This window comes from Spinacia oleracea, chromosome 3 (assembly GCF_020520425.1).
Source record: "Spinacia oleracea cultivar Varoflay chromosome 3, BTI_SOV_V1, whole genome shotgun sequence".
Taxonomy (NCBI): domain Eukaryota; kingdom Viridiplantae; phylum Streptophyta; class Magnoliopsida; order Caryophyllales; family Amaranthaceae; genus Spinacia; species Spinacia oleracea.
In genome coordinates this window covers 39,953,696-40,097,874 of record NC_079489.1, presented here as the reverse complement: position 1 = coordinate 40,097,874, position 144,179 = coordinate 39,953,696, and the positions used below count along the sequence as shown (strand labels likewise).

The 144,179-nt window shown below is 38.2% G+C and overlaps 4 protein-coding genes and 2 long non-coding RNA genes across 8 annotated transcripts in view; 3 read left to right on the top strand and 3 right to left on the bottom strand.

Annotated features, from left to right (window-relative positions):
* LOC130468962 (uncharacterized) overlaps nucleotides 1–742 on the bottom strand; it is an 859-nt gene extending 117 nt beyond the window's left edge. The window contains exons 1-2 of the long non-coding RNA XR_008929335.1: nucleotides 516–742; nucleotides 1–276 (exon numbers count right to left, since the gene is read on the bottom strand). The exon at nucleotides 1–276 is cut by the window's left edge and continues 117 nt beyond it. This is a non-coding gene — a long non-coding RNA (uncharacterized lncRNA). The remainder of the gene's footprint in view (nucleotides 277–515) is intronic.
* Nucleotides 743–40,851: 40,109 nt separating this feature from the next.
* LOC130469647 (uncharacterized) lies at nucleotides 40,852–41,379 on the top strand. The gene has a single exon (XM_056839043.1). The coding sequence runs from the start codon at nucleotides 40,852–40,854 to the stop codon at nucleotides 41,377–41,379; it is 528 nt and encodes a 175-aa protein (XP_056695021.1).
* Nucleotides 41,380–79,090: 37,711 nt separating this feature from the next.
* LOC110793336 (protein SRG1) lies at nucleotides 79,091–81,559 on the top strand. Its single transcript, XM_021998202.2, has 4 exons — nucleotides 79,091–79,407; nucleotides 79,494–79,741; nucleotides 79,826–80,153; nucleotides 81,133–81,559. The coding sequence occupies exons 1-4, from the start codon at nucleotides 79,186–79,188 to the stop codon at nucleotides 81,391–81,393; spliced, it is 1,059 nt and encodes a 352-aa protein (XP_021853894.1). The 5' UTR covers nucleotides 79,091–79,185; the 3' UTR covers nucleotides 81,394–81,559.
* Nucleotides 81,560–82,551: 992 nt separating this feature from the next.
* LOC110793335 (uncharacterized) lies at nucleotides 82,552–87,718 on the bottom strand. Its single transcript, XM_021998201.2, has 6 exons — nucleotides 87,394–87,718; nucleotides 86,675–86,785; nucleotides 84,381–84,507; nucleotides 83,323–83,617; nucleotides 83,193–83,247; nucleotides 82,552–83,092 (listed from the first exon to the last, which is right to left on the bottom strand). Exons 1-6 carry the CDS (start codon nucleotides 87,511–87,513, stop codon nucleotides 83,018–83,020), a joined length of 783 nt encoding a protein of 260 aa, XP_021853893.1. The 5' UTR covers nucleotides 87,514–87,718; the 3' UTR covers nucleotides 82,552–83,017.
* A 17,012-nt stretch (nucleotides 87,719–104,730) lies between these two features.
* LOC110793334 (uncharacterized) lies at nucleotides 104,731–125,495 on the top strand. Of its 3 annotated transcripts, none has more exons than XM_021998199.2 (18): nucleotides 104,731–104,885; nucleotides 104,977–105,175; nucleotides 106,691–106,853; nucleotides 107,030–107,166; nucleotides 107,359–107,462; nucleotides 108,628–108,723; nucleotides 111,660–111,753; nucleotides 112,438–112,558; nucleotides 112,662–112,852; nucleotides 118,942–119,033; nucleotides 119,140–119,195; nucleotides 119,302–119,391; nucleotides 119,481–119,580; nucleotides 122,176–122,280; nucleotides 122,371–122,443; nucleotides 123,041–123,204; nucleotides 124,831–124,885; nucleotides 125,159–125,495. In XM_021998199.2, the coding sequence occupies exons 1-18, from the start codon at nucleotides 104,883–104,885 to the stop codon at nucleotides 125,212–125,214; spliced, it is 1,899 nt and encodes a 632-aa protein (XP_021853891.1). In that variant the 5' UTR covers nucleotides 104,731–104,882; the 3' UTR covers nucleotides 125,215–125,495. The 3 variants fall into 3 exon arrangements, with proteins under 3 accessions (XP_021853891.1, XP_056696184.1, XP_021853892.1); XM_021998200.2 differs by having other exon boundaries at nucleotides 104,772–104,885; nucleotides 104,971–105,175; XM_056840206.1 differs by lacking the exons at nucleotides 124,831–124,885; nucleotides 125,159–125,495 and having other exon boundaries at nucleotides 122,999–123,112.
* A 3,438-nt stretch (nucleotides 125,496–128,933) lies between these two features.
* On the bottom strand, nucleotides 128,934–132,190 carry LOC110793331 (uncharacterized). The gene is made up of 4 exons (XR_008930357.1): nucleotides 131,193–132,190; nucleotides 131,049–131,087; nucleotides 130,110–130,239; nucleotides 128,934–129,225 (listed from the first exon to the last, which is right to left on the bottom strand). It is a non-coding gene; the product is annotated as an uncharacterized lncRNA (long non-coding RNA).
* Between the last annotated feature and the right edge of the window lie 11,989 nt (nucleotides 132,191–144,179).

The following is a 144,179-nucleotide window of genomic DNA, read 5'->3' as shown; positions in this document are numbered from 1 at the left end:
GACCAAACAACCACCAGTTGAAGCGGTGCTCCACCACCATCTCCACCGTCAACCGCTTGAAATTCTCCAACAGCGCAACCACCGCCAACAGCGCAACAAAACCAATACAAAAATTAAAATCAAAAGAATTAATTAAAAAAAAGCAAAAACAGAAACAGTAAGCCTTACCTAACCTTGTCGAGAGGATTCTTCACCGGCGGTAGCGAAGGCCTCCATCATCACCGCCATCGACTACTCCGCCTCCTTGCCCTTGCATCTCCAACAACGAAGCCTCGCCTACGCATACGTAACCACACAATCAAATTAAATCAAAACACAAAATCGAAACCAAAATCAAATCACAAAACATATTCAATTCGATTAACATTTGCAACCAAAATTAGTTAAAAGTACCGCCGCAACCAACGCCGCATCAATCATCCAACGCCGTAAACGCCGCAAGAACTTAATAAAAAAATTGAAAAATCAAAAATCAAACAGAAGTGAAGAAAGGAGGAGCGATATGGAATAGTTACCTCATTTAGTGAAAACACCGTCACCTTCATCGCAGAATCAACCGCCTTCTAGCTTCAACGTCGCCGAAAACGGCCTCACGCCACCTCTTCCTTATTTGAGATTAGGCAACACCGCGGTTGTTCTCGAACCTACGCTGGCGGAGGAGAAGAGATCAGAGAGGAGAGAGAGCTGAGGCAGAGGGTTAGGAGAGAGAGAGAGAGAGAGGGGGCAGAGTTTAGAAGAGAGATAGAAATGAATTAGAGTTTGGAATGTGAAAATAAAATGGGTATATATTGTTGACGTCAACACGACTACGTGGCATATTAAGTGCCATCAATGCGGTCTTTCCTATAAGACCGCCTTACACAAAAGTTTGTATCATTTTAAAATGATACTTGCTGTTATTATTTGTATATATATTAAGATAAAATAGGAAAAATGTGTAAAAAGTTGGTGGTTATAATAAAATATGGATAACGTAACATAAATGTGCAAAAAGGTGGAGGCAGGATACTGTTAGGGGAAAAATACCCTCTTGGTGACGTGGCTTAAATGTGCCACCATGAGGCATACATGGCAGCGTGCAAGGCATGAGTGGCGACTGACCAACTCGCCTACAACGGTTATGAAAACGGCAACGGTTACAACAATGATTAAAAAGGAAGCTTGAGTTAAGGGAGGGAGTATTAATGGCTTAATTACACCGCCCTTTTGTACGTGACCCCCTCATGTAAGGCCATATAAATGTTTAATTTTCTTTATATAATCAAATCATATATAAGTCTATTTTTATTTCTTTTTTTTAAAAAAAAAGTTTTTCAAATCATATATTCGAATTGTTAAAAATATGTAATAGAAAAAAGGAAAAGAATATTGTACTTATTTTTTAGATGGCCCAATTCCCCTAAAAGGTTTGTAAGTTTGTAACCCAATATTCAATTTGTAATTTAAGAAATTTCTTATAAGGTACTACGTATAAGTGAATAACAACAAGATCAAACCTTTATAATAAAAATCAAGTAAATTACTCACAAAGTTCGTTAACCAGTTTTAGTTCTTAAACCATATACTACATACATAATGATCCTTATAATGAAATTTGCAGCATAGGTTAGTGATATTTTTTAAAAATAATTTTAAAATGACGAAAATACCCGTGATATCGACCGGGACAATAACACTAGTTTACCTAATTAAATAATTTTAGATGGAGAACTACTAATATGAATAATGAAGCTGCTATTTCCCCTTTTGAGTTCTCAAGAAGTAGAAAATATTTCCCCTAAAGGGCTAAAGTATGTTGTTTAACCTAGTTTCAGCTTTAAAAGCTTGGTCAAACGCCCCCTAATTTACCGAGAGTAGGGGCCAAGGAAATAAACACACGGACCCTCAAGTTGCATGATTGAAATCACTAGGTATTAAGTTAAGTTTGGTTTAGGACTTTATTCCACTTTTTTGGGTTCTTGGAATCATGGAGGTAGGGGCCAAGTTGAGGTAGGGTTTAAGTTTATTTCCTTTTCTCCTTTTATGCAATTACGCCCGCGAAAACGAGTTATTTGTCGTAATCACTAGTAATTAACATTTAACACCTACTTGACGTATCAAAACTGGCATCAAGTACACAAAGAAATATGAATTGAACCTGGACAACTCAAGAAAGATAAGGAGAGTTCAATCTACTTATAATTAGTTTTAATAACCAATTGTCGGTTGGTTCAGTGGTGATTGGGGCTGAACTTGGTAGGGAGAACCCGTGTTCGATCCCCCGCAACAACAATTGGGAGGGGACTGGAACCTATCCACCCAGAACTCGCTCCGAATCCGGATTAGCCTTAAGGGTAAACCGGATACTAACACCAAAAAAAATAATTAGTTTTAATAGTTTTTCCAGACTAAAATCATTGGTAATAATGGGAGTAATCCACAAACTTCTAAGATGATATTGTTAGGAATTAAACACAACTTAGTTAAGTTGACAAGAATTCGAAATGGACTTTGAGTCAAATATAAGTCTTGTTTGGATTATATGTTGTTTCCTAGTTTAATTAGAATTGTAATTAGCAAACTAGATATGTTTTGGTATGTAACAATTTCTAGAATTATTTAGACTTGGGGAGCAAGAATAATTCTAGTAGACGTGGGTTTCTAGTTTAGCCCTATAAAAAGGGGGTTTAGGCCTAGCTAGAAAAAAAAGAGGGAAAATGTATTGGTGAAAGGAATCATCAATTGAGGGGTTATTGTATTATTTTGTAGGAACTTAATAATACGAAAATATTTGAGGGGAGGAAATCTAAACTTCCTCACAAACACTTGTGTCTTTTATTATTGTTTTTGCTATTTGTTCTATATTGTATTTGTTGGTTTGTTCCTAATCGTTTGTGGCAGGCATTTGGTTATAACAAACTGGTATTAAGAGCTGAATTTTAGCCATGGATAATTCCGGGAACAAGTAGAAGGTTGAACTTTTAATGAGAAGACGAAGTTCTCATAATGACAAAGTACAATTAAGGATATTCTTATGCATCAAGGTCTTCACAAGACTTTGGAAGATAAGAAACCTGATTCGGTGGAGAAGAACAAGTGGGAGGATATGCAACTACGAGCTACTAGTACGATCAGATTGACTCTTGCACAGGAGATCAATACAACGTCTTAGAGGATAATAATCCAAAAGAGTAGTGAGACAAATTGATTAAGATGTACGCATCTAAATCATTGGTCAACAAGTTGTTCTTGAAGAAGGACCTTTATTCACTCGAGATGGAGGAAGACAACACACTACAAGATCATCTGAATAAGTGTAATACCCCGAATTTTTAAAACTCGATTAATTATGCTTAATTAATTTTTATTTAGCTTAAAATCGTTTTAAATCCTAATTTCAAACTTTATTTAAATTTAACGAAGCTTTATTTCGTTTGGAATTTTAATATTATTACACGATTTATTTTTCAGATTATATAATTTAATTTTATATTTACGAGCTTAACGACGTTTTTAAATCTTAATTATTTTCGGATTCTTAATAATTTCGAAACTTTCTTATTTTATTCGAAAACTAAATTTATTTTTCGTTAACAATATTTTTATAAAGAATTATTTGAAAACTTGATTTTAATTAAACATTACTATTCTAATTAATTTCCTAAAATAGCCCCAAAATTTTCAGAAATTTGGCCAACTAAGAGAAATTACTAAAATGCCCCTTAAGAGCACAATCTCCTTTTGGCTTATTTTATTTGCTCTCCACGTACAAAGCAAGAAGAGCATTCTTTCTTCCTTCCTCCCTTTCCCTTGAAATCAGTCCAAATACATGCCTTGGAGACCAAGGACTTTTACCTATTTACAAATTAGGAATCTCAGTTTGAGTTTCATCATCAAACCAAATCAATTTGACAATTTTACTTCCATTTTTGTTTTTCTCTGATTTGAACATCCACCACCATCGACCACCGCATCCACCACCATCGACCACCACTACCACCACCAATTACCCAACCACACAGACTCACCACCTTGCTGCCTCGACCACACTCCTCCACCGCACGCACCACCCTCGCTGCCCCTGCTTTCCTCTTCCCACGCACTCTCCTGCTTCCCTTTTCTCTCCTCCGTGCGCCACCGGTACCGCAGCCACCACACCAAGCCACTCCCCCGTCTTATCGACTCACATCCGCCCCAAAATCCCCCGTCGAGCCACCTTGACTCCGCCCAGAACCAAGCAGAAAACGTCCCCCCTTGAACCTCTCCTGTCTCTCCCCTTTTCCCGCTTCGCAGCACCACCCACGCCACGTCCCACCACCGACCACCAACACCACCATCAGCGCAACCCTTTTGCGCCGCTCATCCAACCTCCACCGCCCAGACCAGCCACCTTATTCCTCCCCCATCTCTCTCCTCCCCTGCATCCTCTGCCCTTCCCCCATTTTCTCTTCTCCCAGCTCGCCGCACCACCAGCACCATGCCGCCACCATCACCGGCGCCTCTTGGCGCGGCTCCGGTTTTGCTGCGCCACCCAGGACCCGAACCCAATCTCCCTCCTCCCTTCCTCTACTCGTGCACCCCTCCCCTGCCTGCTCGTGTTTTCCATTCCCAGAAAACCAAAATCAATTAAGTTTCAATTTGAAACTTAGTTAATTATCCTCAAACCCATAATAAGTTGGGCCATATTTCATTTGGGCTTTTGGATGAGTTAAAAGCTAATTGCGTTTTCAGATTTCCTAGTTTATTAATTTTCGTGTTTTAATAATTTTTATTATATAATTATTTACTAATAAAATGATTTATTATTTTTCAGGTTTAATTATCGATTTCAATAAAATAAATTACTAGCTTGAGTTAAATAAAATGGAATTTAAATAATTCTCATGTAAATTGATTTATGAATTATAAAATTATATTCTTAAAATTTCAATTGATAAGATTTTTGTTAAATTATGAAATTATATTTTTTTTATATTAGAATTCGTTATTTATAAAATCATTACTTATAAAATTATTTAGTTATAAAATATCATTTTAGATTATTTATCGTTTTAAGTACTAATTCAATAATTTAATATTCTGAAAGAAATCGGACTTGGAGCTCAGGAAGAACGATCCATCAAACAGGAAGTATAGAACAACGGTTGAGGTAACAGCTATTGCTAGTACCCGCAATCTCCTTATAATTATGATTTATGAAATTATGACGTTATGATTGAATTTATGAATTAAATGTTTTGATATGTTTTATGGATTGTGGGATGAAATGTGATTTGATTGAATTGTTTCCTATAATATGATTTGATTGAGTTTTCTCATAAAATGATGTTTATGCAATACTATGAAAGAATTGATATTTTATTGATCCCAGGATCAAAATGATGTTTTATGAGTTAAATGAGTTATGTTATTTCAACTGAAAAACAAGCCAGGGCTTAGTAAAAATACATAAAACATGATAAATGAAAGTGAAAGACATAGTTTGTCTGGCGGTATATAAACTACCATCATCCTATCTATCGGTCATGCATGCACCACGGACACCTGTACACCCATGGATTACGAGCCCAGGCTCCCATGGTTTATGAGCCCAGGCTCAGGGCCCAAGCCCATGTTACGATGATGAGCCCAGGCTCTTATGGGCCCAGGCCCAGTGGAGAATTCCTTCACGGTTCGTACTTGCCGACAACTAGCATGTTAATTAAAAGTTTATGAATGACGTTTTCATTAAAATTTTATGAATGAATTAAATATGACGTTATATTAAATGCATGTTTTACTTATTCTATTCTCCCTGTGCTGTTAAATAAAACGAGTTGAAATGAATTTATGTTGCTAGGGTAGTTGTTACTGAGTCTTCGGCTCACCGTTTTGTTTTCCGTTTTAGGTAGTGCGGGGAACGATGGACACGAGTAGTGGCGAGGAATTTCACTTTATTAACATTCACCTAGTTTTTGCTTAATGCTTTGATAGTTTAATTAAAGACTTTTAGTAAGTTATGTACTTTTATTTTGGGAATATAAAGGATTATTATATTAATTCGGAGTTTTAATAGCTTATGATTGATGGTTGCCTTGTAATTCCCAAGAGGGAATTACGGCAGGTAATGTCCCGACCAATTAGGTTAATTCCGCTGCTAATTATGCTTTAATAATTGAATTAGAGGTCGGGGTGTTACAGTTTGGTATTCAGAGCAAAGGTTCTGGACCATAAGTGCTAAACCTTAGGGGTTTTGCATGTAATAGAATTCAATAGGCTTTAAGCAAAGAGTTTTAAGGAATAAGTTAAAAAGAATATGTTAAAATCATGTTAAGTTAAAATGAAATGAGTGTGAGCGTAGGAACGCACGGGATAAAAGGGATTCATTTCTCCTGTTATTTATGTTTTCTTGATTGAATATGTTATGCGAAATATCGATTATCAAGGTACTAATGATGCCACGAACGAAGCTCACATCAAGCGTAACATTCACGATGACGTCGTCCACAATGATGTTTCCCATGACGATTTCTATGACGACCAATCTATAAGAGACCACAAGGAGATGATGGAACGATTAGGAACTGCACATACGTTATCAACTGGAGTGTTTAAAGATTCTCGGAAAACGAAAGTTACTAATACGAACGGAAATGCGTCACTATTTAAGAAGTTTTCACCTTAGAATTCACCAATCTATGATCGCAAGCCGATTCGATGGAATTTTAAGACTAGATCAACCAACTACTCGAGACTTTCGAAATGCTCTAACGAATGGAAGCGAATATCGTGCTAAAACGAAAACTTGTTATCGATGTCGATGAAAAGATCATTTCGTTAAAGATTGTCCTAAACCACCCCCAACGAATACCGGAACATTAACCTCGACCAATCATGAACGAAACAACAACAATGCTAAATCCATCACGCTCGTCAACGTACGTAATAGATTACATGATAAAAGACAAAGATGACGCCAACGCTGATATTATTTTAATTTAGTTGTCCCTCGCATTGAAGATGAACTTCCCTTGATTTCACTTTTATTGTTATATGTCATATTATGAGTTTCCTACCCTAGACAGTCTAGGAAAAGTTTAAGCATTATTATTTTCTTAGAAGGAGTTAAGTTAAGCATGGCACGAACTCAAAGATTTTGTGGATATGGATTGTTTTAAGGAACTTTTATGAAAGTTTTAAGGATAGAATAAATGTTAGAGTGCCAAACAAGCATAAGGATGTATTTGAAGAGTGGTTGATCCCCAATTAAGATGAGGTTATTCGAAGTTCAAAGTGTTAACGTTATGAATAAAAGTGATCCTTGGTTTACCTTTCCGATGCATATTTTGGTGTTTATAAGTACAAAAGTCTATCATCTAAAAGATGATTGATATGCCCCTATTAAGGAAGCTAAGAAGTTATACAGAAAAGTTATGAACCCAACATGAGTTATGATAAATGACCCATTTGAGTTGACACATGAATAAGTTCTTGAGGATTTTACCAAAATAAGCTAGGAAGAATTAGTCTGTCAATAAGGTTAAGGATAGAGTACCGAAGGAGCATGAGTTTGTATTTTTATAAGTGGCAAATCATCAATTAAATTAAGGTTATTCAAGGTTTAGAGCATTCAAGTTGAAATTGATTTATGAGTTACTTTCCCGCACCCTTCATAATGATTGTTTTGTGGTTGTAGGTACCTAAGTGTGTATTCAGATATGTTAAGGAAGCTAAGCTAGAACTTTTAAAAGTTATGCAAGAATATGATTTATGGTGAAAAGATGAAATTGAATTTACACATGAAGTTCTGAGGATTATACCAAAACAAGTAATCAGGAATTAGTATGTCAGTTACGTTGATGGTATTCTTGGTTTACCTTTTTGTGTATTTATCTAAAAGGATGCTTGATAATCTCCATAAAGGAAGTTGAACTAGAGAATGTAAGGTTTTGCAAAAATGTTGTGAAGAAAAGTACGACTTATGGTGAGGACATTAAAATTGAGGTTGCATATAAAGTATTGAAATAAGTTATCGAGAATTCTGTCCATCAGGTTGATGATATCAATGAATGTTATGGCATTCGAAAAGAATTATGAATGATTGAGGAATGCAATGGAGTTGAGAATAGAAATTGAAAAAATGTCATGTCTGTAAAACCAGGTAGTCCGAACTAAGTTTTCTAGAAGCTGGATTGTTTATGATAAAGGCATGTTTGATGGCTTAGCATTATCCGCAAAATACGAGATTTTTCGACTTAAGGATAAGTAACGAAGTCGTATGTCTAACGATATATTTCTAGGCACGTGATTGGATTCGAACCCCTGCAACGAACGCAGGTAACGAAGTCACTCAACATAGAAGAAATATCGGAGATCGAAATCAAAACGAATGGAATAATGAAAGACAACGACAAAGATTTCTGCAGCAAAGGAGCCAATAGAAAATGAAAGTGAAATATCTCTAATTATTCGCCCATGAACGATATGATGTATGAATGACTATGTTTTCTATGAATGATTATGTTATGGTCAACTATGCTCGTGTATTAGATCAAATGATTATGAATGTTATGCTTATGTTGAATTTGAAAATTTCAATTTATGAATTATGTCTCTATGATATGGATTATGTTTATGCTGACATGATTGTACTGGTAATCTAATTGTTATACATGGATGCCGTCTCCGATGAAAGTTCTCCTGAGCTCAGAGTACGAGATTATTATTATAATAAATAACTTTTACAACTATTTGAGTGTTTCAATTGATAGATAAATATTTATTTTCATTATATATACATATATTTTCAGAATTATAATTTTTTATTAAATGTTACTATTTTTGGTAGAAAATATTTTCAAACAAGATATCACAAAGTAAAATGGGAGCCTAGTCTATGCTAACAAGTTTTCCCCTTTTATGTTCTTTGCTCCTCGATCCTATTATATGAAATCAAGTGGAGATACGAAAGACGATGGCGAAATGAAATTGACCTTAATGACGATTAAGGATCAATATATAATTTTGCCCTTTTATATTCTTTAATCTTCGATTCTAGGTCTCGAGTTGAAGCGGCGTCCTAAAAGATGATGGCGGAATGAAGGCTAGACATTGGAGGGATTGAAAAAAAATTGTGAGATCTTGGTTTTAAAATAAAACATCATACCTTTATTCGAGATTTTTCAATTTTCAACAAACATTTTATAAATCTAAGTTTCAAGTTTCGAGGACGAAACTTTTTCTAAGGGGGTAAAAATGTAATACCCCGAATTTTTAAAACTCGATTAATTATGCTTAATTAATTTTTATTTAGCTTAAAATCGTTTTAAATCCTAATTTCAAATTTTATTTAAATTTAACGAAGCTTTATTTCGTTTGGAATTTTAATATTATTACATGATTTATTTTTCAGATTATATAATTTAATTTTATATTTACGAGCTTAACGACGTTTTTAAATCTTAATTATTTTCGGATTCTTAATAATTTCGAAACGTTCTTATTTTATTCGAAAACTAAATTTATTTTTCGTTAACAATATTTTTATAAAGAATTATTTGAAAACTTGATTTTAATTAAACATTACTAATCTAATTAATTTCCTAAAATAGCACCAAAATTTTCAGAAATTTGGCCAACTAAGAGAAATTACTAAAATGCCCCTTAAGATCACAATCTCCTTTTGGCTTATTTTCCTTGCTCTCCACGTACAAAGCAAGAAGAACATTCTTTCTTCCTTCCTCCCTTTCCCTTGAAATCAGTCCAAATACATGCCTTGGAGACCAAGGACTTTTACCTATTTACAAATTAGGAATCTCAGTTTGAGTTTCATCATCAAACCAAATCAATTTGACAATTTTACTTCCATTTTTGTTTTTCTCTGATTTGAACATCCACCACCATCGACCACCGCATCCACCACCATCGACCACCACTACCACCACCAATTGCCCAACCACACAGACTCACCACCTTGCTGCCTCGACCACACTCCTCCACTGCACGCACCACCCTCGCTGCCCCTGCTTTCCTCTTCCCACGCACTCTCCTGCTTCCCTTTTCTCTCCTCCGTGAACCACCGGTGCCCCAGACACCACACCAAGCCACTCCCCCGTCTTATCGACTCACATCCGTCCAAAAATCCCCCGTCGAGCCACCTTGACTCCGCCCAGAACCAAGCAGAAAACGTCCCCCCTTGAACCTCCCCTGTCTCTCCCCTTTTCCCGCTTCACAGCACCACCCACGCCACGTCCCACCACCGACCACCAACACCACCATCAGCGCAACCCTTTTGCGCCGCTCATCCAACCTCCACCGCCCAGACCAGCCACCTTATTCCTCCCTCATCTCTCTCCTCCCCTGCATCCCCTTCCCTTTGTGAGGGGGTAGAAAAAGCACGAGGCTAATGCGTGACCTTGTCCCTCGTGGGTGTGACGTTTCTTTTTGTCAAATCAAGTGTAATTGGATTTCCTGTGAGTTTACACCCAATTGACTAGTAATATAGGAGTCGCCATTCAGTTTTTAACGACAATGAGAAAAACTGACAAAACCCGGTTATCGTGACATAAAGGGAGTGCAATTATGTTTGACCACGATGGCCGTAGGTTCCCTTGTGATCCCTGGTGTGGGGATCTCTCAACATACACCCGCAAGGTAGAGATTGAGGGTTCGGGGGACTGTAACTACCGAGAGGAGTACTCGCTCTTCGATAACTCAAGGGCAGGATATCCTTACTAGCTCAGCATAAATAATTGAAGGGACATGCGTTAAATATTAAACTAATCTGAGTTGATTTTAACAATATGCAACATATAGTACTAGATCGAACGCGATTATCTGATTTAGATTGTTTTAAGGGACCTAGCATGATAATCCAATTTCCTAACATATTATCTTTATTAGGCGTGATAGAACAATCAGTTTTAATTAGTTTAATAGTTCATAAAAGGGCGAGGAAAGCAATTAAATCATGGAAAAAGGACACATTACGACGCACCCTTGAGAGGTGTGTCACGGTTCTAAGAAAACTAACCACTTTGACTTTGCTATTTCTCCTTTTATTTAACGAATCTCAAGTTATGGGACAGGATACGTTCTGTTCGATTTATGGATCGATTGCGACAGAACGCGTGATCAGTTTTGCAGCGTGAGGCTTAGGCTTAGGGGTTTAGAGTCAATACTCAGAATAATAATTGTGTGTTGTGTCCTTTTCACGTCGAACTTAGGGCCCTATTTATAGAAAAGAGTTCGTGGAAAGACAGAATTTGTAGAACTCTAATCCACGAGGAATTAGGAAAGAACACGTCCCAGGTATTTTCAGCGCCCAGGGCTGGGCGCCGAAGATTTCGGCGCCCACAGCCAGGCGTTGAAAATAGGGTCTAGGCCGTTTCTTTGTCAGATTAGGATTCTTAGAATCCGGAGTGTATGAGACTTTAATCGAGTCTTTTAGTGCGTATTAATTTTATGATGGAATGCATCTGGGCCCGTTACGAACTCTAGGCTCGTTAGGATTTTAATTAATACGTAACTCTTATTTTCGAATCGTATTAGGAATAGGATTCTCTCGCAATTTCTATCTCATTTAGGATTTATGTTGGAGTGCAACACCTAATTCTGACAGGTTTCTATCTTTTATGACTTGCCACTTTTAACAACTACTTATTATGGCAGTTACTATTTTTAGCAGGTTTCCATAAATAGCAGGTTTCTATAAATAGCAGGTTTTGGGTGAAATGAAAAGGGGAATTGAGATTCGTTATTTTATAGGAGATGCGTTGTCAAGTGAAGATTTATGTTCTCATCATCGAACCTTCCCTTTCGGGAATGGGGACAAAAGTAGGTGTCTACAGTTAGCCCCCACTTTGACTGAGTCTTGGAGTAAGACGATGGTCAAAGTATTAGACGGAGTGCGCCACACAAGCCATGGTGACCTGCTTTTGCGAGGGTCTCACGAGCCCCCGAGTGATAACATTTGACTTAAGGGTCATCACTTGAAGTGTCGACATATCCCTCACGTGTCATTGGGATTTGTCAACGGATAGTATAGAAACTCCCTCACTTTGTCATTGGAAGTATCTAAAGAGATGTAGAAACTCCCTCACTTTGTCATTGGGAGTAGCTACAGATGTTTTCGAAATCAAAGCTATAAAGTGTAATTGGGCCTGGCCAAGCTTAATCACGAGGTAAAAATGTTTTTAAAGATTCTCATTTTTAGGGTTAGCTAAACGAGAAAACCCCCTTGTTTTTATGGGACGTAAAACGAAGGAAAATCCAATACATCGTTCTTTTTTGGAAAAAACGGAAAACCAATCCTTTAATTTTTGGAAAAGGGGAAAACCAGAAAAAGTTATCGCTGCAGCGACTAAGGACCTGCGCGGTTAGTGATGCAGACCCCGCCAGCTGAAGATGGCGAGCCTGTCCGTTGAGGGTGGACGCCCCGTCCGATAGAAGTGGACGAATCTGTTTTGATGTTTTGAAAATAAGGACCTACGCGGTTTGTGACGTAGACCCCGCCAGCTGAAGATGGCGAGCCTGTCCGCTGAGGGTGGACGCCCCGTCCGATAGAAGTGGACGAATCTGTTTTGAAATTTGTTTGTGCTTTTTGAAAATAAGGACCTACGTGGTTTTTGACGTAGACCCCGCCGGCTGAAGATGGCGAGCCTACTTTAAATTTGAAGACTTTATTTTTCGAAAACTGAGGACCTGCGCGGATAGTGACGCAGACCCCGCCCGTTGAAGTTGGGCGAGCCCATTTTGAATTTCTTTACTTTCTTTTCATGTTGCCTATGTATAAAAGGGCTTTCGTGATTACAACCTGTTGGTGGGTTGACAACGTGCTTAGACGGACCATTGTCTTGTGGTCATCATACTTCATGGTTTTGAGCTAGTCTTTACGGCTCAATTTTTCCACTACCTGGGTCCTTGATTAGGGGACTATGTATAAGTATCAACGACGACCTTTGTCTTGAGGTCGTAAACCGGTTTTATTCTTTGAGACATCCAAACACGGGACTTCGTACAGTGTAGTCTGGGAATATTGTTTTAAGTTTGCATAATATATATTTTCTTTCGAGCCCCCAAGCACTCGTGCTTGACGGTCATTTCTTGTCAAAGAGGTTCCTTGGGGATACGCATTCTGTAATGTCCTTGATCGTGTTTGGGATTGTGCTCGTAAGTGCGAGCGACCTTTGTAGTGGTGTGCTACTCTTAACAAAGCCGTGAGGTGCGACTTTCAGTAAAGAAATCGGCAATTTTCGAGTCGAATGGATACGGCAAGGCCCTATAGAAGTCAGAGCTGTTCTTAGGCCTGGGTTCATTTTCGGCGCCCAGGCCTGGGCGTCAGAAATAATTCACGCCCAGGTGGGGCGTTGAAAATGTTGTTTGGGCTGGTCTTTTGATGACACAGTTGGCCTCTTGTTCGTCCGTTTATTTCACTTGGAAATTCTACTTATTCTCTTCTCTTTTGTTTTTCTTTATTTTTGGAACGTAGAATTTTACCGGAGATCACAATGAGTTGAGTGATCGTGATGATTTCTCGAGAAGCCGTAGCCGATTGGTGGACTACGGTGTTTGTCTCTTTGGGGCGATTATTCAAAGGAACTGTCGCTCTTAAGGCGTACCATTATGGCAATAGTTGGGCGAGTCTATATGGCCCGAGGAACATACCTTGAGGCGTAAGACTTTGATCGCTCTTGTTGTTGTATATTTTTTTTCTTTTGAACGCGTTCGTGAATGTTCGATATTTATAACAACATGTATGTGCGAACGAGCGTTCATAGGATGTCCGTTGCGTGCGGTCCATTAATCAGTTCGCTTGAATCATTTTTTTTTTACCAATGACTGATTTTGAATAGTTTGCTTAGAAGCTTCATAGGGTTCAGGCCCATTCATGAAGTGGGCTCAAACGTCGTGCCCTTTCGATTGTCAAACATTTGCTTCGAGATTTTTATTTTGCTATGGTCGTTTCATAGCTTGGAGCCCCCAAGTATGCATGTTGGGATGCTTCCTTTTGGCGTACGATTTTGTAGGTTCTTTCGAGAAAGATGCCTTGGGGTTCCGCTCGTGTAGGTGCGAGCTATCCCTTCCGTGGTAGGTAATATTTTGCTACCTTTGATCCTTAATGTAGAAGTCGTGTGGCTTGCATTTTGAATTTGGGCGATAAGTAGTCTTTGCCTCTTTTACACGTGTTTTTGGTCATGCCCGCATTAGTGCAATATGCCTTACTCTCTTTTTTTAGACTTGTACCGTGGGATGGTTTTAACTTATGGTGCGACGTAGGCTTGTGTGGCCTAACAGCGTGTCTTAGAACATTCCTCCAGGTGTTGGGATATCATTATTATTTTTTGCATTGGAGTACTTCATCACGCCTCGTTCAGGTGCTCGAATAAGTGTAGCACCTTCTGCGTGGGTGTGCACGGCTTATTACTTCGTTCGATGCGAGGATTCATAGATGTTTTTATATCTGGGCAAAACTTGGCTAGCAGAAAGACTCAGCGCCCAGGCTGGGGCGTTAATGATATTGGCGCCCAGCTCTGGGCGTTGAAAATGATTTCTGGGTATATTTTGACAGTTCTTATCCTTGATTTTTTCTTTCGCTTTTGCTTTGGAACGAGGTAGACTGTGTAACGGGCGCTTGTAGGGCGAGCGTTATGTGCAGTAGTTTGATCGGAGTTTTGGTGACTCGCGATTTTCAGTTACCCTTTATATATTCTAAGTAGCGCTTAGAATTTGGGAGGGGTTGTAGCCATTCTAAGGTTCGTTTTATGCGATCAAACCTTAGGATTGTGCCCCTATGACGTGTGTATAGCATTAGCGTCGAGAATTTGCGATAAAATCGTCATTTCGAGCATTTTTAGAGTGTTTTTTCTCAAGCCCCCAATTGTAGCTACGGGATTGGCTTGGTGCTATAATGCTTGGCATACGTTTTTATGCATTCATGGTGATATGGATCATGAATAATTTGAACCAGACTCGTTTAGTGCGAGGTACGTTCGAGTAGTGATTTGCTACTTCTCTTGTAAATGTCGTATTGTGCGACATTGCCATGGTCAAGGTAGTCACATGTTGAAGTGTGCCTTGACCAAAAGCTAGGTGCCTTTCTTTACCCATAATCATATTTAGAAATATCTTTGACTCACTTGCAACATCGAGATAAACACATACTTAGCTTAAACCAACGAAACTTTATTATGTTCGAAGAAGTCTTTGAAAATTATTTGAAATCCGAGTCCTACTGTGTACAATCCGAGGTGTCCTAGGTAAGTTGACTTATAGAAGGGTTCGTACAGGATTACATGAGTGAATCAAAATACAGGTACGATTATTGGAATGCTGTCTAAGGATTTGCTGGAAGCCAGGGTGCAGGCGTCAAGATATACTTGTGCCTGTTTGGCATATGCTTTAGGCTTTTAGCGCCATCTTTTCCAGAATTGCGGGGATATAAACTGTTTTCAAATTGACTTAGACTTACTTGGTGTATGTCTGCGCAAAAGGTTAAGGTATACTTAGTTCTTTCCCTAGCTCTTTCATTTCAATTTTTTTAGCCCCTAGTTGCTATTATGTCTTCCCATTAATGATGCTTTCAGATTTCGATTTTAGATGCCCGTGTCATATGTCTGAGTAGGGTGAGCCTTGGTTAAGTGCCAAGTCCTATTGACAATGTCTGATTTTTTCAAAGGGGATTCGCAGGCATTTGGATTATCATGAACGGGTGCCCTGAGTTCGAAGGAACGATGGGGCGATGCCGTAGAACAATCTTTTTCATTGCAAGCTTACTGCCTTTACTACTTGTTGGCGATCATGACTGTGTCTAGTGGTGAAAGAAGGTCTTTAAGCGAACGACTATGTCTAGTGGTGAAGGACGGTCTTTAAGTGAGTTATTTCGCTTTAGGGAGGGTCAAGTCGAGTACTTTAGAGGTCATGGACGCTTGCGCTAGCCCCCATTCAATTGAGGCAAAGCGATCTTTTGAGTCTTGGCTAAGTGCCTAGGAGTGTGAGTGCTATTTCTGGCGAGGGTACGTGCCCTTATTATTTTTCGATGTGTGCTCGTTTTGGCATTTTGATGACTTGGATTCTTCCTTTGACTTAAATTTTTTCTTTCGACTTGGATTGCAAGTAATTAAATTTCAATAAGGGACTCTATTTTTTATTCTTGTTATTCTATTGGCTTTAACATTTTTGCAAATTGGTTGGACCGAATCATGGTTTGCCTACGTATCCGCCTTAAATAAATTTAATTTGGAATCAGGTCTTGCGTAGTTCTTAGCCAGAAAATGGTTTCTTAGAATGCCGATTTTAAACAAGTACGTTATGAGGTGGAAACATATTATTTGAAACGGTAGAATAAGTGAAGTTTATTATTATTTTAATCTGCCGCTTTGCCGTAAGCCAAAATTTTGTTTATTTGTTTTATTTTTTGAGTACATGTATATTTTTGGTGGTACGTATATCTGAATACGTGTTGTACCCCTCCAAGTGTTCGTTATTTTTCCGTGCATGTGCGGATAAAATGACGAGCACTTCTGGACAAAATTTGGCAGGCAGAGAGAATCAACGCCCAGACTGGGGCGCTAAAGATTCCGGCGTCCAGCTCTGGGCGCTGAAAATGATATCTGGGCAGATTTTTTGGTTTTGTGCCAAATATTTGTGAATCTTTTTTGTGCGCTAAATGTTTTTTTTTCTTTTTAAACGAATTTTTAAAGGCGCTTTGCAAAGTTTGCTTTTTTATTATTTATTATTTTTTTTGTACTTTTCATTTGTTTTCTTTTTTATTCGTGACTCAAGACGATTTGAAAGATGGGTTGAATGAGATAGGATAATTTGTATAGGTAAGCACGCGGATTATATCTGCTAGGACTCACAATTTGCAGCCTCAAGCTAGTGTCATGAGTTTACATCAACCAAGGCCAATGAGTAGCATGGGGACGGCTCAAGGGTATATCAACAGGATGTATCCACACAAGTTATATGGTCATTATGCTAATGGTGGTGTAATAATGGGTATGACGCACGTGTCAATGGCCGTACGTGGTTTTGCAGTTGATAACAAGTTCAGGAACAAGAGTCGAGGTAATGGTTTCTTGGGGTATGGCAATGAGAACATGGATGGGTTAAATGAGCTGAACGGGGGCCCCAGATCGAAGGCGTCTAAGAACAAAAGGATTGGAAAGGGTGGACATCGTAGAATTTCATGTAGTTTTTGTGGCATGATTTGGATTGGTTGACTCAATTCTTTCCCTTCGTTTACTTGGGTAGATTTCGTACTTTGGGAGATACGGGCTAAGTATTTCATGGCTCTTTTCGCTCTCCCTTTTCTCTTTCTCTTTTTTTCTTTTTGCTTGGGATTTCTCCCCAACATAAATCCTTCAATCAATTTTGTTTTATTTGGGCTAAAAGGTAGATGGTTGTGGTCTTTGAGTCACGAGGCGAGACTGAGTGAGCCTCGTCTGGTAGGCCTATAGTGGACCTTTAATTTTAGTAGGGCTTAGGGTGGACCTTTAGCTTTAGTAGGCCTAGGGTGGACCTTTAAATTGTCTTACTTTGCAAGCGTATTTAGTCGTTTCTTAAAATGTGCAAATAGCGTAGATTCAAAATGTTATTTTTACCTTATTGAAATTTAACGAAAGAACTACATCGAAAATAATTTTTTTGCTTCTTTTCAGATTCCAGTTTCTGGGATTTAATTGGAAATTGTAATTTAGACTTGAACTTTCATTAATCTTTCTGATTATAACCCGTGTATGAATATAAGGAGGTGGCCTAGACTCAAAATAATGACGTGGCGTAAGCCTATAATACTCGACCAAGCAACTCTCAGATTTAGGCTAATTGGACCATAACTTTCGTTGGTTGACACTTTGGATTTTAACCCTTGGGTGTTCATTTGTCACGCGCCATTTTGCTTAATGTTGGCAGGGTAGTTAGTTGGGGAGATCGAATTTTTATTTTTGCAAGACTAGAATCATTAGTGCGGCTTCCCTCTTAGTGTGTATTGCTTTACCCCAATGGTAGCCTTATGGTATGCCGATTTGGGTATTTTCATGGTTGGTCATGTTGCATTCATGGAAAATCTTTTAGTCCGTACTTAGTAGTATTTCAAGGAGCGAGTGACTCGAGAGGACTATGATAGTCGTGACCCAATGTGATCATAAGCCTTGAGGCCATTAATTTTTTCTTTGCCAATGGTATTGACACCTTAGGTTCACTTTGGGGGTTGTGCGACTATGGGGGAATGATATTCAGAATGTGACCGTTTCCATTTTGCAAATACTATAATATATTCTTTTTATTGGTGAGAGAGAGTATTGAGGCCGTAGATTCTTAGCAAGGGATGACAATTACATATGGGTGCTTTTTGATTTAAATGTTAGGAAGGGCGACTCAATACGGTTTACCCTTTTAACTTGCAGAACGACACCAAGCATTAGGACTGATTCTATGGATAAGACAACTAAGACTTAGGATTTAGATTGTACTATGGCATAGCCTAGTCTAGACTCGGATTTACTTGTTTTTATTTGAACATTTTTTTTTTTGAAAACTTTATTCGAACATCATTTTTTGAATATTTTGCCCATGTGACATCCAAGGTTATTTAAATTGGCATGTTCGGTTTTGGTGCCGAGCATTGTCGTCGTAGGAGGCCTAACAACGACACAAAGAGTTATTTATTTTTATATTTTTTTAGTCGCTTTTAGAATCGAGTGCCTTTCATACGCCCTTGCAGCAATCTTTACGAATAGTTTTTTGCTACGTATATTTTTTATGCGCAGGCACCGAGGCTGCTGCGCCTGACCAAAAGGCCAGGCAGCAACTCCAGCGCCCAGCATAGGGCGTGAGAAATATTGGCGCCCAGCCAGGGGCGTTGATAATGCGTCCCTGGCTGGTGCTCGTTTTCTTGTTTGCGTATATTTTTTGTTTATGCGACTTTGATTTTGCGTGTTTGCCTAATAACGTCCTTTACGCGTTGTGCAGCGTTTGTGGGATTCGTTACGGGCCATCACGAGCGTCGCTTATTTTTGTGGCGATCGTTCGGGTTTGCGGAACACGTGTTTTGGTATAACTCTTTGGCCAATTGGTTTATGAATGTTTGGGCAATTTTTAAGGTCGTTGGTTTTCTAACATTGTTTGTCACACACAATCACATATTTTGCTACACATAACTAACATTACATCATGAGGCAATAATAATATGTCATGTAGTTTATGATAGGCTTCTATGGGTAGTTTTTGCGCCTGGCTTGGTACCGCTTCTGTCGCAGATCCAACACATGCCCCGGTCGAGGTAGTGCCTTCAACAGACGAATTTCGCCCAAGAGGCCAATCACGATGTAAGCCAAGGGGGCATGCACCAATGAGAGGGACCTAATGGGCGAGCGATTGGGTTTGGGACGGGTGTACTACTAGCGAAAGTGCCGAGGGGACAACATTCGAAGCGTATGCACCCCCCGGTTGGCGATGGGTATCCTTAGTCCCAACTCTCGAGATGAAACATCAAGGGAGCCAAGATTCGTTATGCGGTTCTGTCCGTTCACATTAATATGCTGATTTTCAGGTCGTCCCAACTTGATGGGGAAATAAACGCGGGGTAGGATCGTTTCGCTCTTCGGCTATTTTGATTACCTACAAGAACGAGTATTTCCTTCACTATCCCCAGTGGAGTCGCCACTGTGAGGAGGTCGAAAAAGCACGAGGCTAATGCGTGACCTTGTCCCTCGTGGGTGTGACGTTTCTTTTTGTCAAATCAAGTGTAATTGGATTTCCTGTGAGTTTACACCCAATTGACTAGTAATATAGGAGTCGCCATTCAGTTTTTAACGACAATGAGAAAAACTGACAAAACCCGGTTATCGTGACATAAAGGGAGTGCAATTATGTTTGACCACGATGGCCGTAGGTTCCCTTGTGATCCCTGGTGTGGGGATCTCTCAACATACACCCGCAAGGTAGAGATTGAGGGTTCGGGGGACTGTAACTACCGAGAGGAGTACTCGCTCTTCGATAACTCAAGGGCAGGATATCCTTACTAGCTCAGCATAAATAATTGAAGGGACATGCGTTAAATATTAAACTAATCTGAGTTGATTTTAACAATATGCAACATATAGTACTAGATCGAACGCGATTATCTGATTTAGATTGTTTTAAGGGACCTAGCATGATAATCCAATTTCCCAACATATTATCTTTATTAGGAGTGATAGAACAATCAGTTTTAATTAGTTTAACAGTTCATAAAAGGGCGAGGAAAGCAATTAAATCATGGAAAAGGGACACATTACGACGCACCCTTGAGAGGTGTGCCACGGTTCTCAGAAAACTAACCACTTTGACTTTGCTATTTCTCCTTTTATTTAACGAATCTCAAGTTATGGGACAGGATACGTTCTGTTCGATTTATGGATCGATTGCGACAGAACGCGTGATCAGTTTTGCAGCGTGAGGCTTAGGCTTAGGGGTTTAGAGTCAATACTCAGAATAATAATTGTGTGTTGGGTCCTTTTCACGTCGAACTTAGGGCCCTATTTATAGAAAAGAGTTCGTGGAAAGACAGAATTTGTAGAACTCTAATCCACGAGGAATTAGGAAAGAACACGTCCCAAGTATTTTCAGCGCCCAGGGCTGGGCGCCGAAGATTTCGGCGCCCAGAGCCAGGCGTTGAAAATAGGGTCTGGGCCGTTTCTTTGTCAGATTAGGATTCTTAGAATCCGGAGTGTGTGAGACTTTAATCGAGTCTTTTAGTGCGTATTAATTTTATGATGGAATGCATCTAGGCCCGTTATGAACTCTAGGCTCGTTAGGATCTTAATTAATACGTAACTGTTATTTTCGAATCGTATTAGGAATAGGATTCTCTCGCAATTTTTATCTCATTTAGGATTTATGTTGGAGTGCAACACCTAATTCTGACAAGTTTCTATCTTTTATGACTTGCCACTTTTAACAACTACTTATTATGGCAGTTACTATTTTTAGCAGGTTTCCATAAATAGCAGGTTTCTATAAATAGCGGGTTTTGGGTGAAATGAAAAGGGGAATTGAGATTCGTTATTTTATAGGAGATGCGTTGTCAAGTGGAGATTTATGTTCTCATCATCGAACCTTCCCTTTCGGGAATGGGGACAAAAGTAGGTGTCTACACCCTTCCCCTGTTTTCTCTTCTCCCCGCTCGCCGCACCACCAGCACCACGCCGCCACCATCACCGGCGCCTCCTGGCGCGACTCCGGTTCTGCTGCGCCACCCAGGACCCGAACCCAATCTCCCTCCTCCCTTCCTCTACTCGTGCACCCCTCCCCTGCCTGCTCGTGTTTTCCATTCCCAGAAAACCAAAATCAATTAAGTTTCAATTTGAAACTTAATTGATTCTCCTCAAACCCATAATAAGTTGCGTCATATTTCATTTGGGCTTTTGGGTGAGTTAAAAGCTAATTGCGTTTTAAGATTTCCTAGTTTAATAATTTTCGTGTTTTAATAATTTTTATTATATAATTATTTACTAATAAAATAATTTATTATTTTTCAGGTTTAATTATCGATTTTAATAAAATAAATTACTAGCTTGAGTTAAATAAAATGGAATTTAAATAATTCTCATGTAAATTGATTTATGAATTATAAAATTATATTCTTAAAATTTCAATTGATAAGATTTTTGTTAAATTATGAAATTATATTTTTTTTTATATTAGAATTCGTTATTTATAAAATCATTACTTATAAAATTATTTAGTTATAAAATATCATTTTAGATTATTTATCGTTTTAAGTACTAATTCAATAATTTAATATTCTGAAAGAAATCGGACTTGGTGCTCAGGAAGAACGATCCATCAAACAGGAAGTATAGAACAACGGTTGAGGTAACGGCTATTGCTAGTACCCGCAATCCCCTTATAAATATGATTTATGAAATTATGACGTTATGATTGAATTTATGAATTAAATGTTTTGATATGTTTTATGGATTGTGGGATGAAATATGATTTGATTGAATTGTTTCCTATAATATGATTTGATTGAGTTTTCTCATAAAATGATGTTTATGCAATGCTATGAAAGAATTGATATTTTATTGATCCCATGATCAAAATGATGTTTTATGAGTTAAATGAGTTATGTTATTTCAACTGAAAAACAAGCCAAGGCTTAGTAAAAATACATAAAACATGATAAATGAAAGTGAAAGACATAGTTTGTCTGGCGGTATATAAACTACCATCTTCCTATCTATCAGTCATGCATGCACCACGGACACCTGTCCACCCATGGATTACGAGCCCAGGCTCCCATGGTTTATGAGCCCAGGCTCAGGGCCCAGGCCCATGTTACGATGATGAGCCCAGGCTCTTATGGGCCCAGGCCCAGTGGAGAATTCCTTCATGATTCGTACTTGCCGACAACTAGCATGTTAATTAAAAGTTTATGAATGACGTTTTCATTAAAAGTTTATGAATGAATTAAATATGACGTTTTATTAAATGGATGTTTTACTTATTCTATTCTCCATGTGTTATTAAATAAAATGAGTTGAAATGAATTTACGTTGCTAGGGTAGTTGTTACTGAGTCTTCGGCTCACCGTTTTGTTTTCCGTTTTAGGTACTGCGGGGAACGATGGACACGAGTAGTGGCGAGGAATTTCACTTTATTAACATTCACCTAGTTTATGCTTAATGCTTTGATAGTTTAATTAAAGACTTTTAGTAAGTTATATACTTTTATTTTGGGAATATAAAGGATTATTATATTAATTCGGAGTTTTAATAGCTTATGATTGATAGTTGCCTTGTAATTCCCAAGAGGGAATTACGGCAGGTAATGTCCCGACCAATTAGGTTAATTTCGCTGCTAATTATGCTTTAATAATTGAATTAGAGGTCGGGGTGTTACAATAAGTTTAATGGCTTGATCACCTAGTTAGCGAGATTAGATGTGAAAATCGAGGAGGAGGACAAGACAATTTTATTGTTAACAGCTCTCTCTAAAAGGTATAACTCTGTGATAACGAGTTTACTTGTAGGGAAGACAATAATTGATTTGGACGATATTGTGGTGGCGTTATTCGAGGCGGAGAGGTTCATGAATCAAGGGGGATCGTCATCAATCCATGGAGGAGCGGGATTGGTAGCGGAGGGTAGTAGCATTAAATGGAAAGGCAAGAATAAGGCGAGCAATACAAACCCTAACATCAAGTGTTGGTATTGTGACGAGGTAGGACACATTCAATAAAAGTGTTCTAGGTAGAAGGAAGACATGATAGTGTTGAGGAACGGTAGGGTTAGAGGTGCTTGTAATATTGCTATTGATGAGGATATGGCTCTAATGGTGGAGGAGAGTAAAGATCCAAAAAGGGTTGGATTTTGGATTCGGGATGCTCACAACATATTTGTTGTAGGAAGGAGTGGTTTACTTCTGATAAACAAAGTGATGGGTTGTGTGTTACTTTGCCTAATGGGGAAGAGGCTAAGATTGAGGGTAGAGATGAGGTTGAGATCAAGACACATGATGGGAAGACTTGAAAATTACGGGAGGTGAGGTATATTTCGGGACTTGATCGCAATCTCATATTTTTGGGTCGTTTGGATGGCTTGGGTTATGCTATTCATATTGAGGGAGGTCGTTTGAAGGTCACCAAGGCTAGGAGTGTGATCTTGAAGGGACGACGTAACAAATAAAATCTCTTCATACTTGAAGGAGGTAGTGAGGGATAAATTTTGGCACAAGGGAAGGCAAGCTCTGAAAGTTGTTCGTTAGTTCGCGAAGAGACTAAGTTGAGTTTAAGGGAAGGTTTGTTAGGAATTAAACACAACTTAGTTAAGTTGACAAGAATACGAAACGGACTTGGAGTTAAATATAAGTCTTGTTTGGATTATATGTTGTTTCCTAGTTTAGTTAGAATTGTAATTATGAAACTAGATATGTTTTGATATGTAATAATATCTAGAATTATTTAGACTTGGGAGCAAGTATAATTCTAGTAGACGTGGATTTCTAGTTTAGCCCTATAAAATGGGTTTAGGCCTAGCTAGAAAATAAGGGGAAAAATGCATTGGTGAAAGGAATCATCAATTGAGGGGTTATTGTATTATTTTGCAGGAACTTAATAATACGATAATATTTGAGGGGAGGAAATTTAAATTTCCTCACAAACACTTGTGTCTTTTATTAATTTTTTTGCTATTTGTTCTATATTGTATTTGTTGGTTTGTTCCTAATCGTTTGTGATAGGCGTTTGGTTATACCATACATTTTCTATCATCTTTCTCTAATGAAAACTATAAATCACATGTGGCTAATAATAGATTTCAACCCCATACAAATCAGACTATTGATACTTGGAATAATGAGGAAGGATAAGAGAATTAACGTCTACACTCCAACTCCAATCTATACTAAATTATTCATATTTCATAACAGACATATTTGTAAGACATTTAGAGTGCCACGTGTCTCCTTTGAAAATATCTTTCCATTATATTTTTTATGTAAATTGCATGTCCCTTCCTTCTCCAATTTCATGTATCTTCACCACCAAAAAAGTCATGCCCCTTCACCTCCAATAAATTGCATGTCATTTTATCTTTAATTTTTTCTATTAATTTAAAGTAATATATGTTGCGATTAAACAAAAATTAGGACAAACTTATCTGATTTGATGAACTGAATGAAAAACAATTGTTGCGTCGTGGACACCCACTGTCCTAAAAGACGATTCCGTGCTACCTCCCGGTGCAGTAGAACACAATGCGGTCGCCCTACAGGATTAGCAGAACTCCGACTTTATACGCGCTCACAAAACCGGATGGAGTCAGAACATATGCCCAAAATCGAGAGTAATTTTTTGTGTGAGAGAAAAGGAATGTGTTTTCAGTTTTGTGTGAAAGTTCTTGAATAATTTTTGTGTGTAATGAAAATGAAAACGGAATTCTGATTAATTAATCAGAACTAAGACAACCAATAGTAAAAAAACGGGCAGAAACAATAATGACTGTAACAGCAGAATCATGAAGGCTGTAAGTGACGTAATTAATCCAACGGTTACGTAATCAGTACAGATTCTCATAATAAAGACTAAACCAAAACAGTCCGGTACCAAAAATAATAGGTTGACCGTTAAAACCCACCCCACGCCCGCTGTGAGGGGGTCGAAAAAGCGCGAGGCTAATGCGTGACCTCGTCCCTCGTGGGTGTGACGATTCTTTTTATTCAATTAAGTGTAATTGGATTTCCTGTGAGTTTACACCCAATTGACTAGTAATATAGGAGTCGCCATTCAGTTTTTAACGACAATGAGAAAAACTGACAAAACCCGGTTATCGTGACATAAAGGGAGTGCAATTATGTTTGACCACGACGGCCGTAGGTTCCCTTGTGATCCCTGATGTGGGGATCTCTCAACATACACCCGCAAGGTAGAGATTGAGGGTTGGGGGGACTGTAACTACCGAGAGGAGTACTTCGCTCGTCGATAACTCCAGAGGCAGGATATCCTTACTAGCTCAGCATAAATAATTGAAGGGACATGCGTTAACAATTAAACTAATCTGAATTGATTTTAGCAATATGCAACATATAATACTAATTCGATCGTGATTATCTGATTTAAATAGCATTAAGGGACCTAGCATGATAATCCAATTTCCCAAAAATATTATATTTGTTAGGCGTGATAGAACAATCAGATTAGGTTAGTTTAACAATTCATAAAAAGGGCGAGGAAATCAGTTAAATCATCGAAAAGGGACACGTTACGACGCACCCTTGAGAGGTGCGTCACGGTTCTCAAAAAACTAACCACTTTGACTTTGCTATTTCTCCTTTTTATTTAACGAATCTCAATTATGGGACAGGATACGTTCTGTTCGATTTATGGATCGATTGCGACAGAACGCGTGAACAATTTCGCAGCGAGAGGCTTAGGCTAAGGGTTGGAGTCAATACTCAGAATATAATTATGTGTTGTTTGTCCTTTTCACGTCGAATTTAGGGGTCTATTTATAGGGAAGAGTTCGTGGAAAGATAGAATTGCAGAGTTCTAATCCACAAAGAATTAGGAAAAAACACGTACCCAGGTATTTTCAGCGCCCAGGGATGGGCGTCAAAGATTTCGGCGCCCAGCTCTGGGCGTTGAAAATATGATCCAGGCAATTTCAGCGCCCAGGGCTGGGCGTTGAAATTGCTGTTTGGGCCGTTTTCTTAGTCAGATTCGGATTCCTGAAATCCGTAGTGTTTGAGACTTAATCGAGTCTTTTAGTGCGTATCAATTTCATGACGGAATGCGTCTGGGCCCGTTACGAACTCTAGGCTCGTTAGGATTTTAATTAATACGTAACCCTTATTTCCGAATCATATTAGGAATAGGATTCTTGCAGTTTTCTATCTCATTTAGGATTTATGTTGGAGTGCAACACCTAATTCTGACAGGTTTCTATCTTTTATGACTTGCCGCTTTTAGAAGCTACCCTTTACGGCAGTTACTATTTTTAGCAGGTTTCCATAAATAGCAGGTTTCGGGTGAAATGAAAAGGGGAATTGAGATTCGTTATTTTATAGGAGATGCGTTGTCAAGTGGAGATTTATGCTTTCATCATCGAACCTTTCCCTTTCGAGAATGGGGACAAAAGTAGGTGTCTACAGTTAGCCCCCACTTTGACTGAGTCTTGGAGTAAGACGATGGTCAAAGTACTAGACGGAGTGCGTCACACAAGCCATGGTGTATGTGACCTGTTTTGCGAGGGTCTTACAAGCCCCCGAGTGATAACATTTGACTTAAGGGTCATCACTTGAAATGTCGACATATCCATCACGTGTCATTGGGATTTGTCAACGGATAGTATAGAATACTCCCTCACTTTGTCATTGGAAGTATCTAAAGAGGCGTAGAAACTCCCTCACTTTGTCATTGGGAGTAGCTACAGATGTTTTCGAAATCAAAGCTATAAAGTGTAATTGGGCCTGGCCAAGCCCAATCACGAGGTAAAAGTGTTTTTAAAGATTTTCATTTTCAAGGCTAGTTAAACGAGAAAACCCCCTTGTTTTTATGGGACGTAAAACGAAGGAAAATCCAGCACCCTGGTTTTTATAGGACGTAAAACGAAGGAAAATCCAGCACCCTTGTTTTTATAGGACGTAAAACGAAGGAAAATCCAGCACCCTTGTTTTTATAGGACGTAAAACGAAGGAAAATCCAGCACCCTTGTTTTTATAGGACGTAAAACGAAGGAAAATCCAGCAAAAGTTATCGCTGCAGCGACTAAGGACCTGCGCGGTTTAATGGCGCAGACCCCGCCGGCTAAGGATGGCGAGCCTGCCCGCTAAGGGTGGACACCCCGTCCGATAGAAGTAGACGAATCTGTTTTTAAAATTTGAAAATAAGGACCTACGCGGTTTGTGACGTAGACCCCGCCGGCTAAAGATGGCGAACCTTGTCCGCTAAGGGTGGACACCCCGTCCGATAGAAGTGGACGAATCTATTTTGAAATTTGTTTTGCTTTTTTGAAAATAAGGACCTACGCGGTTTGTGACGTAGACCCCGCCGGCTGAAGATGGCGAGCCTGTTTGTGTTTTGAAGATCTCATTTTTTGAAAACTGAGGACCTGCGCGGTTAGTGACGCAGACCCCGCCGGCTGAAGGTGGGCGAGCCCTGTCCGCTGAGGGTGGACGTCCCTGAATTCGTTTTTTAATTTGGAACTCGCGGGTTTCGATCTTGCCTGATTGAGGTGGGCAAGTCCCTATTTCATTTTTTTTTCTTGTGATTTCTTTTGAGAATTTCTTTTTATTCATTCTTATAGGAGCGAATTCTTCCGAGGGATGCTCGGATTTAGTTGCAACCTGAATGTGGGTTGACAATGTGTTTAGATGGACCATAGTCTCGTGGTCATCTTCCTTCATGGTTTTGAGCTAGTCCTTACGGCTCAATTTTGCCACTACCTGGGTCCTTGATTGGGGGACCATGTATAAGTATCAACGGAGACCTTTGTCTTGAGTTCGTAAACCGGTTCTTTTTCTTTTGAGATTATCCAAACACGGGACTTTGTACAGCGTAGTCGGGGAATATTGTTTTAACTTTGCATACCTTTTCCTTTTTTTGAGATATATTTTTTCTTTCGAGCCATCAAGTACTCGTGCTTGGCGGTCAGTTCTTGTCAAAGAGGTTCTTTGGGGATACGCATTTTGTAATGTCCTTGATTGTGTTTGGGATCGTGCTCGTAAGTGCGAGCGATCTTCATAGTGGTGTGCTACTCTTGACAAAGTCGTGAGGTGCAACTTTCAGTAAGGAATTTGGCAATTTTTGAGTCAAATGGATGCGGCAGGGCCCAATAGAAATTAGGGCCTTTTTTGAGCCTGGGTTCATTTTTGGCGCCCAGGCCTGGATGTTGAAATAATTCACGCCCAGGTGGGACGTTGAAAGTGTTATTTGGGCTGGTCTTTTGATGACACAGTTGGCCTCTTGTTCATTCGTTTATTTCACTTGGAAGTTCTATGTATTCTCTTGTTTTTTTTTCTTTATTTTAGAATGTGATGATTTTTTTGAGAAGCCGTAGCCGATTGGTGGACTACGGTGCTTGTCGCTTTGGGGCGATTATTTTTAAGGAACTGTTACAGTTATTGCGATAGTTGGGCGAGTCTATATGGCCCGAGGAACAGACCTTGAGGCATAAGACTTTGACCGCTCTTGTTTGTTGTATATTTTTCCTTTTGAACGCGTTCGTAAATGTTCGATACTTAGAATGATGATATGTATGTGCGAACGAACGTTCATAGAATGGCCGTTGTGTGCGGTCCATTAATCAGTTTGCTTGAATCATTTTTTTTTTGAGCGATGACTGATTTTGAATAGTTTGCTTAGAAGCTTGATAGGATTCAGGCCCATTCATGAAGTGGGCTCAAGCATCGTGCCCTTCTTGATCGTTCAAACACTTGCTTCGATTTTTTTTTTATTTCGCTATGTTCGTTTCGTAGCTTGGAGCCCCCACGTATGCATGTTGGGATGCTTCCTTTTGGCGTAAGATTTTTGTGGGTTCTTTCGAAAAAGATGCCTCGGGGTTCCGCTCGTATAGGTGCGAGCTATCCCTTTCGTGGTAGGTAATATTTTGCTACCCTTAATTCTTAATGTAGAAGTAGTGTGGCTTGCATTTTGAATTTGGGCGATAAGTAGTTTTTTGCCTCTTTTACACATGCTCTTGGTCGTGCCTACATTAGTGCAATATGCATTACTCTCCTTTTTTAGACTTGTACCGTGGGATGGTTGAACTTATGGTGCGACGTAGGCTTGTGTGGCCTAACGGCGTGTCTTAGAACATTCCTCCAGGTTTTGGGATATCATTATTTTTTTTGCATTGGAGTACTTCATCATGCCTCGTTCAGGTGTTCGAACAAGTGTAGCACCTTCTGCGTGGGTTTGCACGGCTTATTACTCCGTTCGATGCGAGGATTCATAGGTGTTTCGTTCTTATTTTTATATCTGGGCGAAACTTGGCTAGCAGAAAGATTCAACGCCCAGGCTGGGGCGTTAAAAGATATCGGCGCCCAACTCTAGGCGTTTGAAAATGATTTCTGGGTACATTTTGACAGTTCTTGTCCTTGATTTTTTTCTTTCGCTTTTGCTTTGGAACGAGGTAGACTGTGTAACGGGCGCTTGTAGGGCGAGCGTTATGTGCAGTAGTGTGATCGGAGTTTTGGTGACTCGCGATTTTCAGTTACCCTTGATAGTAGGGTGACTTTATATATTCTAAGTAGTGCTTTAGGATTTGGGAGGGGTTGTAGCCATTCTAAGGTTCGTTTTACACGATTAAAGGTTATGATTGTGCCCCTATAACATATGTATAGTATTAGCGTCGAGAATTTACGATGAAATCGTCATTTCGAGCATTTTCAGAGTGTTTTTCTCAAGCCTCCAACTGTAGCTACGGGATTGGCTTGGTGCTATAATGCTTTGCATGGTGACATGGATCATGAATAGTTTGAACCAGACTCGTTTAGTGCGAGGTACGTTCGAGTAGTGATTTTGCTACTTTTCTTGTAAATGTCGTATTATGCGACATCGCCATGGTCAAGGTAGTAACATGTGGAAGTGTGCCTTGACCAAAAGTTAGGTGCCTTTCTTTTACCCATAATCATATTTAGAAATCTTTTGACTCACTTGCAACATTGAGATAAACGCACACTTAGCTTAAACCAACGACACTTTATTATGTTCGAAGAAGTCTTTTGAAATCATTTGAAAATTATTTAAAATCCGAGTCATACTGTGTACAATCCGAGGTGTCCTAAGTAGGTTGACTTATAGAAGGGTTCGTGCAGGATTACATGAGTAAATCAAAATACTGTTACGATTTTGGAATGCTGTCTAAGGATTTGCTGGAAGCCAGGGTGCAGTCGTCAAGATATACTTGTGCCCGTTCGGCATATGCTTTAGGCTTTTAGGGCCGTCTTTTCCAGAATTGCAGGAATATAAACCGTTTTCAAATTGACTTTGGTTTACTTGTTGTATGTCTGTACAAAAGGTCAAGGTATACTTAGTTCTTTCCCTAGCTCTTTCATTTCAATTTTTAGCCCCCAGTTGCTGTTTATGTCTTCCCATTAATAATGTTTTCCGATTTCGATTTTAGATGCCCGTGTCATATGTCTGAGTAGGGTGAGCCTTGGTTAAGTGCCAAGTCCTATTCACAATGTCTGTTTCTTTTTTTCAAAGGGGATTAGCAAGCATTTGAATTACCAAGAACGGGTGCCCTGAGTTCGAAGAAACGATGGGGCGATGCCGTAGAACAATTCTCTTTATTGCAAGCTTACTGCCTTTCCTACTTGTTGGCGATTATGACTGTGTCTAGTGGTGAAAGAAGGTCTTCAAGCGAACGACTATGTCTGGTGGTGAGAGAAAGTCTTTAAGTGAGTTAGTTCGCTTTAGGGAGGGTCAAGTCGAGTTTTTTAGAGGTCATGGACGCTTGCGCTAGCCCCCATTCAATTGAGGCAAAGCAGTCTTTTGAGTCTTGGCTAAGTGCCTAGGAGTTTGAGTGCTCCTTCTGGCAAGGGTACGTGCCCTTATTATTTTTCGATGTATGCTCATTAATTTTGGCATTTTGATGACTTGGATTCTTCCTTTGATTTAAATTTTTCTTTCGACTTGGATTGCAAGTAATTAAATGTCAATAAGGGACTCTATTTCTTATTCTTGTTATTCTATAGGCTTTAATATTTTTGCAAATTGGTTGGACCGAATCATCGATTGCCTACGTATCCATCTTAAATAGATTTAATTTGGAATCAGGTCTTGCGTAGTTCTTAGCCTAGAAAATGGTTTCTTAGAATGCTGATTTTAAACAAGTACGTTCTGAGGTGGAACCGTAATGTTTGAAATAGGATGAGATAAGTGAAGTTCATTATTATTTTAATCTGCTGCCTTGCCGTAAGCCAAAAATTTGTTTTAGATTTTTTTTGATTGAGTACATGTATTTCTTTGGTGGTACGTATGTCTGAATACGTGATGTACCCCTCCAAGTGTTCGTTATTTTTCCGTGCATGTGCGGATAAAATGACAAGCACTTCTGGACAAAATTTTAGCAAGCAGAGAGATTCAGCGCCCAGGCTGGGGCGCTAAAGATTTCGGCGCCCAGCTATGGGCGCTAAAAATGACTTCTGGGAGGATCTTTTTTGGTGCGCTAAATGCTTCTTTTTCTTTTTAGACGAACTTTTAAACGCACTTTGCAAAGTTTGCTTTTTTATTATTTATTTATTTATTGTACTATTCATTTGTTTTCCTTTTTTATTATTCGTGACTCAAGACGGTTTGAAAGATGGGTTGAATGGGATAGGATAATTTGTGTAGGTATTGGTCAAGCATGAGGATTATGTTTGCTAGGACTCACAGTTTGCAGTCCCGAGCTAGTGTCATGAGTTTACATCAACCAGGGCCAATGAGTAGCATGGGGACGGCTCAAGGGTATATCAACAGGATGCATCCAAACAAGTTATATGGTCATTATGCTAATGGTGGTGTAAGAGCAGGTTTGGACTTTGGAAATGATGGGCATGACGCACGTGTCAATGGCCGTGCGCGATTTGTGGTTGATAACAAGTTCAAAAACAAGAGTTGAGGTAATGGTTTCTTGGGTTATGGCAACGAGAACATGGATGGGTTAAATGAGCTGAACAGGGACCCCATAGCGAATGCGTCTAAGAGCATAAGGATTGGAAGGGTAGACATCGTAGAATTTTATGATTTGGATTGGTTGACTCAATTCTTTTCCTTCGTTTACTTGGGTAGATTTCGCACTTTGGGAGGTACGGGCTAAGTATTTCATGGCTCTTTTCGCTCTCCCTTTTCTCTTTCTCTTTTTTTCTTTTTGCTTGGGATTTCTCCCCAACATAAATCCTTCAATCAATTTTTTGTTTGGGCTAAAAGGTAGATGGTTGTGGTTTTTGAGTCACGAGGCGAGACTGAGTGAGCCTCGTTTGGTAGGCCTATAGTGGACCTTTAATTTTAGTAGGCCTAGGGTGGACCTTTAAATTGTCTTACTTTGCAAGCGTATTTAGTTGTTTCTTAAAATGTGCAAATAGCGTAGATCCAAAAATGTTGTTTTTACCTTATTGAAATTTAACGAAAGAATTACATCGAAAATAATTTTTGCTTCTTTTTAGATTCCAGTTTCTGGGATTTAATTGGAAGTTGTGATTTAGACTCCAACTTTCATTAATCTTTCTGATCATAACCCGTGTATGAATACAAGGAGGTGGCCTAGACTCAAAATAATGACGTGGCGTGAGCCTATAACACTTGACCAAGCGACTTTCAGACTTAGGCTAATTGGACCATAACTTGCGTTGGTTGACACTTTAGATTTTAACCCCTTGGGTGTTCATTTGTCATGCGCCATTTGCTTAATGTTGGCAAGGTAGTTAATTGGGGAGATCGAATTTTTATTTTTGCAAGACTAGAATCATTAGTGCGGCTTCTCTCTTAGCGTGTATTGCTTTACCCCAATGGTAGCCTTATGGCATGCCGATTTGGGTATTTTCATGGTTTGTCATGTTGTATTCATGGAAAATCTTTTTAGTCCGTACTTAGGGGAACTTCAAGGAGCGAGTGGCTCAAGAGGACTATGATAGTCGTGACCCAATGTGATCATAAGCCTTGAGGCCATTAATTTTGTGCTAATGTTATTGACACCTTAGGTTCACTTTGGGGGTTGTGCGACTATCGGGGAATGATTTCCAGAATGTGACCGTTTCCATTTTGCAAATACTATAATATATTCTTTTATTGGTGAGAGAGAATATTGAGGCCGTGGGTTCTTAGCAAGGGATGACAATTACATATGGGTGCTCATTGATTTAAATGTTAGGAAGGGAGACTCAATATGGTTTAACCTTTTAACTTGCTGAACGACACCAAGCATTAGGACCGATTCTATGGATAAGACAACTAAGACTTAGGATTTAGATTGTACTTTGTCATAGCCTAGTCTAGACTCGGATTTACTTATTTTTCATTTGAACATTTATTTTTTTCTTGAAGACTTTATCCGAACATTATTTTTTGAATACTTTGCCCATGTGACACTCAAGGTCGTTTAATTAGCATGCTCAGTTTTGGTGCCGAGCATTGTCGTCGTAGGAGGCCTAACAACGACACAAGGAGTTATTTATTTTTTACAAGTCGCTTTTAGAATCGAGTGCCTTTTCATACGCCCTCGCAGCAATTTTTTTCGAAAAGTTTTTTTTTGCTACGTATGTTTTTCTTATGTGCGGGCACCGAGGCTGGTGTGCCTGACCAAAAGGCCAGGCAGCAACTTCAGCGCCCAGCAGTGGGCGTGAGAAATTTAAGCGCCCAGCCAGGGGCGTTGAAAATGCGTCCCTGGCTGGTTCTCGTTTTCTGTTTGCGTCTACTTTTGTTTATGCGACTTCGATTTGCGTGCTTGCCTAATAACGTCCTTTACGCGTAGCAGCGTTTGTGGGATTCGTTACAGGCCATCCCGAGCGTCGCTTATTTTTGTGGCGATCATTCGGGTTTGCGGAACACGTGTTTCGGTATAACTCTTTGGAAAATTAGTCTATGAATGTTTGGGCAATTTTTAAGGTCGTTGGTTTTCTAGGATAGTTTGTCACACACAATCACATATTTCGCTACACATAACTACATTACAAACATGGATTTGAAAATTAAATATGCCACGTAGTTTATGATAGGCTTCTATGGGTAGTTTATTTGCGCCTGGCTTGGTACCGCTTCTATCGTAGATCCAACACATGCCCCGGTCGAGGTAGTGTCTTCAACAGACGAATTTCGCTCAAGAGGCCAACCCGCAAGTGCAAGCCAAGGGGGCATGCAGGCGAGAGGGACCTAATGGGCGAGCGATTGGGTTCGGGATAGGTGTACTACCTGCACAAGTACCGAGTGGGCAACATGCGCGGCGTATGCACCCCCCTATTGGCGAAAAAAGGTATCCTTAGTCCCAACTCCCGAGGGAGCCGAGATTCGTTATGTTGTTCTGCCCGTTCACATTAATATGCTGATTTTCAGGTCGTCCCAACTTGATGGGGAAATAAACGCGGGGTAGGATCGTTTCACCCTTCGGCTATTTTGATTACCTACAAGCACGAGTATTTCCTTCACTATCCCCAGTGGAGTCGCCACTGTGAGGGGGTCGAAAAAGCGTGAGGCTAATGCGTGACAACGAGAAAAACTGACAAAACCCGGTTATCGTGACATAAAGGGAGTGCAATTATGTTTGACCACGACGGCCGTAGGTTCCCTTGTGATCCCTGGTGTGGGGATCTCTCAACATACACCCGCAAGGTAGAGATTGAGGGTTCGGGGGACTGTAACTACCGAGAGGAGTACTTCGCTCGTCGATAACTCCAGAGGCAGGATATCCTTACTAGCTCAGCATAAATAATTGAAGGGACATGCGTTAACTATTAAACTAATCTGAATTGATTTTAGCAATATGCAACATATAATACTAATTCGATCGTGATTATCTAATTTAAATAGCATTAAGGGACATAGCATGATAATCCGATTTCCCAAAAATATTATATTTGTTAGGCGTGATAGAACAATCAGATTAGGTTAGTTTAACAGTTCATAAAAAGGGCGAGGAAAGCAGTTAAATCATCGAAAAGGGACACGTTACGACGCACCCTTGAGAGGTGCGTCACGGTTCTCAGAAAACTAACCACTTTGACTTTTCTATTTCTCCTTTTTATTTAACGAATCTCAATTATAGGACAGGATACGTTCTGTTCGATTTATGGATCGATTGCGACAGAACGCGTGAACAATTTTGCAGGGAGAGGATTAGGCTAAGGGTTGGAGTCAATACTCAGAATATAATTATGTGTTGTGTGTCCTTTTCACGTCGAATTTAGGGGTCTATTTATAGGGAAGAGTTTGTGGAAAGATAGAATTGCAGAGTTCTAATCCACAAAGAATTAGGAAAAAACACGTACCCAGGTATTTTCAGCGCCCAGGGCTGGGCGTCAAAGATTTCGGCGCCCAGCTCTGGGCGTTGAAAATATGATCCAGGCAATTTCAGCGCCCAGGGCTGGGCGTTGAAATTGCTGTTTGGGCCGTTTTCTTAGTCAGATTCGGATTCCTGAAATCCGTAGTGTTTGAGACTTAATCGAGTCTTTTAATGCGTATCAATTTCATGAAGGAATTCGTCTGGGCCCGTTATGAACTCTAGGCTCGTTAGGATTTTAATTAATACGTAACTCTTATTTCCGAATCATATTAGGAATAGGATTCTTGCAGTTTTCTATCTCATTTAGGATTTATGTTGGAGTGCAACACCTAATTCTGACAGGTTTCTATCTTTTATGACTTTCCACTTTTAGAAGCTACCCTTTATGGCAGTTACTATTTTTAGCAGGTTTCCATAAATAGCAGGTTTCGGGTGAAATGAAAAGGGGAATTGAGATTCGTTATTTTATAGGAGATGCGTTGTTAAGTGGAGATTTATGCTTTCATCATCGAACCTTTCCCTTTCGGGAATGGGGACAAAAGTAGGTGTCTACACCCGCCAACCTCATTCCCAAAAGCCCAAGAACTAAGGCCCACGAATCGAGGCTCGAGCCCAGCCAGGCCCGGCGCGCACGCTTTTGTGTGTGTTATGTGTCCACCCATACCACTCTCATACTTTCTTAAACAAGAGTTACACCCATTCCCCAATTAATAAAAAAGGAGAATATGAAGAGTTTTTTCAATGTGGGGCTCTCTAATTTTCACTCTTTTTTTCTTTGTGTTTCCCAATTAGAACTTCCAACAATCCCCCACAGGTTCGAATATGTGGAAAAGAAAGAAGGAAGAGAAGAATATTGTTTTCGGCGAAAACAAAATAGTTGAATAGGTGTCAATGTCTTTCGACTTGAATTAACACTTAGTGACATTTAAGCTACGATCTCTTTCCTACCAAGTCACTCAAAGCATGCAACTGAATATGTATAATATTCTGACTCCGCGATTAAAGTGACGCCTTATACTGGCCATACGTCCGACATGGATATGCTCATAGGTGCTCTAGAGAATAGCCCATATCGCAATTCTCATAGGAAGCGACCACACTTCCACACCTATGTAGGTGAATCCCATCAAGTGTGAGCTACCTTCACACCACCAAACATATAGTATGGGTTCATTAAGATCCGTATGCTCAACCTCTTTCCGATTGTAGCAATCACATAACAACATCTAGGGGATGGACAAAAAATAAAATTTTGTGCTTTCCAATTATAACATAATGTCGTCCTTTGAACTCTGTGAATAGGAGTTCATTGTTTTACAATTCATCCAATGGGAATCAAGCCCGTCCCTTCCGATGTTCCCAAAACTAGTTTTCTGCACAGGCCTTTCATTAACAGATCTGTAATGTTCTTTTCAGACTTTACATAGTCTAGTGATATCACCCCACTTGACAACAAATCTTTGATGACCTTATGCCTCAAACGAATGTGTCTTTTCTTCCCAATGTAGGCATGGTTGTTTGCCACAACAATAGCCGCTTGCAAATCACAATGAAGTGCAACTGAAGGAGTTGGCTTCCCCCACAGCGGAATATCTGCAAGCACGTTTCTCAACCATTCTGCCTCATGACCTGCCAATTCAAGAGCAATAAACTCAGATTCCATATTAGATATAGCAGTACAAGATTGTTTACAAGATTTCCAAGATACAGCTCCAACCCCTAAGGTGAAGACATAACCACTGGTTGAGTTGATTTCATCATTGCCAGAAACCTAGTTGGCATCACAATAGCATTCCAAAACTCCTGAAAACTTGGAGTAGTGCAAACTCCAATCCATGGTACCCCTAAGGTATCTAAGCAATCTCTTCAAGGCATCCCAATGTTCATAACTTGGGTTATGAGTATACGTGCTCAATCTACTCACATAATAAGCAATGACAGGTCTAGTGTAGTTCATTAGAAACATAACACTACCAATAAGTTTAGCATATTCAGATTGGCTAACAGGATCACCATTATTTTTCTTTAAGTGAATGCTTGGATCATAAGGAGTCCTAACTGGATCGACGTCAAATGAGTGAAACATTTTATGTAATTCTTCAACGTAGTGAGCTTGGCTAAGACAAATGCCATTTGAAATTATCTTGAATTTCACTCCCAAAATCACATATGCCTCACCCATATCTTTCATTTCAAATTTAGAACTTAGAAAACTTTTTGTCTCATTTATTCGATCCAATTAATCCCAAAAATTAACATATCATCCACATAAAGACAAATAATTACACAACCATCAAAATCATGCTTAGAGTAAACACAAGTGATGTGGCCAAAATAAGAAGTCCACCTTGGACCTACCATAGAAGAACACGTGGCCCTAGCATGCTTACTAGGCATATGTTCAACTGACAAATGGACTTTACCTAAAAAGGCCCAACTACTTAAAATCCCAGTATCGAGAGGCACACTAAGCTCTATATCCAAAATACCTGATAAGGACACATGTCTCCATCTCTGGGATTAGCCAATCGGATAGCTAGGGTTTGGGAACAAATCCTAAAACTCTAGCCTAATAAATAGTTCAGATCCCAATGTAAAGGGGATCAATTCATTCTGACCTACCTTAATTATTCTGCTCTGCTTACTCTCTAGAAATTACTTTCTCTCTCTAACCAATACTTACTTAGGCATCAAAGGGAATATTCCTACGAGAATATTCTTGTTTTGCAGGTTGCAAGAAGATCGTGCCAGCGCATACTTGATACCTCCGTGGAAACGGTGACACATCATCACCAACAAAGTTCCCACAGCATTTGGCGTCTTCCGTGGGGAGGTACAGTATCATGGTAGATCTACAATCTGAAGGTGAGGGAAATGAGGACAACTCAGGAGAAAGGCGTCCGCATGAGAGGAGCCAACGCCACATAAAAGAAGCAAATCGAATTGCCAATTCTGGGAATACTCCACATCGCGTCCAGGAAGTCGAAGTAGTCAGTGAAGAAGAACCGGACGCCGAGTTACCTCCTCCTTGTGGACATCTCAGTCCTAGTGTAAAAGACACTATGCTGGATGAAAAGCTAGACCTGCCGGTTTCAGTGGGGACGATGCGAAAGATCGTAGCCGGATTCCAGCAACAGATGAACCAAACTTTCCAACAGCAAATGAGCACCACTCTGCAAGAAGAAATACGGAGAAACATGCTACTCTATAATACCAATACTGAGAGGATAGTCCCACGAGGACAATTTAGCCTTGGCATCAATCGGATAAGCAGAATGCCACTGAGGTCTATTGTTTGGAGGGATGGAGAAAGCTTTCAGCCGATAGCCAACAGAGGTGTCAGTCCCTTACAGAGCGTCCAACTATGGAACGAGATAATAGGGCCCTCCCTGTTCGACAAGAACAAATGGCACGACCGACTTCCTGAGTAAATTCTTCCACCGCCCCGCACCCGTTAACAGGATGGCAGGAACACTATGAGGCCGAGTCAGAATTATCAGACAATGGATCGACTCCCGTCATGGAAGACCTTCCTTTCTACCCATCCACTCGAGGGAAAACTCAAATGACCTCTTCCAGAGTAGGCATGCGTCACAGAATAGCTTCCATCCGTCGAGAACCCACATATCACATCCAGCAGGGATTGAATAACTTGACGTTAAGGCACATGAGTACCCCTTTCTGTGAAGCCATGATGAATACTCCTAAGGAACCCAAAGTGAAGACTTCTACCATAGAGGTCTATGACGGTACCTTTGATCCAGATATGCATCTGGTCGCATACAGTCACCATATGTATGTACAAGGAACCAATGAAGCTACATGCTGGGAAGCACTGACACGCCATTGGGCTGCCGTGTCCCGTGTCCGACACGTATTGGACACCGACACGCCTTGGACACTCGGAAATATGTGTCCGACACGCGAAATCACGTGTCTGATTTTTTTTTGAAAAATTAGGACACGAGACACATGATCGGATACACGATGGATACGTCTTGGACTCGTCTTGAACACATATTTCAATATTAATTAATATTTCAGATTTCTATCTCCTTTTTACAATTCTTTCGAAGATCTCCTCGGCAATCAACAACCTTCATAAACATAGACCAGATTCACAAGCCACCATGACATTAATTACGGTCTCCTTTGTGGGTTACTCTATCCATCTTGTGAGTCCGATCTTATGTTTATGAAGGCTTGGTGTTCATTCACAACAATTTCCGTCTAATTTTTAGGAGGAGTGAAAGTTATTACAAGGGAAGAACAAAAATGAGGGATGTGAGAGGAGATGATTATCATGTCATTTTATGTAGTATAGTTCTATTTTCTTATTTGAATGTCGTTAAAAAGTTCAATTACTTTTGCATATTAATTTATTAATAATTTTAATTTTATTTGATATATTATATTATTTTAATATTATTATTTCCCGTGTCCGTCATTTTTAAGAAGGCGTATCCCCGTACCCGTATTGTGTCCGTGTCCGTGTCCGTGTCCGTGTCCGTTTTGGTGCAACCTAGGCTACATGGTGCAAATATTTTCCAGCCACTCTCGAAGGCGTAGCGTCCAAATGGTTCGAAAGGCTACCTGCAGGCCCTATTGCCTCCTTCACCGAACTAGAATTACTATTCTCCACAAGGTTCATGGCATAGAAAGAAGAAAGAAAGACAAGTATGCATCCACACCGCATTCAGCAATGAAAGGAAGAGTCTTTGAGAAGCTATGTCAAACGCTTCAATATGGAGGCCGGACAGATTCTGGACTTTCCAGATGGGGTATCTTTCGACAACTTCATCAGAGGCTTAAAGAAGGGGTCATTCAAGTTTGATTTAGTCAAGAAGAGTGTGCGCATAATGGCTGAAGTCCTTGACGAAGCCGAAGAATTCATACACACAACTGAAATATGCAGCGTATCCAAAGACGGCAAGACAGGAGAAGCAGCGAAGTCCTCTGGGAAGAAAGAAAAGACTGATCGAAAGACCAGATGAGCCAATGACACTTGGGGAATATCCAAGGAGCAGGACCCTGCCTCTACAGGGCAAAAGAGGGGACGTCCACAAGAGAAAGAATTCTTCGAGTATAATACGGATCTCCTAATTGCCATCCTTGTAGAGGTAGGGACCATGTTTGATCTAAAACGGCCAATCCCGATGAAATCTCCCGCTGAAATTCGAGACCCCAAGTTATACTGCCAATTTCACGAAGACATAGGTCATGACACCAAAGATTGTAGGAGTCTGAAAAGTTCCTTGTACGGACTAGCAGCCAAAGGACATCTGAGAAATTACTTGCATAGGAACACCCATGGCACAGGGAGAGTCATTACAAGAAGAACAAATCACACGTCTCAGCTGGAGAGGAAAACAAAACTGATGGGGGATTTGTAGCTGTCATATCAGGAGGCCCAGCGTTTAGGGGATCCACCATGAGGGGACAAAGAGACTATACTCAGAGGCTGGGACAAGTAATTCTCTCGAGGAAATCAACAATGGGCCCTTTCCCAAGAACTGAAATTTGCGAATCCGATGGTGGACGCATAGCCACTCCACACGATGACCCGCTGGTCATGGAGATCAAGATCTCTAACATGAGAGTAAAACATATACTTGTGGACACTGGAAGTTCATCCGATATCATGAGTATGGAATGTCTAAACCGCCTGACTCATGACCCAAAAGCTACTGAAACAATTCATTATCCCATAATTGGTTTTGGGGGAAGCATCATACACCCTGTGGGAGTCATATCATTATCTGTGAGAATAGGAGGACGCAATGATGGAAGAAAGATGAATGTGAACTTCCTGGTTGTCAAGGACCTTACGGCATACAATGTTATCTTGGGACGCCCTACCTTGAACAAGATTAAAGTTGTGGTGGTCACCCATCTAATTCTCTTAAAATATGTATGCGAGGATGGGGCGATAGGGACTATTCACGGTGATCAGCAATAAGCACGAGACTGCTATTTAACCACCCTCAATCTGTCAGCATGGAAGAAGGAGCAAGCCAAAACCGGAGTCAAAAGGAAGCATGAAGAAGAGAGTCTCACAAATATTGTGGAAGGCATTCCTGTGAAGACTGAGAAAAGTGGCTAAAAGCCATCCCCACCAAATAGGCTATTATGTAAGAGCCAACTAAATGGCCAATATATGTAAGAGCCAACTAAACGGCCAATGTTTGTAAGAGCCAACTAAACGGCTAATATTTGTAAAGCGACAACAAGACGGCCGATATTTCGTAAAAGCCAGATGGTCAAATATCTGAGCTAAATATGAATATTTATATTTCTGTCATCAAATTAAGTTCAAAGTTTGACTATTCACTAAACTACAACAGTGCGTCAATAAATATTGACTACTACACGCGAAAAGACGTCAAAAAGTGACTCTTATTCAATAAATATTGACACCTCACTAAAACTGTCAATAAACATTGGCGCCTACTCACTTACCAACGTTAGAAAAGACTAATTGGTTGACGGCCTGAAAAGTGGCCTAGATTAGCACCCCTATTTGGCTGATCACCTAAACACCAGGGTTACCGTCCAAACACGGCCAAATAGGCCTTTTCCAAACCAAAATTCTCCAAAAGGGAGAAGTGTCCTAAAAGAGCCTTAGAAGGCCACTTGGAGAAAACACAATCCAAGTCAAACATTTATAGACAAGTACACCTTGAAAACATTAAATAAAAATAAAAACTTCAAAAGAGTGCACATAAGGCATACATATTCGTATATGTGACTATGGAGCAGAAAAACCAAATAAAAGGTACTCAGAAGACACCAATGTTAATACAAGCGCTCAAGGCGCAGAAAAACCAACGACACAACAATTAAATATGAGGAGCGGTCGAGCTGCCATCCTGGACAACCTTCTCGACAGGAGAGTTCACCTCTTCTTCCTTCTCATCCTCATCAGAGTGGAACTCGGGAGGCTCTAGCCCAAGGCGTTGGGCTGCCGCGAACGCCATCTAATGTGTGATCCGAGCTTTGAACCATGAGAAGTCCTTACCCTCCATCTCCTGGTCCAAGCTCGCCGGGAACCCTCCATGACAACCTCCTCTCCAAGTATGAAAGAGATAGCCTCCTCTCCCCGAATAGTGTTCACCTCATCCTGAGTATCCTGAAGCATATATTCGAGGACGTCCACCTTCATGGCGAAGTTAGCAACACGCTCGAAGACGGCAGCATACCCAGACCTGAGACCAACCAGTCTCTCCTCATGCTCCTCAAGCTTCTCCTTGTACTTCTTAGCATTGGCCTCAGCTAGCCGAAGAGAGGAGGTCTGGGACTTGATGACCACGTCCATATCAGTGCGGATTTGCTCCGCCTTCTTCTCAGCATATTTTTCGTGGTTCTCTATTTGATCCTTATGATCAAGCAGCTCATGGTGCATGTTGACACGGTACCGCCAAGCCTCCGCTAACCTGGTAAACAACTATACAACGGAAAATTGTTAGTCTAAAGCACAAAACGGCGAGACTACACGAGAGACCAATTGGAAAAAGGATTCTTCAAGACTCACATCCAGCACAAGAGACTGCATGTCTCCAAAGAAGCCGTCTCCAATCCCTGGAAGAGATTCCACAGACTCTTTGGGGATTGAGGCATAAACAGAGGAAAGGATTTTGTCTTTCTCCTTCGAGCTAAAGCTGCAAGAGGGAGGAATTTCTGCAACCTCGGCCTTCCTCATCCGCTGAAAATTAAATCCGGCTGTATCAACATACAAAACTAATATTAGCAAACTGCTAGGTATATGAAAGACGCCTTGCTCATTGAAACTAAATCTTTTTACCTGAGGCCGCCGCCTGAGATGCGGATGGAGACTAGGGCAAGGACTTCTCCTCTATAGGAGAAGGACTAGCCGTCTTCTCAGTCGCCTCCTCTCTGGCGGCACCAACATCACCCACAGCATCAGCGGCCAACCCAACATCCACCGCCGATTTTTCCGACGTCTTCTTAGCATCTATGCCACTCGCCTCAGACGCCTCACCCTCCACCTCGACGGGAGGGGTATCACTAGTCGCGTTGACAGCAAAAGGATTCCCCCTGTTGGGGGAAGAAGCCCCAAGTCCACAACAACTAATGGAGCTGTCGGCGGAGGCTCAGGCACCGCAACATTAGCCGGACCCCCTTTCTTCTTAAAAAAGGGCCGCTTAGCCTGAGGAGCCGCCAAGGTAGAACCCGAACGCTTCCTAGAGACGGACATTGTAAACCCCTACAAATAGAGAAACATGTATATTAGCACAACTCCAAGATGAAATTACTTACACCCGGACAATCGGACGTACCTTGCATGGGAAGATCATTGGGGGCAGCCTCGTCAGACTTTCTCGATGACTCTTTCTTCTTGGCCTCCACGGCCTTAAGAACCTCGTCAACATATACCCGAGTTAGCCACTCAGGCATATTTACTACCCCCTTGTATTATGGGGACAAATGACTCATGGCAGATTCTGCAAAACCCAAGGCAAACAGTGAGAAAAGAAGGAATTAAAACTTGCAAACACCCATATAAAAAATTCCGGACAAAACTACCTCTAGGAAAATATGGACACAAGCCAACGACCGCGAGAAATAATCTATTATTAAATTGGGCTACGTGAGGAAGCTAACTATTAGGTACCCATGCATGGCGGTTAGAGGACATTCTATACATCTCTGCCTGAAATAAAGGTTGTACAAGTCTCCATTCCCTCGAAAGGAGGCGAGGAAGAGCCTCGGTGTTTGAAACAAAGCGCGACCTAAAATTCCACCGAGTAAGACGTCTTGAAAGCGCGACGTCCTCCATCTGAATAATGGACCACTTAGTCCTCCACCAGACCCAATTGGACGACTTTCCTACCACTGTCTTGAAGCCTTCCCGGCTGTAAAGTCGTTCACCGCCCGAAAAATAAGTGACGACGTCACTTAAAGAACACTTGGCAATGGAGCCAAGGATATTTTCCCAGGAGTTAGGAGTTAGCTGGGCCAAGCCAATATCATACCCCTCCAAAACATCAAGTATGAATGGATGTAAAGGAAACCTAAGTCCTAGCCAAAAATCGGCCATATAAACAGCAACCTCACCCAAGGACAAGCGGTTTACGGTACTATGGGTGCTGGGATATTTGAAGTTGAAGCCACGAGGAAGAAAAAGAAATCGCTCGAAGTCACTGAAGGAAATAATGCCCTTGGTCCAAGTATGCATTCAATGTTAAGTCTAATAAATGCGGTTCAGTATTAATTAACAAGTTAATAATTCAGTGAGATCAAGTGAGCTGAATGCCTAGCTAGAGGCCGCTTCAGTTCAAGTGGAATTAATGATATTAATCCACAGCTTACTCTTGACTGAACCCGTAGGGTCACACAAATAGTACGTAAACGGATCAAGTATTTAATGGCATTAAATACTCTATCTATGGATATTCGGAATCGACGGATCTTGGTTTCAGTGGGAGCTGAGATCGTCACAGGCAAGAAATGAATACTCCGGAAACGATGATATTGCCGGAAACGGAAATATGGATCGTATCGGAAATATAAATATTATCCAAGTCGTAGATGTTGCCGGAAACGGAAACATGGTACGTATCGGAAAATATTATCGGAAATGGAAATATTACCAGAATCGGAAATATTGCCGGAAACGGAAATATTGTCAGAATCGGAAATATTATCGGAATCGGAAAATAATTCCGGAAACGGAAATATTAAATATTTGTTCGAAACGGAAATTAATTCCGGAATCGGAAATGTTAAATATTGTTCGTATCGGAAATGAATTCCGGATTCGGAAATTTAATCGGAAGCGTATCGTACGAATAAGCATCGGACGAGGCCTGCCGGACGAGGGCCCAGCACGAAGCCAGGCCATCGCCCAGCAAGCCAAAGCGCGCCACACGAACAGCCAAGGCCACGCCAGGCCCAGCGCAAGGCCAGGCCCAGCAGGCCGTGGCAGCGCGCGCAGCGCGCGCAGGAGCTACGTGGGCTTGTAGCTCGCGTAGGCCTCGCTGCGTGGGCTGCTCGCACGCACGCGCATGGGCGGCCCATCGTGGCTGCCGTGTGTGTGTGCGTAAGTGTTTGTGTTCATGCACGATTCCCAAAACGTGCAGAGTTCGGTTAATGATTAAATTCCTAATTTTATTTGATAAATTAATTAATTAGAGTTCTTGTAGGATTCTAGGTTTAATTAATTTGTATCTGAATAGGATTCCAATTCTCTTTCCATACCCCTATAAATATGTGGCTTGGGTTCACAATTTATAACGAGTTTCAAAGTATTCAAAGTGAGTTTTTGAGAGAAAAATTCAATCACACATCTTGCTCAAAAGTGCCGAAAATTCTAGTACCTTAAGGGCGATTCTAGTTGGTCAATCTTAAGGCGGATCCGGACGTGCTGTGGACTATCTACGGAGGGACGACACTTGGAGTCCTAAAGACTTGTTCTTGCTCGGTTCGGGCGCAGCTAGGGAGGGCACGCAACAAAGAGTATGCATCTAAATTATGCTATATGATTATGTGTAAATAATATGTATTCCTGGGTTAATGGTTGTTTCCGCATGATTTATGTAATATCATATGTATCATAACCTAACAGTGGTATCACGAGCCCCTTATTATTTTCATAATCTAAATTGCATGAACATGGTTAAATATTACAAATTTGCAAGAATTAAAAGGGGTGATTAATTTTCGTAATTGTTAATAATTGCAAATTGCGTTTATTTAATTATACGTACGCAGTTTTTCGGCAGTTTCTTCGTTACTCATCCAAATCGAGTGATTTTTGTGTCAATTCCGCATGTAAAAGGCATTCTAAAATTTTGACAAAAAATATATTTTTCTGCCGAACCCAGAATTCTCAAATTCGAAGCCTAACTATGACTTTTCGAAGGTTTTAGTTTTTCGAATGCAAAATTTCGTAAATTTAAGATGTTAAATTAAATATTTGCGATTCTTGTTGATAAATCTTGAATTTTTGATTGACCTACTGTATATGTTTAACAAGTTTGAATGCCTAGCCTTGTTAATTATGCAATCTAATTTGTAATTATGATTAATTTGTTGAAAATTAGAATAATTTAGAATTAATTTGATTTTCATAATTAATTATAATTTAATTAGAAACCTATGATTAAAAACCACCATAAAAATTGTAAATTTATGATAAATTTTAAATTTTTATGACCTAGACTTGAATCCAAGTAAATCGGAAATCAATTGAATAATAAATTTTCGATTTTTCGCCCTAAAATTATGAAATTAATATTATTTATTAATTTGTCATTAATTTTAAATATAAATTTTAAATTTTTATGCGATTCGTTCATATAACTTGCACGCACAAAGCAATGGACGCTTCGTGTTACCCTTAAGGGGTGTTGTATAGTGCGGGCATGCGACGACGAGCAAGGGAGCTCGTCGCCCGTGCGGCACGAATGCAATGAGCAAGGGCGTGGTGCACGAGCACAAGGCAGCAGCCCTGCCTTGTGTCGTGGGCCACGAGCTATGAACAAATGGGCATGGGCGAAAGGCAAGCCAAGGCAGTCGCGTGTGGGCAGCAAGCGAGCTGCGCCACGACGCGCACTGCCTCGCGCAAGAGCGCGCAGCCTCGCGCGCAGCGAGCGCAAGCTCGCGTTCCACGAGCGCTGCGCCCAGCGTTGCTCGCGCGCACAGCGAGCGATGTCGCGCGCCCAGCGAGCGATTTCGCGCGCCCAGCGAGCGATGGCTCGCGCGCACAGCGAGCGATGTCGCGCGCACAGCGAGCGATGGCTCGCGCGCATAGCGAGCAATGGCTCGCGCGCACAGCGAGCGCTGGCGAGCGCGCACTGCGAGCGATGGCTCGCGTGCGACGAGCGCTGACGCGCGCGCAGCGAGCACCACAGCGTGCGATGGCTTGCGATGGAGATGCAGCAGCTATGCGACGAGCGCATGGGCTGCGCGCACATGGCCAGCGATGGCTGTGTGCGTGCGGCCCATGGGCGTGCAATGCGTAGGGTGTTTGCGTTACGATTAGATCGCTTTGAATGTTTAATTTGAAAATTTCAGTTCACGTAATTTTAATTAATTTTAAAATTAATAATTTAAATTAGTTTCTTGGATTTTAATTTTGAATATTGTAATTATAATAAATGTTATTTATTCTAATTATTTTACTAAAATTAAAATCATGAATTAATTTAAATAACGACTGAAATTAAATTAAACTTTTTTGGATTCAATTATAAATTTATATGAGCTTTAAATTTTAATTAAATTTGTATGTTTCCGGTTAGACTAGAAATACATTTTTATGTTTAAAATTAGTAAAGCATATGAATTTATTGGTTTAAGTGGGAGCGTTTTTTAGTCATAAACTCTTGATTAGGTCTACAAATCCTTAAGGTTAAAACAACTTGATTAGAATTAATAAGGACTGAATAATTGGTAGATTATTGGTGCCCTTGATTAATTGCTGCAAATGTTTACGTGATGCATAATGTGTTTTACTAACCAGCTATGTGGGCCATTCATGATAATGAATGGGTGAATGGTATATATAGTATATGTACTGTTTTGCAGGTTATGAAGTGACTAGTATGGCCCAAATAGGATAGAAAATATGGTCTGCGTACCATTAATTTGAATGTAATTGGTCTAAAGTACCAAAGTTATTTTTCAATTCAAATATGGTCTGCGAACCATCAAATAGTTGTAATTAGTTATAGCTTATCCTATTTGAAGAAAATGGTGCCTCCCACGGAGATTTTCAAGACGGACTTTGAAGTTAAAGCTTCAAGATGAAGTCGGGCCATACTAGATCACAAATATCTTATGCATGTTTTAAGTTATTTATTGCTTTTAAATATGTCTTAAAATGCATGAGATCAAAAGCTTGATTATGTTGCATGATTAAGGATTTTAGTTCACTTAAAATCTAACCAACATAGTAAGAGCCTTAAGTTCCAAACTTAAAAATTGAGTTAAAAGGTGCCATGCCAAAATATACACTTGCTTGGATATCCTTTACATCAATCTAGTAATAGTTTTCGCTCAACGAGGTGTTACTTATTGGTCCTAAAGGGGCAAGGTACACAAATAATTGTGAGTACATGTTAGGTTTGGTGAAACTCAACGATATAAGTAAGGAGTCCCTTTATGTCGTGGAAAAATCGATAGGTTTACCTAATAAGTTCTTAGACGTACCTATCAACCAAGAATAGTTTCTAGACTATTAGCAAAAGGCTTTTGCTTACCTAAGATGTTCTAGGATTAAGTCGACAAACTGTGCTTAGTTCTTCAATGATTTTAGGATCTTGGAATCATTTTATTCACACCTGCCGGAACACATAACTTGAATAAAATTCTTAATAAACATTGAATTATGCATGTATGCTAGAATTTAAGTTTATTAAGAGAAACTGTGAATGGTTATTTATTTGTTTATTCTTTTCAATTGTAGTTTTTAATATGGCAAACAACAATTCATTCAACATTCGATCAATTCTCGAAAAGGAGAAGTTGAACGGGAAAAACTTCCTTGACTGGCAAAGGAACTTGCAAATAGTTCTTATGCAGGAAGAAAATGAGTATGTCCTAGATGAGGTGATGCCCGAAGCCGCAGGCGACGGGGTCACTCAGGCAGCCCTCAATCGTTGGATTGATGCCAACAAGGATGTGAAATGTCTAATGCTCGCCACCATGAGTGCGGATCTGCAGAAAACGTTCATCAACTCAGATGCTTTCACTGTTAGGTTATGATACATATGACAATTCATAAATCATGCGGAAAAAACCATAGACCCAGGAAAACATATTATTTACACATAATCATTTAGCATAGATTAGATGCATACTCTTTGTTGCGTGCCTTCCCTAGCTGCGCCCGAACCGAACAAGAACAAGTCTTTAGGACTCCAAGTGTCGTCCCTCCGTAGATAGTCCACAGCACGTCCGGATCCGCCTTAAGATTGACCAACTAGAATCGCCCTTAAGGTACTAGAAAATTTCGGCAATTTGAGCAAGATGTGTGTTTGAATTTTCTCTCAAAAAACTCACTTTGAATACTTTGAAACTTGTGTTATAAATTGTGAGCCCTAGCCTCATATTTATAGCGGTATGGAAAGGGAATCGAAATCCTATTCAGATACAAATTAATCAAACCTAGAATCCTACAATAACTCTAATTTAATTAATTTATCAAATAGAATTAGGAATTTAATCATTAACCGAACTCTGCATGTTTTAGGAAACGTGCACGAACACAAACACTTGCACACACACGCACGACAGCCACGATGGGCCTCATGCGTGCGCGCGAGCAGCAGCCCACTCAGCGCCCGCGCGCGCTGCGCGCTGCGCGCGCTGTGCGCGCTGTGCGCTGCGCGTGCTGTGCGCGCTGTGCGCGCTGCGCGCAGCCTGCTGGGCCTGGCCTTGCTGTTTGTGCGGCGCGCTTGGCTTGCTGGGCGATGGCCTGGCTTCGTGCTGGGCCTCGTCCGGCAGGCCTCGTCCGATGCTTATTCGTACGATGCGCTTCCGATTAAATTTTCCGATTCCGGAATTCATTTCCGATACGAACAATATTTAATATTTCCGATTCCGGAATTAATTTCCGTTTCGAACAAATATTTAATATTTCCGTTTCCGGAATTATTTTCCGATTCCGGTAATATTTCCGATTCTGACAATATTTCCGTTTCCGGCAATATTTCCGATTCTGGCAATATTTCCATTTCCGATAATATTTTCCGATACGTACCATGTTTCCGTTTCCGGCAACATCTACGACTTGGATAATATTTATATTTCCGATACGATCCATATTTCCGTTTCCGGCAATATCATCGTTTCCGGAGTATTCATTTCTTGCCTGTGACGATCTTAGCTCCCACTGAAACCAAGATCCGTCGGTTCCGAATATTCATAGATAGAGTATCTAATGCCATTAGATACTTGATCCGTTTACGTACTATTTGTGTGACCCTACGGGTTCAGTCAAGAGTAAGCTGTGGATTAATATCATTAATTCCACTTGAACTGAAGCGGCCTCTAGCTAGGCATTCAGCTCACTTGATCTCACTGAATTATTAACTTGTCAATTAATACTGAACCGCATTTATTAGACTTAACATAGAATGCATACTTGGACCAAGGGCATTATTTCCTTCAGTCTCCCACTTGTCCTTAGGGACAAGTGTGCATTTCCTAATTCCTTTGTCGCTCGATGCTTGCTCTTGAACATAAGGTAAGAGTTGTCATCCTTATTATGTCCAGAGGCGTTCCTCGGTTTCAGAGTTCAACTGATCAAATAAACAGATAATCATAGCCTATGATTCATCCGAGCACGGCCATGCATTTCACAGTTTCTAGCTCTCCGAGTGGCCTTGTACAACTTTTAAGCATCTCATCCCGATTTATGGGAGGACAATCCCAATCTTGCGATCTTGAGATTAGACTTCGTTTGATAGGTGATTACCTGAGCGTTGCCTTTATAGCCTCCTTTTACGGTGCGACGGTTGGTCAACGTCAAAGCAACCAGTTCTCAAACAAGTAATCTCAAATCACTCAGGTATTGAGGATTTAGTGTCTAATAATTTAATGAAATTTACTTATGACAGACTTTCATCTCTTACAGTAAAGTTTCATAGGTCTTGTCCGATACTAGTCTTCCCAAAGTAAGTATCTATGCAAATGATTATGACATTGCCATGTCCACATAGTTCAAGAAACAGAACTACTAGTCATCTTGCATTCTAATCGTCTAACGTTTTCTATGCGTCCAATTTTATAGAAAACTCCGATTAGGGACCATTTTCAACTTTTGACATTCAAGTTCACTTGATAGACATTTCTTAGTCACAGGACTGGTCCTGACAGTCTATCTTGAATATATCGTCAAATTTGAAGGGACTCATCATTTAATACTAAACCAAGATTAAATGGAATATGAAAATACATTTCATATATGATAAATGTTCAACCCCAATGTTTTACAACCATGGGCCTCAAACCCATCTTCTAAAACAATTCATGGAATTCAAAGCTATGCTTGATTTCCAGTGCTACAACGTGAGTGTTGCTTCTCACTTGTTGCATAGGTTTAGTTATCATGCTTTGCCAATCTTAATATCCTTTTCATCGAATGTTCTTCGAGATATGATGATAAGATCTTTTGAGTATGTTTATTTTGTGATCTAGTCTTTCTTGCTACATTAGTGGTTCTATGCATTTTGCAATGAAGGACCATCAAGTTAGCAGACGTTTTTCTTGCTTCAAGAGTGGTTCCACGCATTTTTCAATGAAGAACCATCAAGCCAGCAGATAGGTGATCTACCCAAGTTCAGTGAAGAACTTTAAACAACCCTGTTTTATTGCTTCTTAGGCAATAATTACTTTTACTTCAACTGTATAGGTTGCTAATGATGCTTTGTTTGGATTTACCTATCCAAGCAGTTCATAGATATGTGGTAGACTCTCCAACTATATCTTAGAACATAGAAATTAATATTTTAATTTCCCACGCAACAACTCATGGTCTCCAATCCATGTTGCCATTTCAAAACACGATGCTCTATAGCTCGTCTTTATCAATGGTTAACTCCAAAGGGTCTTGCTTGATCCTTTGCCAGTGTTTATGCGTGTAGCATCAATATTTAGCGTATCTTTATTTCCTTGAATCAAGAACTATTCCTATGTACCTTTTCAAGTACCATAAGTATTCTTGATCTCAATCTAGTTGATCTTCACTTAGATCAATAGAGATTGGTATATGTTCGTCATGCCTAAAGTCATACGATACGTTTTTGGCGATCCTCATATTATATCATACATGATAAATTCTTTTGCAGAATAATTCCCAATTGAATTCTATTCATGTAACTTTAGCTCATTCAATTTTAGTAGATACTGAATCCAGCTAAATTCTTTGACATATAATATAGGTTAAGAATCTCATTTAGACTCTTTGATGTTTAACTTAGTAAATGCTTATACATAGTTCAAACATTCTTTACTTAGATTTATTCATATGGGTCGAATATCTCCAATGGAGTCTTTCGTGTTTGATTTAGTAAATGCCATTACTTAATCCAAAACAATATCATAAGATCTTTGTAAATAGATCTTAATACCCAGTATGTACTAAGTTTCGCCATGGTCCATCATTGATGAATAATTTCAAATCTAAGTCATTAGCATTTGAATGTTATTTCACAATAGAGAGATATGTGTGTGATACACATAGGACCAATTAAGTTTTATGTACTCCCACTAAACCTCTTACACATCTATAAGAATCATGTATATTTTATGAAACTAAAATGCTTATTAGCTTCACTTAAAATACAGTTCCAATTCCCAATTGCTTGCTTAAATCTGTACTTAGATTTTATAAGCTAGCTTTCCTTTTCAAGCATCTATTTGGATCCACAAATCCTATGACATGCCATGTACATAGTTTATTCCAACATTTGATTGAGGAATACTTTTGTCATCCAATTGCCATATTTACCAATATGCAATCATTGCTTGAATTATAGACTTGAAGCATTACGATTTTGCATGAGGTTTCAACACAATCCACATTGTGAATTTGCTTGTAACTTTTAGCAACTAATCTAGCTTTGTGTGTGAACACAATTCCATGTTTGATGGTTTTTATCCTTAAAACAAACTTGCAACCAATAGGTGTGAAACTATTCTTGCAAATCAACAAAATTTCAATTTTGTCATCAAAACATTGAGTATGTTTTATGGCCTCTAACCATTTAAAAACATTTGAGTCTATATATGGCCTCTAACCATTTTAGGGAATCTGGGTTTCGTCATAGCTTTCTTACAAGTCACAAACTCATTAATCTACATGATAATAGTTTGACTGCAAGTTGTAGGTTTCTTCACTATTTAATAGAAGAATCTCATAGTTTCATTGACCTGATCTCTATGTTTCTTTACTATCTAATAGAAGAATCTCATAGTTTCAGTGACTTGAATTCTATGCCTACTTGGGTATAGAACATCAAACAATAGAATATCAATAGCCACTTAAAAGTCCTTTGAATATTCTGTTCTCCTTGAAGCACTTGTAAAGTCTTCTAAGAGATATCTATTCTTTAAAGCCACTTCTAACGTCCTTAAAGAATAAGTTCGGATTTTCTGAAGCACTTCGAAAAGCCTCCGGAATGTCCGTTTATGTTTGTTGTTCGCCTCGAAAACTTTCGAGGTCTATTTTCTCCCACTTGTCATTTTGGAAACGAATCTCCAAAAGGACATCATTTCGAGCAAACAAACATTATGTTCTCAAAAATTCGTGGTAGAAACAATACCCTTGTGTCTCATTTGAATAAATCACAATGAAACATATATCTATACTTGGGCCTTAGTTTGTCGAATGACAAACACTAAGCTCCCACTGAGTTTTGCAACTCTCTAGATATATTTTATGAAAAGTTATTCTGAATTTACTTTTCAATAGCTTTGACGAATTTTGGTTTAGTTTGGTGGTAGTTGAGCATTTTGTTTTAGAAATTATAGGAAAAGTCTTTATGATTCATCATTAATCGAATCAAGTACTAATTGACTTCGATTATTCCAAATAAGATATGCCATATCTTATGGAGCTAGATTGTGAAATTACAACACACAATCATTGATGATCATATTTGGTCTCAAGTAATCATCAACATGATCTAACCTAGATCTTTATGATTTCTTGCCGAGTGGATTTTATACTTCTGAATCTTTGAACTAGCCAAACAGATTCAACTTATATCACATTTGAGTAAATAAACCTATATTCACTCAAATCCATGTGAAATAATAAAGTCATAAAACCTTTCTTTAGCTTTGAACTCTATCGTCTAGGCGTTCTAACAATAGTTCATATTCTTTGTTACTTTCAACAAGTAAGACTAGCTTGTCTTAAGTTGATCTAGAAATCAACCAACTTTCAAAAGTCCATCAAAATAGAGCTTATGAATGTTAACTTGTTGATATGGTCTAAGCAACAATGCCAAAGATTTAATGGAACTCAAATCAAGGGTTTGATTTGAACCTAGTAAAGTTCTTTAAAGAGTTGTTTGTTTTAATCAAGCATATTGACTCAACCAGTAATTGACCATTTCATTCAAATAAACAAACAAACAAGCATTGTTTTTGTTCTTCTGAATGTGAGTCTTTCTGTGTTTGAAGCAGAAATTTAGGTATGCTGATTATGGAACAAAATAGCCATTAAGTTCCAGCCTTTGAAAGGACTTAAACAAACTAGATGACCCTACAACTAATGTAGCATTGCCATGCTTCATTTCCCACTTGTAGGTCATTGGTGTATCCTAGCTTCCATTATTTGAGTTATTACCGAAGTAAGAACCTCAAGCGGTATATGATACCAAGGAAGTTTGATTGCTAGGTCACTTCTCTTTAAACATAAATTTATAGGTAGAAACGAAATCGTAAATTCCTTTCATTTGTTCCTCGTTTTCCTATTTCTTGTACCCTTTCTTATAGTCTTAAGAATTGAATTCTTTAGTGTTGACTTTTATACTTTGTTAGACATGTCCAATGTCACCAACAAGGTTCTTTACCATTTTAATTTATGTTGAATATTCTGTTTCAACTAGATGATCTTACCAGAAGCTTCTAAAGTTCTCTAAGCATCGATCTATTCGAATGTCTAGGAACTAGACTCATTCGAGAATTAAATGGAAAAAGGATTTTAGGTTGTTAACCATTGGTAAAGCTGAGCGTTTAAACTCAATGCTTTATGATCTCAAAACCACATTGTATTTTGAATTCACAAGCACCAATCGGTTTGCCATTCGACTTTGATACTCGAAAACAACCATAAAAGTCGATATAAGAAACGTACATTTTAAATTGCTCACTTTCTCTCATTTCCGTGAATCGTTCTTGGATTCACTACCAATCGAGGAAATTTACTGTTACCTTTCTAAAAGGATTTATTGCAGTGCAAGATATTTAATTATAAACAATAATTAAAACATACATTGAAGCATGCAAAGTCTAAACATTTATCATGAATAATAACTTGAAATTAAAGCAACCATGCAATTCAAACAAGTTATTAGCATTTTATTCGATTTTATTGTTCCGGCAGGTGTGAATAAAATGATTCCAAGACCCTAAAATCATTGAAGAACTAAGCACAGTTTGTCGACTTAATCCTAAAACATCTTAGGTAAGCAAAAGCCTTTTGCTAATAGTCTAGAAACTATTCTTGGTTGATAGGTACGTCTAAGAACTTATTAGGTAAACCTATCGATTTTGCCACGACATAAAAGGACTCCTTACTTATATCGTTGAGTTTCACCAAAACTAACATGTACTCACAATTATTTGTGTACCTTGCCCCTTTAGGACCAATAAGTAACACCTCGCTGAGCGAAAACTATTACTAGATTGATGTAAAGGATATCCAAGCAAGTGTATATTTTGGCATGGCACCTTTTAACTCAATTTTTAAGTTTGGAACTTAAGGCTCTTACTATGTTGGTTAGATTTTAAGTGAACTAAAATCCTTAATCATGCAACATAATCAAGCTTTTGATCTCATGCATTTTAAGACATATTTAAAACAATAAATAACTTAAAACATGCATAAGATATTTGTGATCTAGTATGGCCCGACTTCATCTTGAAGCTTTGACTTCAAAGTCCGTCTTGAAAATCTCCGTGGGAGGCACCATTTTCTTCAAATAGGATAAGCTATAACTAATTACAACTATTTGATGGTTCGCAGACCATATTTGAATTGAAAAATAACTTTGGTACTTTAGACCAATTACATTCAAATTAATGGTACGCAGACCATATTTTCTATCCTATTTGGGCCATACTAGTCACTTCATAACCTGCAAAACAGTACATATACAATATATACCATTCACCCATTCATTATCATGAATGGCCCACATAGCTGGTTAGTAAAACATATTATGCATCACGTAAACATTTGCAGCAATTAATCAAGGGCACCAATAATCTACCAATTATTCAGTCCTTATTAATTCTAATCAAGTTGTTTTAACCTTAAGGATTTGTAGACCTAATCAAGAGTTTATGACTAAAAAGCGCTCCCACTTAAACCAATAAATTCATATGCTTTACCAATTTTAAACATAAAAATGTATTTCTAGTCCAACCGGAAACATACAAATTTAATTAAAATTTAAAGCTCATATCAATTTATAATTGAATCCAAAAATTTAATTTAATTTCAGTCGTATTTAAATTAATTCATGATTTTAATTTTAGTAAAATAATTAGAATAAATAACATTTATTATAATTATAATATTCAAAATTAAAATCCAAGAAAATAATTCAAATTATTAATTTTAAAATTAATTAAAATTACGTGAACTGAAATTTTCAAATTAAACATTCAAAACGATCTAATCGTAACGCAAACACCCTACGCGTTGCACGCCCATGGGCCGTACGCACACAGCCATTGCTGGCCATGTGCGCGCAGCCCATGCGCTCGTCGCATAGCTGCTGCTTCCCTATCGCAAGCCTCCGCACGCATTGGTGCTCGCTGCGCGCGCCAGCGCTCATCGCACGCGAGCCATCGCTCGCTGGGCGCGCGACATCGCTCGCTGGGCGCGCGACATCGCTCGCTGTGCGCGCGAGTAATGCTGGGCGCAGCGCTCGTGGCACGCGAGCTTGCGCTCGCTGCGCGCGAGGCTGCGCGCTCTTGTGCGAGGCAGCGCGCGTTGTGGCGCAGCTCGCTTGCTGCCCACACGCGACTGCCTTGGCTCGCTCTTCGCCCATGCCCATTCGTTCATTGCTCGTGGCACACGACACAAGGCAGGGCTGCTGCCTTGTGCTCGTGCACTACGCCCTTGCTCATTGCATTCGTGCCGCACGGGCGACGAGCTCCCTTGCTCGTCGTCGCATGCCCGCATTATACAACACCCCTTAAGGGTAACACGAAGCGTCCATTGCTTTGTGCGTGCAAGTTATATGAACGAATCGCATAAAAATTTAAAATTTATATTTAAAATTAATGACAAATTAATAAATAATATTAATTTCATAATTTTAGGGCGAAAAATCGAAAATTTATTATCCAATTGATTTCCGATTGATATGGATTCAAGTCTAGGTCATAAAAATTTAAAATTTATCGTAAATTTATAATTTTTATGGTGGTTTTTAATCATAGGTTTCTAATTAAATTACAATTAATTATGAAAATCAAATTAATTCTAAATTATTCTAATTTTCAACAAATTAATCATAATTACAGATTAGATTGCATAATTAACAAGACTAGGCATTCAAACTTGTTAAACATATGCAGTAGGTCAATCAAAAATTCAAGATTTATCAACAAGAATCGCAAATATTTAATTTAACATCTTAAATTTACGAAATTTTGCATTCGAAAAACTAAAACCTTCGAAAAGTCATAGTTAGGCTTCGAATTTGAGAATTCTGGGTTCGGTAGAAAAATACTATTTTGTCAAAATTTTAGAATGCCTTTTACATGCGGAATTGACACAAAAATCACTCAATTCGGATGAGTAACGAAGAAACTGCCGAAAAACTGCGTACGTATAATTAAATAAACGCAATTTGCAATTAATTAACAATTACGAAAATTAATCACCCCTTTTAATTCTTGCAAATTTGTAATATTTAACCATGTTCATGCAATTTAGATTATGAAAATAATAAGGGGCTCGTGATACCACTGTTAGGTTATGATACATATGACAATTCATAAATCATGCGGAAAAAACCATAGACCCAGGAAAACATATTATTTACACATAATCATTTAGCATAGATTAGATGCATACTCTTTGTTGCGTGCCTTCCCTAGCTGCGCCCGAACCGAACAAGAACAAGTCTTTAGGACTCCAAGTGTCGTCCCTCCGTAGATAGTCCACAGCACGTCCGGATCCGCCTTAAGATTGACCAACTAGAATCGCCCTTAAGGTACTAGAAAATTTCGGCAATTTGAGCAAGATGTGTGTTTGAATTTTCTCTCAAAAAACTCACTTTGAATACTTTGAAACTTGTGTTATAAATTGTGAGCCCTAGCCTCATATTTATAGCGGTATGGAAAGGGAATCGAAATCCTATTCAGATACAAATTAATCAAACCTAGAATCCTACAAGAACTCTAATTTAATTAATTTATCAAATAGAATTAGGAATTTAATCATTAACCGAACTCTGCATGTTTTAGGAAACGTGCACGAACACAAACACTTGCACACACACGCACGACAGCCACGATGGGCCTCATGCGTTGCGCGAGCAGCAGCCCACTCAGCGCCCGCGCGCGCTGCGCGCTGCGCGCGCTGTGCGCGCTGCGCGCTGCGCGCAGCCTGCTGGGCCTGGCCTTGCTGTTTGTGCGGCGCGCTTGGCTTGCTGGGCGATGGCCTGGCTTCGTGCTGGGCCTCGTCCGGCAGGCCTCGTCCGATGCTTATTCGTACGATGCGCTTCCGATTAAATTTTCCGATTCCGGAATTCATTTCCGATACGAACAATATTTAATATTTCCGATTCCGGAATTAATTTCCGTTTCGAACAAATATTTAATATTTCCGTTTCCGGAATTATTTTCCGATTCCGGTAATATTTCCGATTCTGACAATATTTCCGTTTCCGGCAATATTTCCGATTCTGGCAATATTTCCATTTCCGATAATATTTTCCGATACGTACCATGTTTCCGTTTCCGGCAACATCTACGACTTGGATAATATTTATATTTCCGATACGATCCATATTTCCGTTTCCGGCAATATCATCGTTTCCGGAGTATTCATTTCTTGCCTGTGACGATCTTAGCTCCCACTGAAACCAAGATCCGTCGGTTCCGAATATTCATAGATAGAGTATCTAATGCCATTAGATACTTGATCCGTTTACGTACTATTTGTGTGACCCTACGGGTTCAGTCAAGAGTAAGCTGTGGATTAATATCATTAATTCCACTTGAACTGAAGCGGCCTCTAGCTAGGCATTCAGCTCACTTGATCTCACTGAATTATTAACTTGTCAATTAATACTGAACCGCATTTATTAGACTTAACATAGAATGCATACTTGGACCAAGGGCATTATTTCCTTCATTCACAATCATCAGTGAGTTGAAGAACATGTTCCAAGATCTGGCTCGAGTCGAAAGATTCGAGACTCATAGGCAAATTCTTGAGACCAAGCTTAAGAAAGGCGAGCCCGTAAGTCCACATGTTCTCAAAATGATTGGACTCATTGAGAATATGAGTCGGCTGGATCAGCAGCTTTCTCAGGAAATGGCTATAGACACCATCCTCCATTCTCTTCATAGCGGGTATGATCAGTTCAAACTGAACTACAGTATGAATAGTCTGGACAAAACGCTCACTGAGCTTCACGGTATGCTGAAGACCGCTGAAAAGACGCTCAAAAGTGATAAGCAGGATGTGCTTATGGTGCGTGGGGGAAAGTTCAAGAAATCTGGAAAGAAGAGGAATGCTAAGAAAGGTGGCAACAAGGCCAGCCCAACTAAGCAAACTGGCGCCAAATCTGTAAAGAGGAAGGTCAGTCAACCCACTTCTGAATCCGAATGCTTCTACTGCAAGAAGAAGGGGCATTGGAAGAGAGATTGCTTGAAGCTAAAGGAAGATCAGAAGAACGAAACAGTCGTTCCATCTTCAGGTATTTTCGTTATAGACTGTATACTTGCTAATTCAACTTCTTGGGTATTAGATACAGGTTGTGGCTCACACTTATGTTCCAATCCACAGGGACTAAGAAGAAGTAGAAAGTTAAGCAAGGGTGAAGTCGACCTACGAGTGGGAAATGGAGCACGGATTGTTGCATTAGATGTAGGAACTTACTATTTGTCGTTGCCCTCCGGGCTAGTTTTGGAACTGGAAGAATGTTTCCATGTTCCAAGTCTTACTAAAAACATCATTTCAGTTTCTTGCTTAGATGCTAAGGGATTTTCCTTTTTAATAAAAGACAATAGTTGTTCGTTTTATTTTAAAGAGATGTTTTATGGATCTGCTAGATTAGTCAATGGACTTTATTTATTAGATCACGACAAACAAGTATATAACATAAATACCAAAAAGGCCAAAAAGGATGATTCAGATCTCACCTATCTGTGGCATTGTCGATTAGGCCATATAAACTTGAAACGCTTAGAAAGACTTCAAAAGGAAGGAATTCTAGAACCATTTGACTTAGAGGATTATGGTAAATGCGAATCATGTTTACTTGGCAAAATGACAAAGCAACCTTTCTCTAAAGTTGGAGAAAGAGCAAATGAACTATTGGGTTTAATCCATACAGATGTATGTGGACCAATGAGTACAAATGCTAGAGGTGGTTTCAGCTACTTTATCACTTTCACTGATGACTTCAGTAGGTATGGTTATGTCTACCTAATGAAGCATAAGTCTGAATCCTTTGACAAATTCAAGGAATTTCAGAGTGAAGTAGAGAATCAATTAGGCAAGAAGATTAAGGCACTGCGGTCTGATAGAGGCGGTGAATATCTGAGCTATGAATTTGATGACCATCTGAAAGAATGTGGAATTCTATCAGAATTGACTCCTCCTGGAACACCACAATGGAACGGTGTGTCGGAACGGAGGAACAGAACCTTGCTAGACATGGTCAGGTCAATGATGGGTCAGGCCGAACTTCCATTAGAATTTTGGGGACATGCACGAAATACAGCTGCACTCACTATAAATAGAGCTCCGTCTAAAGCTGTCGAAAAGACTCCATACGAATTATGGTTTGGAAAGCCTCCAAATGTGTCTTTTCTTAAGATTTGGGGATGTGAAGTATACGTCAAACGATTAATTTCAGACAAACTTCATCCAAAATCTGACAAATGTATCCTTGTGGGCTATCCAAAGGAAACAAAGGGGTATTACTTCTACAATAAATCTGAGAACAAAGTGTTTGTTGCTCGAGATGGTGTCTTTTTGGAGAAAGATCACATTTCCAAAATGACAAGTGGGAGAAAAATAGACCTCGAAGAAATTCGAGTCGAACAACAAACTCTAGAGAATGCTCAAGATGACATTCAGGATGAAACTCAGAGATTTTTATTTGAATCTGGTGAGAATCATGGTCAATCTAGAAATGTTACCCCGCGTAGATCGCAAAGATATAGATCTCAACCGGAAAGGTACTTAGGTATTTTGACGAACGAGAGCTATGACGTTCTATTACTTGAAAGTGATGAACCTGCGACTTACAAACAAGCTATGACGAGCCCTAGCTCCAAGCAATGGCAAGAAGCCATGCAATCTGAATTAGACTCCATGTCTGAAAACCAAGTATGGGATTTGGTCGATTTGCCAGATGGCTATCAAGCCATTGGAAGCAAATGGGTTTTCAAACTGAAAAAGGACAAGGATGGGAAACTTGAAGTTTTCAAAGCTAGATTGGTTGCAAAAGGTTACAGGCAAGTCCACGGTGTGGATTACGATGAAACTTTTTCACCAGTTGCAATGCTAAAGTCTATTCGGATAATGTTAGCAATCGCTGCATATTACGATTACGAAATATGGCAGATGGATGTCAAAACTGCTTTCTTAAACGGCGTTTTAACAGAGACTGTGTTTATGACACAGCCTGAAGGTTTTGAGGATCCAAAGAATGCTAAAAAGGTATGCAAGCTAAAGAAATCAATCTACGGATTGAAGCAGGCATCCAGGAGCTGGAATATACGTTTTGATGAAGCAGTCAGTGACTTTGGTTTCATCAAGAACGCAGACGAATCAGTGGGAGCAAAATTGCTTTCCTAGTATTATATGTCGACGACATATTACTTATCGGAAATGACATTCCTATGTTGAACTCTGTCAAGATTTGGCTTGGGAAAAGTTTTTCGATGAAGGATCTAGGAGAAGCACAGTACATATTGGGCTTCAAGATTTACAGAGATAGATCTAAAAGGAGGATTGGACTTAGTCAAAGCACTTATATCAATAAGGTGCTTGATAGGTTCAAGATGGCGGACTCCAAGCGAGGCTACCTACCCATGTCTCATGGAATGACTCTAAGCAAGACTCAGTGCCCAAAAACACTTGATGAGCGTAGACGAATTAATGGGATTCCATATGCATCATTGATTGGTTCAATAATGTATGCTATGATATGTACACGCCCGGATGTTGCGTACGCACTTAGTGCTACGAGAAGATACCAGTCAGGCCCAGGAGAGGCGCATTGGATTGCTGCCAAGAACATTCTGAAGTACCTGAAAAGGCACAAAGATGACTTCCTGGTCTATGGTGGAGATGATGAATTAATTGTTAAAGGCTATACGGACGCAAGTTTCCAAACCGACAAAGATGATTTCAGATCACAGTCTGGGTTTGTCTTCTGCCTCAACGGAGGAGCAGTAAGCTGGAAAAGTGCTAAGCAAAGCACCATTGCGGATTCTACAACTGAAGCGGAGTACATTGCTGCACATGAAGCAGCAAAGGAAGCTATATGGCTAAGGAAGTTCATAGGTGAACTTGGTGTAGTCCCCTCCATTAAAGGACCAATAGCCCTGTATTGTGACAATAACGGAGCTATTGCACAGGCAAAAGAGCCTAGACACCACCAGAGAGTCAAGCATGTACTTCGTAGATTTCACCTTCTACGAGAGTTCGTTGAAAGAAAAGAAGTCGAGATAAGCAAAATTGGAACTGATGACAACATATCAGATCCATTAACTAAACCTCTGCCGCAGGCGAAGCACAACTCGCACACTGCAGCTATGGGAATCAAGCATATTGGAGAATGGCTTTGATGTCTCTGTTTAATGTTTTAAAGTTTTAGAGTTTAAATCTTTGTAAAACATTATTGGTTAATCATTCACAATAAATGAAAAGAATTCATTTTTCCATTTAATTTGTGGTTTATTAAATGATGAGTCCCTTCAATTTGACGATATATTCAAGATAGACTGTCAGGACCAGTCCTGTGACTAAGAAATGTCTATCAAGTGAACTTGAATGTCAAAGGTTGAAAATGGTCCCTAATCGGAGTTTTCTATAAAATTGGACGCATAGAAAACGTTAGACGATTAGAATGCAAGATGACTAGTAGTTCTGTTTCTTGAACTATGTGGACATGGCAATGTCATAATCATTTGCATAGATACTTACTTTGGGAAGACTAGTATCGGACAAGACCTATGAAACTTTACTGTAAGAGATGAAAATCTGTCATAAGTAAATTTCATTAAATTATTAGACACTAAATCCTCAATACCTGAGTGATTTGAGATTACTTGTTTGAGAACTGGTTGCTTTGACGTTGACCAACCGTCGCACCGTAAAAGGAGGCTATAAAGGCAACGCTCAGGTAATCACCTATCAAACGAAGTCTAATCTCAAGATCGCAAGATTGGGATTGTCCTCCCATAAATCGGGATGAGATGCTTAAAAGTTGTACAAGGCCACTCGGAGAGCTAGAAACTGTGAAATGCATGGCCGTGCTCGGATGAATCATAGGCTATGATTATCTGTTTATTTGATCAGTTGAACTCTGAAACCGAGGAACACCTCTGGACATAATAAGGATGACAACTCTTACCTTATGTTCAAGAGCAAGCATCGAGCGACAAAGGAATTAGGAAATGCACACTTGTCCCTAAGGACAAGTGGGAGACTGAAGGAAATAATGCCCTTGGTCCAAGTATGCATTCAATGTTAAGTCTAATAAATGCGGTTCAGTATTAATTAACAAGTTAATAATTCAGTGAGATCAAGTGAGCTGAATGCCTAGCTAGAGGCCGCTTCAGTTCAAGTGGAATTAATGATATTAATCCACAGCTTACTCTTGACTGAACCCGTAGGGTCACACAAATAGTACGTAAACGGATCAAGTATTTAATGGCATTAAATACTCTATCTATGGATATTCGGAATCGACGGATCTTGGTTTCAGTGGGAGCTGAGATCGTCACAGGCAAGAAATGAATACTCCGGAAACGATGATATTGCCGGAAACGGAAATATGGATCGTATCGGAAATATAAATATTATCCAAGTCGTAGATGTTGCCGGAAACGGAAACATGGTACGTATCGGAAAATATTATCGGAAATGGAAATATTACCAGAATCGGAAATATTGCCGGAAACGGAAATATTGTCAGAATCGGAAATATTATCGGAATCGGAAAATAATTCCGGAAACGGAAATATTAAATATTTGTTCGAAACGGAAATTAATTCCGGAATCGGAAATGTTAAATATTGTTCGTATCGGAAATGAATTCCGGATTCGGAAATTTAATCGGAAGCGTATCGTACGAATAAGCATCGGACGAGGCCTGCCGGACGAGGGCCCAGCACGAAGCCAGGCCATCGCCCAGCAAGCCAAAGCGCGCCACACGAACAGCCAAGGCCACGCCAGGCCCAGCGCAAGGCCAGGCCCAGCAGGCCGTGGCAGCGCGCGCAGCGCGCGCAGGAGCTACGTGGGCTTGTAGCTCGCGTAGGCCTCGCTGCGTGGGCTGCTCGCACGCACGCGCATGGGCGGCCCATCGTGGCTGCCGTGTGTGTGTGCGTAAGTGTTTGTGTTCATGCACGATTCCTAAAACGTGCAGAGTTCGGTTAATGATTAAATTCCTAATTCTATTTGATAAATTAATTAATTAGTGTTCTTGTAGGATTCTAGGTTTAATTAATTTGTATCTGAATAGGATTCCAATTCTCTTTCCATACCCCTATAAATATGTGGCTTGGGTTCACAATTTATAACGAGTTTCAAAGTATTCAAAGTGAGTTTTTGAGAGAAAAATTCAATCACACATCTTGCTCAAAAGTGCCGAAAATTCTAGTACCTTAAGGGCGATTCTAGTTGGTCAATCTTAAGGCGGATCCGGACGTGCTGTGGACTATCTACGGAGGGACGACACTTGGAGTCCTAAAGACTTGTTCTTGCTCGGTTCGGGCGCAGCTAGGGAGGGCACGCAACAAAGAGTATGCATCTAAATTATGCTATATGATTATGTGTAAATAATATGTATTCCTGGGTTAATGATTGTTTCCGCATGATTTATGTAATATCATATGTATCATAACCTAACAGTCACGTCCCTGCTCGTTTAAGTATCGGAGCCATTTCCTAGTTGGTAATATGTCAGAAGGAAATAGATCTAATTCCTCTTTCCCAGACACCATTGGGGACAGCTGCCTGGTTACCTCACTGTCTAAGGAACTGGAAGAATCGTCCTCAAAGTCCTCTCTCGGGACCGGAGGACGACGGGCCACGCTCTTATGTCTCCTTTGAGGACGGGCTGCCCTGGCACTTCCTCCCTCAGAGTGTCGTGAGGAGTTAGCTCCCTTCCTTGCCACGTGAGGAGGATTCGAAAAAGGAACATGACTCTCCCGAGGTGCCCCCCATGCACCCACTTTAGTTGTTTGCCTAATACGTGCCATGTCTTCCTTCATAAGGAACGAGACGCCCGACTTAAAAAAAGGAAGAAAAGAAGCAACGATATCGTCCAAATACAATAGTTGAGGAGCACGACCATAGTAATACGTTTCCCCAAAAGTTGTATAACAACAAAGAGAAAGAACTAACATGTGTAAAAACAAAGAAATGACAAAAGAGGTGTGCCTGTGATGATCAAAAGGACAAATCTTTTGTTGAAAACTTGATCCCCCAAAGATAATTAAAAGAAAAGAGCAGGAGTAGCGAAGAACACTTCCAGCTTAGGCAAGAACTCAAGAAATTCCTTTCTCTCTCTAAAACTCTCAAAAAATCGAAGCATCTTCAAAAGAAAAATGAAAGAGGAAAATGAATCCCTGCCTTGAAAACTGAAGCTTAGAAGATGAAAATACGTGGTACACAACTAAATCAAGAAGAATTCCCTAACAATATAAAGCACCCTTCTTGAGGGGCAAATGATGTGGACAAAATAAGAAGTCCACCTTGGACCTACCATAGAGTTACACGTGGCCCTCGCATGCTTACTAGGCAAATGTTCAACTGACAAATGGACTTTACCCAAAAAGGCCCAAATACTTAAAAACCCAGTACCGAGAGACACACTAAGCCCTCTGTCCAAAATACCTGATAAGGACACATGTCCTCATCTCTAGGATTAGCCAATTAGATAGCTAGGGTTTGGGAACAAATCCCAAAACTCTAGCCTTATATATTGTTCAGATCCCAAGGTAAAGGGGATCAATTCCATCTGACCTACCTTAATTATTTTGCTCTGCCTTCTCTCTAGAAATTACTTCCTCTCTCTAGCCAATACTTACTTAGGCATCGGGGGGAATATTAATACGGGGATATTCTTATTTTGCAGGTTGCAGGAAGATCGTGCCAGCGCATACTTGATACCTCCGTGGAAAGGGTGACACATCATCACCAACAAAGTTCCCACAACAAAAAGAATCTCCTTCATTTACATGGAACCTATTACTTTTCATAGTCTTGTCAAATTTTCCATGCCATTGCTTTGGAGCTTGCTTAAGTCCATACAATGACTTGACTAATTTACAAACCTTATTCTCTTGACCGGGAACAACAACCCCTTCTAGTTGAACCATGTAAATCTCTTCATCCAAGTCACCATTCAAAAAAGCAGTTTTAACATCCATTTGATGCAAAACAAGATCATGAATACAAGCAAGAGCAATTAAAGTTCTAATAGTAGCAATTTTAGTGACAGAAGAGTAGGTATCAAAATAATCAATACCATGCCTTTGGGTGAATCCCCTTACCATAATCCTAGCCTTATACTTGTAAATGGATCCATTAAATTTTAATTTTTTCCTAAAGATCCATTTACAAGTAATGGGCTTGCAACCCATAGACAAATCAACCAACTCCCAAGTATTGTTACTTAGGATTGGCCGAAGTTCACTATCTATTACCTCTTTCCAAAATACTGCATCAACAGATTTCATTGCCTCTTCATAGGTCCTGGGATCATCTTCCAAAATGAAGACATAAACAAAATCATCATCAAACAAGAAAGGTTCAGTTAAAAAACCAGTAACAAAATCATCACCATAACTGATTTCCTTTCTTGCCCTCTTGCTCCTCCTTGGCTCCAATTTAGAATCAACATTAGAGGTGGGAGAAGAAACAACAGGTACCCCAGAAGAAGGCACATCATTGATACAAGATATTTTCAAAGGAAATACGGTTTCAAAAAACTCGGTATCTCTTGCCTAAATGATGTTACCACCTGCATAAGAATTGTTAGCACCCTTAACAAGAAATCAATATGCAACAATTTGGTAAGCATAACCAATAAAAATACAATCAACAGTTTTAGGACCAACCTTGTCCCTCTTGAAGCTGGGTATAACCACCTTTGCTAGACACCGCCACACTTTCAAGTAACTTAGGTTAGGTGCACGACCCTTCCGTATTTTATATGGAGTATTGTCTAGCTTCTTGTGAGGTACCCTGTTCAAAACATGACAAGCAGATAAGATAGCTTCCCCCCACATATTATCAGAAAACCCAGAACTAATAACCATAGAATTCTATGTTCTTCAATGTTCTGTTCTTCCTTTCAGCAATGCCGTTCTTCTCGGGTGTGTAGGGAGCCGTTGTCTCATGAATGATCTTATTCTGCTCACAAAATGCCTTAAGAGTGTTAGGGTCATACTCACCACCCCTATCGCTCCTAAGTCTTTTGATCTTCCTATCAAGTTGGTTTTCCACTTCTGCCTTGTATTTGAGGAACGTCTCCTCAGCTTCATCTTTTGACTTGAGAAGATAAACCATGGTAAATCTTGAGAAGTCATCAAAAAAAGTAATATTATACCTTTTACCATCCCTGCTCTCATAATTTTTAAAATCCCCCAAGTCACTATGAACAAGCTCTAGTACTTCAGTTTGTCTATCTATTGATTTAAATGGCTTCTTTGCAAACTTGGCCTCAACACATACTTCACATTTTGCAAAATCATTTTTAGAAAAAAGAGAAATCAAGTTAGTTGTTTAAGCTTTTTAATTGAAGCAACGTTGAGATGACCCAACCTGGCATGCCATAAATCAATAGATTCAGCAATATAAACAGAAGAAGTACTAGAATTCTTATTCATAATTTCAAGTTTGATATCAAGAGTAAATAAGCCCCCATTACAGAAACCCTTTCCCACAAATTCCCCATTCTGAGTAATAACAAGCCTATCAGAATCAAATGAAAGCTTCAGTCCAGCCTTCATTAGCAAGCTACCAGAAATCAAGTGTATGCGCATTTCTGGAACATGCAAAATTGGTAAGAGTAATAAGTTTTTCAGAAGTAAGTGTGAGAATGATCTCCCCTTTGCCTTGAACAGTTGCAGAAGCTGAATTACCCATGAAGATATTTTCACCATCAATTTTTTTGTAGGTAGTGGACATGTCTTTGTTGGTGCAGATTGTTGGAAATAATGCAAAGAAAGAGTTTTACCATATTGTGAAAATGTCCAACATTGGTGGAAATGAAAATGAGGCTTTTCAAGTGTAGTATTTAAAGAAAAGAACTTTGTCCCACATGGAAAGAAAACAAGCTTTTCCCTTTGTTTAAATATAGGGAAGTAATGTTTATACTTTGAAGTACTTCCCCAAGTGGTGTGGGCTAGAAGGGGGAATCCCCACGCGCGCCGCCGCCGCCCGTCCGGCCGGTTCGGTTCGTGTTCGTGTTCGTGGCACGTGCGCGGTGGGGTGGGGCCTCCTTTTTGGGCCAAGTCGTAACTGACGGTCCAGTCTTTATGAGACCGGTCAGTTACGTAGCTCACTCCACCCTCTTAAATTAAAATCGTAACGGACGTATTTATTACGTCCCTTGATTTCCGCTTCCGTTTTAATTACTCAAATCAATTACTGATCTTCAGTTATTAGAAGTTTTATTGCATGATCAATTCTGATCGGCGGTTACAGGTCTTTTAATTACCCAATTAAATGTTGATTTTCGGTTACAAAATCTTTGTGGCTTTATAATCAGTTTGGGGATCAGTTTTCAATACACACCGAAAATTAAACTCTCTCTTCTCCTATTCTGAGCATTATTGTGAGTTCCATGTTTCTCCTTAGTTGAGTGCACATTTTGGAGAAATGCTGTGTCAAATCTTGGGGGGGCAACGCCTTTTCCATTTGCACCATAGTCGGGGCGAATTTTGCTTCTAAGACAGTGTTTCAAAACACGTCACAGCTTTATTTACATCAAATATTCGGCCCACATTTTATTAACATTTTCGGATTTTACAGTATCATTTCCTACACTTTAGAAGCAAAATTTCCAACTGTGAAATCTGATTATGGATTCTTCTCTAATCAAAACTCTTCCTGATCTCTCCAAATTGGAACCTCTTGACGGTACCAATTACAAACGATGGGCACAAAAATTACTGATCTTTTTCGAACAATTGGAGGTTGACTACGTTCTGGTTCAAGACTATCCTCAACGTCCTCTCACCGAGACATCAGATGCTGTCACTGCCATACCAAATGTTGATGAACGGATCGCCAAGTATGAGAAGCACAACAAGTTCGTTAGAGGTCACCTTCTCAGTCATATGGGTAACACTCTTTTTGATCTTTTCATCAATAACAAATCTGCTAAATCTGTTTGGGAGACCTTGAAAAAGAAATATGGTACAGATGATGCTGGCAAAAAGAAGTATGCTACGGGAAAGTGGCTACAGTTCAAGATCGTTGATGACAAGCCAATCATGGATCAAGTCCATGAGTACGAGAATCTGGTTGCTGACATTCTGGCAGAAGGTATGAAGATGTGTGAAGTGTTGCAAGCCAATGTTCTGATCGAGAAGCTTCCTGATTCATGGTCCAATTACCGCAATCATCTCAAGCACAAGAAGAAATATATGTCCCTTGAAGAATTGGTCATCCACATGAAGATCGAAGAAGCCAACCGGTTGAAGGATAAGGATTCTTCTCCTTATGAACTTTCTGTTAAAGCTAACATTGTGGAATCTTCTTTCCCAAAATCTGACAGGTTTAATAAACAAAACAAGAATTCTGGAAACTTCAAGAAGAAGAATCAGAATCCAAAACAACTTAGTGTTCAAGGCAAGAAAGGTGGAGACTTCAAGAAAAATGAGAAGTCAGAGAAAGGATCTGGTGGCTGTTATGTTTGTGGTAAGTCAGGCCATAAGGCTTGGCAATACTACAATCGTAAGGATGTTACAAGCAATGGCCAGAAACCGGATCAAACAAAGAATCAAGATCATGTTGCAGAAGATACTAATGAAATTATTGCTGCTGTAATTTCTGAAATTAATTTATTTGATAACAAAACTGAATGGATTGTTGATACAGGTGCAACTAAGCACTTATGTTCAGATAAGGAACTGTTTGCAGAATTCAAAGAAGCTACGGGAGGTGAACAGGTCTTTATGGGAAATTCAAGCAGTTCTGAGGTGCTTGGCAAAGGGAAAATTCTCCTAAAGCTGAATTCTGGAAAATCTTTATCTTTGCAAAATGTATTGTATGTCCCTTCTCTTCGCAGGAACTTAATTTCTGGTGCTCTCCTAAACAAAGCTGGTGTGAAACTTGTTTTTGAGGGTGACAAACTTGTTTTATCTCGTAATGGGGAATTTGTGGGGAAGGGATATTTGTCTGGTGGTTTGTTTATTTTAGAGACTGTATCTGTTATTGATTTCATGAATAAGACTACTTCTTCTGCTTACTTGCTTGAGTCTGTTGATCTTTGGCATGGTAGATTAGGACATGTCAATTATGGCTCTTTAAAACGTTTGCAAACAATGTCTCTAATTCCTAATCTGAATAGTAATGGTCATAATAAGTGTGAAATTTGTGTTGAGGCTAAGCATTCTAGAACTCACTTTAGACCAGTTACTTCTAGACATACTGAATTGCTTGAATTAATTCACTCGGACTTAGCTGATTTTAAGAATACCGAAAGCAGAGGCGGCAAACGGTATTATATCACCTTTATAGATGACCATTCTAGATATACCAAAGTGTATCTTTTAAGGACCAAAGATGAGGCAGAACAAAAGTTCTTAATTTATAAGGCAGAAGTTGAAAATCAATTAGACCGTAAGATTAAAAGGTTTAGGTCTAATAGAGGTGGTGAGTATGGTACAACCTTTTTAAAGGAACTTTGTGAGAGAAATGGAATTATTCATGAATTTAGTGCTCCCTATACTCCCCAACAAAATGGCATTGCTGAAAGGAAAAATAGAACCCTTAAGGAAATGATGAATGCAATGTTGATTAGTTCTGGCTTACCCGATAACATGTGGGGGGAGGCCGTACTTTCTGCTAATTATGTATTGAACAAAGTACCCCATAAGAAGTTAGACAAAACCCCTTATGAATTGTGGAAAGGTCATGGACCCAACCTAAAATACTTGAAAGTGTGGGGGTGTTTAGCTAAAGTTGGTTTACCTTCCTTTAAACGAGAAAACATTGGTCCAAAACTTTTGATGCAGTGTTTGTTGGTTATGCTGAAAATAGTGCAGCTTATAGGTTCATGTGTTTGAGTGATAGGTCAATGTGTGAATCTAGAGATGCTGAATTTTTTGAGCATATTTTCCCTTTAAAGAATAATGTTGTTTCACTTAACAATTCCCATGATGCTTCACATGATGTTTCTACTTCTGTTCCATCTTCTTCCTCCATACCTTCATCTTCTCCTATTGTTCAAACTGATGTTGTAGAACCTAGGAAAAGTAAAAGGCGTCGAACTGAAACTAGCTATGGTCCTGATTTTTTGACTGTGTTTTTGTCTGAACTCAATAATGTGGATGAAATAGATGAGTTAGTTGTATTTCTTCACTTGTTTGATGATGAGCCGAAAACTTTTGATGAGGCCATGAGTTCAATTGATGCTAGTTTTTGGAAAGAGGCGGTTAATAGTGAAATAGAGTCCATTATGTCTAATCATACATGGGAATTAGTTGAATTACCTAAAGGTAGTAAAGCCATTGGTTGTAAATGGATTTTTAAAAGGAAAAGAAAAACTGATGGTGCAGTTGACAGGTACAAAGCAAGACTTGTAATTAAAGATTTCACACAGAAATTTGGTGTTGATTTCATTTATACTTACTCACCAGTAACTAAGATCGCCACTATTCGTGCTTTACTTGCTTTAGCTTCAAGTTATAAGTTAATTGTGCATCAAATGGATGTAAAAACTGCTTTCTTGAATGGCGACTTAGAGGAAGAAATTTATATGGTTCAACCTCCTGGTTTTGTAGTTCCAGGACAGGAACATAAAGTTTGTAAGTTAAATAAGTCTTTATATGGTTTGAAACAAGCTCCAAAACAATGATACGAAAAGTTTCATAAAACTATTTTAAGTTTTGGATTTATTGTGAACCGTGCTGATGCTTGTGTGTACTCAAAAATGTTTGGTTCTGATTGTGTTATTGTCTGCTTATATGTAGATGATATGTTGATTTTTGGTACACATACTGATGCTATTAATGAAACCAAAACGTTTCTATCCTCTCAATTTGAAATGAAAGACATGGGTGAAACTGATGTGATCTTGGGTGTTAAAGTCACCAAAACTAGTAATGGTTTCTCTTTGTCTCAATCTCACTATGTGGAAAAAGTGTTAAAGAAATTTAACAGTTTCGATGTTGTGCCAGTTAAAACTCCTTATGATGTTAGCATACACTTGAAAAAGAATAAAGGCAATAGTGTGTCTCAATCTGAATATGCTAAAATAATTGGGAGTTTAATGTTTCTCATGAATTACACTCGCCCTGACATAGCTTATGCAGTTAGTAGACTTAGTCGGTATACCCATAACCCCGGTAGAGACCATTGGCTTGCTCTTAGGAGGTTATTAAAATACCTTAGGGGCACGATGGATTGGGGTTTGCATTATGTTGGATTTCCTGCTGTTTTAGAAGGTTATTGTGATGCAAACTGGGTATCTGATAATGATGAGGTAAGTTCCACTAGTGGATATGTTTTTACTTTATGTGGAGCAGCTATCTCTTGGAAGTCTTCTAAACATACTTGTATTGCCCGGTCAACTATGGAGTCCGAATTTATTGCATTGGACTTGGTCGGGCAAGAGGCGGAGTGGTTGAGAAATTTATTGGTCGATATTCCATTGTGGGGGCGTCCTGCTCCACCTGTATCTCTACATTGTGATTCTCAAGTTGCTATTTGTGTTGCTAAAAACAGTGCATATAACGGCAAAAAGAGACATATTCATGTGAGGCATGAATCTGTGAGAACATTAATAGAGAGTGGTGTAATTACTATGGAATTTGTGAGATCTGAGAGGAATATAGCAGATCCTTTAACCAAGGGACTAAATAGAAGATTAGTCCTTGATACGTCGAGGGGAATGGGGCTTAAGCCCGTTAGTTGAGAAATTCATGGTGGACACCCGACCTTGTTCACACAAGGTTTCTTGTGGTCTAACGAAGCCATGGAAAGACTCATTCTTGTACACTCCCATTCCTATGACTTGTACATATTTTTCATGAGGTTAAGCTTTTGTAGCTTTTAATGAAACTCATATCCCAGAATCTGGGTGGTCCTAATGAGAAGGACTTGATGAGTTCACTGTATGTGTATTGAGAGGTTGAGCAATAGCTCTTAATGATTTCATATCCCAGGATATGGGTGGTCTATGTGATAGACTTGATGAAATCACCTACTTGAGTGTGAAGGTTTAGCCACCTTCTATGAAAAACTTGGGCAAGTTTTTCTAGAGCACTCATGAGCATCCCAAGTAAAATGGCCGTTGTTGATTGTCTATCGCAGAACTCATAATAATCTAAGGTATGGTATGTGTTATTGGGTTTTATTTCTTGGTTGGGATAGTTCCAGATTTGTTCACTTTCTCAATAAAGGAATTGCCTAATCTTCACTATGTGTTGGTTCAATCGAAAGACACCAACATTTAAGTATCAAACCTTCCATAAAAATGCTCAGAATTCTTTTTCTTGTTTTTCAAATGGGTCTTTGCATTTGTGGGGGATTGTTGGAAATAATGCAAAGAAAGAGTTTTACCATATTGTGAAAATGTCCCACATTGGTGGAAATGAAAATGAGGCTTTTCAAGTGTAGTATTTAAAGAAAAGAACTTTGTCCCACATGGAAAGAAAACAAGCTTTTCCCTTTGTTTAAATATAGGGAAGTAATGTTTATACTTTGAAGTACTTCCCCAAGTGGTGTGGGCTAGAAGGGGGAATCCCCACGCGCGCCGCCGCCGCCCTTCCGGCCGGTTCGGTTCGTGTTCGTGTTCGTGTTCGTGTTCGTGGCACGTGCGCGGTGGGGTGGGGCCTCCTTTTTGGGCCAAGTCGTAACTGACGGTCCAGTCTTTATGAGACCGGTCAGTTACGTAGCTCACTCCACCCTCTTAAATTAAAATCGTAACGGTCGTATTTATTACGTCCCTTGATTTCCGCTTCCGTTTTAATTACTCAAATCAATTACTGATTTTCAGTTATCAGAAGTTTTATTGCATGATCAATTCTGATCGGCGGTTACAGGTCTTTTAATTACCCAATTAAATGTTGATTTTCGGTTACAAAATCTTTGTGGCTTTATAATCAGTTTGGGGATCAGTTTTCAATACACACCGAAAATCAAACTCTCTCTTCTCCTATTCTGAGCATTATTGTGAGTTCCATGTTTCTCCTTAGTTGAGTGCACATTTTGGAGAAACGCTGTGTCAAATCTTGGGGGGGCAACGCCTTTTCCGATTGCACCATAGTCGGGGCGAATTTTGCTTCTAAGACAGTGTTTCAAAACACGTCACAGCTTTATTTACATCAAATATTCGGCCCACATTTTATTAACATTTTCGGATTTTACAGTATCATTTCCTACACAGATGTGTCTCGTTGCTCCAGTATCAACGATCCATTCAGCAACATTACCTCTCAAGTTACCTTTTGAAACAACAGCAACAAAATGGTTAGGATCAGAAACTTCATTAGCTTCAGCAAGATTGGCTTGGTTCTTATCCAGCTTCTTCTTGGATCTGCAATCCATAGACTTGTGATCAGTTTTCCCACATTCATAACATTTCCCCTTGAACTTATACTTCATTGGTTTCCCTTGAGGTTTGAAAGGACTACCCTTTCCCTTGAACTTATCAGAATATGAATTAGGCTTGGGTTCTATAAGGTTAGCCTTAGCGGAACCAGAAAACACAGAATGACCCTTATCCTTAATACGGTTTTCCTCCTCAATTTTCAGGTGACCTACAATCTTCTCTAAGGTAAGGTCTTTCTTTTTATGCATTAACTGCAAATCTTTCCATGACGGGGGGAGTTTCTAAATCAACACAATATCAAGAGTAATATCACATATTTGAAGGCCTTCAGTAGCCATAACAATGCACACATTCTCATAGGTATGAATCTGATCTATAATTGGTTTATCATCCTCAACTTGAAAACCTAACCACTTACTAACACAATAGCGTTTAGTACCAGCATCATCAGTCCCATACTTCTTATCTAATGCATCCCAAATATCCTTAGCATGACCAAAACCCATATAGATATCAAGTAATACATTCGCCATATGATGCAACAACATGCCCTTACATGTCCTATTATCTTTAGCAATTTTCAACTGAAAAGCATGTAATTCAGTTTCATCATCAGGTTCGACAACATCATCAATCACATAAGCAACATCAATTTGTTCTACATCCAATAGCCCAATGTTTATAAGACATATCAGGAATCAGGAATTTTGAAGTCATAGCCATAGTAATCGTCTTTTAGATTGTTGTGATTAAACCAAAATTAGAACAAACTTATTTGAGTTGATGAACTGAATGAAGAACAATTGTTGTCTCGTAGACACCCACTGTCCTAAAAGATGATTTCGCGCTACCTCCCGGTGCAATAGAACATAATGCGGTCACCCTCCAGGATTAGCTCAACTCCGACTTTGTGTGCACTCACAAAACCGGATGGAGTCAGAACATATGCCCAAAACTGAGAGTAATTTTTTGTGTGAGAGAAAAGGAATGTGTTTTCAGTTTTGTGTAAACGTGCTTGAATAATTTCTGTGTGTAATGAAAATGAAAATGGAATTCTGATTAAGTAATCAGAACTAAGACAACCAACAGTAAAAAACGGGCAGAAGCAATAATGACTGTAACAACAGAATCAAGGAGGTTGTAACGGACGTAATTAATCCAACTGTTACGTAATCAATACAGATTCCCATAACAAAGACTAAACCAAAATAGTCCGGTACCAAGAAAAATAGGTTGATCCACAAAACCCACCTCACTCCCGCCCACATTCCCAAGAGCCCAAGTAACAAGGCCCACAACCCACGACCCACAGTCTGAGCCCGGCCTTGCCCGGCGCGCGCGCGTGTGTGTTATGGTCCACCTATACCACTCTCACACTTTCTTAGACAAGAGTTATACCCATTCCCCAATTAATAAACACGGAGAATATAAAGAGTTTTTCCAATGCATGACTCTAATTTTCACTCTCTTTTCTTTGTGTTTCCCAATGAGAACTTCCAACAATATATTAATTATATTTACATCTTCACTTTTTTCTTAGTGGAACACGAAATGAAATACAATAGTCATTTTTTGATGAATTAAAATGTTAGGAAATAAACACAACTTAGTTGAGTTGACAAAAATATGAAACGGACTTGTTTGATTTAATATCTTGTTTCCTAGTTTAATTAGAATGTAATTAGGAAAGTAGATATATTTTGGTATGTAACAATCTCTAGAATTATTTAGACCTGGGGAGCAAGTATAATTCTAGTAGACGTGGGTTTCTAGTTTAGCCTATAAAAGGGGGTTTAGGCCTAGCTAGAAAATAAGAGGGGAAAATACATTGGTGAGATGAATCATCAATTGAGGGGTTATTGTGTTATTTTGTAGGAACTTAATAATACGATAATATTTGAGGGGAGGAAATCTAAATTTCCTCATAAACACTCGTGTCTATTATTATTGTCTTTGCTATTTGTCCTATATTATATTTGTGGGTTTGTTCTCAATCGTTCGTGGCACGTATTTGGTTATAACATAAAAAAAAATTAAATTCACTTTTAAAATATAAGAAAAGCCGTGCATGGCACGAGATCAATACTAGTATCTTTAATGGCAGGGAATAAAATGTGGCATATATTAGTCTAACAACTTTTACAATGAACACCGAAAAGAAATCTCTTATGCTTATATGGATAAGAAAAAATAGAGAAAATGCGAGGAAAATCAACTCCCTTGTTTAAATAAAACAGTTGGGAAAGAAAAGAGACGGAAACCAACTCCCTTGCTTCAAAATATTTGCAACACTTTGTTTTTTGCACTTTTTACATAATCTACTTTGTTTATTTTTGACGATCTATACTTTAGGAAAAACATATTCACGTGGATCTCGTTAGATTCGTCTTAATGTATATTTTGCGAAAAAACAATTTTTTTATAATTTTTATTTATTGGTAATTAAATATATTAATTGTTCAAGATATGCATTGACAAGAGTGGAAAGCAAAGTGGTGCAACTAAAAAGAATTGGAGGAAGTATTAGGTACCCAAAACAAAAGTAACAAAGAATTACAAAATTACTTCTAGCTAACATATATATACATTCTTTTTTGAAGGTAAAATTAGTTCATTAATAAAAAGTCATACGACATCTACAATATAAATCAAAACTAACAAATACAAAACAACCTGGATCAAACGAAATTCTAATCTGGCAAAACCACGATCGTTGTGGATGAGATCTAACAATGATGAATACCCTCTTTCACATCGATGTTTGATACAACCTTGAACGAGGGGGGGTCTTTCGATCTGTTTTAGCTTTGGGATTAAATTAAATTTTACTCAATTGATTGTAGACGTAGGACTGACATTCGTTGTAACACCGCACAAATCTTCATTAATAAATCAACTTTTCCTGCGAATTAAAATCATAGCCCCCAAACTCTCACAAGGAGAGAGATAAGATTCATTAAATGGCTACAGATAACCCAATAAATGGGTAAAAAGACTCTCTCCAATAGGGAGAGAATGAAATTTTTATTTCGATCATAAAATCAAAAGTTATAAAAAACAAGAAAATAGGGACTTACTATCAACCTGTGGTTGGTAGTAGCCCTAAAAAATTAGGGGCTAGAAGGAGGAAAGAGAAAAGAAAGAGAAAAAAAGAAACGGAGCAAATAATTAGATGTTTATCACTTGAACACCTTTTAATAAAGAGAATATATCATATAAAGAGAATTAGATGTAGCTAGCATATATATACAATATACATCATATATAAAGAGAATTATCGTTCATAATACTAGCATTTTAAAAATCATAATCCGTATATAGAAAATATATAGATGTTAAAATATATAGAATGCTAATTAAACAACTAGAAATTTAAGGCACTTAAGAAACTAGTTCTAATAAACATGTAATACAAACAAAACTTTATAAGTTTTAGTACCTTATGAGTTTCCAGGTAGTAATTTATCCCTTTCCGCTTAATTTTAACTAGTGCCGTCAAACATGTCCTAGTTTTGCAGGTAAAAAAGAAGACGTATGGAAAAAATTGTTTATAAAAATGACAAGTTCGGAAAAGCTACACGTCCATTGCATACCAAAGCTGATTAAGATGGGACCTAGTAACAAAAGAAGTAGGCCGGGACCGACGGCCGGCAAATCGCCAATGCCATAGCACTTCCGAAAACAAACAATTAATTTATAAGATTATTAAAATGCAAAAAATTGCAGCATCTCCTCATTATAAATAGACATGGTCCTAACTCCAAGTAGTGAAATAATGTATTGAAACTAAATAAAAAAAAAAAACAAGTTAATTAGGTAGGTTTGAAAATTGAAATAAATAGTAGACTAAGATGAATGTTGGGCATATAGATGATGTGCAGGAACTAAGAAAAATAGAGAGCACAACAGTTCCTGATAGATTTGTAAGAGATGTAGATGAGATCAAGTCAGTAATTCAAGACTCGTCTTTTACTGAGCACGTCCCGATTATTGATCTTTCAAAGATTGGTAATGGAAATTACAATGAAATCTTTAACCTTGCATCTGCTTGCCAGGAATGGGGTTTCTTTCAGGTATCAATTTTATTCCGTTATTAGGATCGATGTTGAAATAAAAAACTATTTACAATGATCGAGTATGGTACGTTTAATTTGAATAGGTCATAAACCATGGGGTTGATGCAAGATTGGTAGAGAAGATAGAGAAATTGGGCATGGATTTCTTTATGCAACCTTTAGAGGAAAAACTAAAGTACAAAATGCTACCTGGAACTGTTCAAGGATATGGTCAAGCTTTTGTTTTCTCCGACCAACAAAAGCTTGATTGGTGCAACATGTTTGCCCTTGGTATCCAACCACATTTTATAAGGAACCCCAAACTTTGGCCAACAAATCCGCTAAATTTCAGGTAATATATTCTATTTTTTCAAAAGTACGTAATAGTCACTTATTATTATATATTACATTTTGTTATTGTTATTGCGTATTGTAGCGAATGCATTGATACTTACACGAGGGAGATAAGGAAAGTATGTGAGAAGCTACTAAGGTGTATAGCAATGAGCCTTGGATTGAGAGCTCAAATATTTGAGGAAACCTTTGGTGAAGCAGTTCAAGCCATAAGGATGAATTACTACCCACCATGTCCAAGACCAGACTTAGTGTTAGGTTTAAGCCCTCATTCAGATGGAAGTGCCCTTACTATTTTACAACAAAAGGAAGGTGGCTCTGTTGGCCTTCAATTGCTTAAAGACAACAATTGGGTTTCTATTATTCCAATCCCCGGAGCTCTTGTGGTCAATATCGGAGATACCCTTGAAGTAAATATACTTTATCTCCTTTATTTATTTTATTGTTTTTCTCTCTTTCCTTTGACTAAATAATCAGAATATATATAATTATACCATCAAAATAAACTCCGTTATAAAAATGCATGTTAGAATATATTTAAATTACTTGGTTGTAACCAATTGAGGTTGGTATGAGTGGTTAAGGCTTAACCAAGGTCTCGAGTTCGAGCCTTGAGAATGGAAAAAATCTCAACTAAGTTAAACTTGAAATTACAAAGTAAGCGTTATTTTTTATTCCTTCATGTACATGTGATCATAGGTGTCTACCTTAATTTTCTCATAAAATTATTCATAAGTAAAATCGAAAAAGAAATGAATTCAATGGGATTAAAAGTGAAGGTGGATGTATATGCAAACCTTCCTAGGGGGGGGGGGGGGGGGGGGGACACAACTCTGAGGTTTGGTCCCTCAACCTCAATGATAAGTTTATTGGCAATGATAGTTGCAAGTTGAATTTCCATTTGTCCTTTTCTTGTATGGTTGAATTGACTCATATTGCACTATAGGAACATAACTTATCGTTTACAAATTGGCCTTTTTGTCGTTTATGGTTGTGGTTAAAAGAAGTAATCCGTAATTTAGAGAGGATGGTATGGACATTTCTTCCACTTTTTTTCTTTTTTAAGACCCGACATGCAAACAAAGAAATCCTCGAGTAAATAAAATGTGTTACATATATGATATATTGTATGAAATGATAAATTCGAGTAATATAGGTTATTATTCATTGTCATTGATTATGTCGTACATTTCTTCAAAAACCTACTTACGTGGTCTTTAAGTCCTCTACTACTTTGCTTAGCTCAATTAGTTCAAGTCTCTAGGCGAGCAAGCTAGAGTCATTGACTCATATATTATCACCTCAAAGCTAAGGGATATGAAATGCTTTAAATTATAATAACTCTTTTTCTCTTACAAATTAAATGAAAAATTGGATGTTATTGTATAGGTGCTAACAAATGGGAGATACAAGAGTGTGGAGCACAGAGCCGTGACTAACATGGTAAAAGACAGGCTCTCAATTGTGACATTTTATGCACCAAGTTATGAAGTAGAACTTGGGCCGATGCCCGAGTTTATTGACGAAAGCAACCCAGTCCAGTATAGAAACTATCTTCATGGAGAGTATAGTAAGCATTATGTCACCAACAAGCTACAAGGGAAGAGAACATTAGACTTTGCCAAACTCGCTACTCACATTCCTGTGTAAATTTCTGTTAATTACTACCTTAGCTATAAACGTCGACTTTTCGAGTATTAAGTCGGTTACTTTGTACGGACTATATGAGATAGACAAAAAGCTGAATTGCTTAATACCCTGGCTAATAATGTACAAGTATAACACTATAAGATTAAAAGAACAAATTTAACAAGTATTCGTTTAAGTTACCTTACACTTTTGCACCAGAAAGTGTACTTAAATAAACATTACACATTCATTAATGTACTATGGTGGCCGAACTTCGATCAGCCTGACATCAACAGAAAAGTAAGGGTTTATTTTTTCCCAATTCGAATGGTACTCCATTGTTAATCGGCAACTTTCGTGTAAGACCGTCTTACCGGAAACACCACTTTGATTGTTTAACTAATTGGTTCCATTTCTTAACTAATTTGTTACATTGCTTAATTAATTGATTTTATTTCTTAACTAATTATTTTTTTTGCTTAACTAATTGGTTTCAGTGCTTAACTAATTAGTTCAAGTGCTTAACTAATTGGTTCCATTGCTTAACTTGTATGATACTAAGGTGGTCTTTTGTGTAAGACCGCTTGTAGAAAAATTTGTAATTGTCAATTAACAAGATAATTGGAGTTTGTAGGAGAGAGAAATAGTGGTTTAACCAGGGTCTCATGCATCGATAAAAATTTCCTAGAATTTGATCAAAATCTTAATTTTATATTTTCTCTAATAATTGTCAAATTTTGTTGATTAATCAATCAATTTCATGATTTACCTATCATTGATTGATATTTTGTTTTTTAATTATGACTTTTATGGTGTTGGTGCTCGACTAATACTCCAGTCTTTATTTAAGGAATTTGTATTTATTTGAAATACTCTAAGCACTTTTTAATGTTTGCCAACCATTACAATGGAATACAAATTCATAATTGAAATGATTAGTTATTGCCAAACACTTGATTTAAATTCAATTTTTACATTTCAAATTCTAGATTTCAATTCGACATATTCAAATTAATTCCATGTTTCCAAACACTGCCTAATGTAATTGGAAAGAAAAAGTGGAAAAGCATAACACTGAGGCTGTTGCAGACTATTGCTTACGATACCCACAAGTCCAAAACACCCTTAAATTTACCACACTAAAACTTATCAAAAAACTTTAATACTTAACCCCAAATATGTAAACAGCAACCTTATTTATTTTTGTTGCAAGGGAAGAATTTCCCAGCAGCAAATGTATTAGCCTCACATTGAGACACAAGTTTTCACATTCTACACTACATCTGCCAAAGAAAAGCGCCAACGTTCCAACGGTTAAAGTAAATGTACACGAGAATGATGTAAGGGGTCAAAATTGCTGATTTCAACATGGTTGAAACTTCTACTCTGGGTTAAACTTCTAGTCTGATCACAATCAAGACCCATCCAGCCTCGATGATCTTTACGAAAGATTGGGGAGGGGAGTGCTGAACCGGCAGGATTTCAACCTCGATGGAGGCTTTTCCCCAGAAATAACCAAATTATCGCCGGACCACAAACTGGTAATTGCAACCAAATTATAGAACATTGCTTAGTTAATCTTCAGAGGTCTTGAAATTGGTACAAGCTAGATGAGTTATGAGTTATGAATGTGATGAATTTTAATTTAATTCATAGCCAATCTATCACACAAAGATTGATATGCTGCAGTACAAAGCTTGAACTTCTCCTCTGCAGCAGCCTGTCATTCATTTGCAGGGAAAATTATTAGACAAGTCAGTTCCTTGCACTGTTTTTGCTACATAAACACAGATTGAAGAGACTAGGAAGAATGTTCATACTTTAGAGGATCCCAGGTGACGGTCGGGATGCCATTTTAAGGCACAAGATCGGTACCTGGAACTGAAATATCAGATACAACTGCAATGCCACAATTAATTAAATAAAAGAAGCAAGTCCAAAGTAACTCACGCATTTTTCACATCATCAAGTTTTAGGGGACCAGAAGCACTCAACCCAAGAGCTATCCTCTCTGAAGCTAGAACTGATTTATTCGTGTCATCATCTGAAATGTACTCATATTCTTCTTCATCTTTAATCCGCTGTCTCCGTTTCCAAGAGGTTTTGTAACTATTAGAATATTGTGATGAGTTCTTCCTATTAGGATAATCTTCATTTACAAATGACCAGAAGAAAAACCGATCACCAAATGCTGATCGAAAGATGCTCTCAACGTCATCATCATCTTCAACAAAACTGTGTCCTCCTGAACAGTGAACACAAATCAAAGAATCATACAGGTCGTCTTTTTTCAGTTTTGAAGCAAATAGGAAAGACTTAGTTCAGCACTTTCATGTCTCTTAAGACATTGACAATTGACACCTTAAAGAACGGAACCACTAAAACAGGTTGCACATATTAAACCTCAAAGTCATTATTAACATGCAAGGCTTATACTATAAAGTCCTGTTGTACATTCCTCATTTCATCAGCAGTTGGCTTGATTCTTCAAAGAGGGTGAGCATATGCCTCGACGATTTTAACATTTTACAAGGCACCCATATTTCATGATTTATATTGGCTTATATAATTTCTTGGCCACAGGATTAAACATGGAAATCATTTCCATGCTATCGCTTAGTCTCCTACTATATACAAGCATCTCAGTTCTGATTCTCTTTGCTCCGATTGAGTCCGATCCTATTAGATATGCGATTAGTAAAGCATAGCAAAAGCCAAAATAATATCATCAAATATGCGTGCCTTGTTAAACATGAACACAATGTCATATGATGCCAGACCAACCTTTTTGAATAGGTTTCCAATCTAATCAGTTGCAAATAGGACAGCTAGGAAAATAAAACATTCTTTGGCCGCAAAGTAGAGAATAAATGCCTAAATGCTTAAGTAAAATGATAGAGAAACGGGACAACCAAAAAGGATGATGACTGCAGAAATTTTGCTGGGAAAAGGCACGTGTGAACATAGACAACTAACATTTGCAAGCTAAAAATCCAATCTATCCTTACTTCTTCCTTCCTTTTGACGTCCCTGAGTATAAGATGAATACCTTCCTGATCCATTATGAGGTTTCCTGAACCAGGAAGGACCCTTACTAGATGGCTGGTCATCTTGGTCAAAATCAGATTGCCAGCCCTGTAAAGTGTAAACAACCAAAATTGAAATATTAATCAGGAGATTACAATAACCAGTCCTAGCAGACAGCACAAATCTAGCTGATAGTTAGTAGCAAAGCAATACACACATAAATTGCAAAGTGAACCACAATTAAAACCAGTATTTTCGGTCCTTATAATCAAAGCAAAGAAGCAAGAGAAACTCGGCATCATACCCTCCTCACCCTCACCTCCCAAAAAAGAAACATTAATCTGATTAGAATTCAGAAGTACAACAAAATGTTCCAAATAGAACTTAAAATGAGGGAGTGATGACCATAAAACTATAAGAACTCATAACATTCTTATCTTTAATTCCAGAAGTAAAAATTAAACAATATAGAAGATTAAATGACTGCTAGCTTTTCTAGGACAAGGAGATTCTGCAATCTAGCCACCTCTGCAGAGATGAAATAATATTTAGACTTGTAATGTCTTCTCACCAGTCACAATTTCTGATTCTCAAAGATTGTTGTAAGTCCCTTTCATGTTACAAATACAAATAAACCTGAATTAGGTTAACTTGTATACCACCCCCCCTTCCCGTCCAACCAAACGGGGTAAAATGAAGTTTCAATAGACCATGTAACAAGTCAGATTAATTGCTGGATTCCACGTATTCATTATATGCAGGAAGGTCAGAGTCTATATTACCCAAACACATAAATAGCAGGCATAAATGTATATCTGAGTATCTAACATGCAACAAGTCAAAACTATATACATGGGAAGACTCTTCATAAAATTGAAGCGTCGGTGCAAGGGCACGGCTTGAAAACAAATTTGTGATTCTCAAAGACTGTTGTAACTACTTGCAATCCCTTTCATGTTACAAGTACAAATAAACCTGAATTAGGTTAACTTGTATTAAAGTTCTTGCTATAATTGTTTTCTTGAACACATTTATGAACACATATCACAAGACTCTCTTCAATTTTCCTATCGATTTACTTTCCTATACGGCTATACCAATATATGGTTCAATATAGCTGATGTGTTTAGGTGAAAATTGAAGTGTCAAGTAAGGATTCATACCCGTGTTGAAGAATGTATGACACAGGCACTTCAGTAGAAACATGAAGAGCTGAAGTAAGAGAACAATCCATTCCAATCTAACCGCTGAACGCATCAATCTCTATACGGATTATTCAGTAATTTCTTGTAGTGTAGACGGACCAACTTATTAGGGACTTTCTTAGGGGTAAAGAACATGCACAACCAGTGTAGTATGGAAGACCGTATCTCTTCCTAAGAAGTAAATGGTCTGACTCTCTTGAGTCTGAAAAATTGCAGAATATGAAATTACGCAAGGCATCCTATGGGTGTGACGGAACTAGATATGATATGATATATCTAGTGGAAAAAAAGATGGCTTATAGCCAACACCAAAATTTAAATTCAACAAATCAATAGTGTCCCAAGCACTCCTTTGTTTTATAGATAATATAACATGGACGATCAGCTACCAAACCTGCTTTTGGTGCCTCAATATCCTACACTGTTTTCGCAGTCATGGGGCTGAAGAATCTACAGCCCTGCTCTACAACCGTAGTTTGGCTGAGTTGGATTCCCAGCTCATACCAAAGACCAACGGATGGTCTAGAAGAATGTATAAAGACGTTTAATTTCTACCAGAGAAAGATGATATATATAACCCTTTCTACAAGATAAGGATGCTACCACAGGCCTGCATCTGCTCCTTAAATTCGGAAAGAAATAAAATTTGAGGGGTACCATTGCAAACATTTAGAAAATTTCTTAGTCAAAAAGGTTGCAAGTTAGAAACAGTTAACTCAAACAAAATTCCCAACGAATTCCATCCCAAAAAGTGACACTTCTATCTTTCAAACCCTAACATTCGCATTCTCAACATTTATCACTCTGTTCTTGCTATAAAAAGGCACTTATCACCAAAGAATAAGAGGAGAAAAATCCTCCTGTTCGAATAAAGAAGCACCATTTAAAATTATAACTCCCAACTACGCATTCAATCGACTGCACAAGCAAAACTACAGTCTAAAGATGTGACATGAGCATCAGCCAAAAACACATTACTATTCACAAACAGGCAAGCAAATAAAATCAAAACTCAATCTCTTCCTAAATATTTTTGAGTTGCTAAATATAAAAGCATCATCGACTCTCACCTCAAACAGGTGTTCAACATAGGCATTCGCATTCCGCATTAGATTTTGCTTGAAATGATTCCTTCTATGACCTGACCTTCTATAATTACTGCTATTAGTATTATTGTATCTCTGCATTTCAACAAATAAAACCATCATATATCATTCTAATTTTACTATCAAGGAGCAAGAAAGGAAAATGTTTCCAGATTCTTAACCTAAATCATAAATATGTTTCAACAAGCCTTATTCATTCAGCAACATAAGTTCGTGGATACCAGCTAAACTAGTTGATAAACTAAGACCCGGAGTGAATGAGTGAATCTCGTCTACATCATTGCCCGACTCTCTAGTCTACTCTCTACTCTCTATACACCATAAGAATCTTAAATGCCTCCATCATAAAATTCAATTACCCCATAAATCAAATTAGCTCAACCAAATCAAATTCAGGCCAAATTTTGCATAGTATTGCTTAAACCATCATCACCCTACAACATATAACTAGATTTAACTCATAGAAATCTAGGAATTTCTCAGGAATCAAAGAAAACCCCAATTGAAACAACAGTTTTCAAAGGATAAAAATGATATAATACTCAAATTTGCAATTCAATTCAAAACGTAGAAATTACTCTTCAGCTCGTTAATACACATTATTATTTATTTAATCAAATTCAATGAAAACCCAATTGAAAGTAAAGATTTGTATTTAAAAAAAGGTGGGGAGGGAGGCTTACAGCAGTCCAGGGATTGCGGCGGCCTCGCTCCAAAACTGTGGTGGAATGGAAAAACGCAGACTTGATATGAAAGAAGCTCGATTGTGGGTTTTTAAGGGCTGATTTGATTGAGGCATTCATCTTGCTCAAAAATTTTGGAGAGAGAAAATTTTGAGAGTTTGTTTGGATAATTAAGGTGGGTTTATTGAGGATGATGAATCCATAAGCTTGCTGGAATCAAATTAAATTTTCAGGATGAGAAACAGAGGAGAAAGTTGAGGGTTTGTGACTTGTGAGAACCGGGTGTGTGCAACATTGTTGAGGCGGAGACAACGGTAGTTCTTTGGGTCTTTTGGAGTAGGAATTTTTATTTTATTTTATCTTTTAAGCCTAGCATAACCGGTTCGCCGGAACTTATTTTCGACTATATCTAGTTACGATCAGTATCGCACACCTTGGTTATGGTGACTGGATCTCTCAACAAAAGTTTCTACATACGACGAATCTCCAACCAGAGACCTCCTTTAAGCGGCATCAAACTGTTTACTATTTGAGCCAACTCTATGTTGCTTTTTGTAATAAGAATTGATTGTTATATTGACTGTGATTGATCGGTGAACTCGGCTCCAAGTCACTTTCCATGAAAACATGACCATGACTAGCTTTTAGTATTTTACCCTGCGGGATGGGTGGTTGCGTGGCTTTTTACAGAGTAATTAGTTATCAAAATCGAGGATTGTAACTTGAGCATTATGAATATGAGGCGACGTAGTCATAGCATTGTTGTACATTAAAAAAAACATCATACACTCCTTTCGTCCAAATAATTATAGTCATGTCTTCCTAATCGGATGTCCCAAATTTATTTATTTTTTTAATAAGGTGAGATGATGTGTCATATCGGGTCAGAATCTCGTCTTCAAAGTGACACTAGTGGGATTGAACCCAACATTTTGGTTAGAAGGTGAAATCTTTTTCATAAGGCCAAGACTTTGCTTGGTGGCGTTCCAAAATTATAGTTTTGTTTATATTTTTTGTCATTTAATTCTCCAATTTCTCATGTACTATACCCCTCTGTTTCTTATTATTTCTCTTATTTTCCTATTACAGAATCCCACAAAAATGTTTTTTGTTTCACTTTTTTCTATTTTAATCCATAAAGTATTTCCCACATTACCCTCATTCTTTGAACCAAATACCTAAATTATCCTAAGTTTTACAGAAATTTGTGCCAAAAAACAATAAAAAGCAAAAACATAATTAAGTTTTTGGGTTGTCATAATTGTCGCTTTCCTCACCCCAAAAACCTCGGATTTTGTCTCTTCTCAAAGCTGGAACGTCTCTCTCCTCCTTCATCTTTCTGGTATTTCCTCGTTAATCTCTCTTTTTTTTCTTTTCTCTTCAGATCTCACTATTTCTCTCTCCTCCTTCATCTCTCATCTCTATCTTTGTAATACCCCGAGATTTTTAAACTTGATTTATTAAAATTTAAAATTATTTATTAGCTTGATTTCGTTTTAAATAATTACGAATAATCGAATTTCGTTATTTTAAACGTTTTTACGATTTATTTAAACGATAAATTTATAAACGAAAATTTATTTATTTTTCGTTAACGATATTTTATAAAGAAGTAATTTAGTTAAACATTTCCATTTTTTAAAATTGTTAAATTTGTGAAATTAAGAAAATGCCCTTAAAAGAGCAAATTACATTTCTCTTATTCTCCTTGCTCTCCACGTACAAGGAAGAAGGAAGCCATTCCTTCCTTCCTCTCCTTCCCTCAATTCAGTCTTGATTCATTGCCTTGTTTCCTAATGATTTCAGCTTCTCTTTCACTTTACTTGACTATACAAATCAGTCTTAATTCCAATTGAATTTCAACATCAAAAATCAAAGAAATCAAAACCAATTTTTACTCCCCTTTTGTTCTTGCTTTGTGCGAACCACCACCACCATCAGTGGCTGCTGCCACTGAAACCACCACCAATCAACACCTCCTCCACCACCCCAACGCCATGCCCCACCACCATCCACCATCACCACCAACGGCGCAACCCTAATGCGCCACCCAGCCAGTCGTCACCGCCCTTCTTCCCCCCACCCCCAAAAAAAAACTGAACAACAAACGGATTTTTCATGAAATGACCCCGAGGTTTGCGTTAATGCACCAAATACCCCTAATGTTTCCCGAATGCACCAAATACCCCTGATGTATGCAATAATATCACAAAATACCCTTATTGACCATTTTCCGTCCATTCCGTTAAGTCTCCGTTAGCGTGAATTTACTTGTTTGCCCTTACTCAACCAATTTCTCTACTTACCCTAATATTAACACTTAATTATATTAATTAAACCCAAAAAAAAAAACACTATTATTAATTATTTTATAAAAACATAAAACTTTGTTTGGGCTTTCTTGCACTTGCTCTTCTTCTTCTTCTTCTTCACTTCATGTTCTTCACCTCACGCCATCAATCATCATCAGAAGCATCATCATCATCAATCATCATCTTTTTTTTTCTTCTTCTTCCACCATCATCATTTCTACAATATTTCTCTTTTCTCAAACCCAGATTATTTCAAACCAATTTATTGAAACCCATATTATTTTCTCAAACCCAGATTTATCCCCATCTTTCAACAATGATATCATGGATTATTTTCAGCATGAGCTATCCTTGGTTTAGCCACCAAAGTAATGTGAGACCCTAATGTCAACCCACAGAGCAGCACCATTACCTTCTTACCTTTCTCAAACTGAGCACCGGAGAGCGAAATCGATTTCGGACACGACATTTCAGTCCGATTCTCGGCAACCTTTTCAACATCGATTCTAATCTTCCTTGATTTCAGATCATCCCAAAGCTTCTCCCCTAACTCAAATTATTGCAAGAAAACCTAGATTGTTGCAATCCCCAAGCAAATTGAAAATCCAGATAAATCACAAAGCAAAAACCATCAAAATAAATCATCAAAGTTGGATCTGGAGTACTAATTCTCAAACTCTTATTCGTTATCAACCGCCGCAGCTGCCGACGATGTCATTTCTTTGTCGGTTGAATTATCCAGCGCCGACAAATTCTTACGGCGATTTCTTAGCCGAGAACTTTTCTACAGATTAATTGGTGTTTTCTACGATTTTTGTGGATGATAGTTCTGGATCTTGTTGCGAATGCTTTTAGTAATATAATCGTTGATTTTTCGGGATGTAAAAGTCAATTTTCTGGGTTTAAGAAAGAAAAGAAGAAGGGAAGAGGAATGGTTCCTCGGTGGTTGTGGGTGGAGATGGAATTCACGGGTTTGGAAGAAGCAGTAGGAAAGAGAAAGGAGCAGATATGATGGAATTTGGAGGAGAGAGAAATCGAATGATGTTGGTGGTGGAGGATTGAGATGGTAGAGGAGCCATAGAAGAAGAAGAAAATGAAAGAAATGGAGACTGCCATGGAGAGAGATGAACAAAGAAAATAAAAAATAAAGAAAATAAATTAAAAAAGAAAATAATAGGAAAATAATAATAATCAGAGGCTTTATTAATGGAGACTTAACGGAATGGACGGTAAATGGTCAATAAGGGTATTTTGTGATATTATTGCATACGTCAGGGGTATTTGGTGCATTCGGGAAACATTAGGGGTATTTGGTGCATTAACGCAAACCTCGGGGTCATTTCATGAAAAATCCGAACAACAAAACCCCCACAAAATTCACATGTTTTCACCTAAGTTGCGCTCCATTCTCCCTCTCTCTCGTCGTTCTGCCACCACAAACCACCCATCAGCACCGTCGCCTTCACCGGCGAAGTCTTGCGACACCGGGCCACCGAGCCCGCCACCCTTGTCTCCCTTCCTCTCCTCCTCTTCGTGCCCTGCTTCCTCGTGCCCTCCTCCCCTACTTCCCCTGTTCCTTCGTGTTCTGTTTTCCCCCAAAGGAAACGAGTTCCCGTAATTGGAACTTTATTTTTGTTGCTCAAATTAAGCACAGTCCCCTTGGCCCAAAATCTCAAAGGGAGTTTTATTATTTTGCCCATTTGTTACCATTCTTAAGGTTTTATGAAAACAAATGGTTACTTAAATATTTTCATAAAATCAATTCTTAATAATGATTCAAAAAGGTATCTTTTGACAGAATTTTTAGAAATGAATAATATTTCATTAATTATGAAATTAAAAATATATATTTATTATTTTGAAATTATTGATTTTTAATTACTTATTATTTTATTACTAATTCAACAATTTATTAATTTGAAAGAAATCGAACTCGGAGCTCGGGAAGAACGGTCCATCAACCAGGAAGTATAAAACTACGGTTGAGGTAACATCTATTGCTAACACCCACAATCCCCTTATTAAATGTGTTTTATGAGATTATGAAATATGTTTATAATGATATGCTTCTTATTGGACTGTAGGATATAAAATGTATTTATAAAGTGTGTTTTATGCATGATGATATTCAAATGTGTTTATGAATGATTGTATAAGAATGATGCTTATGAGTTATGAATAAAATACGAAACATGATAAATAAAGTGTAACAGGTTCTGGTAGTTGTGGGGTTACTATTTCTAGGTCGTGCACGTACAGTCGTACCGCGGGACACCCAACAAGGGAGAGTACTCCTTGAGGGTTACCGCAAGCTAAAAGACAAAGTATTTAGGTACGAGCGTATGTCCAACAAGGGAGAGTACTCCTTGAGGACTATCGCAAGGTGGGAGACGTCCCGCAAGGCTAACTTGTCAGTTATCAAGTAAAATGAATGATTTATGAAAGATAATGGGAACTATTAAAGTTTCAAAATATAAATGATGTTTTATTGCAATGAGTTTATTAAAGCATTTTACTATATTCTATTCTCCCTGATTGCAAATTAAATAAAATGAATTGAAATGAGTTTACGTTGTTAGGGTAGTATGTTACTGGGTCTCGGCTCACGATGTGGCTTTTGTTTTAGGTACGAAAAAGATCATGGGATGCCTTAGAGTGAGGATGCAACCATCAAATTCACAATCGATGTTTAGTAAAGATAACTATGTCTCACTAGTAATAATGGATGTATTAATTAAACTCTAAGTTTAATTTCAAGTATTGAGTTAGATTTTAATATTAATGTTTAGTCAATGTTAGAAATATTTATTAAGGTTTATTTAGTTTACAATATAAATATTGAAGAATTAGTTGAAGTGAAGAATAGTTATTGTTACTCAATAATATTTAGTAAATTAAAAAGGTTATGCCGCCTTGTATTTCCCGCGAGGGAGATACGTGTTAGGGGGGAAAATACCCTCCTGGTGACGTGTCTCAAGTGTGCCACCACGAAGTATACATGGCAGCCAGCAGGGCATGAATTGTGACTGGACAACTTGACCTCAACGGTTGGGTATGACGACAACGATTACAAACGGGTGATTAAATGTGTAAAGGAGCGCAACATAAACCGGCTTAATTATGATCAATTATGTACATTAATTACGTACGTTCCACCTTTGTACAAGGCCTATAAAAAGGCCTAAATGTCTCTCTTGTAAATATAAGTTCACTAGCTAATAATATACACTCTTTATTCTCTTACGAATTACTCTCAGTATCTCTCATTATCTAGCTGAATCGATTGTTAGCACCCTCCTAAAGACAAGTTCGACTCTAAGTAGAATTAGTCCAAAACAATTTGGCGCCCGACCATCCTCTTCATGTACCGTTTGGCGAACCCGGAGGCCCAATCCTCGAGCAGATCCGGGAATTCGAACCCCTGGCAAGCCAACCCCGCCCAAATCCGGTTGGCTACCTCCTCCTCCAAACCAAGCACTTTCCATAGGCGCCTCGACGACCGTCACGGCTTCGACGGCCGCCCAAGCCATCTTGTCTCAGGTCGGCGTATCCCAAGTAGCGACGTCTGTTCCCATATCGGCACCCGTCTTCCACCTGGTGTCTCACCCACTACCACCTCCAACGGTAGCCATGACGACATCAGTTCCTGCCCCAGCACCACCGCAAAGGCCGGCACCACCTCCAGCGACCCAAGCACCCTAGAATCAATTACTGGCTTATCAGGTCGTCCAACCCGTTGACAATCTCGCCACCTCGGCACCAGGAGCACCTCCTCGGGTTATGGCAACCCCCTTGGCCAGTCAGGCACCGCAAGCAGCTTTCCCACACACGCCACTCCGCCCGATTCCACGAGAAACTATTTTATTCATAACACTCCTACCAGGTCAGTTGTTCCAGTTAGCCACGGCTTTGTAACTCATTTTCCTTATGTGACAGGTACAAATGTTGCCCAGGGGAAAACTCCCATCATGCAACAGGTAGTGCCGCAGTTCACCCCCAATCAGCCTCAGAACGTGTACCCACAAAACACCTATTATCAACACCTTCAAGCTAGCCTTCCCGAAACATTTAGCCCCCTCGTCCCGGTGCTTAACATCATCTGCGAGAATACCAACTACCAGCTCCAGCAAATCATAACCATGATAAATTAAATCCCCAGAGTACCCACACCCATCAAAGAAGCCAGCCTAGACAGTTATGCCGACTCACCATATGTCGATGCCATCGACGCAATCGACATCTCAAAACGGTTCAGTCCACCCAATATGCCCATGTACGATGGAACCTCCGACCCCAGAGAACATATATTAACCTATAAACAACGCATGATGACAATCCCAGTCCCCAAGAATATGAGGGAGGCCAGTCTGTGCAAAGGTTTCGGCTCAACATTAGTTGGACCTGCCTTAAAGTGGCTGACCAGCCTGCCGAATGGATGCATCCCTTCCATTGCACATCTCGACAACATGTTCAATCAGCGGTTCGCCAATAGCAGGGGGCTAGACAAGCAGACAAGCGATCTATACCGTGTAGTCTAGCGACCTGACGAACCCCTGAAGGATTACATAACCCGATTCATTAGAGAGAAAGTGACGGTTCCAGAATGTGACGTCCTAACCGCAATCGAAGGATTCAGGCAAGGGCTGTATGGAGAAACAGACTTATGGAGAGATCTCATCAAATACCCTTGCAAGACGTTTGAATATGCACAAGACAAAGCAATGGCCCAAGTCAAGCTCGAGGAAACCCTCTATTCCAGGAAAGGAGCTAACGACTACAAAAAGACAGATAGACGGTTGATCTACCCCAAGAGAAGAGATGATCGTCCTGCCCCTTACTCTCGACCACAACAAGTGGCAGTGGTGGAAGAAGATGATGACACAGATTGGAAAAAAAGTCCCGACTTACCTCCCAGAATTAATGAATATTCTTTTTGTGTTGACACTATAGGTATGATGAACCACTTGTCAAAGATGCGGAAGCAGTACAATGGCCGCCAAAGTCCAGCAATCTCGACTCGAAGAAAGATCCTTCAAAATGGTGTGATTTTCATGCCGACATTGGCCACACAACCAACGATTGTGTGGCGTTGAGAAGAGAAGTCGCCTATCTATGGACACCTCAAAGACGTCATGTCCGACAAAGCTCGAGGCGTCATCAACAAAGACATCTCTAATTTTCCTTCTTGACCTCCCCCACCTCCTCCTCATACTAAAACTGTCAATTTTATTGCTAGAGGTTCGGACATTTGTGGTTTAACTTATTCTGCAGCAAAGAGGCATGCTCGGGAGAATGAGATCGATAGACCAACAAGGGCGGTCGCCGCAAAGTACATGACCCCTATATCCTTTGATGAATCTGATGCATGGGACATCTCCAACAAGCACCATGACGGTCTTGTAATATCTATTCCCGTCGGGAATTGCATGTATGATCAGACGGGTCCTTGTCGATAACGGCAGCTCCACCAACTTTATGATGCTTGATGCCCTCAAAGAGATGGGGCTGAATCCAGACACCGACGTCGTCAAAAAATCCAGGGTTCTGATAGGATTCAGTGGCGAAGCAAAAACCACTTTCGGAGAAGTCACACTACCCGTCTATGCCCAAGGAGTCAACCAACAGGTAAAATTTTATGTTTGTTGCTGTAATAAAAAATTGATGTACTTACACTTGGTAATTTGATCGATTTCATTCATGCATAATTTCTAGGGAAATGATTAAATTTGCAACCCACTTTCATTAAGATCGATATCTCATCAATACATTTTTGATGTATCCCTATTGTACCTTTAATGTATATGCATTTTGTGTATTGTATTTTTGATGAAGAAGATGAAAATGGAGGAGAGATAAAGATGAAGGAAATGTGTCCTTCACCCAAGGTGCATTAGTCTAATACCAAGGTTCAGATTAATTACGAACAATTAATTCAATGAGATCAAGTGATCAGAACAGCTAGCTGGGGCAATGCTTTCGATCAGTGAGTTCTAATCTACATTAGGCTCACAACTTACTCTTGACTGAACCCATAAGGTCACACCATTGGCATGTAACAGATCATCGGATTTAATGAATCGGAAGTTCATTTAATAAGCTTTTCGAGAATTAGTTCGGAAAAACATTAATATACGATAGGACGTCGGATCGGAATCGTATATCGTATCGCGAATATTCGTAAGCTAGGTGAAACGAATAATCGTATCGTACGATGGTGATTCGTCAAGTACTATACGATAAATAATAGCCGTAAGGCGTTGGTCGCGCATACGAGCAAGACGAGGTTGTCGGCCCATCAAGCCAAGCGCGCAAGCGCGCAAGGCCCAACAAGCCAGCAGCTCGCCAGCAGCGAGAGCAAGCCCACAAGCAACGGATGGGCGCGCGCTGTTGTGGGCTTGTAAGTGTGTAGCTGGCCGGTTGAGGCCTTGTGCCTTGGCCGGTCATGTTATAACCTTAGGGTTATAAAGCACCACCTCTCATTATGTTTTTCCAACACAACACAATTCTAACTCTATGTGAGTTCAGTAAAAGCTAATTAAAGAGAAACCCTAATTCTCTCTTTGCCTCCGTTCATACTATTCTTCCCTAAAAGCTAAAAACTCTTGAGTGACGTCTAAGCTACGAATCTCAAGACGGATCTGAACGTGCCGGTGAACCAAGTAGTGGAACGACATTTGGAGTTCTTTGTTCGTGTTCGTGATTCGTTGAACTAGGGAAAACACGCTTCAAATGTAAGTTTGCTTAATCTGTACTTTATACATGCTTCCTAGCTTTGGGGATTATTTCGTTGCATTAATATGTATTTAACTGTATTCCCCTTCAGTGGTATCATGAGAAACATGTATTTAAGTACTTTTTAGCATGTTAATATTTTTTTTGGTGCTGTCGAATTTTTCTGAATTTTTTCATGAATTTACGAAATATTTCTGGATTATTGGATAGATCGTAGAATATGTTCTGAATTCGAAAATTGTCGGAAATTGGATTTTTCTGACCCTGATCTAATTTAGAATGTTAATATAAATTTACATAAGATCAACTCATGGGAACAGAATCGAAAAAACAGACCCCAAAGTTTGAGTTTTTGGGCGTTTTTGTTAATTAATAAATTAAATTAACAATTTTGGAAAGTTTTTCAATTAATTGCACGACCTTAACTATTTAGAATTGATTGAAATTTTTCCCTACTGTTCTTGGGTATATTTTAAAATCATGGTAAAATTTTCGGCCATAAATGTTAAGTATAAACCCTAATTTTATTTTTCCCTAAATTGGTGATTTTTAGATCGTAAATTGATTTTTTAAATAATTTAGATCTCAAAAAAAAATTAGTTGGGAAAGGGAATATAATTTCATGGTAAGTGGCAGTTTTGAAAAATTATTGGATTAAAATTTTGACTAGATCCGTTAATTTTAATCAACACTTAAACCAAATTGATAAAAATCTGAAATTCAAATGTTTAGAACGATTTGAAATTTTGGATTGGATTATCAAATATGTTCAAATTTTTGTTGATATTGATCGTTTGTTAAATTTGAATGTTGTTAGCCAAGATTTAATAAATTTCTCAAATTTGGATTGTTGAAAAAATTAATTAAATCACCCACTTTGTTATTTTTCGAAAATCAAACGATTAATTTTGTTAATTTCAAGTAAAATAACTCATGCAAATAAAGTTCCGTGAAATTATAAAAAAAAAATATTTTTTTTGGTTAATTGGCTCGTATGGCACGAGCCAAAGGCGCGGGACATGGGTGTACGGTGCGTGTGGTTGGGCGTAGCCCATGCGCGCTGCCTCCCCGTTAGGGGTGAGCGGGACCGGGTACCCGGTCAAAAACTAAGGAACCGGTACCGGAACCAATTAGTACCGGTTCCTATTTTTTGGAACCAGTCCCGGAACCAGTCAAACCGGTTCCCAGAATTTCAGAACGAGTACCTGAACCGGTGGGAACCGGTTCCGGAACCGGGTACCCGGTTGAGTTTCACTTTTTTCATGTCCTGCTTTTAAAACTGGATTTATACCAGCTTTGCCATTCATCAATCCTATTTTCTTTAATACGACTCACATATTATAGGCATTAAGCACCAAATATAATCCAACATTACATTAAATAATACATAATATGGAGTAGCTCATAATATTTATAATCCAAATCTTTAAATAGCTAGAAATATAGAATAAGTGCTTAGAAATTCAACAAAACACACAATTTCAAAAGTTACATAACTTCAACTTCACTTAAATTACAAAACATTCAGGCTCAAATAACTGCAGCAACACTATAGCAACATTTCCATGTTCCAGCAACCTAAATAAACCAAGATAAACAACAAAAATTAGGAGATGTAAGTAGGAAAAATGCAGAGAAAAATCTAAATTAGTACAAGAAGTTACCTCAAGAAGGAATAAAGGATAGAAAGTAGAATTAATTGTTTCCAATAAATTCATTAACTTGTGCAATTCCAATATCGCTCAATTCTGAAAATTTGTAAAAACAAGATAAAAACAGTTCATGTTTCTTTTACTAAAGAGAAAGAAATATACTTAATGTAAAAGTGATTACCTTCTTCATATTTCTCAACATCTTCAAGAAATTTCTCAATATCAATGTATATATCAGATGCTCTTAACCAATCTTGGGCACAAATGAGAGCTTCTACAGTTTTGGTACCCAAACTGCTACGAAATTGATCAAGTACACGTCCCGATGTACTAAATGCAGACTCACTAGAAACGGTGGAAACCGGTATAGCTAAGATGTCTCTCGCTATTATTTCTAATACCTTGTATTTTTCACTTTGCATCTTCCACCATAGAAGAATATCAAACTTATCCCCCATCCCCCTTTTTCTCTCTAGCATCATCTAGATAAATCTCCAATTCACTTTTCTCAGTGACTCCAACAACATCCTGCTCATTAAATTCATCATAAATCCGTTTCATTTGTTCACTGCTCAATGCCTTATCATTTGTATTCCCATCAAAATCCATACTTGAACATCTAGGATCATTATCACTATTCTTTGAAGAGGAAGAAGAAACACCAGCATCATAAAACTCAAACAACCTTTGCAACACACCATACAAATGATCACACATAGCATCCACTTTAGCATAATCAAGAGGAAAAAGCTTTCTAAGTGAAAATTTCACAAACCTAAACTTGTAGCGAGGATCAAGAACAACCGCAACTAACATCATAACATTAGTTTTGCTAAGATCTCCATAATACTTATCAAATTTTTCTCTCATTTGATGACCCATATTACAAAGATCTACATTTCTTGAATTTTCCCATTCCACCAAAGAAGCAAGCACACTAAATATCTCATGAAAGTGCATATTAGCCGTCACATACAAGCTACCCGACATCCTTTTTGTGGCCTCATAAAAGTGTTTCAAACACAAAGACAACACTCTAGCATTGTCCCAATCTTCTTTTGTTGGAACTCCTTCCTTAAGTTCATTTGCAAAATCATTATCATCTTCTTTGTATATATTAAAAACCTTTTCAAATTTTAAGGCACTATCAAGCATGAGATATGTAGAGTTCCAATGTGTTGTTACATCAAGACAAACAGAGCGTTTACAAGATACTTTTACAAGCATGGAACAATGAACAAACAATTTAGCTCTAGAAGGAGAACTTCTCACGTACCTAGCAACACCACGAATTCTACTAATTGAATTCTTCACCTTATTCAAACCATCTCTTACAATCAAATTCAAAACATGGGCAGCACATCTCATATAAAAATATTCACCTCCTAAAACTAGTTTCTCACGAAAGCTTCCTTTCAAATACCCCACACAAACATCATTAGAACTTGCATTATCAACTGTTAAGCATGACAATTTATCTTCAATACCCCATTGGAGAATACAAGCTTCCACAACTTTCCCAATTTCTTTACCCTTATGACTATCCATTAATTGGAAATTCAAAATTCTCTTATGCAATTTCCAATTATCATCAATAAAGTGTGCAGTCAAACAAAGGTAATTAAAATTTTGAATTGATGTCCAACAATCAGTCGTGAGAGAAACTTTTGATTTTAAACCTTTTAGTACATTCTTCAATTTCTCCCTCTCACAAATAAACAAATTCTTAACATCTCTTGCAACAGTGAAACGGGAAGGAATGTGAAATTGTGGAACAGCTACGCTACAAAAGAGCCTAAATCCTTCACGCTCAACTATAGAGAAAGGTTGCTCATCAACAATAACCATATTTGCAAGAGCGAGTCTACATGAACTTTGATCAAATTCCCAGTTAGAGATTGTTGCACTTTCAGCATTAGAAGATTTAAAAACTGAAATAAGTTTCTGTTTTTTATCCACATTTGCAGGGTATTTTGAACATGAATTCAGATGCTTTTTTAATGATGAAGTGCCATTATTTGTACCTCCAGTTAAAAGCTTATTACAATACTTGCATCTAGCATTAATAATTTTACTAGTTACAGGATCTCTGATGTCCCAAAAATGGTTCCAATACTCCGACTTTCTCTTGTCACCAACCTTTGGTGGTTGCAAATTTGAATTTGGGGTCCCATCGACACCACTTTCGTAATCTACCGGTTGTTCTTCTGGTGAAGCTTTAGACATAATTAGCCACTGTCATGACAAAAATATTATCCATTAGCTTAAATAGTGCTAAAGTATATAATTTAACAAAGATAAAACGCAACCATGAAAAAACTAAATTGACTAACTAAACAAGTAAATAGAACAAACACTAATTTATAAACAAAAATAAAGATAAACGAATCACCCAAACAACATCAAAACTATAACAAAACGTAGATAACTATAACATCAGAATTATACATATCTCAAAAATAATAATTAAGAAACATGTGAGTAAAAATTAAAACAAGAAATACTTCGTATATAATAGATATACATACCTTTAAGTTGAACTATCAAAACTAGATTCGAAGTAGGACTAGTGGAGTACTAGATACTTAGATAGAATTAGATGCCATCAATTGACGATGGAGATTGGAGGTGAGAAACTAAGCTAGCAATTTAGATCAGGAAGGAAGAAAAGGGTTTTAGGGTTTGAGATAGAGGTGAGCAGAATGACTGCGGGAGTGTCTCAGGTAGAATATATGAATTAGATAAGAATATGGGTTGGGCTTTATCTTTAGTATCCTTAAAAATCTTAACCCAAAAGAGAACATTTATCAATCTTATCATATTATTTTTAAGTACCTGTATCCGTTTGGTACCGGGTACCCGGTATCGGACCCGGTCCCACCGGGTACCCGGACCCGGAACCAGTACCAACGGGTACCCACCGGGTACCGGGTCTAAAAATCTAGAACCAGAACCGGAATCAGTTATGACCAGTTCCTAAAATTAAGAAACATATGAGTAAAAATTAAAACAAGAAATACTTCGTATATAATAGATATACATACCTTTAAGTTGAACTATCAAAACTAGATTCGAAGTAGGACTAGTGGAGTACTAGATACTTAGATAGAATTAGATGTCATCAATTGACGATGGAGATTGGAGGTGAGAAACTAAGCTAGCAATTTAGATCAGGAAGGAAGAAAAGGGTTTTAGGGTTTGAGATAGAGGTGAGCAGAATGACTGCGGGAGTGTCTGAGGTAGAATATATGAATTAGATAAGAATATGGGTTGGGCTTTATCTTCTAGTATCCTTAAAAATCTTAACCCAAAAGAGAACATTTATCAATCTTATCATACTATTTTTAAGTACCTGTATCCGTTTGGTACCGGGTACCCGGTATCGGACCCGGACCCACCGGGTACCCGGACCCGGAACCAGTACCAACGGGTACCCACCGGGTACCGGGTCCAAAAAATCTAGAACCAGAACCGGAACCAGTTATGACCGGTTCCTAAATTTTGGAATCGGAACCGGTCCCACCGGGACTGGTTCCAGGTCCGGACCCGCCGGGTCCTTTGCGGTTCCGGGGCCGGGACCGGGTACCCAATGTTTCTGCTCACCCCTACTCCTCGTAGCTTGGCGCAGCAACGTAAGGCAGCCAGCAAGCGAGCTGGACGTGCCAGTGCGCACTGGCCGAAGCAGCGAACAAGGCAGCAGATGTGCCTTGGCTCAGCAACAAAGCGGCGAGAAAGCACACAACGCTGGCCTTGGCTTGCGAGCAACGACGAGCAAAGCAGCAACATGCCTTGGATTGCGGGTTGTGTGTTGTGCTTTGCGAGGCAGGGGCGATGCTCTTCGTGGCCTCGTATGGTACGCAATGCACTAGGCGATAGTGTTGCACAAATTGGCTATTTTGTTCGTTTGGGCTTTAAATTTAATTTTTGCATGAAATAACTAATGGTGGATTTTTTATTTATTTATTTATTTTATTTAACTTGGGTCGGGCTGTGAGTTTAATTAAATATTTAAATTAAATTATCCAAATTAAAATATTGGTTTAAGTGGGAGCCATTTAGTGAAATTAAATGAAATAATTAATTTAATTATTTTCGTTGTGCACCATTATTTTAATTAAATTAAATTTTATTAGAATAATTCTAAGGATTAATAATTATGAATTGATTAATCTTTTAGGACACGTTTTATGTGAACGTGATTTTTAAATAAATCATGTAAATACTTGCATATTTACTTGAGCCATTCGTTTTAGGACACGAACGGATGAATGCATAGAATATATATATTATGTATGGCAGGTATTCAAGGTTACTAGTATGGCCAATCTAGGATAGTTAAATACGGTCCGCGTACCATTTTATCTTTGAATGTAAAGTTTTAAATATGGTCTGCGAACCATTGAAATTTTGATGTAATCTATACTATATATTAAAAGGCGTTGCAAAAGAAGTTTACATGACACTTTGCTTATTAGTCATTCACTCTATGCGATTTTTACATACATGAAAAAAATGTGAACTATGGTTTGCATAAGGTTTGAACCCCTAACCTTGTGTTTAAATAATAAAGCATTTACCACTATGACATGACGTGTTTCATGTTATCATTGCGAAAATAAAATAAATAAATGAAAATGTTACTAATGTGGTAACCTGGGGCATCGCCCGGGCCCCAAAACTAGTTATTTAATTATTTCAAGTATTTCTAGTTTGGAACTTTAAGTTATCTTATTGAATGAAGTTCAAGATGATGCCAAACTAACAAGGTGAAGAAGATTGGATGTTTCAAGACAAACTTTTGGGCTATGCTAGTTCACCAAAATTAATTTATGCACTATATATATTGTGAATGAATGTATATTATGCATGAATGTTGTTTGTATGCTCGATTAGATTTAGTTCACTAAATAATCGAACCAACATATAAACAACTAGGTCCAAAGTAATATTGAGTTTAAAATTGCCTTCCAAATCAAGCACTTACAAAAACCTAGGGATCTAAGGTAGTAGGTTTCCGCCAAAGCGAGGTGCTATTTTAGTTGACTTAGATGGTAAGGTATCCCAAAGGAATACGTTGATTGTGGTTTTAACTCAAACACCAATGGCATATGTTGTGGCAAAGGAACAAATTATGGTATTAATTTATTAACCAAGAGTAATTTGGAGATTACTAGCAATAGGTTTTGCTTACCTAGAATCTTAAAAGACTTAAGACATGCCAAAGCTGCTTAAGGATTTAGGACTTTTAGGGTCTTGAAATCATTTCATTCATTTTGGACAATGTTTTGCTTTTGCATGAATGAAATGTTTAATAGCTTTAATGATTGCATGTTCGCAATTTTTAAAAAAACCAGAAGAATAAATGAAGGAAGAGTCCCCATTCATGGCTAATGGAGTGCTTTGACGAAGCTCACTGTGGTCGTCTAGAAGATTGAATAATAAAATACATGTGATTCTCCGTACCTAACATACTTAACCCAATCTAACAATTTTTGGCGATCATCAAATGTTGCATCCGTCATAAAAATATAAGAAAAATCAGGAAATTGTTGACCGTTTTCATTGAGAATAAAATGATAATCCTGCAATTTATTTTGACCAAAAAACAATATTGTAAACATATAAATCAATAATAATCCCATAAAAAAACATATCAATAATTAAATTAATACTCCCTTCGTCCCTTAATACTCGCACCGGTTTGACCGGTGCGGAGTTTAAGACACTTGAATTGACTTATTAATTTAATGGGTGTAAGTTGATAGTGGAGTATTTTTTTTTAATATAGTTAGTGGGAAATGTGTAAGGGGTGGGGGGTGGGGAGTGGTGAGTGGGGGTGTGAATTTTTATATGATTTTTTGTAGGGAGTAGGGGTGTAGGTGGGTTAGTAGGTAAGTGTGAGAAATAATATAATATTGGTAAAAAATTTCATTTATAAAAGCGGTGCAAGTATTAAGCGACGCTCAATAACATAACATGCATTCCGGATAGAATTTCCGGATAAAGAACATTGGTGCCGAAAAATCCAACCGGCGGTTGCATTAGATCTCCGGCACATAACTCCGGACTTTATGCTAATATAATGGGCAAGTTTACCGACAGTTTAGTAAGGGTGTCGGATACCTTTTCCGGCTGTCCAGTTAGAGTGTTGGATATCCTTTCCGGCGGTATAGTTAAAGTGCTGGATATCCTTTCTGGCGATACAGTTAGAGTGCCGGATATCCTTTCCGGCGGTACAGTTAGTGTGCCGGATATTCTTTCCTGCGGTACAGTTAAAGTGCCGGAATAATCTTCCGACGGTTCTGTTAATGTACCGGGTATTTTTTCCGATGTCCTTGTTTGGGTGTCGTGCAATTAAGGTGCCAGAAATCAGGTTCGTTCTAGTTTGTTCGTTCTACAATATGATTTGACGAAAATAAATCCGATTACGTACCGTAAAATAGTCGTCTTTGCATAATTTATCATTGTTGTCCATCAATTTGTAGCACAAGGCAAGAGTTTATTTTACAAGTTATTGAATCAGAGTATTAGTGTTTATATAGCTTTTGGATGGGAAAAAAGATAGATTTATAACAAGAGCAATATAAAAATAATAATATTTTAATAATTTTAAGTTATTCTGTATTTAGGTAAAGCATTTAGTAACCCCTTACCCTAAAATAAAAACCTTCTACATCAGATTTAGCCCTCCGCCTTTTTTTTATGTTAGTTCGCCCATAAATTTGTTTCATGTTTATTGACTGCAGTTAGCTTGTGTTGAGAAAGAGAGCACCTTGTTCGTTTTGAAATTTCAATGGTAATTTCTACCTTGCTTTTATGTTTTCGTTGTAACTAGTGTTAATTTTTAAGAAAATGATTAAACTTTGAATTGGGGGTTGGAGTTATAGGAAGTAGAAAGTGGGGAGCAGCAAATTCGGGTGCCGATGTTAGAAGATTGCTTGAAGTTGCTTAGAGGAGAGACCGACGAGAAACGTCTCGCCGGCCTTCTCTTGGTTACCCGGTGTTGCGACAAGGATGACCATGATTCTATTCTCAAGGTCTATCATGCTATCGGTGTTCGATTCCTCAACCGACTTTTACACACTGGTAACTAATTCTTCAGGTCTATGCTGCTGGTTTTTACACTTTTTGTTTGTTTTCATATACACTGTATAACTGACATTGAAATTAGGAATATTCAAAATTTCGATTCTTTTTCTTGTATCTTGGCCTTATGTTTGTGGAATTCAAGGATGTTATAATCAATAAACTTTAATAATCAACTTGAGACTTACTTTACGTCATACGGAATGTAGAAAAATCTGTTTTAATTATGTCAAGGTGAAGAATTGTGCTAGAATTTTGTAGAAAATTGACTTACTGATGGATTCTAGATTAAGCATCTTGCTGCCATGTGCTCTAGTTTGAGTCAGCAATCTCAGCATATTAGAGTATCAACGTCGGATGTATGTTAGCCATTTGCGAGTGTGAGCTCGTTGTTGCTCATTTCTGTTGGGCCAAAATGTTTGGTCTTTTCTTCCCTGGCCTGCTCATGCTTTGCTGGCCTATTGATGGTAAAGGTAAAAAAGGCTTGGCATAAGATTCTCAACCCATCAAATTGGTTGTAAGATTTTTAGCAGAGTTTCTGTCAGAAAAAAAAATTGGATTATTAGAAAGAGAACATAAGTGACAGAGATTGTTTAACGTTTGCGAGGTGAGAACAAATATAATGGTTTAAATTTTTAGGTTTTATATAAGTGTTTCTTTGGTGTGTGAATTAGGCAAGAACGTTCTATATCATGAATTAAAGTTTTGTGTTTATGAGTAAACCGGGCTTGCTATATTCTATAGACGATAGCGAGCTTGATATTTGGGGTAGGTTTGTGGAGATTTAGGTATGCTTGAAGATGAAGCCCCAAATTAAGGGGGTGGAGTCGGAGGATGAGTAGGGTTCTAACTATTGTCAGTGAGGTGTATAATTAGGTGGACTACTTCGTTCAAAATGCTTTTCACTAGGGTATATGTGAATATGTGATGGTTGGGGCCGCGGGGTGATTGTTTTATATGTATTTTTTTTATGCAGGGTTGGATGGATTTGTTTCGTCATGTGTTTTCCAGCATTTCCATATTGGAATACGCGAGGACTTAAGAGGAGGGATAATAAGATAGAGTAGAGAAACAAAAGGGTTGTGGGATGGAGGGGTTGGTTTTGGTTCCATGGGAGGCAGAGTAAGATCTGCTACCAGCAATAGTGTAGCACACAAGTAGCTGAACTTTAAAATATCTTTTCTTTTGGAGTGGGGTTGTGGAGTAGTACAATCCAATGCTAAAATAATAGTAGCTTCGTTACAGCATTCCCCTGACATCTAAAAAGAATGTTTATAATAGTTGATTATTAGGCTGATTGTAAATCCTAATCTACAATTTCTTGCTTTATAATAACTATGAAGATTCATTTGTATCTTAAACTTCAATAAGATCTTTTGCAGTTATTCCTCCAGTTTCTTTTGCCAGTTATGTCTCTATGGCATATTTTAGCTTTAGCTGTCCTGCTTGATCGGTTAACTCGATGAAAGAGAAGATCTGCATTTTGATTACAGTTTGTTATGCTTCTGTTGATAGGTGTGGGTAAAGGTAAGATAGCTGGTAGCGGCAGTGACAATCGTGATGCATATCTGCACCTATGCATCACAGTTCTAGCAGCATTTTGTCGTGTCCCAGAAATAGCGGCATCTGCAGATATGGTACCAAAGATTCCTCTAGTCCTGGAAATCATGGAGAAAGAGTAATGTTTTTTGTTAAAATTAATTTTCTAAAATTTCTGGTATTTCTGTGCATAGTTGGAGTTAGATGGTTTTCTCAAATCATGTATTTGTACTTTGCTTTGAGTTCTAGAAGCTCACGTCTCAGTCCAGATGGCCATGCACCCATACTTAGTAGCTTAAGTGTTTCAAATTGCAGATCATCTTCTTCTTTTTTGGAAGAATGCTATGAGATATTATTTCTCACTTCATCAGCTTCTGAAAATGGAGTTGCTACATTATTCGAGTCTGGAGGCCTGAGGTTGATAGCTACTCAATTGTCTTCGCTTCAAGATGGTACGAAAATAAACTAGTTCTGTCAACCTCTTGTAGTTTGGTTATATATGTTCTTGTCTTTTCTAAGATGACTTCAGCAAATGATATGATGACAAGTATTTTGTGTGGAATATATCTTGTTGTTGAGATGTTTTACATGCGTACCTCCAGTAGTTCATTTTTTCTTTACTAAAATGTGAACTTTGCTTGCAGGCTCTCAGGTCTTGCAGCTTTCCTTAAGGCTTGTACAACTCATCTGTAGTCAAATCTCTGTGGATGCCATTATAAGCAGACATTTGTCCGAGCTGTCAACCATGGTGAGTTTATCTGTGTAGCAGATTCTCCTGTATCATAGTTCTGCTGCTTCATTTCACAATTTGATTTACACAAGGGGCCATTTGGTTGGGGTATTCATCTAAGGGTAAGGGAATGAACTGAAATGATTCCCTTTGTTGTTGTTTGTTGTGTCTTATTTGTCATTCCCTTCACCCTGTTTTCCTTTTCACTTTGTCCTAAAGTCTTCTAGATTGATTCCCCACCCCCCCAGTATCTACTTTATGTGTTATTGCACTTATTAGGACAGTGTATATAATGTTTGCCAACAAGCTTCCCCTCCAAATGAACGAAAATAAAAGATCAAAGAAACAAGGCCTTTTTTTTAGTGGTAAATCATTTTTACAATGAACTAAAGATAAATGGACGGATCTATATTAGAATCACTAAGCAGGTCTAAAGTAATCATCTAAAAAACCCAATCACAACAATCTAACCCAAGCCGCTAACTTCCTAGTCTTGATTATTAGTATGGCAAGAAAGTTAATAAGGTATGCTAAGACTATTTAAATTTGACTAGAAGAATTCAAAGTTGTGGAATTTGATACATAAATCTAACTTTAAATTATTGACATACAAAGATGTCAATTGCATGAGAAAGCTTTATCTTGTTATTATCCTAAACTCGAGAAATTAGGAAGTGATTAATAATCAACCCTCCTACTCCTTGGACAACTTGGCTACTAAATTTAAAAAATTGAAAATAAAACATTACTTAGGTGATTACATTTTCTTTTGGAAATAGATAACTACTATCCCTATAATCAAGTTTCTAGTATCACACAAGTTTTTTAAATAATATTCCTCTTCCAAGCCAATATGGGTGCATGTGCTTTATACTATTTGTATCCAATACCTGCTATAGGACTAATTTGGAAAATATATTGACGACCAAGAAACATGTCCAATATTCCAAACTTGAGCACCAAAAAGTTCAAAGTGGAACCGCATATATGACAACTACCCACCAAAAACGTTTATGAAATGTTCCACGCTTCAACTTAATTTTTTTCTTGCATAATTTAATTTTTCCGACACTATCTGATCTCATTTCCAGTTATTCTCAAACATGCTCCCGCATCACTTTTTTTGTTTGTTTGAGTTGATCTTGTCTTTAGATCAAGGAACTATGAAATTTCTCTCTTTCAGGTTGTTTCCATAGCTAGGCAGTTTGCTCTATTGCAGAATGCTCTGAAATTTGAATTGCTCCAGCTGCTTTGTGTTGTCCTTTCGTCAGATCATGCGGTATGTTTGAACTCCTTATGGTGCTTATGTGTATACTTTGTTCCTTCTCTTAGAGAAACTATAGCTTGAAATTTGATCACTCTTTATACGGTGAGGGCGTGAGGCAATGACCATGAAGTTTACTGGTGTTGGGCAGAAAACTTGTATCTTTGGATATGACTATTATTCAATACTCGTATAAAATTGAAATCACACAGAAGCCCTGATGATACTTTAAGGGTTCATATTATAGTTTGGTTATGCCGTTAGCAGTAAAGATCAGTCGTGAGTCGTGACTAATAGGAAAACTTTTATTATGTAATGAATGGAAATGTTCAAATCATCTAAATGACATGTAATATGGACTTGTCAAACTATCACTCTCTTCTGTAACTTTTATGACAAGGGGTATATGATACTATCCTTGTATATTACTTTCATATTCGAAATCAATAGTGTACTAAGCAGATAAATTAAGGCTCCGTTCTATTCGACTTAGTTTGTCTGAACTTATATTATCCGAACTTATCTGAAATTCTTTTATCTGAAAAAAACTTATTTGGTCTGAAATAAACTTTTATTTGTGTGTGAAAATGTATGAAAAAACTAATTTTTTGTGAACTAAGTCGAAATAAGTCGAACAGAAGAGAGCCTAAGTCGCAACAACTATTGGCATAAATCGCAAAAAAAAAGTTGCATGAGAAAGGTCAATAAATGGCGGATCAAGTCCTAAGGCACTTCTTATTTCTAGACAGGGTCATAATGTTCTTGCCTTGCTCAAATGTTATTGCTAGGTCTAATTGATGTAGGAAATTTATACTCAAGGTAGAGATCCGTGTTGCTTCTTTGTCCGAAATCAGTTGTCATGTTGATAGGTGGTCAAATAAATACCAACAGGACAACTAAATGTAGACAGTGGTAGATTTTGTGGAGTGGAAAATCTTCTTTCCTCCCAGGCTCCCATCATTTAAAAAGTTTCAGGTCAACATGTTTTCTTTTTTATTACAAAATTATGACATTAGCTATGGGGCTTCCATGTACAAGGGGAAGCTGTATCACGTGTCACTGGTTATTACAGAATGGATATCATCAGGACTCTTTTCTGGGACAAGTTTTCTGCTCTGCAAGCCCAGCCTACACATGTGAGTTTATGATAAGCCATTTTTAGCAATGCGCAAAACATGATTTCCATCAAACAAAGTTATTTAATGAATATGTATAATCATTAGTTAATGACCAGGCTTTTAATTTGTGTAATCTGGATTTTGGGGCGGGGGAACCTACATGTAAGGAACATATTAATAAATCTATTAGGAATGCACGAGTTTGCTTCTCCTCTAAAGCTCAAAAAGATTTGAAGTTGAAAATTTCAACTATCTGTGTTGACATTTGGTTACTCTAGATGATGACCACTCATTAAGATTAAGTTAGAATTTCTCCTGAAGTGGTTTCCAACTTTTACTGTTGGCTGCTCCTGATAAGCGGAGAGCTCTGGTTGTGCTTTTGGCTAGTTGTCTATGCTGCTAGACTGATGAGCTCATAGGCATGGTTGATTTTATTTAGTCGTCAGATTCCATAACATCCTCACTCTATCATCAGGGAGCTCTGGTTGGATGTGAAATCAGTTATGTTTAGCACTCTTAATTCTTTAATTTCTTTTTTCCTTTTGCTTTTGGGGAGGAGGTTCGGGATGGAACTTGGAAGTAATCTTTAAGTTTTGGAAGCAATGCTTTGCTGTAAATGATGTATCATTTTTCTTTCCGTTAAGTGGAAGATGTGAACAAAATATGAATTCTGCAATATTTTATTGATCTTGAGCTATATTGTACTTCGTATTAAAGACATTAATGTGATGAGAAAGTAGGAATACTTCAGATTTTTCACTAGTGGAAGAGAAAATGAGTCTCGATTGGGGATGGAAATAATATTTAGTTTTGCATGCAATGCAATGCTTTGCTGTAAGTGATGAGTCATTTTTCTTTAACGAAGTATGAATTCTGTAATATTTTATTGATCTTTAGCTATATGATGAGCAAGTAGGAATACTTGAGATTTTGCACTAGTTGAAGAGAAAATAAATCTCCCCATGTAAAGAAGAAATGGAAAAAAATGAATACATCCAAAACCCCACAGGATACATGTGTACGCCATAAATAATGGAAACTCTGGACAGCGATTTGGTCTGGTGACATGACAAGAGTGGCTCCTTTTCTGATAAGAGTTTTTGTAAGTGTTTTGAATTCCGTAGTCCTCCTTGCTAATGATATTTGAAAGACAGAAACCCCCCCCCCCCTCCACTCCCACACACACGCACACAAGTTTTATGCTTTACTTGGGCAGTTGTCAAAGAGAAGATCCCAACCAATGAAATACTTGGGAAAAGTAAATTTTGCATCGCAAGCAATTGTAGTTTGTGTCTTTATTTCCTAGGAAGACCCGAACAAGCCTGTTAATTACGTTTTGTCCTTGGGTTCTTTCACACTGGAATTTATCTCTAGCCTTGTATAGCTAGAGTTTGGTTCAACCTTGATACTCGTGTAGCTTGGAAAATAAGGACGGAGAAAGGTTTGCTTGATGAAGTGCAGAAGATAATACAATTGGCTACTTGGTAGTGCATTTGGAAAGAAAGAAACCAATGAATTACTGAGGGTATAGCCTCCTCTCCTCAAGGTTTTAAATTTCGTTTTTGTATTAGCTGGATTCAAGGTATTTGGTTCCAAGTGATACTTGATGTTCCTTGATTTTATAGATGAATTGCTCCATGGTAGTTAAAGGGCAAAAGATTTTTGTGCTTTTCAATTCTTTCTAATATATCTCATTACTATTTTCAGCAAAATATTAAGCTTGTTGCTAACTGCAGACACGTTCAATCGTTTGTGGTGATTTACATGCTTGTCGATTTGATCTCATTCTTTCATATTAATATATTCACGACTCTGTGCTTTTTAACTTTTTAGGTACCTTTGAAAAATGCACTCCGAGTAGTGTCGAATAATAAATGGTCTGCTTATGTGCGTGCTGGCGTGATAGATATTTTACAGAATCGTGTCGGTACGTTAATCTCTCTGTCATAATATCTACTCCCTCCATTTTGAAATAATAGGGACACTTTGACTTTTGACACTATTCACAAATTTCAATTTGACTATCATTTGTGATTTATGGTTAAGGAAAAATATAGTCGTGTGGGGTCTTGTTTGATTCGTCTCGATATGTACTTTCAGAATATCAACTTTTTATAATTTTAACGAATACAAAATTAGAGATATTAATGTCCAAACATTTACATTGGCAAGCGTGAAAAAGTAAACTGTCCCCATTATTTCGAAATAGAGGGAGTACTTCTTATGAATAATTTTCCATTTTCTTTAAGTTCTCTCCAGGATAATTTAAATTCTTAAAATATTCATTAACAAGCTTGAGAAAATCAATTCTGAGTCCTTTTCAGATTCTCGTCTTCCTTTTATGTTGTACTAAATTAGTTATTAGTGAATGTCCAAATGCATGGCTTACACTGAGTTGCACTGCTACGTATATTGAGCAAATGCCGAGTAATGCTTGGCTTTCAGAGGGTCTATGCTACATTGGTACCCCATATTTTTAAAATGTTGAACTTTTAGTGTATCCCTTTTTATTCTTCCTTGATTGTTATTAGGAGCTGATTATTGATCTCTCCTGCCTTTCTAACGCTTTGCTCCAAATTAAAGCTGATCCTTCGGTTGTTTATCCAAGCAGCTTCTGAGCACAAGATTCAGGCTCTTACTGTGGCTGAGGCAATGTTAACTGTGCTGGGAGAAGGGTGGCTGATTGGTCAGTTGGATGTCCCAGATCTGACCAAGTCCTTTCCACCTGACAGGTAAGCAACGCTCAAGTTTCTGCTTTTCATTCATCCATTTCAACTTGTTTACACTACGAAATCTTTTAACTAAATATTATTCTTCTACATCGTTATTTCCCAGGTGCTTATTACTTGTTCTTGAGTCAGCAAGGGTTGAGATTTCTGTTTTGCTCAATGAGCTGGCTTACATAAAATATGAAGCAGTTTCATCAAAGTCCGAGGCCTTCCCTTTGAAGAAACGTAATTTAGCTGTTGTGTTTTCTTTGGTCGAAAATATCATCAAACTCATCTCAAGTCTCTGTGAAGATGAAGGTAATGCCATCCCAAATTTATCTCTGCTGTTGAGTAAAATTGTGTTTTTACTTTCCAGAGTATCTGCATTATCCATTAAACATTTGGATACAATGAGAATAGGACACTGTAAGTTAGAAAATAAATCAACCGAGGTCCAAAAAATATGTAATATAATCTTGGTCTCTAGATTTTATTAGTTCTACCCCTTTTTTATGAACATTAATTATTTAAGGTACGGGTGCACTGGTGCAGAGTAGGCAGTTGTTGCATATGAGGATTTCATTTTAGTTTCGTGTACATACAGTTTTAGTTTCGATGCAATATTTATAATCTAAACATAAATTTATATGAAATATGGTAGACAATTATCATCAAAATAGAGCTCATAGCTATCCTCCAAATTATAATTAATGATGGATAAATTTGTTATTTCCCATTGGTGTCATATTTATTAAAACAGTTAAAACAAATAAGGGTACATAAATAAAATATATTTTCTTTATCATTCACCTCTTGTGTCAAGAATAAACTTAATGATCTCATCCACCCTTCACTTCGACAGTCATACCCAATTAATACTCGCATAGTCGCCCCATTAACATCATTACCCGACCACTTAACATCTAACTACACCATTCAATTATTCAGTTACTTTGAGGCGAGGCAAGGCATGCACACTCATACCCGCCTACAATTCTCATCTCCATCCCCTCCATCCACGATAAGAATGATACCCACCACTCTCAATCCCCGTCTCGAGAGGTACAAAGTAAAATTTATCCCTGCTTCGTGACTCCCCCTCCGGTGACCCCAGCCTAAAATAACCCACCCCTAGGCTCAGTTTTTTTTGGTAAGATAGTTTTGAATTTTAAAACTTATTCTAGAGTTTTTGACAATCCGTTTGTCTGATTAGAGTAATTGAGTAAATAAATAAAACATTATAATATATAAGTTAGTAGTAACTTTTTTTTATATATTCATAATCAATTAGATGAAGGATTAGCAACGCGCGCATGTCCAATCTAAAATTTATCCTCGTCCCCGTCACTACTTTCAACAAATAATCCACTTGGGGGCGGATGCACAGGGTCTCCCAAAAACCCAAAAAACCAGCCCCATTGACAATATGACATCACTATATTCGATAAATAATCCTCTTTTCCTTTCAACTAACTTTTAAATATATGGAAATAATATTACGATAATGAGAATGTGGCAAAATTTATTTTTGATATTTAAGATTAAGTATAGGCTAGGGCTCGTCATAAAAAAAATATGGCTATGGGTCTCATTTTGTTAATTAAAATTGGGCATATAAAATGTGTGAGACAACCTTGTAAAATATAAAAATCAAGAGTTCAAGTTTGTTATTCATATTCGTATTCATTATGACACTAATTCTTAAAAAGATGATAGTATTATAATAATATAATTGATAGTACATGTTCAACTATTATAAGATTTCCTATATCGGTTATCAGAAAATGCATGCAAAGATTCATTGGATTACAAATAATAAATGATCAAAGGTAAACATTCGTTATACATATCTGCATCCAGTATATGACATAATTTCTAAACAAAAATTGATACTGCATCTAGTAGTTTACAATTAGTCATTATTTATGTTATAAGCTAGAGAGACAAATCATATAGCGACATTTGTCATCTCCACATCGATTTCACTTTCTTTTGGTATAGTACAGAATATATATATAGTTTGTCATCTCCACAAACTATAGTACAGATAGAGCTGGCAATGGGTCGGGTTGGGTCGAAATCAGGTCGACCTGTTTATAAACGGGTTGAGATTTCCCCGACCTGAACCCAACCTGTTTAGTTAAACGGGTTGAAATTTTCAACCCAACCCAACCTGGAAATAAACAGGTCAACCTGTTTTCGACCTGCTGACCTGTTTACTTATTTTTTTTATTAAAAATAATCTGCTAACCTAATAACCTGTTTTTCCAATCTGCTAAATAATAAGTCTCAAACAGGCTATATTTGCCATTAATTAATGCCCTGTCACAAGTCATAAGGCTTAATACATCACCAAATCTTAAATTAAAGTTTAATACATGATCAAATCCAACATAAAACTAAAATTCAAGTAGATTACAACGCATCAATATATTGTTCAAATTAAGCTAGTTGGAATCTTAAGAAATTAAGCTAGTTGAAATCTTAAGTTCCTGGTGAAGCAACTATGGGTGAGGATGGAGTATCATCCACATTCACGACCGCGTCAACTTGTTCTTCCACCTTCAACTTCATGATGGCTCCATATAGCTCCTCCAATTATCTGAATTTTTAACCTTCACATGTTCAACTACAACAAACAGTTTTGAGCACATAATTTTTTGGTAATATACATGACAATGCTTAACTTTAAGCTGGTCATAAATGAAATCAATGTTTTAAAAATTTCAAGCAACAAAAAAAAGCTAGCCTTACTCCCCTTCGGTCTAATGGGCTTTGCAATCTCTATTAACTTACATCTCCACCTTATAATGGAAAAGAATTTTAAAAAAGCAAATGAAGTTGAGATAGTAACATCTCAACTCCTAATTGGCAATGACGTTGATATTGCATTTCCATCAACAGAGGATTTATCATTGGTGGACTAATTTTTGTAAACACAAAAAGACTAACATAAAAAATATGCAACCAATTTGGATATCACAACCAAATCGAATAATCATCATCATCACTGTTTTGTCAAATTTGGTCTAATTAAAAAATTTATTCTCAGACAAAACCCTAAAAAATCGAAAACCCTAAGAAAAATTGGTTTGATTATGAAACTCAGACAAATCACAATGGAATACGAAGATTTCTCAGCAATTATATAACATCTAACTCTAATCATCTTAACAACAAATATAAACAACATAAATTATTAATCATACAAAAAAATCGAATGAAAGTTTTAAAAAGACTTACTTGGATGTTGAATCAGAGTGGGTGATCGACTAGCGTCGTCGGGGATCGACGAGCGGTGCAGTGGTGAGTGGAGGAGGCGCCGTGTGAGAGATTAGGGTTTCACCGTTTCAGTTTAGAGAGAGAGAGTGAGAGAGAGTGACTGAGTGAGAGACTGAGAGAATGAGAGATAGGCGTGAGAAATTCTAGGGTTTTCTTAGACCTAAAGGCTAAAGCCCAAACAAAAGAAGCCCGGAAATAATTAAAGATTTTAAGTAATTTTTTTAAAAAACATCTAAACGGGTTAGCGGGTTGGGTTAGCGGGTTGACAGGTTGACGGGTTGGCGGGTTGACCTGTGACCCAATAATTAAACGGGTTAGGCGGGTTGCTTTCGGGTTGGAGTTTTCAACCTGACCCAACCCATTTATTAAACGGGTTGGGTTGGGTCGACCTGTTTAGTTAAACGGGTTGAAAAATCTTGACCCAACCCAATAATAACGGGTTGGGTTCGGGTCGGGTTGGTGGGTTGGGTCAGCTTTTGCCAGCTCTAAGTACAGAGTATAAATATTTGTAGGTAGAATAAGTAAATAAGTGCTCAGTAGTATAATCGATTATTATGACTCATTCTTAAGCATATGAGTAATCATCTAATACTAAAACATCTCCAAAAATTTATTGGTCATAAGTAAATAAGTACATCGTAGTATAATCGATTATTACCATAAGTAATTAGAAGGTACGTTGTAGGTTAAATAATTAAATACGAAATATATTAATTATTTTATCATAAGAGAGGCACAAAAGAGAACATCATTTTGTCAGCTCCACATCGATTTGCCTCTATTTTAGTATAGTACTACGTATACAGATGTTAAAAATTGACCAAAATATAATTCAATTGTTTAGCCTAAAATATTTGGTGGAGATTTTTTAAGTAGAGAGGACCATGTGCTAGTTGCACATTGATTTTTTTGTTTACTACTACTTCCATGTTTTTGGATTAACCAATTTTATTTTCACGGTTGTTAATAAGTAACAACTGTTAATATCTTAAACTATCAAATAAGTAAAAATTATTTTAAAAAAATGACAACATCGTGCAAGTATTTATACTAATCCAAAAAATGTTACGGGAACTCCTTACATGACTATGTTCATCATATAGTATTAATAATCACCAAAAAAACAGAAAAAATAGAGCGATGGGTGAATATAATAGACAGTACAAAAATCAAAGAGTTGCATCTAAAAAATTGAGGAATTAAGTAGTAGAGTAGTATAGTAGTAGATACATAGATTACGCAAGTTTCGTTCATATATGTTTAAGGAAGTTACATATTTTAAAAAAAATTTAGTAAAATATTACTATCAATCGCGGTGATAATATCGAATGTAGTTGCTACATATACTACGTATAAAATCGTACAACTGATGGCGGTTATAATTATCGAATTTAGTTGTTATAATATTATAGAGTACTATAGTAATTTTTTTATACACTCTTAATCACATATACTTGATTGATTTTCAAATTTATTTGTATTCTAATTACCCAATATCAGTAGACTACTTTTAAATTTTATAAAAATGTATTCCGTATAATGGATTAATTTTTTATAAAAGGATAATCTTATATTGATCATATTTGTTACCAAATTATAGAAAATATAATTTACAAAATAATTCCCATGTGTAGAATGATTTTTTTTTTTTTGAGGAAAATAGAATCAAATATTTTTATGAGGTGCAAGTGAACAAAATATTTACACAATCAAATACTTCTTTTTTTTATAGTATTTTTGTATATCTATAAGAGAGGCAAATTAGAGAGCGGCATTTGTCAGCTCCACATTGATTTCCTCTCTTTTAGTATAATATATAGATTAATAGATAAAATGGTAGTATTATGTTAATATTTAGACAAAGTCAACAAAATGCTACGGAATACATAACTATGTTCATCATACAGTATTAATAATCATCAAAAAAATAGAAAAAGTAGAGCGATGTGTGAATATAAAAGCTAATGTAAAAATTAAAGAGTTGCATCTAAAAAATTGAGGAATTACGTAGTAGATAGATTAGATTACGCAAGTTTTGCTCATGTTTAAGGAAGTTATATACGTTTTTTAAAGTAGTAAAATATTACTATCATATCAATGGCGGTGATAATTATCGAATTTAGTTGCTAAATACAATACGTCTAAAATATAAAATGGTACAATCATTGGCGACTATAATTATCGAATTTAGTTGTAAAAATATTATAGAGTACTACAATAAATTTTTTTTATACACTCTTATTCATATTATATTGATTTTCTAATTTATTTGTATTCTAATATATTATGTAAGAACAAATCGGTAGATTACTGTAAACTTTTTTTTTATAAATATCCTACTACGTACTCCGTATAATGGACTAATTTTTTTTATAAAAAGATAATCATATTGGTTATATTTGTTAACAAAATATAGAACAGACAAAATATTCCCCATGTATAGAATGACATCTTTTTTTTAGGAAAATAGAATCAAAACTTTATAAGGTGAAAGTTAACAAAATAATCTTTTTGTTTAATTTTTTTTAATATCTATAAGAGAGGCCAACAATGAGTGACATTTGTCATCACCACATTGATTTCCTCTCTTTTAGTATAATACATAGATTATTTAAGGTACAGGGGCAGTTGTTGCCAATGAGGATTTCATTTTAGTTTTGTGTACATACAGTTTTATATCTCCTAGGGATTTAGTTTTCTGAAGGTTTTTAGTTGGGAGAGTAATTTGAATTTGTAGACCAGCATGTGCTAAACAATTAACATTCCCACCATTGATTTTGTCTCGACACTGTTCTCAGAACTCAGAAACCAATGGAACAACTCAATTTACAGCTGATATCATGGAAACCTCTTACTTTGAAGACAGTAATTTGTTGTGTTTATTACATTTTTTGGTGTAAAGTTCTGCTGCAGATTCTTCTATTTTTTGGTTGTTCAAATATGAAGAACCTAACAATCTGCTGTTTCTGTAGTTGCTTAAGTGTTAATAGAATATTCTGCCTGGCTAGAATGTAGATTGCTGCTTACCTTAATAGTTAACAATGAACTTATGTCTCTATGTGACCGAACAAGCTGTTTCTGTTTGACTGATACAAGACACTAATTTGATTAATGAGTAACTGCAGGGAATATTATTAGTGAAGACACATTCACAAAGATCATTTGTGGGCTTAATGAGACAGTTGAAGTAGTCCTTGAATATCTGAAGGATGCGAAGGTAATTATGTAGCAAGAAGATCATCTCCCTTCTTTTTTTCCGTCATTTTAATGTTATGCTATTAAAATGCTAGTACAATCATTGACTTTATACCAATGTTGTGAAGGATCATGGACAAAAGAAGGGAGATGATCTTCTTGCTTCTGTACGCCTTGTTGGAAGGTATTCCTGTTTTTTCGTTTTCTATTCTTCTTCAGTTAAAAATCAGAGATATCAGCACTATCCTTCTCAACTCTCAAGATTGGTTTTGAGGTACTTTTTGTTTCAGTTACCTGGCCGAGACGCCCCTTGCAAGCAAAGAGAAGGTCAAGGAGCTTTTAGAATATTTGCTTTCAGTTAAAGGTGAAAACGAGTTAAGGTAAATTTGAATTTATAATGTGCATTTTAGAGGTTAATGACGGTTCTTCCTGAGCTTGAATAGGATGTTTGAAATACTTTTGGTGGCAGTCCTTTTCTATCGAGAAGCTTCTTGCTTCCCATGATCTGCCAGGCAACAATGACAATTGAAGGAGTCCAAGTGCTGGCTTCCTCTGGAGCTTACAAAGCTGTATGTTTCTCCCCTTAATATTATAATGCGTATGACCAGCTAATTTTAAGGTATTAGGATATTTTATCCATTAGACAAGTCCACTAACTTGGCCTAAGTGAGGTTCCATACTAAAACCGAGTGGCAATAGGAGGATTAGCCCACTTGGGTTTTAAACTAGAAGTTTTTTTGCTTCATCTACCAGTGTGGGACAAACTAATACTCACACTTGCACATAACGTATCCATTCTTGTTGCCAAGCTACATAGTAATGTGGTGGAGACAAATGGTATAGGGAAAATTTTGGTTGTAGATGCCGTATGGCTCTATTCCAATGAATTTTTCTCTTTCCTGTCAAAAGAAAAAGCTACATAGTAACATGGTGGTGTTCATTCTGCCCCCCCTAATTTTTTGTACCGGCTTTACCACTTTTTCAGTTGTGTGATGTGTTGCATGCCCACTTCAGCTTCTAGCTTATGAGTGTCTATCTCAGTGTCTCGTTTCTTGAGTGGTCAACGCACTTTGTAGTTGAAACATGCATATGCACGGACAATGGATACAATCAGTTGGGGGAAAAGACGGCGAAAAGGGGGAGTTTGTCTTTCTCTTCTTTGTTACACCCACTCCATACGCATAAGTTTAGTAGCAGTTTTTGCTAAAAGTGAAATAAAGGTGAAGGAGAACCCGATCTTTTTGCATCATTCATGAATGTCTCAGGATTATTCAATCAGTTTTAATTCTGTTTACCTGTATAATTCCTGAGTATATGCTACTATTTTTCTGTATCCTATGTTTCCAGTAACTGCATTCTTGGTGGGTTGTTGTTCTGCTAAATGTGAATTTGTGCTCATCGTGCTCACGTAGATTGCTATTGATCGTATTTTTGGAATTCCAATTCATGCTTCACTTCTCTTAATGCTGATGATTGGTTTGTGACAGTATTTTAGGTTATAAACTCCGAATGATGTATGGAGTTATTGCTAACCACCTACATTTCAGAACTGAGAACCATTTCGTATGATGTATGGAATCATTGTTAAGCTCACTTGACTTTATGGAGCGTAATGATGAATGATTGTAGTATAGGATATTAGGATGTGTCCGTCATACTGATGTTGCCAGTGGTTTCCAGATTGTGCATTACTTTTTTTTTATAATTCTCATTGATGGTAGTGATAATCAGCCTAGCTTTAATTATTACTTCTTATGATGTATGGAATTATGTTAAGCTCACTGACTTTGTGGAGCGTAATGATGGATGATGGTAGTATAGGATATTAGCATGTGTCCATCATGCTGGTGTTGCCAGTGGTTTCCAGATTGTGCATCACCTTTTATCATTATTCTCATTAATGATAGTGATAATCGGCTTAGCTTTTGTAATGTGCAATGCATCCTGTATTATCCGATGCTAATGTTGGTAGCTGATGATACATGATGTTAGCGTATTAGGCTGATTGAGTCCAATCTGAAAGTCAGGTTATAGAAACATGTTAGGCTGTCTCTTGTGCAAGGATAGAAGGTTTTCATATTATTTACTAGTCTTATATGCACGCGATGCGTGCAAAGATTTTTTTTTTTATATATAAATGTTATGTAGAAGAAAGTATTCGCAAAGTCTCTACAGAAAAATTAGACATCAAAATAATTGGAAGATCTATTTTTATTACTGAGTTATTTGTTTCATTGAATTTTGTTTAAAAAATATAACTAGAATATGATTTATTTGTGACAATATAAAAATCTGGCATAATAAAATACTTGAAAGGAAAAAAATAAATTATGTGATTAATAAGGATTATATTTGGCTGTGATTAAGTGTTTGATTGTGACTATTTTTTTGACCTTTTGTTGTTGTAATTAAATCTGTTTTAATAACTAATTTTCCTTTATGCCTTTTTATTCCGGTTTACAATTAATGTTAATATAATTGGTAGTTAGTATTTAATTTTATTAAATTTGATTGACTAATTTCCTTTTATGTCTTTTTAGAGATTGCATGAATCACTCCATGACTTTTTTAATTGGTGATGTGCTTAAATAATCGATTTATTAATTAATTAAATTCAATGACATACACCAATCAACTTTTTTACTTAATTTAATTTGACGATGAAGTATGGAGGGTATTTTTAGACTATTCTATAGAGGACACCAAAAGGCCCTTAACGAAAATGACCTCAAGAGTTCCCTTATATATTAGTGATTCTGATTTGGTGAACTTTTAGGTCCTACAATGATTTTCCATTATCTCCATGTCTTGCCCCTACTGTTGTAATCTGGGCTCACTGTATCTGTATAAAAAAATTATATGCTATTTAATGTTCGATTACCAAAGCATCAAAGCCTCTTATAGTTGTAGTGCGTAAAGGAACATCCTTGACTCTTGAGGATATCTTGTATGGTGCTATGATCCTAACCCCCTTAGTCAACTTGTGGTAGCAAACTAGCAATGCACAATTACATCTTTACTTCATTATCTTTTGCCTTTTTTATTCTGTATTTTTGGCCTCCTTGTTACCTTGTTTAGTTAATATATGTAGTTGAGACTCTTAAGAGAGTTTTATAGCTGTAATTAAGGGAACATAACGTCTGTTTATTTTGGTTTCTGGGCAGGTTATGGAGTTTCTTGTACAACTAGTGAGTAAAGATTCTCATCTCAGTGAGGATAATGACTCTGTATTGTTAGCATGTGATACAGTAATGAACTTCTTTTTGAAGGTATTGCCACTAACAAAAAAGTTATTCTATTACAATTTTACATTGCATGGTACTTATTGGTGGTTTCATTTTTGACGTGGCTTTCCATAGAGGGAGCACATAAAAACTCAGCTGGATGAAGCTGTGTTTGTCCATGTCTTGAAGTCACTGGCCTATTGGACAGGTACGTATTTTGGGTGTCAGGTTCTCTTATTGCCCTTGATAGTAATGAAAAATTTGTGTATCTATAGAAACCTAATTTTTCTCCTGTCTTTTAATTTGATTGGATTGACTTAACAAGGGAAAAACAGTTTAGCTTAATATAATAATACTGCCATTGTTCCCTGCACCTAAGCGATTTGTCCTCTACGTAAGACATTTTCTTTTGTGAGAAACTCTAGCTAAAAATAAGACTGGCAGTCGATAGATCAATGACAAAAATGTAATGTAGACCATGTTTGACTAAGATAAGCAGGCTGTAGTACATATTAAGTTGTGATAGTAATTAACTGATTTATGTTCAAACTTGTCAAAGTTGACCTGTACCAATCACAGAAACCTGAAATATCCCAATTTCTGAACCTAATAACTGAGACCAGGCTCAATTTCTACTCAATAAGCCAATTGTGATATAAAACGAAATAAGTTGTTGAATAGATGCGATTTTGTTCTGGTTGAAATTGTTAGATACAATTTATACTTTTTCATAAATCATCTCTACCCACCAAATGTTTTTCAGCTGTGTGTTTTCATATGTAAGACTATAATCTGTTATGGCCAGAGGGAACAAGCGACTCAACGAACGTCATGATGGCGTCAAGCATTTGTTCACTTATTTTTGACAACACATCACAAAAGGACCTGCTGAGATATCCAGAGATTGATATAAGCATTTTACATAAATTGTCTCAGCTCATTGCAAGAAGCCTGGTTATATGTGCACAGGTAAAAATTATGTTATGTACAACCACATGCATTTAGGCTCCGTTTGGTATGATGTAAAAAGTTTTCAATGTAAAATGATTTTCCATGGAAACATTTTTCAAAGGAAAACACAATTCCAAACTAGTTTCCTTTGTTTGGTTCCTTAAAGGAAATTGGGAGAAGATGGTGAAGAATGAGAGAAGAATGGAGAGTGAGGTAAGGAGGAAAGATGGAAAAGTGCTTTCCCTCCCTTTCAAATGGAAAAGGTATTTCCACCTTTGAAGGAGTTATGGAAAATTATTTTTCATTCCTTGCCAAACCAAACAACGTAAAATGATTGAAAGGGGGAAAATCATTTTCCGTGAAAATATTTTACACCCTACCAAACGGAGCCTTAGGGTGAGACATGCAACATATGAGAATCTATGTCATTTTTCTCATCACCTTACACACATACGTGTTTTTTTTCACGCTGCCATACACTCATACGTGCACGTGTTCTCACTCAAATATTGAGAGAAAGGTGGAGGGAGGGGGCGGAAATAGATGGGAGAGAACAAAGGGAGGTGTTTCACAACAACCTCCTGATAACCTGTGTCAGAACATATCATATTTGTAGAGTATATATTTATCTCTCTAATGATAAAGTGCCTAGACCTGCTTGAGGTAAGGCTAAGTGCAGCTATCCTACCAGTGGCTTGATCCTGATTGCACGAGCAGTTATGTTCCAACCCTTTCCGCAAATTAATTAAGATATACAATTTCCTATTTATTGGGTCTTCATCTATACAAATGAATTCTTATACTGTTCAAAACTTGAGTTTTGAATATGAGTATATGGCAAATGGAGTCATACTTCTCAGTTCCTCCCCCCTCCCCACAAATGGAGTCAGATTTCTCAATATTTAGGCAGCATGATCCCTTGGTAGAATCCAACAATAGAATTTTTTCAAAAGTTCATTAATTAATTTCCTATTCATTAGGTTGTATTTTATAATGGATTAGCTGGGAAGTGGGAATGATTCATTAAGCTGTCGACAACTCGACATGTTTTATTAACTGTGAAGTAGTAATGGTGTTATCATTTTAGTTAGAATATCTAGCATACACAGCCTCACCATTATTCTAGGAGTAATACCCGGAGTGGGTTTGAAATTAGAAGTATTAAACCAAGCCAGTTTTAACTGATTACTCCATGTAATTATTTTTATGCTTGCTCTTAGAAATGCTTTTGTGCAGCCAACATAGTTACACTGTTGTAAATAGGGAGAGAAAAGAAACGGCATCATATTTTAGAGCTCTGTCATAAAATGCAACTCCAAGGCATACCCTATGTGCCTATGCTTTTGTCTGATAGGCAATCCCATAAATCCTTGCATGCAATTTTGCGTTTAAGGTCGAGGGATTACACATTTCTCTGAAGAGTTGGGCATGATCTTTGTTGTTGTGGTTTTATGAGGGGACAATTCTGACTAGTTTATCTGTATCTTGGAGCACCACTCAGAATTTCTATATCTGTATCTTGGAGCACCACTCAGAATTTCCCCCTGGACATTGTACCTATTTTTTGGCTTAATTTTCCTTCTGCTTTTCATTAGAGTTTGAGATATTCCTAAAAAGTTCCTCCTTTGTTAAAATCCTTCACAGGAAACTTGCAACAATGAGAATTCAGATGTGGATCTTCATCAGATAATAGCTGCAGGTTTGTTTAGTGTCTACAATATCCAAATTGAAACTTTGTCGAAGTCGACAATGATTTTCACATATTGCGATTCTCTTTTATGTTTTTTTTTGAGGGGGTCTTTTCTTTTTCTTCCTTTTATTCTAATGTGATGCATCATATTTTCCGCAATAAAAAATATTATTAAAATCAAGAAATCATCAAGTGGTTGTACGGACATTGTAGTATGACTTTATTAGATTTATTGCACCCAATTGAGCATTTCTTTGACATCACTTCTAACTACAAGTGCAGGTTATTTCCGGTGGGCCGATCGATTTTCCATTGTTAGAGAAGTGGTTGGGAAGTGATTTGGTGACAATCAATTTATCTTCAGCTTGCAAACTTGTAGGAGTTTTAGTTGTTAGATAAGGAAAGTATTGTAAATGATGCACATTGTGTGTTCCTTAGGAAAGTTGACGTAGGAGCTTCAATTTTGTCCAAATTTAGTTGTTGCTTCATATGTTGTAAAAATAGAAGAAAGGTGGTATATATTACTTTTTTTTCCCTTCTGTATATCAATCATGAACGGTCAAACTCACACAATTTGTCACTATTGGTAATTCCATAACTAGCTGATGAGCTCTTTGTATGGTTCTGATTCCTTGCCTTTGTACACAATCATACCTCATATAATTTTCTTCGTCCCAAAGATAACGTCCATGTTAGAATTTTTACAAATATAAGGAATAAACGAATGCCACATTTCCATTGCTTGCGCTTTAAATAATAACATATTTTTCGACCTTACTTGAAGTAGTCCATTTTCCTAGTAGTTGCACCCAAATCATTAATAACAACTCTTTTGTGATTGAGAATCGATTTATTGAAATTTCAGTTTTCTAACATAATGTCCTAACAAATAACTGTAAAACATAATCTACATGCAAAACTAGAAGCAAAAGTCAATATTTCCCTAGAGCTTTGAACCAAAAAGAAAATCTCAGGAACTATAACCCAAGTAACCAAAAACAAAATACATTTACCTTTGATTATGCATTACACATGAGATTTCAAGCTAATGCCAAACCAAATGCAACAAGCACGCTAAGGGCTCGATACTGGGACGTGCTCGATACTTGGACGTTTTTGGACCTATCATCTTTTCTCTTGGACTTGGACCAATCTTGTCCCAACATTTTGAACCCAACTACAAGGTTAAGCTTACTTCTATCCCATGGTCGGTTCTCGAATGACTCCCGGCCCCCATCAAATTGCACTTCTCATTAATGTTCCATCTTTAAGCCTGTACAGAAATATTTTCCTGCCTAGTTCATCAGTTCCATTAAACAGGAAGATCCTCAACACATCATGCGAACCAAATTATCATTGAAAATAAGGCCTTAGTTAAATTATATATTGAAAAGGAATCCCAGATAATAGACCATAAGTTGAAAAACCATACTCTTGCTTTTGCTTCCCTAACCAACTTTGAACTTTCTCAGCGATAAATGCCCCATATCCTATTTTGCAAATGTTACATCAATGTGATTGTCAGGCGTATCCTTACATGTTAATTCATCAAATAAATACCCCGTAGTTGTTATTGAATCTATTATTACAATAACTCGTAGATGTTCAGCTATAGAAAGATGTTTCACAACTACAAAGACAACCTATTCTACATATGACACTAGCTGACGGTAATTTAAATGAGCTTTCCGCGTGACAATTTTTCCACTGTCAATGTATGTGGTAATGCTTTTCACCCCAAATATCTCTATTTTAATAGATTTTTGTTATTATACAATACCTCCCTCAAAACTTGTAAACTGGTAATAGGCGGAAATTATGAAGGAAACACAAATTTAGGGATAGAGTTGCATTACCATAAAGTTCAGGATGGAACCATCTTATAAAGTCACATATCAGCGCTTTACTTTTACCAGTTTACCACTTATTACAAATATATTACAACTGACATCGACTTCAAACCATTTTCAATTTTAGATTCCTAGCACAAACAATTAGACAGAAAGGGAAGGAGAGATAAAGAGGAGGTAAGATAAAACATTCATTCTTCATATCAAGAAAAATAATCCCACCTCGGTAAAAACTATTCTTAACGCTATAAAAGTTATTAATATAAATAAATTATGTTCTCTCTTATTCCAAATATTTGACTGTCTACCAACAATTTGAGGAACAAATGAACCATCAAAGTCACATAACAAAAGCTCTAAATGATACTAGGTGGGAAATAAGAGGAGGAAAATGCTTTTACCTTTTCCGCTCTCCATGTAAGGTACTTATCCATGTTGTGCTTCACTGTTGAGCATAACTTGCGCATCAGAAATTTTCTGCTCTGCACGTTCCATCAAGTCTAACCATGTCTGCAAATGCAACAATGCATTTAGGAGATTTGATACCGGTATCCTTATGAGTGGAATTATTTAATCGGGATATAAAACCCAAAACACATATTTCACTCAATGCTCAAGCAAGTTTTTTATATTAATCTCCAATTTGACATGATGATCGGGGAAAAACTAAGTCGTTACTAGATTCATAAAATCAAACAAAAACCTAAACTAATCACTAAGCACAAGTAAAGCGATAAGTAAGGGTCGAAATCCAAAAGGACTAAGGTGCACTAATTTATGCTAATCAATCGATAAGTTAGGTTGGAACGGGGTTTTGCAAATCACTAATAGAATAAAACTAATTAAACTAAACTAAGAAAACAAAAGTAAACGAGATTAGGACATAAGATAATTGAAAACGGGGAAGATTCACAAGCACTACATGAATAGGCGTTGAATTCAAAAATAGCTCCAACCATCTCCCGTCGCACGAACAATTTCCCTAAGCATCAAAGATGAAGTCACGTTCTACCCTATCATACCCGGGGTAAATCAAAATCCCAATTCAACCAAATAGTCAAGTTTAGGTCTTTAATCCATTTCCAACCCAACTAGACTACTTCAAGCAATCATGGAACACTTAATTGATCAAGTTAAATGCAACATGTATTGGAAATGCCTAAACATGTAATAATTTAATCATGAAAATCCCTAATTCCCAATCACAAACAACCAAACCAATCAATGTTGAGTTCTCACCAAACTCTAATCAAAATACTACTCCCTAATCATGAAACTAATGAAAAATAATAAATTTCTAACCAAGAACATGATATTAATCACTAATCTAAGGTTTGAAATAACTAATTAAAACATGAACATGAAATTAAACATAAATAATTAACTAACAAAATAAGTAATTAAAGAAATGAAAAGAGAAGAGAGAGTAAGAAATTCTCATTGAGTGAAGCTAAGGAGTTGTTCAAATCTCTAGATTTCTCCTTCAATCATCCAAAATCCAAGCTTTCCATTAATTTTTCTCACTTTCTCTCTCTAAACTAAACTAACTAAAACCCTAAAATAAGAGCGAAATAAGGCCCTGTTTAGTTCACCTTATTTCTCCTGATCTTATCTTATATGGTCTAAACTTATTTTTTCTGATCTGAACTGATTTGATTTTATTTTTTCTAATCTGATCTGGTCTGATCTGATCTGATTTTTCAGAATTAAGTTGAAACAAAAATCTACATTTATTAATATTAAACGACCACTACGGAAAAATACGGCACTTTTTGGGTCATATATCGACACTATAAAGCGTCGAAAAATAGCAAATCGACGCTTCTCTGAACCGTCGAAATATTCACGGTCGATATTTTTCGACGCATTCAAGCGTCGCTATTTACTCAATTTAGACGAATTTTGATGTCACTATTTTTCATATTCGACGCTTTCTTTGGTAGAAATATTTCGACTCTCTATTGTGTCGCTATTTACTCCACTTTCACGCAATACAAATGCATCTTTCGACCCTTTGCTCCGTCATTTCTCGTGTTTACATTTTCGTTCCTCCAAATCTAGACCCTTCTGAGGGTCACAATTTGATACTATATTTTTACCGCCAAACAAATTTAGACTCTTCTAAGCGTCACAATTTGATACTATATCCCAACAATATATGAATTTTCTCTAAAAATATATATTGAGCACAAATAAAAGCACAATCAAATATAAATATTAGTATACTATGTTTTCATAAAGCTGCTTTAATGTAGCATACAAATAGTGATAATACCATCCGTACAATAATTTGCACCGTCTAATGAAGCTGAAATAAAAACAATTCCTCGCATGATTTTTTATACATTAATCAAGATAGTCCAAAACTAGAATAAAAATAACTTCCTAATTAACTAGGACTAATTAACCGAGTAAATCTTATCCCCGTGCTAGCTTACTTCAAGATAACTTGTTGATCTCTGGATCACGTTTTACCATTTACACTTGAATCAACAATATCTGCAAAGAAAATTTAATGTATCAAACATATGTTTCTTTGGTAAATAAGCAATCTAATAACCAATGTAAAAACCAAAACATCGTTTTTCCAGCCTCAAAACAACCTTAGGCAAACAACAAAAAAACATCCATCGAAAAAGAAAACTACCTGACAAAGCTAAACAAAAGAAACCAACTAGTTCCTAAACTAGGGCCTAAGCGTTAAAAACAAACTGAAGGACAAACATCAAAACCCTTGCATTAGTACTCCAACCTTATTACTAGTCACAACATCAACAATAACTCTCAACACATAGATGTTGAGCAGAAACCAGTAGAGCCGAAAAGAAGGGCATCCAAAGGCTTAACCTGCACACACCAGAAACTAAACAGCACAAACCCACAGCAGAAAAAAGACAACAAATCCTAGAAACCTGTATGAACAAGACTGCATTAATCCAGACGGTAACAAAGTCACAACAAATGCAGCAGTAACAGTTCTGAAAAAAGGAACCAGACTGCATTAATCCACATTCCAACAGTAGAAATCACTCAGAAATTCTAATTTTCAGTGCTAATATTGGTGTACTAATATTTGTGTACCAGGCTATCTCATCAAAACATTTTCTAGAAATTAAACACAAATATGTCAAAATTATCTTTGAAGCATTACCAACACATCAAAATCAAATCACCTTAGCTTGTGAAAATATAACAGTCAAATAAGTGAGTAGGATTCCAACCATACCAAAATCGACTCCAAAAACCTTACAACTTTCATAATTTTTGACAAAGTAAAAAATAGAGATTGAATATCATCAAAGTTACTAAGCTTAAATTAGTGAAGAGTGGTTTGGAAACTCTTCGTAAAGAAGAGTTTGTAAACTTGCATAATAAGATACAACCTGTGGAGGGGGATCTTGAAGATGTTCAATCTCTACTCCAACATGATTTAACAAATGTCTCGTTACATGATCAAGAGAAAATGAGGCTTCAGACTCTTCGAATATGGATTTAGGGTTGAAGAGAGTGCACCTAAAACAAAAATCAAAAGTAAATTCTAGGTAATGGCGGTTAATTCTATTTTCTTTAAGAAGTTTGGAATATTGTGAAGTATGATGTTTATTTAGCTGTTATGGATTTCTTTCGTAACTATATAATGCATCCAACTATTAATTACTCCTATTATGATTTCTTTAATGTAAGGTTAAATTCTAGATGTGTTAGGTAAATCTAAACTTCCTACAGAATCAGCAGACCTGATGCAAAGACAAGTTAGTACCTATTGTGGGTCTGTCTATGAAAGGAGGTGTCCAGTTAAGGGAGGTGGCAATTAAGGGTGTATAATCCTTTTTTTGGCATTTCAATCCAAGTGGAAAGCTAATTTCCTTTTTATAAGCCATATGGACAAGACCTGTAACAAGAAACAAACTAACCCATTGACTAAGTGCAGTTTTCATGCTTTTAAATGCAGATGGAACTGGTATATTGTCTTAGTGTGGTTAGGAGTGAAGAGCATAGTATTATTGGGTATAAGTCTTATTTGTACATAATGGTTTTGACCACCTTTTTTGTTATATGCATTTGCTAACTTCTAACAAGTCAGCAAGCAACTGTATGGAAAGTGTTTAGGTCACGCACAAATCAGAATATAATTCTTTGGTTCTTACAATAGGGGAAGCCTAGCTTTCTTGTTTTGCTTCTGTAGTTAGTTCTTGGTCCATGTTTTAATTCAATATTTATTAAGGGGTATGGGACTATATGGTGCTGTTAGATTTCACATAGATTTTAAGTCAAATTGATAAGATTTATAAGTGCTGATATCAGATAAAGTACAAGAGTACCTTTAAATCTCATCTTTCTTTTGCTTTCACAATCTCTTGCTGCAGGAATAAGAACAATTATTTTTTTTAAACATGAAAAAGAAAATGAAAATGAAAATGAAGCACTCAGTAGATTAAAGGTAGAATTATTATCTAAATTATTACCTTAATTCTTCAGGAACTTCTTCTAAAAGTGCTTGAACTCAAATACAAGGGATGCAATGCAAATACAAATACTGACCGAGAGATGCAAGGATAGAGATAAGAATCACTTTTACAAAACAGACTTGGTGTTTCCTTGAAAAATAAAAACAGGTTAAAAAGGAAACAGAGTTGACTCGCATATCTAATTCAATGAATAGTAAAAATTCAGAATGCCAAAACAAAAAAACATCAATGTTAGAGCAAAAACGGACCTCACACGGATAAATTAAAAAAAAGCACCTGAATAATTAGGTTATGCACCTTATCAAACTAACCTGTAAGGGTATGAATCTCACCACATTTCATGTACAAAGGTGTCATTTATTGGAAAAAGTTGAAGGAAATGGAAGCTTGTGGCAACAACCCAGTCAACAACTAGCTTCAAGTCAAGAATAGCTTCAAGTAAATTGGGTTAGTCCTAACCTATTCTGAGTCAACCAATTATTTACAATTATACAAGATCGAGTCATTTTCTTTAGTTACATTATACCTAAAACCTTGTTCTGCCAAAACTTGGATATGAAGAACAGGAAATAACCAAATTAAAGCCATTGCATATACTGATTTAAAATATTATGACAGATGGTGACAAATGGTGCTTGGAAGCTAAATAAGAGGTCTGGTAACAAGAATGCAGCTGTTAGGTGGGTTTTAGAGTGTGGTTTGGGGGAAAAATACGAAGGTATGGAACGGGTTCGCGCGCATACTCCTCTTCAAGTCGAAGTACTGGTTGTTCTTATAGGCTTAAGACAGGCTAATCTGAAAGGGGTAGAGAGTGTCCTCGTGAAGACAGACAACATAAATTTCATCCAAGCTCTCAAGGATTTCCCACATGGCCATCTAGAGATTGCCGGTGTTTGTCATGATATTATTGATACTGCAAGGTTATTTAGAATCTGCTGTATTAGGAAAAGCACTAAAGAGGTGTGAGGGGGTCGAAAAAGCACGAGGCTAATGCGTGACCTCGTCCCTCGTGGGTGTGACGTTTCTTTTTGTCAAATCAAGTGTAATTGGATTTCATGTGAGTTTACACCCAATTGACTAGTAATATAGGAGTCACCATTCAGTTTTTAACGACAATGAGAAAAACTGACAAAACCCGGTTATCGTGACATAAAGGGGGTGCAATTATGTTTGACCACGACGACCATAGGTTCCCTTGTGATCCCTGGTGTGGGGATCTCTCAACATACACCCGCAAGGTAGAGATTGAGGGTTCGGGGGACTGTAACTACCGAGAGAAGTACTCGCTCTTCGATAACTCCAGAAGCAGGATATCCTTACTAGCTCAGCATAAATAATTGAAGGGACATGCGTTAACTATTAAACTAATCTGAATTGATTTTAACAATATGCAACACATAATACTAGATCGATCGCAATTATCTGATTTAGATTGTTTTAAGGGACCTAGCATGATAGTTCAATTTCCCAAAATATTATCTTTATTAGGCGTGATAGAACAATTAGATTTGATTAGTTTAACAGTTCATAAAAGGGCGAGGAAAGCAATTAAATCATGCGAAGGGGCACATTACGACGCACCCTTGAGAGGTGCGTCACGGTTCTCAGAAAACTAACCACTTTGACTTTGCTATTTCTCCTTTTATTTAACGTATCTCAAACTACGGGACATGATACGTTATGTTCGATTTTTGGATCGATTGCGACAGAACGCGTGATCAATTTCGCAGCGTGAGGCTTAGGCTTAGGGGTTGGAGTCAATACTCAGAATAATGAATTCTTTTTTCACGTCGAATTTGGGGCTATATTTATAGAAAAGAGTTTGTGGAAAGATAGAATTTTAGAGCTCTAATCCACGAAGAATTAGGAAAGAACACGTCCCAGGTAGTTTCAGCGCCCAGGGCTGGGCGCCGAAGATTTCGGCGCCCAGAGCCAGGCGTTGAAAATAGGGTCTGGGCCGTTTTCTTTGTCAGTTTTGGACTCTTAGAATCCGGAGTGTTTGAGACTTATTCGAGTTTTTTAGCGCGTATTAACTTTATGACGGAATGCGTCTGGGCCCGTTACGAACTCTAGGCTCGTTAGGATTTTAATTAATACGTAACTCTTATTTTCGAATCATATTAGGAATAGGATTCTTCTTGTAATTTCTATCTCATTTATGATTTATGTTGGAGTGCAACACCTAATTCTGACAGGTTTCTATCTTTTACGACTTGCCACTTTTAACAACTACCCATTACGGCAGTTACTATTTTTAGCAGGTTTCCCTAAATAGAAGGTTTCTATAAATAGCAGGTTTCGGGTGAAATGAAAAGGGTAATTGAGATTCTTTATTTTATAGGAGATGTGTTGCCAAGTGGAGATTTATGTTCTCATCATCGAACCTTCCCTTTCGGGAATGGGGACAAAAGTAGGTGTCTACAGTTAGCCCCCACTTTGACTGAGTCTCGGGATGAGACGATGGTCAAAGTACTAGACAGAGTGCGTCATACAAGCCATAGTGTATGTGACTTGTTTTGCGAGGGTCTCACGAGCCCCCGAGTGATAACATTTGACTTAAGGGTCATCACTTGAAGTGTCGACATATCCCTCACGTGTCATTGGGATTTGTCAACTGATAGTATAGAAACTCCCTCACTTTGTCATTGGAAGTATCTAAAGATGTGTAGGAACTCCCTCACTTTGTCATTGGAAGTAGCTACAGATGTTTTCGAAATCAAACCTATAAAGTGTAATTGGGCCTGGCCAAGCCCAATCACGAGGTAAAGATGTTTTTAAAGATTCTCATTTTCAGGGTTAGCTAAACGAGAAAACCCCCTTATTTTTATGGGACGTAAAACGAAGGAAAATCCAGCACATCGTTCTTTTTTGGAAAAATGGAAAACCAATCCTTTAATTTTTGGAAAAAAGGAAAACTACTCACATCGTTCTTTTTTGGAAAAACGGAAAACCAACCCTTTATTAAAAAAGGGAAAACTACTCACATCGTTCTTTTTTTTTTGGAAAAACGGAAAACCAATCCTTTAAAAAAAGGGAAAACTACTCACATCGTTCTTTTTTTTTTTTGGAAAAACGGAAAACCAATCCTTTAAAAAAAGGGAAAGCTACTCACATCGTTCTTTTTTTTTGGAAAAACGGAAAACCAATCCTTTTAAAAAAAAGGAAAACTACTCACATCGTTCTTTTTTGGAAAAACGGAAAACCAATCCTTTAAAAAAAAGGGAAAACTACTCACATCGTTCTTTTTTGGAAAAACGGAAAACCAATCCTTTTTAAAAAAAAAGGAAAACCAGAAAAAGTTATTGCTGCAGCAACTAAGGACCTGCGCGGTTAGTGACGCAGACCCCGCCGGCTAAAGATGGCGAGCCTGTTTCATTTTGTTTTTGAAGATTCTATTTTTCGAAAACTGAGGACCTGCGCGGCTAGTGACGCAGACCCCGCCCGCTGAGGGTGGGCGAGCCCTATCCGCTGAGGGTGGACGTCCCTAAATTCGTTTTTTCGATTTGGAACTCGCGTGGTTCGTGACGCGATCTTGCCAACTGAAGATGGGCAAGTTCCTATTTTTTGTTCATCGTGATTTCTTTTGAGAATTTCTTTTATTCATTCTTGCAAAAGCGAATTCTTTCGAGGGATGCTCGGACTTAGTTGTAACCTGAATGTGGGTTGACAACGGGTTTAGACGGACCTTTGTCTTGTGATCGTCTTCTTTTGTGGTTTTGAGCTAGTCTTTACGGCTCGATTTTTGCCACCACTTGGTCTTTGATCAGAGGACCATGTACAGGTGTCAACGGCGACCTTTACTCTGAGGTCGGAATCCGTTTTTTTTCTTTTGAGATTATCCAAACATGGGACTGTGCATGGCGTCCGGGAATATTGTTTTAACTTTGCATACTCTCTTTTGAAATATATATTTTCTTTCGAGCCCCCAAGCACTCAGGCTTGACGGTCATTTCTTGCCAAGAGAGGTACGTATTTTATAACGTCCTTTAATCATGTTTGGGGTCGTGCTCGTATGTGCGAGTGACCTTTATAGTGGTATGCTATTTTGACAAAGTCGTGGAGTGCGACTTCATTTTCCGGGCGACGAAGTTTATTTTCCAATAATATCCGGTTTAGCTTGGCCCGGATTAATCTTTTGACAAACAGACATTTTTTGGGAAACCAACGACTTAACAATATTTTTTGGTGTTTCGAAGAATGACCTTGATATTTATTTTGCTCATATTTGTTTTGAAAAGTGTACACATATATTCCTTGAGACGAGTCTAAGTTTCGACCAAGTTTCAACATTCATTTTCACTATTTGGGGGCTAACGGTGCTTTTGGGCTTGATCTTGATTGCAATAGGGCCTCGTGTCTACCAACACGGTTTTAAGTCCTTTCCTGTTCCGCGTTTTGTGAAATCCGGGCCTTGGGCTGCATTTTCAGCGCCCAAGGCTAGGCGTTAATCATTTCGGCGCCCAGCCGTGGGCGCTGAAAGTCTTTTTCTGGCGATTTTTGGTTTTCGGATTTCTCAGCGCGTTTCCGAATGGGATCAGGATGTCATTTGATGTCTTCAGCTATATATAGGGGTTAGATACGTCCCTCTTTTCCATCACTCTCAATCTTCTTCTCTCTTGTAGTCGCTTAGCTTTAATTCCTCCTTGTTTTTGTCATGTCGATTCCTCCCTTCTCCCTCCAACGAGATGTGAGGCGTTGGCTAAGAGCCCTTACTCCTACAGAAAAGGCTTTGTTGAAAGAATACCACTTAGAGGCACTTTTAGGCTTACAACAAATTAATATTGATTATAACTTTCTGTATGCAGCCCTGAGCTTTTGGGATTCCGATCACCATGTTTTTGTTTTTCGGGGCAATGAAATATGTCCTTTCCCAGATGAATTTGCTGCGATCCTTGGTTATCCTACTAATGCTACTCCTGCCACCCCTGGCACCATTGAAGAGGGTAAAACAACCGTAGGGACTTTCCTAGGACTAGATGCTAACATGCTCGCTGAGATTGTTGTAGGTGATGAGGTTGATTTGGCAAAGCTTGTAAAACATCACTTTAGGCCTAGTAAAAATATGACCGAACAGAAATTGAACATTCGAGCCCTTGTATTTTGCTTGTTGAATCATTATTTGCTGTCGAATAACAATGGTGAGTTCGGTGACATAAGGTTGATCCCTTTGATTAGCCAGATGGAAAGTTGCTATTCTATTATGCCGTTGGTTGTTGCCGAGACTTTGCTGAGTGCGGATGAGTTGAAGAAGAATGCCAAATCTGAATATTTTAAGGGGAGCCCCCTATTGCTGCAGGTAATCGACCTTTCCTTTGCGCACATATTTTTTCACATTTTTTCTTTTACTCGTCCCGCCCAGCGCTGGGCGTTAGAATTTTCGGCGCCTGGTCCTGGGCGTTGAAACTGCGCCCCAGGTTTTGTTTGTCTATTTTTTGATCTGATCGTACCCGTTTTTGCAGATTTGGCTCATGGAACGACTTAGGCTTTTAGAAACTCCTGCCGATCCTAAACATTATCGCCCTATAGCCTTGGGTAACCGAAAGTATTTGCACCGAGGCCAGGACGAGGCCGAGTGGGCTTCCTTTTTTACTCATGGTATCTGTTCTATTAAGTGGGTGGTACCGTGGTGGGGTTTAACTACTATGACGGGGGGTTCTGATGTGTCAGTTTATGTTTCTTTGTTGGGGCTATCTCGGCCCATTTATATCTTTCCTTACCGAGTCATGCGTCAATACGGCTTAAGTTAGACTATCCCCTTTTCTGATACAGTACCACCTAAAGTAGCAGCCTTTTCACAAGCACGGGTTCAAGCATGGGCTAAGTATTATGATGATCTCCCGCGTTGGGCCGTAGCTACAAATGGCTTTGTGGGTCTTTCTGAAAACTACAAGTTGTGGATGAGTTCCGATGATAAAGCTGTGAGGACCGAGGCTCGAAATGGGGAGCCGGCTGAGCTTTTGATACCTCGTATTCGGGTTAGATATGAGGGCCGTGATTCTGCCAATCCTCGCACCCATGGTATTAAGACTGTGAAAGCTCGTCCTGATCGAAAGCGAAAGGAGGTTCCTCCCCGTTCCAGTTCTAGGCCTAAGAAGATGCCTAACATGAAGGGGCCTGCCGTTGCTAAAAGAAATGCAAGCTCTCGCAGAGATCATCGCCGGAACAATGTATGGGTTAGGAAAGCTCAGCCGCCAGTAGAAACAGTGACTAATCCAGTTGATGTTGATAATCCTTCCCCCACCATTGTCTGTGCCCTTGAGGCTGAGCGGGCTATAACTGTTCAAACTGAGAATGTTTATGAAGCCTTGGCATCTTTGGAAGTTAGTGTCTAGGAGCCGGTTCTTATGGAGATTGATATAGGGGGAGTGCAGAAACCTGTGGGGGTGGACCCCGCGAACATTGCCCTCTACAAGACTTTATTTGATGATCCAGAAGAACTAGAGTAGTGTAGTTCTTGCTAGGGTGTAGGTGCCCTTTATTTATTTCAGTTGTGTTTGTTTTTCATTCCTTAGCACTTTTGTTTTCCTTCTTATCATTTTTTAATAAAGGCGTATTTTATTTTTACTTCTTTTTTGCTTCTCCATTTTTTTCATTATATATGTCTAACACTTTTGCACAACGTATATATATTTTTTATTTGATTGGACCGAATCCATAAATAGGATTGCCTACGTATCTTTGTTAAATATTTTTAACTTAGAATCAGGTCGCGCGTAGTTCTAGCCAGAATAAATTCTAGGATGCCGGATAGATATGCCCTGAGGTGGAAACATATTATTTAATCGGTAAAATGAGTGAAGTATTATCATTATCTTAGTCTGCTGTTTTTGCCGTAAGCCGCGTACCTGAGTTTATAAAAGTGCATATTCCATGTGTTTTTTGTACGGCTATTTTTTTTTGGTACGCATATCTGAGTACGTGCTGTACCCCCCAAGTGTTCGTTATTTTTCCGTTATGTGCGGATAAAATGACGAGCACTTCTGGAAAAAGTTAGGCAGGCAGAGAGTTTCAACGCCCAGGCTGGGGCGTCAAAGATTTCGGCGCCCAGCCCTGGGCGCTGAAAATGATTTCTGGGCGGTCATTTCGGCGCTTTGCTTCACGTGTTCTTGCATTTTATTTTTTTTGTGTTTCACTTTTTTACTCGTATTAAAATCAATTTTGCCGCTATTTCGGAGGTTTTTTTACTATTGGCGTGAGACACATTTTTGTCCGGATTAATTTTTTCTATTCGTGACTCGAAACGGTTTTGAGAATGGGGTTAGTGTGTGGAAGATATGAAGATCTTTGTGTAGGCTTTTGAATGGGCTGAGGTGCGTGTTGATGCGGGGGGCGGTGTTTATTTTTATGAGTTTTTTTCTTGAGCAACATTTGTATTGTTTTGAATTTGATTTCCTTTTTGATTTTTTTGGGTTACATGGGTTAGACCCTTATGTTGTGGCAATATGATAGTGTGGTTCATTTCGACGTCACGATTCAAGACCGAGTGGGCCTTGTTTATTGGGCCTAGAGTGGGCTGCCCCTTTGTTTTTGTATTTGCAAGTACATTTGGTGTTTCTTTAGTGTTAGAATAAAAGTTTTTAGGAGAAATCTTACGTCTTTATTAATTTGGAAAGTAAGGAAAACACTGAAACAAAGTTAACCTATATTCTAAGGGGTCTTAGGACCATCTAAAGCCTTTATTTTTTTTCCATCAATCTAAAGAATTACTAGGCGCTTTTTTTTACTAAGGTGCTCTCTATGGCTCAAGCCTTGGGTTTAGTCTCGTAAAACTTTGGTCCTCCGCCGATACTCATCTTGAATTCTATCCCTTTTGTGTTGGCCCACTGACATGTCTTCACCCATCCGTTCTCGGCCTCTTCCAGTGTTGATGCAGGAGAGATTAACCGGGTTGGATCGAAACCTTCATCTTGTGAAGCTAGGGTAGTCATCACAGTCTCGTTCTCCATAGTCCTCGATTCGTTAAACAATGTCCATAGAGCCTGGTTGTCCAATATTTCAGCTGTTTTGGTCTTGGTGAGGTGAGATGCCTCATCCAAGGTATGGCGGTCATGGGAAATTTCAAATCTGGGCCAAGTTTCAGTAAAGAGGTCCTGGCCCGATACTTGAGACAGGTAGACATCTTCAGCATCATCATCCCACACACCGCACAATTCTCTCTCGATTTGATCCATAGGGACCATGGCGAGTGGTGCACCTTGGGGCGTAATATACGCCGTAGGGTCAAAGTTCATATTTTCTGGTTGTTCAAGAGAGATGTGACAAGAACCGAGTGGGCTCTTGTTGTTGTTGGGTTTGCCAACGTTGGGGAGAGGTATTGTTTCCTCTATCATATCCTGGATCGTGTTTTTTAGTCTCCAGCAGTTTTCAGTATCATGCCCATTCCCTTGATGGAACTCGCAGCGAGCGCCCTCGACCCAGTACTTACTTTTGACTGGAGGGTCGGGTGTGGGGCCTATGGGCCTTAGTTTTCCTTGATTGGTTAGTCTTTGGAAAGCTTGTACTAGAGTCGACCCGAGTGGGGCAAACTTTCGATTTCGGGTCCACCCTCCCGGGCTCCTTCGGGTTGGAGTTTCTTTCACAACATGGACCTCTTGGGCTTGGGGCATGAGGCCCCTGTGGTAGGTGCTACTCTTGTATGCAGGTTTGCTTTGTACTGTTTTTGTATCCTTGAAGGTATCACGGCTCAAGTATCTAAGATGTGGTTTGTAAGTTGGGTCAAGGTTGTCAATGAATTTTTGGACTAATTCGGTTTCGGGAGGCCAAATGACCAGTAATGCAAAATGTTTGACTTGCGCAGCCGCTAAGGATTCGTTTTCCATTTTCAGTTGGTTCATGAGTAGGGTCATTTGAGTCATTTGGTCCTGTAGCTCTTCTATAGACATATTTGAGGGTGCGAATCGAGGTTGGGGAAGCGGGGATCCTTGAAATGAGGGATGACGGACGGAGCTTGGAGTCACTAAACCTGGTGTTGGTGATGTATCTTCGAGACGCACTAACCTTTGATTTTCAGATGGGCACCAAGTGGCAGGACCAGCTCTATGCATAAGATAAGCTAAAATTTAGGCCCCAAAGTTTTAATCATTACTTAGTCTAGACTCTTGACTCTCTCTATTGGTTTTTTCGCTCTTTCTTTTGTTGGTACACTTTTTGGTTTTTCTTTTGGTCATTCTTTGGATTTTCGAAACACTTGCCCGTGCGACATTCATAGTTATTGGCATGTTCGGTTTTGGTGCCGAGCATTGTTGTCGTAGGAGGCCTAATCAACGACACAGAGAGTTATTTATTTTTATTCATTTTTTTTAGTCGCTTTAAGAATCGAGTGCTTTTCACACGCCCTTGCAGCAATTTTTACGAATAGTTTTTTTTGCTAAGTATTTTTTGCGCGGGCGCCGAGGCTGCTGCGCCTGACCCAAAGGCCAGGCAGCAACTTCGGCGCCCAGCGTAGGGCGTGAGAAATTTTGGCGCCCAGCCAGGGGCGTTGAAAATGCGTCCCTGGCTGGTTCTCGTCTTTTGTTTGCGTATACTTTTTGTTTATGCGACTTTGATTTTGCGTGTTTGCCTAATAACGTCCTTTACGCGTTGTGCGGCGTTTGTGGGGTTCGTTACGGGCCATCCCGAGCGTCGCTTATTTTTGTTGCGATCGTTCGGGTTTGCGGAACACGTATTTTGGTATAACTCTTTGGCCAATTGGTTTATGAATGTTTGGGCAATTTTTAAGGTCGTTGGTTTTCTAGCATTGTTTGTCACACACAATCATACATTTCGCTACACATAACTAACATTACATCATGAGGCAATAATAATATGTCATGTAGTTTATGATAGGCTTCTATGGGTAGTATTTGCGCCTGGCTTGGTACCGCTTCTATCGCAGATCCAACACATGCCCCGGTCGAGGTAGTGCCTTCAACAGACGAATTTCGCCCAAGAGGCCAATCACGATGTAAGCCAAGGGGGCATGCACCAATGAGAGGGACCTAATGGGCGAGCGATTGAGTTTGGGACGGGTGTACTACTAGAGAAAGTGCCGAGTGGACAACATTCGAAGCGTATGAACCCCCCGGTTGGCGATGGGTATCCTTAGTCCCAACTCCCAAGATGAAACATCCAAGGGAGCCAAGATTCGTTATGCGGTTCTGTCCGTTCACATTAATATGCTGATTTTCAGGGCGTCCCAACTTGATGGGGAAATAAACGCGGGGTAGTATCGTTTTACCCTTCGGCTATTTTGATTACCTACAAGCACGAGTATTTCCTTCACTATCCCCAGCGGAGTCGCCACTGTGAGGGGGTCGAAAAAGCACGAGGCTAATGCGTGACCTCGTCCCTCGTGGGTGTGACGTTTCTTTTTGTCAAATCAAGTGTAATTGGATTTCCTGTGAGTTTACACCCAATTGACTAGTAATATAGGAGTCGCCATTCAGTTTTTAACGACAATGAGAAAAACTGACAAAACCCGGTTATCGTGACATAAAGGGAGTGCAATTATGTTTGACCACGACGGCCATAGGTTCCCTTGTGATCCCTGGTGTGGGGATCTCTCAACATACACCCGCAAGGTAGAGATTGAGGGTTCGGGGGACTGTAACTACCGAGAGGAGTACTCGCTCTTCGATAACTTCAGAGGCAGGATATCCTTACTAGCTCAGCATAAATAATTGAAGGGACATGCGTTAACTATTAAACTAATCTGAATTGATTTTAACAATATGCAACACATAATACTAGATCGATCGCGATTATCTGATTTAGATTGTTTTAAGGGACCTAGCATGATAGTTCAATTTCCCAAAATATTATCTTAATTAGGCGTGATAGAACAAGCAGATTTGATTAGTTTAACAGTTCATAAAAGGGCGAGGAAAGCAATTAAATCATGCGAAGGGGCACATTACGACGCACCCTTGAGAGGTGCGTCACGGTTCTCAGAAAACTAACCACTTTGTCTTTGCTATTTCTCCTTTTATTTAACGAATCTCAAACTACGGGACAGGATACGTACTGTTCGATTTTTGGATCGATTGCGACAGAACGCGTGTGTAGACACCTACTTTTATCCCCATTCCCGAAAGGGAAGGTTCGATGATGAGAACATAAATCTCCACTTGACAACGCATCTCCTATAAAATAACGAATCTCAATTCCCCTTTTCATTTCACCCGAAACCTGCTATTTATAGAAACCTGTTATTTATAGAAACCTGCCATTTATGGAAACCTGCTAAAAATAGCAACTGCCGTAATGGGTAGTTGTTAAAAGTGGCAAGTCATAAAAGATAGAAACCTGTCAGAATTAGGTGTTGCACTCCAACATAAATCATAAATGAGATAGAAATTGCAAGAGAATCCTATTCCTAATACGATTCGAAAATAAGAGTTACGTATTAATTAAAATCCTAACGAGCCTAGAGTTCGTAACGGCCCCAGATGCATTCCATCATAAAATTAATACGCACTAAAAGACTCGATTAAAGTCTCATACACTCCGAATTCTAAGAATCCTATTCTGACAAAGAAACGGCCCAGACCTTATTTTCAGCGCCTGGCTCTGGGCGCCAAAATCTTCGGCGCCCAGCCCTGGGCGCTGAAAATACCTGGGACGTGTTCTTTCCTAATTCCTCGTGGATTAAAGTTCTACGATTCTATCTTTCCACGAATTCTTTTCTATAAATAGGGCCCTAAGTTCGACGTGAAAAGAACACAACAACAATTATTATTCTGAGTATTGACTCTAACCCCTAAGCCTAAGCCTCACGCTGCAAAACTGATCACGCGTTCTGTCGCAATCGATCCATAAATCGAACAGAACGTATCCTGTCCCATAACTTGAGATTCGTTAAATAAAAGGAGAAATAGCAAAGTCAAAGTGGTTAGTTTTCTGAGAACCGTGACGCACCTCTCAAGGGTGCGTCGTAATGTGTCCCTTTTCCATGATTTAATTGCTTTCCTCGCCCTTTTATGAATTGTTAAACTAATTAAAACTGATTGTTCTATCACGCCTAATAAAGATAATATGTTGGGAAATTGGATTATCATGCTAGGTCCCTTAAAACAATCTAAATCAGATAATCGCGTTCGATCTAGTACTATATGTTGCATATTGTTAAAATCAACTCAGATTAGTTTAATAGTTAACGCATGTCCCTTCAATTATTTATGCTGAGCTAGTAAGGATATCCTGCCTCTGGAGTTATCGAAGAGCGAGTACTCCTCTCGGTAGTTACAGTCCCCCAAACCCTCAATCTCTACCTTGCGGGTGTATGTTGAGAGATCCCCACACCAGGGATCACAAGGGAACCTACGGCCGTCGTGGTCAAACATAATTGCACTCCCTTTATGTCACGATAACCGGGTTTTGTCAGTTTTTCTCATTGTCGTTAAAAAATGAATGGCGACTCCTATATTACTAATCAATTGGGTGTAAACTCACAGGAAATCCAATTACACTTGATTTGACAAAAAGAAACGTCACACCCACGAGGGACAAGGTCACGCATTAGCCTCGTGCTTTTTCGACCCCCTCACAGTGGCGACTCTGCTGGGGATAGTGAAGGAAATACTTGTGCTTGTAGGTAATCAAAATAGCCGAAGGGTGAAACGATCCTGCCCCGCGTTTATTTCCCCATCAAGTTGGGACGACCTGAAAATCAGCATATTAATGTGAACGGACAGAACCGCATAACGAATCTTGGCTCCCTCAGGGAGTTAGGACTAAGGATACCCATCGCCAACCGGGGGTGCATACGCTTCGAATGTTGTCCACTCGGCACTTTCACTAGTAGTACACCCGTCCCAAACCCAATCGCTCTCCCATTAGGTCCCTCTCATTGGTGCATGCCCCCTTGGCTTACATCGTGATTGGCCTCTTGGGAGAAATTCGTCTGTTGAAGGCACTACCTCGACCGAGGCATGTGTTGGATCTGCGATAGATGCGGTACCAAGCCAGGCACAAAAACTACCCATAGAAGCCTATCATAAACTACAT

Excerpts from the sequence above, each read along its gene's own strand:
- LOC110793334 (XM_021998199.2), top strand. Across the intron at positions 107,463-108,627 it reads TGTCCGAGCTGTCAACCATG|GTTGTTTCCATAGCTAGGCA; the intron begins GTGAGTTTATCT and ends TCTCTCTTTCAG. Across the intron at positions 119,034-119,139 it reads AATATCTGAAGGATGCGAAG|GATCATGGACAAAAGAAGGG; the intron begins GTAATTATGTAG and ends AATGTTGTGAAG.
- LOC130469647 (XM_056839043.1), top strand. The coding sequence starts at position 40,852 with ATGAGGGGACAAAGAGACTATACTCAGAGGCTGGGACAAGTAATTCTC.
- LOC110793336 (XM_021998202.2), top strand. The coding sequence starts at position 79,186 with ATGAATGTTGGGCATATAGATGATGTGCAGGAACTAAGAAAAATAGAG. Across the intron at positions 79,742-79,825 it reads ACAAATCCGCTAAATTTCAG|CGAATGCATTGATACTTACA; the intron begins GTAATATATTCT and ends TGCGTATTGTAG. Across the intron at positions 80,154-81,132 it reads ATATCGGAGATACCCTTGAA|GTGCTAACAAATGGGAGATA; the intron begins GTAAATATACTT and ends GTTATTGTATAG.
- LOC110793335 (XM_021998201.2), bottom strand. The coding sequence starts at position 87,513 with ATGAATGCCTCAATCAAATCAGCCCTTAAAAACCCACAATCGAGCTTC. Across the intron at positions 84,508-86,674 it reads ATGTTGAACACCTGTTTGAG|GGCTGGCAATCTGATTTTGA; the intron begins GTGAGAGTCGAT and ends TACACTTTACAG. Across the intron at positions 83,248-83,322 it reads CTTGATGATGTGAAAAATGC|GTACCGATCTTGTGCCTTAA; the intron begins GTGAGTTACTTT and ends TTTCAGTTCCAG.